This window comes from Dendrobates tinctorius, unplaced genomic scaffold (assembly GCF_039654945.1).
Source record: "Dendrobates tinctorius isolate UK_male_01 unplaced genomic scaffold, ASM3965494v1 ptg000063l, whole genome shotgun sequence".
NCBI classification, from domain to species: Eukaryota; Metazoa; Chordata; class Amphibia; order Anura; family Dendrobatidae; genus Dendrobates; species Dendrobates tinctorius.
Window position 1 is genome coordinate 5,238,170 of NW_027361731.1, and position 144,179 is coordinate 5,382,348.

The 144,179-nt window shown below is 46.7% G+C and overlaps 1 protein-coding gene across 1 annotated transcript; it reads left to right on the forward strand.

Moving 5' to 3' along the window:
* Positions 1-43,549: 43,549 nt before the first annotated feature.
* On the forward strand, positions 43,550-104,743 carry LOC141093984 (uncharacterized). The gene is made up of 8 exons (XM_073579658.1): positions 43,550-43,660; positions 72,588-72,692; positions 85,669-85,817; positions 85,947-86,126; positions 86,209-86,332; positions 86,412-86,509; positions 86,708-86,798; positions 103,163-104,743. The coding sequence occupies exons 3-8, from the start codon at positions 85,740-85,742 to the stop codon at positions 104,686-104,688; spliced, it is 2,097 nt and encodes a 698-aa protein (XP_073435759.1). The 5' UTR covers positions 43,550-43,660; positions 72,588-72,692; positions 85,669-85,739; the 3' UTR covers positions 104,689-104,743.
* The last annotated feature ends 39,436 nt before the right edge of the window (positions 104,744-144,179 follow it).

Here is a 144,179-nt window from a genome sequence, read left to right on the forward strand (position 1 = left end):
CGGCCTGCCGGTGGTCTGTGCACCCTGTGGGGGTCTGTGCCGGCCTGCCGGGGGGCTGTGCCGGCCTGCCGGGGGGCTGTGCTGATGTCCGGGGGTCTGTGCAAGCATCGTCCGATGGGACTACAAGTCCCATCTGGCGATGCCTGCTACCATGACAGTGATTGACACATTAGCCAATGATGGGACAGTAGTAGTCCCATCATCCGGCTAATGTGTTAAATGTTAAAAAAAAAAAATACTACATACATACTACATGCTACATACATACTACATACATACTACATGCATGCTACATACATACTACATGCTACATACATGCTACATACATGCTACATACATGCTGCATGCTACATACATACTACATACATACTACATGCATGCTACATGCATGCTACATACATACATGCATGCTACATACATACTACATGCATGCTACATACATACTACATGCTACATACATACCACATACATACTACATACATACTACATACTACATATATACTACATGCATGCTACATACATACTACATGCTACATACATGCTACATACATGCTACATACATACTACATATATACTACATACATACTACATGCATACTACATGCATACTACATACATACTACATGCATGCTACATACATACTACATGCATGCTACATACATACTACATGCTACATACATACCACATACATACTACATACATACTACATACATACTACATACTACATATATACTACATGCATGCTACATACATACTACATGCTACATACATACTACATGCTACATACATACCACATACATACTACATACATACTACATACATACTACATGCTACATACATACTACATATATACTACATGCATGCTACATACATACTACATGCTACATACATACCACATACATACTACATACATGCTACATACATACTACATATATACTACATGCATGCTAAGTACATACTACATATATACTACATGCATGCTACATACATACTGCATGCTACATGCATGCTACATACATACTACATACATACTACATGCTACATACATACCACATATATACTACATACATGCTACATACTACATATATACTACATGCATGCTACATACATACTACATATATACTACATGCATGCTACATACATACTACATACATACTACATGCTACATACATACCACATACATACTACATACATGCTACATACATACTACATATATACTACATGCATGCTACATACATACTACATATATACTACATGCATGCTACATACATACTACATATATACTACATGCATGCTACATACATACTGCATGCTACATGCATGCTACATACATACTACATACATACTACATGCTACATACATACCACATATATACTACATACATACAATACATTCATACAATACATACATAGACATACAGTACATATAACATAGAGTAACATACTTACCAATACTTGTCACATTGTTCCCCGAAGCCATTGTCTTTTCCGGAATAAATATTAACATAACAAACCACAAAAATACTCACCCACGATCCGAAGCAGTCCACGAGTGTGTCCCACGACGATCTTGGGTAGAGAACTGCAGCATCAGATGATGCTGCCGTTCTCTACGGGCTGCAGGAATCCAATGACGGAAGGTAGGTATCCTTCCGCACTGTATTCCTCCGCCACTTAAAAAAAAAAAGTCCCTAGTCTCACTTTATGCCATTGCTGTGTGAGAATTTCCCACACAGCAATGGCATAAAGTGAGACTAGGGACTTTTTTTTTTTTTAAGTGGCGGAGGAATACAGTGCGGAAGGATACCTACCTTCCGTCATTGGATTCCTGCAGCCCGTAGAGAACGGCAGCATCAGCTGATGCTGCAGTTCTCTACCCAAGATCGTCGTGGGACACACTCGTGGACTGCTTCGGATCGTGGGTGAGTATTTTTGTGGTTTGTTATGTTAATATTTATTCCGGAAAAGACAATGGCTTCGGGGAACAATGTGACAAGTATTGGTAAGTATGTTACTCTATGTTATATGTACTGTATGTCTATGTATGTATTGTATGAATGTATTGTATGTATGTAGTATATATGTGGTATGTATGTAGCATGTAGTATGTATGTAGTATGTATGTAGCATGCATGTAGCATGCAGTATGTATGTAGCATGCATGTAGTATATATGTAGTATGTATGTAGCATGCATGTAGTATATATGTATGAATGTATGTAGCATGTAGTATGTATGTAGTATGTATGTGGTATGTATGTAGCATGTAGTATGTATGTAGTATGTATGTAGCATGCATGTAGTATGTATGTAGTATGTATGTAGTATATATGTAGTATGTATGTAGCATGTAGTATGTATGTAGCATGCATGTAGTATATATGTAGTATATATGTAGCATGTAGCATGTATGTAGTATGTATGTGGTATGTATGTAGCATGTAGTATGTATGTAGCATGCATGTAGTATATACGTAGTATGTATGTAGCATGTAGTATGTATGTAGCATGCATGTAGTATATATGTAGTATGTATGTAGCATGCATGTAGTATATATGTAGTATGTATGTAGCATGTAGTATGTATGTAGCATGCATGTAGTATATATGTAGTATGTAGCATGTAGTATGTATGTAGCATGCATGTAGTATATATGTAGTATGTAGCATGTAGTATGTATGTAGCATGCATGTAGCATGTACTATGTATGTAGCATGCATGTAGCATATATGTGTTATGTATGTAGCATGTAGTATGTATGTAGTATGTATGTAGTATATATGTGGTATGTATGTAGCATGTAGTATGTATGTAGCATGTAGTATGTATGTAGCATGTATGTAGTATATATGTAGTATGTATGTAGTATATATGTAGTATGTATGTAGTATATATGTGGTATGTATGCAGCATGTAGTATGTATGTAGCATGTAGTATGTATGTAGCATGCAGTATGTATGTAGCATGCATGTAGTATATATGTAGTATGTATGTAGTATATATGTAGTATGTATGTTGCATGTAGTATTTATGTAGTATGAATGTAGCATGTATGTAGCATGTATGTAGTATGTAGTATGAATGTAGCATGTATGTAGTATGCATGTTGTATGTATGTAGCATGTAATTTTTTTTTTTTTTTTTTTACATTCAACACATTAGCCGGATGATAGGACTATTACTGTCCCATCATTGGCTAATGTGTCAATCACTGTCATGGTAGCAGGCATCGCCCGATGGGACTTGTAGTCCCATCGGACGATGCCTGCACAGACCCCCGAAGCCTGCACAGACCACCGGCAGGCCGGCACAGCCCCCCCGGCAGGCCGGCACAGCCCCCCGGAGCCTGCACAGACCACCGGCAGGCCGGCACAGCCCCCCGGCAGGCCGGCACAGCCCCCCGGAGCCTGCACAGCCCCCCGGCAGGCCGGCACAGCCCCCCGGCAGGCCGGCACAGCCCACCGGAGCCTGCACAGACCACCGGCAGGCCGGCACAGCCCCCCGTCAGGCCGGCACAGACCACCGGAGCCTGCACAGACCCCCTGGCAGGCCGGCACAGCCCCCCGAAAGGCCCGTACAGACCCCAGAGAGGCTGTACAAGGGCAGGAAAGGGTTTTTTTTATTCCGATACCGGAAGTCCCATAGACTTGAATGGGACTTCCGGTATCGGAATCGGCGATACCGATACTTTTTTTAAAGATCGGCCGATACCATCCGATACGATACTTTGAAGTATCGGACGGTATCGCTCAACTCTAATAGTGATATAACCATTACACCACACTTTCAATAATAATAAGATAACAAACAAAACAAATAAAACATAATATTCTACAAGATACACCTTACCAATCATTGCACCTCCTAACTAACAAGTTCGGTTTAGGAAGCTGTATGCTCGTACCAGGTCAGAGTATAATAGATATATATTTAAATCTACAGAAAGCATAGCTTCCATGGTCTGAAAGTGATACACATCAGGGATTATATCGCGAGATCGAGGAAAGCATAGCATTAGGAGCTAAATGTGTCAAGGGCGAATTGCACCACTTTTCCCAAATCTTATGGAACTTCTGGGGACATCCTCTGTTCCTATATAATATGTTCTCATAGGGGATTATGTCATTCACTAACTTCTTCCATTGATTAATCGAAGGGGATCTCCCTCCCATCCATCTCAACACCACTGGTTTCCTAGCCATAAATAGAACCTCTCGAAGAAATATTCTATGATAACGAACCCACATCTCTTCACGACAACCAGGATGCCCAACTCAGGAGTACATTCAATCGGTATTCCCATTATCCGCTCTAATGTAGTCATGACATCACTCCAATATTTTCGTATACTGCCACAGCTCCAGACAAGGTGCCAAAAATCAGCTCCCGGTTCCCCGCAACTATGACATTCATCCGTTGCCCTTCTTCCGAATTTATGAAGCCTGCTTGGGGGTCAAATAAGACTGGTGTAAAATATATAGTTGGATTAGCTTGTTATTTGCAGCTGGGGACACTATCACATGTGCCTCTAGGGCGTCATTCCACTGTTCACTAGTGATAGAGGGGATTAAATTCTGCCATTTACTTTCTATAGCGAGTTGAGTGGATGTAATTTTAGAATTTAATAGGTATAAAGGGAGGAAATCACACCTGTGGGTCCTTGAGTTGATAATATTCCTATCAATGGGTATTTAGATATTCTCATTATAGGGTACGGGAACTGGTACATTACAGCCTGTCTCGGCTGCAGATATCTATAGAATTCTCCAAACTTTACACGAATTTGTTCAAACCACAGTAAAATTTCGTTTTCAAAAATTTGAATTCCCATATCTGAATCTCCCCGATCTGATCAGTGAAGTTCATAATACGTTTACTCTCTTGCCAAACTTGTATTGCTAAATTGTGCGCAAATAACAATCTCTGAGGTGGTCTATATGAACCTTCCATTATTGTCCACGGTGTATGCCCTCCAAAAGGTACAGGAGATGTGTCTCTGCATTATTGAGCTCATCCCTAATTAACCAATGTTTTAAATGACGCAATTGACCAGCTAGATAATATAAATGCAAGTCAGGGACCACGTAACCGCCCTGAATTTTGGGCCTCTGCAGGGATTCAATACCCAATCTAGATCTGACGACCCCCATATAAACGTTGCTATCATGCCATGTAGTTTTTTTAAAGAAACCCTTAGGGACCCTTATTGATATATGTTCCAGCATATATAAACATTTGGGAAGAATTATCATTTTTATTAATCCGTTTCTACCCGTAACAGATAGGGGAAGATGGGACCATATCTCAAACTTCTTCCTCATCATATCTCCTATGGGGTATATGTTATCTTTAAGATCATCAATCGGGTTTTGATTAATTATGATACCGAAATATTTGAATTTTTGTACTACTTGTAGACCACATAGCACAGGCACAGTTATGTTATCCCACTAGCGGCATAATGACAGATTTGCTCCAATTGATTTTAAGACACGATAATTCCCCAAAGAGATTAATAAGATCAACTGCCCTTGGCAAAGATCGATCTATCCAGAAAAAGTACTAAATCATCGACATACAGTCCCACCCTCTCTACCCTAGAGCCTATATTGATTCCCTCTACCACATGATCCTGTCTAATCCCGAGTGCAATTGGCTCAATCGCAAGAGCAAAAAGCACTGGGGATAGTGGGCACCTCTGTCTAGTTCCTCTGCCTAGATCAAAATATTCCGATAGTAAGCCATTAACCAGGATATTAGCTCTGGGTGTTATGATTGAGTCACCGAGGAGGAAAAAACAAAACACAAGCTCAGCCCAGAAAAACAGAGAGGTTGGAAACTAGCGGATTGCAGACCCCTAATCCTATCACACAACTAGCAATAGCCGTGGAGTGTTCCTACGGTGATCCTAGACACCTCGTCGCAGCCAGAGATCTACATAAGCCTAAAGAGAGAAAAGGGAAAAACTGACTGCCCCAGAGCAGACCCCAAAGCAATAGGCAGCCCCCAACATATAATGACGGTGAAGCAAGATGAAAACACTAACACAGATAGAAAGATAGGTTGAGCAAACGATGGGGCCCAAGCTAACTACAAAGGACAGGATAGAAAAGCTGCTGTCTGCAATCCGAGAAAACCCTGCTAAAAAATATTACCAACACAACTGAGAAGCAAAAAGGACCCTGAAGTCACTAGACTTCAAACCCTATATCAGCACTCAGAATATTCTGGAAGCAGAGCAAAAGAGAACACTGATCAAGGAAAAAGAATCCAGCACACCCCCGGCCGGGGATGGCTGAACTCCAAAAAACAAGGTAAACAAAATGGGTTACCGAGGAGGACAACAAAAAGCTAAGTCCCAGAAAACCAGAGAGGTTGGTAACTATGCAGATTGCAGATCCCTGATCTTAACCACACAACTAGCAGCAGTCGTGGAGCATACCTACGATGAACCTAGACACCTCGTCACAACCGGAGAGCTAAATAAACCTAAAGCAAGAAAAGGGGAAAACTAACTGCCCCAGAGCAGACCCCAAAGTAAAGACAGCCCCCCACATGTATTGATGGTGAAACAAGATAAAAACTCAAACACAGGCAGGAAAATAGGCTGAGCAAATGATGGGGCCAAACTAACTAGAAAGGACAGGAAAGGAAAGACACTGTCTGCAATCTGCCAAAAACCCTACCAAAATAATGTCCAACACTTCTGATAGCAAAATTAACCCTGAAGTCACTAGACTTCTCCCACTATATCAGCACTCTGAAATATTCTGGGACAGAGCAAAAAGAGGCCAATCTAATAAGGGACAAAAAAGGTAAATTGGCAAATACAGATGAATAAGAGTGGAAATTCAGCACAGTCCCAGCCGGGGCTGGCTGACCACACAAAAAACTGAATTGACCAACAAGAGCAAGTGTGAACATTAGCAAAAACAAACTTAGCTTGAGAATACTGGAACAGAGCTGAAGTCCAAGACCTGAGAAGCAGCCTGAATCACTAGCACAAGGATAGGGTGTCGGCTGTCTTATTTCCAGTCTGATACTCCAGAGATCCAATCGCTATCCTCCTCATCAGGTGGCAGATCACTACCAATTAAACTAACCTCACTACCTCCTGTCACCACCAGAGGGAGAACGGAAGGAGAACTCTCAACTGGTGGAGCAGAAAATGAGTTCACAACAAAAACCCTTTCCATCACTCAGCTGTACCCAGAGCACACTTCGCTGCCACCAGCTTCAGATTTCTCTTATTAATGTTTAATTAGCTTATAGGCACGTGAATTCATCACAGAGCAAGGAGACAGACCTAATAAATTTTATAGTTTATTCCCAAAAGATGGGCAGTGTTTACAGAAGGTAAAAAAGAAAGATGTAACAATCTGAAACAATTAAAATATGTACAAGCAGTTAAAAATAAAACAGGGTTAAAGAAGAAAATACTCACATGGTACTTAGATCATTCCAGGCAAAACCAGGCTGGTGGGCGGAGCCACACGTCATAGTTCATTTGAGATCCTACTGGCACGGCATCCCAGGCTAGAATGAATAGGGGGCTCAGTTGCAGACTTACACGTCTGGGCTTGTGACATCACTAAAGGGGCTGAGTTACTACCATCCTCCCCTTTCTCAAAGCTGCAGATTTTGGTTCTGAAATTTATAATAGCCATAACTGCGCTACGGAGGCTGGACTTGTCAGTACGCGTCCATGCGCACCTCAGCGGGTTTGCCCTGATGGGACAACCCATCGGCTTTTCAATGCTCGTTACCCTTTTTGTGTTGTACGGTAAAGTCATACTGCTGGTTGATAATGCTCCAGGGTAGCAACCTTGCGTTGGTTCCAGACACTGTGTTCAGCCAGCTCAGAGGGTTGTGGTCGGTTACCACCAAGAAGGTGCGCCCGTACAGGGAGGGCTGCAAACATTGCAGTGCCCAGACCATGCCCAGGCACTTTTCTCAATGGTGGAGTATGACACTTCCCTCGGCAGAAGTTTCCAGCTCAGGTTCAACACGGGGTGCTCTGGGTTCCCCGAGTCGACCTGACTGAGCACAGCACCGAGGCCAAACTCACTGGCGTTGGTCTATACCAGGAATGGGCGACTGGTGTCAACTGCTTTCAACACTGGAGAGCTGCACAAGGCTGTTTTCAAAGCTCAGAAGGCCACCTCACAGCCATCTGTCCAGTTGACTGCTTGGGGTAGATTCCGTTTGGTGAGGTCCGTCAAGGGTTTTGCAAGGGCACTATAGTCCTGTACGAACGACCTATAGTACCTTGCAGTGCCCAAGAAGGCCATCACCTGTTTCTTGGTCCTGGGGGTGGGCCAGGACACTATTGCGTCCACTTTCTCTGGCTCTGGACTCATGGAACCCCCGCCTACCCAGTGCCCCAGGTAGTGGATCTTGCTCATGCCCATCTGGCACTTTCCCAGCTTGATGGTCAGGCCTGCCTGGTGAAGATGCTTGAGCACCTCCTGGAGATGCTGAAGGTGTTCCTCCCAGGTGGAACTGAAGACAGCAAGTCATCCAGGTATGCCACTGCGTACTTCTCCAGTCCCTGAAGCAGGTGGTTGACCATCCGCTGGAAAGTAGCAGGGGCATTTTTCATGTCGAATACATACCCATTCACCTGGCCAAAACAATATATCAAATATTTAGGTGTAAAGATAGGAAGATCAGATAGAGACCTTTTTCAGCTGAATATTCCCCCCCTAATTGCCTCAGTAGAAACCACCATGAAATCATGGAGGGACTCATATGTGTCGTGGATGGGAAGGAAAAATTTACTGAAGAGCCTAATCTTACCCAAGTTCATATATATCTTCCAAATGCTTCCTATAACCATCCCGAAATCGTATCTTCTTAAAATTAATACATTATTCCGCAGATATGTTTGGAAAAAACAGAAGCCCCGCTTAGCATACAGGACATTAACATTAAACAAGTCGAGGGGTGGGATGGGTGCTCCAGACATAGTAAGGTACTACCAAGCAGCAATGCTTACCAGAGTGGTAGACCTGTTGCGGTCTCTCAACAATAAGCAGTGGATTGAGGTGGAGGAAGCACTGGCACCTTATCCCCTGAGATCCACCTTTTTGGCATATCCTTGTAAAAGCATAAACAAAATATTACTTAATATACACACTAAAGCTACCTTAAAATTGTGGAAGGGATTGGTGAACACTCTAGTCCCCCTCTGTCCCCCTTACTCAAGTTGGCAGATATAATGCCGCATGCATCTTATTTCCGAGACAATGATGTAATCAAACCAGGCTCCTTGGCAAATGTAGCGGTTGATGGACTCTTGATGGATGGGACACTCCCCTCGTTTCAGGAACTGAAGAAACAACCGGGGCTTTCCAACTTGACCTTTATACAAATTGGCTCTATAAGAGACTCCTTGACACAGTATCTTTTAAGAGCAGACGTTACCCGCCCACTGACTGCATTTGAGACTCTCTGTGCAACAAAGAATAAACCCAAAAAGATAATGTCGTCTATTTACCAGATTTTGAATATAACTGACTGTTGTCTCAAAAGAGCCTATATAACAAACTGGGAAAAGGATTTGGGATACAAGTTTACCCCAAACCAAATATCACACATTTATAATTTTTCTCATGGCCCATCATAGTGCATTAGAGCACAAGAGAATTCTTTTAAAATAGTCGCCAGATGGTATATAACACCAAAACAAAATACTCATTGGCGGATGGGGTCTTCTATTAGGTGCTGGAGATGCTGGGACTCGGAGGGAACTTACTTACATATGTGGTGGCCTTGTCCACCCCTGCTGCAGTTCTGGCACCTGGTAGAGGATTATATCGGGAAAATTGTGGGCAAAAAGCATACATTGACACCGGAGATAGTGCTCTTAAATTTCCTGTCACTGACTGGACATAAGAATACCGCTCTGTTGACTCAACACATTCTTTCAGCAGCGAAACTTCTGATACCTATTAACTGGAAGACAACTACTATTCCATCTATATCTCAACTACAGGGAAAGGGAGACATGCTACATCAGGTAGCCAAACTAGCTGCCCTGGTGAATGGCTCTCTTTCAGTTTTTGAAAGAATATGGCACCCATGGACCCGATTTAGATCCATTAGTAAAAACTAATAAGGCTATAGTGACCTCCTTGTTCGGTTCTATCAGTGTAGACAGAATCCTTGTTGCCTAGTGCTCCCCTCTACCCCCCCTTCCCCTACTGCCCCTATATCTCACCCCTATCTTCCAACTTCCTCCTTTCTCTGTTTAACCTCCTGCCCCTTTACTCCCTATACTGATTTTTTTCATCTTTGTTTGACATCATGGCATATGTGATGTAGCCAGGGCGTGTGGATGGAAGGAACCCGGATTTGAACCCAGATATATCTTGCTACTGGAAGTTCCTTTAAGGCTGTTGTCGTCCTTAAACCTCTGTATATCAATAGTTTTTTGCCATGTATTGATATTTGAGATCACTTGTTTAACTCCCGAAAAGTGGAATTTGTAGGTTATATAATTATTTCTTAAGCTACATTGTTGACTGCTTTCTTTTTGATGTAACTGGCAAATTTCAATAAATAAAACATTGAAAAGAAAAACAGAGCTGCAACCAGAGAAGTTACACTGGTGTGTGTGTGAGCCATGGGTGAAGAAGGGGGGGTCGCAGAGGCTGACAGGCTAAAGTCTCCTCTGTAGTTTAGAGAGTGGAAGATTATGGAATGCTCCAGAGAAGTCATATCTACATTATTATTACAACATCTATCCATTATTAATCTTATATTAATAAAGGGTTAAAAAAGCACACACATAAGAATAAAGTGTTTTAATGAAATTAAACAACACATTTTTTCAAAATTTTTATTACACGCCTATCCATTTGAAGCCATCGATCACCTGCAAAAAAAAATTAAAAAACAAACCAACAATATACTCCATGTTCGACGTAATCCCATTAATAATGATTGTCCCACGATGATCTCCCCTATAGAGCTGTCATATCAGCAGATGTGATCTCTCTATAACCCTTCAGAAGTGTGTCATTGGAGATAAGCCTCTCGCTTTACTCTCTCGTTGTAGTGCTGCAAAGTAACAGATGAACTCCGGTGACCTGTCAGCGGTGAAGTGATACAATGCAGATGATTATCTCCATCATTGTATCACCGGAGCACCTGGAGAGTGGTCGCATCAGCTGGGAGATCGTCGTGGGACAATCGTATTAACTGGATTACGTTGGACACAGGGAGTATATTGTTGGTTTATTATTTTAAATTTTTTTACAGGTGATCCAGGGCTTCGGGGATTATGTGTCGATGGTTAGTATGAACTATGTGTGTATATTTTTTTTAATGTTTTTTACATTCAGCACATTAGCCAGATGATGGGACTACTACTGTCCCATCATTGATTAATGTGTCAATCAATCACTGTCACTTGTTATGAGCTTATTCTCTGGTTCACCAGTTGTGAGTTCCCCTTCCGGACTCCCTCTGGTGGTGACGGGAGGTGGTGCGGCTGGTTTGATCGGTGGAGATCTGCCACCTGAGAATGAGGATGACGATTGGATCTCAGGATTCTCAGATTGGATTTAAGACAACCGACGCCCTATTCAGTTGCTGGTGATTCCTTCTGGCTTGTCAGCTCTTGGTTTTCAGCTCTGTTCCAGTCATCTAAAGCTAAGTTTTTCTGCTAATGTTCACACTTGATTTTGTTGGTCTATTCAGTTTGTGTGGTCAGCCAGCCCCGGCTGAGGGCTGTGCTGAATTTCCACTCATATTTATCAGTATTTTGCCAATTGGCTTTTTGTCACTTACTAGTTCGGTCTCTTTTTGCTCTGTCTCAGAATATTTCAGAGTGCTGATACAGTGGGAGAAGTCTAGTGACTTCAGGGTTAATTTTGCTATCAGAAGTGTTGGACATTATTTTTGTAGGGTTTTTTGCAGGTTGCAGACAGTGTCTTTCCTTTCCTTTCCTGTCTAGTTAGTTTGGGCCCCATCATTTGCTTAGCCTATTTTCCTGCCTGTGTTTGTGCCTTCATCTTATTTCACCGTCAATACATGTGGGAGCTATCTATTCCTTTGGGGTATGCTCTGGGGCAATTAGTTTTCCCTTTTCTTGCTTTAGGCTTATGTAGTCCTCCGGCGGTGACGAGGTGTCTAGGACCATCGTAGGCACGCTCCACGGCTACTGCTAGTTGTGTGGTAAGATCAGGGATCTGCAATCTGCATAGTTACCAACCTCTCTGGTTTTCTGTGACTTAGCTTGCTTTGCTTTTTTCTCCTCGGTGACCCATTCATAACAGAATCACCAGCCAAACTGCACATTCTTTCTACTCAAAAGCAGGAGAAAGTTGTTAAGGGGAAAAAAAATGTGTCAGAATTTTTTTTTTTTTTTTTATATTTTTTCCTTTTTTTTCTCTGGGGCCATGGGAGGATTTTTTTTTCTTTTCCCTAATGGAGATTAAGCAATTGTCTGATCGTGTGGAGCAGCTGGAAGCTGAAGTGCAGGGAATTTTCACCTACCTCATTCAGTCATATGCTGCTGAACCTACAGTCATGGCCAAAAGTATTGACACCCCTGCAATTCTGTCAGATAATATTCCGTTTCTTCCTGAAAATGATTGCAAACACAAATTCTTTGGTATTATTATCTTCATTTAATTTGTCTTAAATGAAAAAACACAAAAGAGAATGAAGAAAAAAGCAAAACATTGATCATTTCACACAAAACTCCAAAAATGGGCCGGACAAAAGTATTGGCACCCTCAGCCTAATACTTGGTTGCACAACCTTTAGCCAAAATAACTGCGACCAACTGCTTCCGGTAACCATCAATGAGTTTCTTACAATGCTCTGCTGGAATTTTAGACCATTCTTCTTTGGCAAACTACTCCAGGTCCCTGATATTTGAAGGGTGCCTTCTCCAAACTGCCATTTTTAGATCTCTCCACAGGTGTTCTATGGGATTCAGGTCTGGACTCATTGCTGGCCACCTTAGAAGTCTCCAGTGCTTTCTCTCAAACCATTTTCTAGTGCTTTTTGAAGTGTGTTTTGGGTTATTGTCCTGCTGGAAGACCCATGACCTCTGAGGTAGACCCAGCTTTCTCACACTAGGCCCTAAATTATGCTGCAAAATTTGTTGGTAGTCTTCTGACTTCATAATGCCATGCACACGGTCAAGCAGTCCAGTGCCAGAGGCAGCAAAGCATCCCCAAAACATCAGGGAACCTCCGCCATGTTTGACTGTAGGGACCGTGTACTTTTCTTTGAATGCCTCTTTTTTCTCCTGTAAACTCTATGTTGATGCTTTTGCCCTAAAAGCTCTACTTTTGTCTCATCTGACCAGAGAACATTCTTCCAAAATGTTTTAGGCTTTTTCAGGTAAGTTTTGGCAAACTCCAGCCTGGCTTTTTTATGTCTCGGGGTAAGAAGTGGAGTCTTCCTGGGTCTCCTACCATACAGTCCCTTTTCATTCAGATGCCGACGGATAGTACGGGTTGACACCGTTGTACCCTCGGACTGCAGGGCAGCTTGAACTTGTTTGGATGTTAGTGGAGGTTCTTTATCCAACATCCGCACAATCTTGCATTGAAATCTCTTGTCAATTTTTCTTTTCTGGCCACATCTAGAGAGGTTAGCCACAGTGCCATGGGCTTTAAACTTCTTGATGACACTGTGCACGGTAGACACAGGAACATTCAGGTCTTTGGAGATGGACTTGTAGCCTTGATATTGCTCATGCTTCCTCACAATTTGGTTTCTCAAGTCCTCAGACAGTTCTTTGGTCTTCTTTCTTTTCTCCATGCTCAATGTGGTACACACAAGGACACAGGACAGAGGTTGAGTCAACTTTAATCCATGTCAACTGGCTGCAAGTGTGATTTAGTTATTGCCAACACCTGTTAGGTGCCACAGGTAAGTTATAGGTGCTGTTAATTACACAAATTAGAGAAGCATCACATGATTTTTCGAACAGTGCCAATACTTTTGTCCACCCTCTTTGTTATGTTTGGTGTGGAATTATATCCAATTTGGCTTTAGGACAATTCTTTTTGTGTTTTTTCATTTAAGACAAATTAAATGAAGATAATAATACCAAAGAATTTGTGTTTGCAATCATTTTCAGGAAGAAACTGAGTATTATCTGACAGAATTGCAGGGGTGTCAATACTTTTGGCCATGACTGTAAGATCCCTACTCCTGATGTGTTTTCTGGGGATCGGTCTGAATTTCTGAATTTTAAGAATAATTGTAAATTATTTCTGGCCTTGAAGCCTAACTCATCGGGGAGCTCTGTGCAGCAGGTTAAAATTGTCATCTCCATGCTGCGCGGCGATCCCCCGGATTGGGCTTTTTCTTTGACACCTTAAAATTCTATTCTGACTAATGTGGATGCATTTTTTCAAGCCTTGGGGTTGTTGTATGATGAACCTAATGTTGTTGCTCAAGCTGAGAGAACCCTGTTGGCATTAAACCAGGGTCAGGATTCTGCATGGTTATACTGTCAAAAATGTGGGCGGTCCTTACTACATGGAATGATTGCATTGGCAGCTCTCATCGGAAGGGTTTATCAGAGACCATAAAAGATGTTATGGTGGGATTTCCTGTTTCCTCTGGTCTGGATGATTCTATGTCATTAGCCATTCAAGTTGATCGGCGTTTACCTGAACGTAAAAATACACGGGAGGCGCTGCCACCTTTTGAACAAACGTCTGAACCTATGCAATGTGATGGGGTTTTGTCAAGGGCGCAACGTCAGGAGTTTAGCAGGTGTAATAAGCTGTGTTTTTTCTGTGGAGACATCTCTCATACTATTTCTGTCTGCCCAAAACGAGAGAAACGTTTTGCACACACATTTGCTGTGGGCAGTATACAACCTCAGTTTCTTTTGGCAATTACTCTGATCTGCTCCTTATCCACGTTTTCCACGAAGGCTTTTGTGGATTCAGGAGCGGCGTTGAATCTGATGGATTTTGACTTTGCTAAACGTTGTAGCTTTTCCATGACGTCTCTGCGGACGCCTATTCCTTTGAGGGGTATTGATGCTACTCCTTTGGCGGAGAATAAACCTCAGTTTTGGACCCAGGTGACAATGCGAGTGGCCCCAGACCACCAAGAAAATTGTACATTTTTGGTGCTGCATAATTTGCATGATACTATTGTTTTGGGTTTTTCCTTGGTTGCAAACTCATAATGCAGTTTTGGATTGGAAATCTGGGCCTGTGGTGAGTTGGGGTTGTCAGTGTGTTCTTAAGCCCCCGTTACACACTGCCGGATTGGGCTTTTTCTTTGACACCTTAAAATTCTATTCTGACTAATGTGGATGCATTTTTTCAAGCCTTGGGGTTGTTGTATGATGAACCTAATGTTGTTGCTCAAGCTGAGAGAACCCTGTTGGCATTAAACCAGGGTCAGGATTCTGCATGGTTATACTGTCAAAAATGTGGGCGGTCCTTACTACATGGAATGATTGCATTGGCAGCTCTCATTGGAAGGGTTTATCAGAGACCATAAAAGATGTTATGGTGGGATTTCCTGTTTCCTCTGGTCTGGATGATTCTATGTCATTAGCCATTCAAGTTGATCGGCGTTTACCTGAACGTAAAAATACACGGGAGGCGCTGCCACCTTTTGAACAAACGTCTGAACCTATGCAATGTGATGGGGTTTTGTCAAGGGCGCAACGTCAGGAGTTTAGCAGGTGTAATAAGCTGTGTTTTTTCTGTGGAGACATCTCTCATACTATTTCTGTCTGCCCAAAACGAGAGAAACGTTTTGCACACACATTTGCTGTGGGCAGTATACAACCTCAGTTTCTTTTGGCAATTACTCTGATCTGCTCCTTATCCACGTTTTCCACGAAGGCTTTTGTGGATTCAGGAGCGGCGTTGAATCTGATGGATTTTGACTTTGCTAAACGTTGTAGCTTTTCCATGACGTCTCTGCGGACGCCTATTCCTTTGAGGGGTATTGATGCTACTCCTTTGGCGGAGAATAAACCTCAGTTTTGGACCCAGGTGACAATGCGAGTGGCCCCAGACCACCAAGAAAATTGTACATTTTTGGTGCTGCATAATTTGCATGATACTATTGTTTTGGGTTTTTCCTTGGTTGCAAACTCATAATGCAGTTTTGGATTGGAAATCTGGGCCTGTGGTGAGTTGGGGTTGTCAGTGTGTTCTTAAGCCCCCGTTACACACTGCGATATCGCTAGCAATATCGCTGTAAAGTCACCGATTTTGTGACGTTATAGCGATATTGCTAGCGATATCACTGCATGTGATACTTACCTCCGACCGGCTCCCCCGCTGGTTATCGCTAACCGCGCGAGAAGCTGCTGGATCATTCCTCGTCGGTCACTTCCTGCGGCGCTTCCTGCTGTGACGACGAGCGACGCGTGGAGCCGGGTGGGAGGACGCAGGATCGCCGCGTCTGACAGGTAAGTAGCGAACCCCGTCCCCTGCGATGTCGCTGGTGAGATCTGCCTGTGTGGCAGCTCACTAGCGACCACTTAGCGATGTACCAGCGATCCTGTCCGCGTCATATCGCTAGTCGGGATCGCTGGTGCATCATTAGGTGTAACGGTACCCTTAGGGACGCTCCTGTTTTCTCCACCTCTCCTCAGTCTCATGATATTCCTGATTATCTAGCCGATTTTTCTGATGTATTTAGTGAGAGCAAGTCTGCGTCTTTGCCTCCTCATAGGAGTTATGACTGTGCAATTGAGTTGATGCCTGGGTGTAAATTTCCCAAGGGTCGGCTTTTCAACTTATCAGTACCCGAACATGATGCTATGCGATCCTATATTAAGGAGTCATTGGAGAAGGGTCATCTTAGACCATCCTCGTCACCTTTAGATGCTGGTTTTTTTTGTGGCCAAGAAAGATGGTTCATTAAGACCGTGTTTTGATTATCGTTCCCTTAGCAAGATGACGGTTAAATATCAGTACCCGTTACCTCTGATGTCTGATTTATTCTCCAGAGTTAAGAGTGCCTGCTGGTTTACTAAGCTTGACCTCAGGGGGGCATATAATCTTATTTGCATCAAGCACGGGGATGAATGGAAGACGGCGTTTAATACTCCGGAGGGACATTTTGAGTACCTGGTGATGCCTTTTGGGCTCACTAATGCCCCTTCTGTCTTCCAGTCCTTTATTTGTTAGAGTGTTAGAGTGTTAGCGACTCCTGGAGTGGACCCTCTGGGTCGCGACACCAACCCTCCCAGGGCGAGCTAGCCTAGTGAGGACCACCCCCTATACAGGGAGTGTCAGGAGCAAGCCCCAGGGGATACGATACCACGACTGCTGGCACCAGGCGGCCGGCTCACAGGAGATACGAGACTATGTGACTAGAGGGTGCAGGATACTAGGGAACACAGGAGAGTACACAGGAGTGCGCTGAGTACAGGGTAGTGCTAGACGGGTACACGTGGGCACATAAGGCATGTAGCAAGTAATAGAACACAGGAATAGAGTGAATGCCAGGAGGCACGGCGGAGCAAGAAACAAGGGACAGGATACGAGAGGATGTGCCAGGAGGCACAACTGAGCATGAAGCAACAAGGGTTCAGAGCAAGTGCTAGGAGCACCACAGAATAGCAGACAGAGCAGAGGACCTGAGAACAGCGCACAGCCAGGCTGGGACACAGCTGACCCAGCCAGGAAGCACAACAATAATCAGGCACCTCCCCTAGGGGGAGGTTGTCTGATATAGCACATGACTACTACTGGTTCCGGGTCAGGACCTAGCCAGAAAGCACATGACCACTAGTGGTTCCGGGTCAGGTCCTCCAATACCATAGAGAGGACCGGGCCCTATACAGCACTGACAGGAGCGCGAAAGCGCAAACGTGGCATGGAGGAGGAGACCCGGGGACGAGAGTTGCGCGTGCGCACCCGACGGGGACCCCTGAGGGACCGCCGTACCGGAGGGAGTGACGTCGGGGCCGAAGCCCCGCCTCCTGGTGAGCGCGGCATAACAGTACCCCCTCCTTTAAGCCCCCTCTCTCTAGAACTGGAAAATAGTACCTTGACACTAGGAGCGGGATCCAGACACTTCCTAACTGCATGAGGACCAATGAGATCCAGATTCTCAATATGAGAAAATTCGGTCTCCTGCCATACCCTGGAGAACTCCACGGACAGAGAGTCGGAGGCAGGTATCCCCGAGACAGGTCGAACCGGCAGAGGCACACAGACATGCTTGGAGGCCGAAGTGGTGGTGCAGTCATTGGAAGTCAATTCATCCTTAGGAGGCGAGCTGTCGGAGGATGGTTGCTTGGGAAGTCTCTTCTTGGCACACGATGGGCAAGCAGCCACGAAGTCTTTGACGTCCTGAGCAATAGACGGCCACCAGTAATCGTGGGATAAACAGGAGAGTCCTCTTGGCACCAACATGACCGGCAGCCGGAGAAGAATGTCCCCAGGATAACACATCTTTACGGTTACCTTTAGACACAAAGGTCTCCCCTGGACGCTGGGGCGTCAACTTGACGGAAGCCACGGTAATTACCTTGGGACGGTCACTTGACGGAGGTGGAGACTGACTCTCAGCCCCCCTGTTGATAATGTCACAAGTCACAGACCGGTTGCTTGAAGGATGTGGAGACTGACTCTCAGCCTCCTTCTCGACAATGTCACAAGTCACAGACGGGATGCTTGACGGATGTGGAGACTGACTCTCAGCCTCCTTCTCGACAATGTCACAAGTCACAGACGGGATGCTTGACGGATGTGGAGACTGACTCTCAGCCTCCTTCTCGACAATGTCACAAGTCACAGACGGGATGCTTGACGGATGTGGAGACAGCAGGCAACTCTTTTGACAGGACGGTCCCCAACGGAGTATATCACCAGATTGCCAGTCCAGGGTCGGCCCATGAATACGTAACCAAGGAAAGCCAAGAAGAAGGGTATGAGGCGAAGTCGGCAATACGTAGAAGGAGATCCGCTCCCGATGACATGTGCCAATCTGCAACTCAACTTCCTCAGTGACCTGGTTAACGGTGTCCTGCAAGGGCTTATCGTCGACCGGAACTACTGACCTAGGAGACTCCAGGGATCTGACAGGGATGCGAAACTTCTTAACTGTCTCGAGACTAATAAAGTTACCCACTGCGCCAGAGTCCACAATAGCTTTCACAGTAAAAGTCTCGAAACCAAAATTCAGGGAGACAGGCACGGTCAGGGGTAGAGAGGAATCACATACACTTGGGGAGACCTCACTTAACAGTCCCAGGCGGAGAGACTTCCCCGGTCTCTTGGGACATGAGCGTAGAAAGTGGGAGGCATCCCCACAATAGAAACAGAGCCCTTGTGCCTGCCTTTTCACACGACGCCGTTGAGCTATCTAGAGGCGATCCACCTGTATAGGCTCAGGTACCGGATCTGCCGCAGATAACTCGGGTAACGGATGAGAAAAACTGCGAGTGGACAAAGAGAGGCGAGAGGACCCTCTCTCTCTGGCTGACTCGCGGGTGCGCTCCTGGAAGCGCAAATCAATGCGTGTCGCGAGAGAGATAAGATCCTCCAAATTGGTAGGGGTATCTCGGCCTGCCAGTTCGTCTTTGATCCGACCGGACAGACCACGCCAAAAGGCCCCTACGAGGGCATCATTATTCCAACCTAGCTCAGAGGACAAAGTGCGAAAACATATCGCGTATTGTCCAACCGATAGAGAACCTTGACGAAGATTAAAGAGGGACTCGGTGGTGGAAGCAAGGCGACCCGGCTCGTCGAACACCTTACGGAAAGTGTCCAAAAAGATGGAAAGCTGAGCGACGAGCGGGTCATCACGCTCCCAAAGGGGATTCACCCACGCAAGCGCCTTACCCTCTAAGTGAGAAACAATAAATGCTATTTTAGCACGATCGGTGGGGTAATGCTGCGGCAAAAACTCAAAATGCAAACGACACTGGTTCAAGAATCCGCGACACAACACAGGGTCACCACTATACCGGGGTGGCTTGCATAGGCGCGGAAGCGAGTGTGGAAGCATGGCCTGGGCAGATTGTATGGAAAGGAGCCGATTATCTACCGACGCTATATAGTTGAGAATCTGAGCCTGGGAGTCGCGTTGCTGCGCAAGTTCCTGCTGGAGACTAGCCAACTGGGCAGCATTCCCAGGCTCAGAGGACTGAGAGGCAGATAAACCGGACTCCATGGACTTGAGAAATGCCATAATCCTAATCTGGTTTTCCCGGAGGAACGTCAGCTCCTTTTGGACGGAAGCCGCAGTACCAGCGGAGTCCATGGACTGATTATACTGTTAGAGTGATAGAGTGTTAGCGACTCCTGGAGTGGACCCTCTGGGTCGCGGCACCAACCCTCCCAGGGCGAGCTAGCCTAGTGAGGACCACCCCCTATACAGGGAGTGTCAGGAGCAAGCCCCAGGGGATACGATACCACGACTGCTGGCACCAGGCGGCCGGCTCACAGGAGCTACGAGACTATGTGACTGGAGGGTGCAGGATACTAGGGAACACAGGAGAGTACACGGGAGTGCGCTGAGTATAGGGTAGTGCTAGACGGGTACACGTGGGCACATAAGGCGTGTAGCAAGTAATAGAACACAGGAATAGAGTGAATGCCAGGAGGCACGGCGGAGCAAGAAACAAGGGACAGGATACGAGAGGATGTGCCAGGAGGCACAACTGAGCATGAAGCAACAAGGGTTCAGAGCAAGTGCTAGGAGCACCACAGAATAGCAGACAGAGCAGAGGACCTGAGAACAGCGCACAGCCAGGCTGGGACACTGCTGACCCAGCCAGGAAGCACAACAATAATCAGGCACCTCCCCTAGGGGGAGGTCGTCTGATATAGCACATGACTACTACTGGTTCCGGGTCAGGACCTAGCCAGAAAGCACATGACCACTAGTGGTTCCGGGTCAGGTCCTCCAATACCATAGAGAGGACCGGGCCCTATACAGCACTGACAGGAGCGCGCAAGCGCAAACGTGGCATGGAGGAGGAGACCCGGGGACGAGAATTGCGCGTGCGCACCCGACGGGGACCCCTGAGGGACCGCCGTACCGGAGGGAGTGACGTCGGGGCCGAAGCCCCGCCTCCTGGTGAGCGCGGCATAACATTATGAATGATATTTTCCGTGACTTTGTGGATAAGTTTTTGATCATCTATCTGGATGATATTTTGATCTTTTCTAGTGATTGGGATTCTCATGTGGAACACGTCCGGACTGTGTTCCGGATTTTGAGGGAGAATTCCCTGTTTGTTAAGGGATCAAAATGCCTCTTTGGTGTACAGAGGATTTCATTTTTGGGATTTATCTTATCTCCATCGACTATTGAAAAGGACCCGGCCAAGGTACAGGCCATTTATGATTGGGTTCAACCTACTTCTTTGAAGGCCCTCCTGAAGTTTTTGGGTTTTGCTAATTTCTATCGTAAATTTATAGGTAATTTTTCTGGTATTGTCAAACCACTGACTGATCTGACCAAGAAGGGCGCTGATGTGCTGAATTGATCTCCTGAGGCTGTGTCAGCATTTCAGGAGCTTAAGCAGAGATTTACTTCAGCTCCAGTTTTACGGCAACCTGATGTCTCACTTCCATTTCAGGTGGAGGTAGATGCTTCTGAGTTTGGTGCAGGAGCTGTTTTGTCCCAAAAAGACCCTGTGACTTCAAAGATGAATCCCTGTGCCTTCTTTTCTCGAAAGTTCTCCCCATCTGAACGCAACTATGACGTGGGGAATGGGGAATTGTTGGCCATGAAGTGGGCATTTGAGGAGTGGAGACATTGATTGGAGGGAGCTAGACATCATGTTGTGGTCCTCACCGATCACAAGAATTTGATTTATCTGCAGTCGGCCAAACGCTTGAATCCTAGACAGGCTAGATGGGCCTTGTTTTTCACGCGTTTTAATTGTGTGGTCTCTTTTCTTCCGGGCACTAAGAATGTTAAGGCAGACGCCCTTTCTAGGAGTTTCTTTGCCGATTCTCTTAGTGTGACCGAGCCTACTACCATCCTAGTTGAGGGGGTAGTTCTTTCTGCCATTTCGCCCAATTTGAGACGCGCCCTGGAGGAATTTCAGGAGGATAAACCTGAGCGTTGCCCTATGGGAAAATTGTATGTTCCTGACAAGTGGAGAAAGAGAGTGATGTCTGAAATTCATTGCTCCGCACTGGCTGGTCATCCAGGTATTTTTGGTACCAGAGATTTGGTGAGTCGGTCCTTTTGGTGGCCTGCCTTATCTCGTAATGTCAGGAATTTTTTACAGTCCTGTGGGACTTGTTCTCGGTCTAAACCCTGTTCTCGTTCTAGTGGGTTGCTGATGCCCTTGCCGGTGCCCAAGAGGCCATGGACCCATATCTCAATGGATTTTATTTCTGATCTTCCTGTCTCTCAGAGAATGACTGTTATCTGGGTGATTTGTGATAGATTTTCGAAGATGGTCCATCTTGTACCACTCCCAAAGTTGCCATCTTCCGCTGAGTTGGTGCCCTTGTTTTTACAACAGGTGGTTCGGTTACATGGGATTCCTGAGAACATTGTGTCCGACAAAGGAGTCCAGTTTGTTTCCAGATTCTGGAAAGCCTTTGGTTCCCATCTGGGAATTCAGTTATCCTTCTCCTCCGCGTTTCATCCCCAGACCAATGGACAGACTGAGAGAACAAACCAGACCGTGGAGTCTTATTTGAGATGTTTTATATCTGCTGATCAGAATGATTTGGTCTCATTTTTGCCCTTGGCCGAATTCGCACTGAACAATAGAGCTAGTTCTGCCACTTTGATGTCACCCTTTTTCTGTAATTTTGGGTTTCATCCTCGATTCTCTTCAGGGCAAGTGGAGTCTTCGTCCTGCCCAGGTGTGGACACTGTGGTTAAGAGAATGCAGCAGATATGGGACCAAGTGGTGGATAAGTTGTCACTCTCTCAGGAAAAGGCCCAGCGATTTTCCAACCGGCATAGGACCATTGGTCCCCGGTTTAAAGTGGGTGATATGGTTTGGTTGTCGTCTAAGAATATTCCTATGAAGGTTGCATCTCCTAAATTTAAGCCAAGATTTATTGGTCCTTATAAGATTTTGGAAATTCTTAATCCTGTTTCATTTCGATTGGCTCTTCCAGTTACGTTCAAGATCCATAACGTATTTCACAAATCTCTGTTGAAGAGGTTTGTTGAGCCAGTGGTTCCTATGGCAGCACCTCCTGACCCTGTGTTGGTCGAAGGCAATGTGGAATATGAGGTAGAGAAAATATTGGATTCTCGTTTGGTTAGACGGAGACTCCAGTATTTGGTCAAATGGAAGGGTTATGGTCAGGAGGATAATTCTTGGGTCTCTGCCTCCGATATTCATGCCAATAGATTGGTTTGTGCTTTTCACCGGGCCCATCTTGATCGGCCTGATGGCGTGGATGAGGGTTCGGTGACCCCTCCTCAAGGGGAGGTACTGTTGTGAGTTCATTCTCTGGTTCACCAGTTGTGAGTTCCCCTTCCGGACTCCCTCTGTTGGTGACGGGAGGTGGTGCGGCTGGTTTGATCAGTGGAGATCTGCCACCTGAGAATAAGGATGACGATTGGATCTCAGGATTCTCAGATTGGATTTAAGACAGCCGACGCCCTATTCAGTTGATGGTGATTCCTTCTGGCTTGTCAGCTCTTGGTTTTCAGCTCTGCTCCAGTCATCTAAAGCTAAGTTTTTCTGCTAATGTTCACACTTGATTTTGTTGGTCTATTCAGTTTTTTGTGTGGTCAGCCAGCCCCGGCTGAGGGCTGTGCTGAATTTCCACTCATATTTATCAGTATTTTGCCAATTGGCTTTTTGTCCCTTACTAGTTCGGTCTCTTTTTGCTCTGTCTCAGAATATTTCAGAGTGCTGATACAGTGGGAGAAGTCTAGTGACTTCAGGGTTAATTTTGCTATCAGAAGTGTTGGACATTATTTTTGTAGGGTTTTTTGCAGGTTGCAGACAGTGTCTTTCCTTTCCTTTCCTGTCTAGTTAGTTTGGGCCCCATCATTTGCTCAGCCTATTTTCCTGCCTGTGTTTGTGCCTTCATCTTGTTTCACCGTCAATACATGTGTGGGGGCTATCTATTCCTCTGGGGTCTGCTCTGGGGCAGTTAGCTTTCCCTTTTCTTGCTTTAGGCTTAGGAGTCCTCTGGCCATGACGAGGCATCTAGGAACATCGTAGGCACGCTCCACGGCTACTACTAGTTGTGTGGTAAGGTCAGGGATCTGCAATCTGCATAGTTACCAACCTCTCTGGTTTTCTGTGACTTAGCTTGTTTTGCTTTTTTCTCCTCGGTGACCCATTCATAACAGTCACTGTAGCAGGCATAGCCAGATGGGACTTGTAGTCCCATCGGACGATGTCTGCATACACAAACACACACACGCATACCCCCGCAAAGTCCCGCACACCCCTGCACAGCCCCGCACAGACCTGCATACCCTCACAAGACCCGCATACCCCCGCACAGCCCCGCATAGACGCCCACACAGCCCCGCAGACCCCCCCACAGACCCGCTTACCCCCGCACAGCTCTGTACAGCCCCGCATACCCCCGCACAGCCCCTCATACCCCCACGCAGACCCCCGCACAGCCCCGGATAACCCCACACAGACCCACATACCCCCACACAGACCTGCATACCCCAACACAGACCCGCACAGCCCCGGAAACCCCTGCACAGACCCGCATACCCCCGCACAGCCCCGCATAGCCCCGCACAGACCCACGCACTGCCCCGCAGACCACCACACACACGCACACACATAACTCACACACCCCATGCGTACTCACAGTGTCGGTGCATGCGCAGTTAAAAAAATGGAATCCGTCACCGGATTCCGTCATTTGTCAGACAGCGACGTATCCTGCGCCCATAGGCTTCCATTCCAGCAAAAATCGGACAGCGACGCATCCATCGCTGTCAAATTTTTCAATGAACACGAAAAAGAGAGGCTGCTGCTGCAGAAAGCCGGGACCCGGCCAAGAGGCTGCAGAATGCCAGGCTGAGAGAGAGGCTGCTGCTGCAGAACGTCGGCAGGAGAGAGCTTGCAAACTTCAGATGGCTCAACTAGAAAGGGGTAACAGTCCACAGCTGACCCCCTTCCAGGACGTAATTCCAAGGAAACCATGTCTGGAAAACTTCCCTGTGATGGAGAAGGATACGGACTTAGATACTGTCATTCGGGGGTTTGATAAAAAACCTGCAGGAAATACCATCTACCCAGGAAGCAGTGGGTGCAGTGTCTAATGCCAGGGTGGGAGAGGCAAAGCCCTGAAAGTTTTTGCTGGCCTCCCGCCAGAGCTAGATGGGAACTATGAGGCAATAAAAGAGGCACTGATCAAGAAATACAACCTAACCTCCAAAGTGTATCAGAGAAAGTTCCCGAAATCTACAACGTAGATCAACTGACAGCTATGCAGATGTCATGAGGACCACGTTCCACAACTGGATCAGGGGACTTTCTGTTAACAGTTTTGAGGACATAACAGATCTTATGGTCAAGGATCAATTTCTTCATATGTGCCCCATGGATGTACGACAATTTGTATGTGATAGGGAGCCACAAACTGCAGATCAGGCTGCAAAGATTGATGCCTGAGGTGCAGAAGCCATGGGGATTCTGCTGGAAGGGAGGTAAGCCAAACGGGGAACCCTTCTCCCTCTGTCGGCCAATCACCAGTGCTGTCCAAGCCCACCTCCTATGTGGTCCCAGGGAATAAAAATTCTCTAGGTGATGCACACCAATGCTTCTCCTGCAACAAAGTGGGACATGTTAGAGCAGTCTGTCCTGATAGGGAGAAACACCCAACTACAACCACAAAGCCATCTGGGCCCCACCTTCTGTACTCTTTGTGGCCAGCTCTGATGTGAGGACTAATGAGAACTGTCAATCTGTCACTGTTGGCAATAAAGTCACCACTGGTCTCAGAGACACTAAGGCAGAGGTGACTCTGGTGCGCTCAGCAAAGGTAAACCCTGCCGATATCATACCAGGAAAGACTATGTATAGACTATAACCGGGATTGGAGGGGTCAGCCCTGCCATGCCCATGGCCCATGTGTACCTGGGCTGGGGAGCAGGGAAAGGACTGAGTGAAGTGGAAGTATCAGAGGCTATTCCCACCAATGTGTTGCTAGGCACAGACTTGGGGAAAATGGTGTCCCGCTATATCCCTCCCTTACAAGTAAATGCTACAGAAAAGGTGGAAGAAAGCAATCCACCTGAGATTCTGTGTGAGGAGGGAAAATGTACCATTGCACAGGAATGTACATATGTGGCAGCTGTGATCCAGAGTCAGGCTGCAGCCCAGAGATTAGAGGATGAGTCTCAGACAGAATTGCCAGAACAGGAGGGCCATACTATGGCCCAAGAGCCTCCTCACATGGCAGACCCACCAAGGTCCCTGATAACTGACACTGAAGACTCAGCTTCAGACAAGAGACTGGCATTCACACTAGGCCAGGGCCTACAGACTGACATTCAGAGCTTCTAGGAGGCCCTGTGGACAGTTATCAGTCTGGAGAAGCTCAGATGTCTCACAGACCAACCCCCTACTGATTCTGACAAGGAGAGAATATACTGAGACCAAGGCAGATTGTATAAAGAGACTCTCCTCATGGATACTACAGAACCTTGGGACTGTGAAAAGCTGCTGATTGTCCCTTATCTATTTAGGGAACAATTATTGAGAATTGCTCATGAAATTCTTCCAGAAGAAGGCACTGTGCCGAAACGCATGTTGGGGTGGTCGGAACCACGGTCTTTTCAGGTAAACCTCATGGATATTCACACTTTCACTTTGTACTCTTGTCTTGCTTATTTTTCCATATGGTGATCTACCTTTTCGGGACTCTTTGTTGCAATCCCAGTGCTGATTGATATTGATATTAACACTATATCTTTATTATTTACATAGATTATTTTGTCAGCACAATGCACTTGCTCTTTCTTAAGCTGACTCTATTGACAACTATATGTTTGTCCTGAATGGTTTACCTATTTCTTAGCCATGGTTCTTCCAAGTTGTCTGTACCACTGTCATCCTTGTTTTTATTATATATGTCTGTATATTATGTCTTATTTGTTTTCAATAAATTTTGTATTTTTGTATGAGCTGTGCTTTTCTCTCTTTTTTTTGATTTTCCTTACTACGTGTGAGGTCTACCCCATGCCAAGGATAGAAGAGCTGTTAGAGCAGCTCGCAAATTAATTATACCTCACTATCATGAAATTAAGTAGGGGATGTTGGCAGATACACCTGACCAAAGAAGCTCAAGAGAGGTCTGCCTTTATAATGCCATTCGGGCTGTTTGAGTTTCTAGTGATGCCATTTGGTATGAAAATGCCCCTGCCACCTTCCAGAGGTTGGTTAATCACTTATTGGAAGGATTTGATGGTTTTGCTGTTGCTTATCTCGCCAAGGCAGAGCGGAACCAGATACGCGTTTGGGAGCTGACCTATAAGTCACCCCCATGCATGTTCATAAGGAATGAGGTGTAGTGAAATATGTATATGTATGGATGTATGACCAGCAGTAAATTAACATCTGTCCTTAGACTGCAGCTCTCACAAAGGTGATAGCGTATGTTTCCAGGCTGGAGCTCTTCAAAAATTTCACAACATGTTATCCTGAGAAAGGCAGCCTGATGGTCTCCAGTCTCTCTAGGGGGCCTTCCTGAGAGCACACAGAATTGGAAAAATTTCACACCTTCTGACTCTTGAAGAGAGATGCCAACTGCAGCCTGACACCATCTACCGTATTTTTAGGACCATAAGACGTACTTTTTCCCTCAAATGTTTGGGGGAAAATGGGGGTGCGTGTTATGGTCACAATATACAAACCCTTTGACAATGGCGGCAGTCCCGGTGGTGGCGGTCCCGATGCAGCTTCCCTTCCCAGGCTGGTGCGGCTGTGGTACGGCTGTGCTGCGGCAGTGGCTGTGCTCTGTGATGCGGTGGTGTTGGGGCTCTGTGGTGTGGTGGCATCGGGGCTCTGTGCTGCGTGGGGGGCTCCGCCGGTATTTTATCAAAGCCCGGAAGCCTCCAAAAGGATGGCCACTGGGGGCGGCACATGCTCAGATTCAGATCTCGGCAATGAGATCTCGCTTCCAGAGGCCTCCGGCATGCATCTTTCTGGAGGCTTCTGCGTCACAGCAACAGAGCTACGGGGGCTTCCGGGCTTTTATGAAATGCTGGCGGAGCCCTCCACGCAGCACAGAGAGCCGCTACCACCCCAGGAGAGAGCATTACCGCCCCAGGACAGAGCTCTGCTGCCCCAAAGAGCCCAAGCCACCCCACAGAGTCCAAGCCACCCCACAGAGCCCAGCCACCCCACAGAGCACCGTCACTGCACCAGTCTGGGATGGGATTTCCCGGAGGACACCGCATCTGCCAGGACCACCAAACCACCCTTGTGGCTACTCCTCCACCTGTGTCGATCCCTTCCCTGGTAAGCTGAATTCGGACTAAGACGGACCCCCATTTGACACATTATTTTTTTCCCTATTTTCCTTCAGAAAATTTGGGGTGCATCTTATGGTCCGGTGTGTCTTATAGTCTGAAAAATATGGTATGTATTATGAGAAAGAATAGTTATACAAACAGCGTTCAGAGACAAATAATGTATACATTAGTAGAGTAGCCATAGTCCAGTCACAAACTGGGAATTAGAATATTAACCTGAGAGGCTGAGCTAGAAATCTGATCTCCAGGTTAAATCTATAAATTAGGCCTTTACACAAAGAAAGATGTTCAAAGTTGAGGGGCAGCAAGCTGGTGTGATCCAGTTCATATTCCTCCCTCCCTCAGAGACAGAATAACAGACTGCAAAGTTCATTATTTCTGTAAGTTTTCTCCCTTTTATTTTATCACTGTTTTTACATATTTGTCACGTTTTATTTCCATATTTTTTGGTGACAGGACAATTGTGTACAAGATAATTGTGTACGGACTATTGTGTACAGACAATTGTGTACAGGCCAATTGTGTACAATGACAATTGTGTACAAGGCAATTGTGTACAAGGCGATTGTGTACAAGGCAATTGTGTACAAGGCGATTGTGTACAAGGCAATTGTGTACAAGGCAATTGTGTACGGACAATTGTGTACAAGGCAATTGTGTACGGGCAATTGTGTACGGACAATTGTGTACAAGGCAATTGTGTACAAGGCAATTGTGTACGGACAATTGTGTACAGGGCAATTGTGTACGGGCAATTGTGTACGGACAATTGTGTACAAGGCAATTGTGTACGGACAATTGTGTACAAGGCAATTGTGTACAAGGCAATTGTGTACGGGCAATTGTGTACAAGGTCATGGAACCGTGTACAAGAGGCAATTGTGTACGGACAATTGTGTACAAGGCAATTATTTGTGTACAGGCCACTTGTACAGGCCACTTTCACACTGATGCTTACTTTCGGTTTCAGTGCTCACCCCTTGCAACTTTCACCATGACTTTTACTTGTTGTGTACAGGCCACTTGTACAGGCCACTTTCACAATGACGCTTACTTTCACTTTCATTACTCACCCCTTGCAACTTTCACCATGACTTTTACTATGAGCAAGTCTGAAAAAGACAAAGATAATTGTACAGGCCACTTTCACACTGACGCTTACTTTCGGTTTCATTACTCACCCCTTGCAACTTTCACCATGACTTTTACTATGAGCAAGTCTGAAAAAGACAAAGATGTCCTTAGGCTTGGGGGACACGAGTATATCCTGCACAGGACACGTGATGACAGCATCAAAGAATGGCGGTGCAGGCAAGTCAACAAATTCAAGTGTCCCGCACGCATGCACACATCTGGAGCCGCGATTGTTAAACAGCCGACTGAGCACAGTCACTCTGCAGATCCAGTTCAAGCTGAAGCCAGAGCTACAATGGCTGCTCTGAGGCAAGAAGCAATCAGCTCTCAAGCATCTACTAGAAGCATTGTTGGACAGGTTCTTCGAGACAGGTCTGATGACGTGTTGTCTCGAATGCCCAAGCGAAGTGACGTTGAGCGAAATACACGTCGGGTCAGGCAGCGAGCAAACACCATGCTGGCTCCTCCTCAAAGCATCAATTTTGCTATCCCCCAGGAATACAGCGACATCATTTTATATGACTCTGCAAGAGATGACCCCCAAAGGATTCTTGTCATTGGTAGCAATGAACTGTTGCCTTATTTCGAAAGAGGAGACACATGGTTTGGCGATGGAACGTTCAAGGTGGTGCCAACCATGTTCTTTCAGCTGTATTCTCTCCATGCAAAAGTCGGCAACTCCTATCCTCCCCTGATCTACTGCCTGCTGCCAAACAAGACTGGTCCAACCTATCGTCGAATGATCACGGCGCTCAAAGGGTTGATGCCAGGTGCAAATCCCCAGAAAATTCTTCTTGACTTTGAGATGGCAGCAATGTCAGCTTTCCAAGATGAGTTTCCAGCTGCAGCGATTTCTGGCTGCTTCTTTCATCTGAGCCAGTCCATTATTCGAAAGGTCAATGAGCTGGGCCTAAAGGCTGAATTTGAGGCTGAGGATGGAGAGTTCAATCTCAAGGTAAAATCTTTGGCCTCCTTGGCGTTTGTCCCACCAGCCGAAGTAAGTGCAAGGTATGACGAACTAGCCCAAATCTTCCCTGATGATGATGCTACCAATCAGCTCCTCTCCTACTTTGAGCATACCTACGTTAGGGGGCCAGGAGTAGATGGACGCTTTCGAAATGCAAGGTTTACTCCAGAGGTCTGGAATCATTATGCTGACGCTTTGGCCTCTGCCCCCAAGACCACGAATTGCTGCGAGGGGTTTCATAACGCCTTACAAGCACTCTTTCTTTGTGCTCATCCTACCGTGTGGAAACTGTTCAACGGACTCATTAGTGACATGGCAATTCATAGACTTACAGCCCAGAATGCTGAGGTACTGAATGTTGAGCATCCACGAAGCAAGTATGTCCAGCTAGCTGAACGACTGCGTGTGAAAGTGGCTGATTATCACAATCAAGGAGACAAGCTGCGGTATCTACGAGCGATCAGCAACATGCAGGCACGATAGACATGACCAGCAATATTTGTAGAATAAGAATAGAAGAAGCTTTGAAACTGTTATTCAATAAGCAATCTTACGTTAAAATCAATGATGAATATAGTATTTTCTTTTTTTGGACGTTTAATTTTTTGTTTTCCCTATACTTGTCTGTAAATAATCGTCCGTACACAATTGTCCGTACACAATTGTCCTTGTACACAATTGTCCTTGTACACAATTGCCCTGTACACAATTGTCTGTACACAATTGTCCTTGTACACAATTGCCCTGTACACAATTGTCCTTGTACACAATTGTCCTTGGACACAATTGCCCTGTACACAATTGTCCTTGTACACAATTGTCCTTGTACACAATTGCCCTGTACACAATTGTCCTTGTACACAATTGTCCTTGTACACAATTGCCCTGTACACAATTGTCCTTGTACACAATTGTCCTTGGACACAATTGGCCTGTACACAATTTTCTGTACACAATTGTCCGTACACAATTATCTTGTACACAATTGTCATGGAACCATATTTTTTATATCCTTTTTATTGTAAGGACTGTACCTTTTTTATTAAAGCTTACCAGTATATACTCGTGTATAAGCCGATCCCCTCCCCCTAATTTTGCCACAAAAACCTGGGAAAACTTATTGACTCGAGTATAATCCTAGGGTTAAATGGTGGTCCAAGAAGATACTCCATAAATAAAACCCCCCATATGCTGCTGCCCAAGGGTTAATGCTGCCCCATAAGATGCTCCATAAATACCCCCATAATATGCTGTTGCACAAGGGTTAATGCTGCTCCATAAGATGCTCCATAAATACCCCCATATGCTGCTGCACAAGGGTTAATTCTGCCCCATAAGACGCTCCATAAATATCCCCCATAATATGCTGCTGCACAAGGGTTAATGCTGTTCCATAAATACCCACATATGCTGCTGCACAAGGGTTAATTCTGCCCCATAAGATGCTCCATAAATACCCCCCAAATGCTGCTGCACAAGGGTTAATGCCGCCCCATAAATACCCCCCATATGCTGCTGCACAAGGGTTAATGTTGCCCCATAAGATGCTCCATAAATACCCCTTATTTGCTGCTGCAATAAAAAAAATGACATACCTCTCCGTCGCTGGGGGCCAGGTACTGGTGTCTTGAGCCCCTGGCAGTGGCGATATTTACCTGTCCCATCACCGTCCACCACCATGTCTCCCAAATCTCTGCATTGACAGCAGAGGGCGCACACTGACTACGTCATCGCGCCCTCTGCTGTCACAGCAGGAGGATCCAGAGACACAGCAGTGCACGGCTTGGAACGGTGACAGGTGAATATCACTCTGCCCCGTCATACTCAACCCCTCCGGTCTTCTCTGCAGTTGCAGCCCCTGCTTCTCACTCTGCCGTCTGCTTCATGCATTCAGCTGGTCATTTGGTACCGCTCATTAAACTCATAAATATGCACATATTCATGAGTTTAATGAGCGGTACCACGTGACCGCTGAATGCAGGAAGCAGACGGCAGAGTGAGAAGCAGGGGCTGCAGAGAAGTGCCAGGAGAGGTTAGCATGGTCTCTGACACCCCCGATCCCCTTCCCCCACCCACCCCCCGGTATATGACTCGCATATAAGCCGAGAGGGGGACTTTCAGGCCAAAAAAATGGGCTGGAAATCTCGGCTTATACATGAGTATATATGGTAAAACTTTAATAAGTTTCAACCTTGTATGCTCTAAAGAATCCATAGCCTTAGGAGTGTGTGATTCTGATGTTTGGCAGACAATAGTAGTAGTACTTCCAGGACTCATCGTCCATGTATTCAGTGAGTGGTGGCAGCATGTATGAAACCGAGTGTGTGGTCTGTGTCAGGGTGTGATGTATGCTCCGATTGCAGCATAGAACAGAGGTTGAATGCTGGACTGAGTGAGAGGAGGTAGATTAACCCTTGCAGGCGCAACCACAAGTCACGTGTTGAGAAGCGGATGACAAATTGTTGGCAGCAGTGGGATGTACAAATATATCCCCCTTGTAATTCAGGACAGTCACATTTGATCTGTGTCTCTTCCCAGACAAAAAGTCATCAGAGTGTCCTTCCATGTAATAAATGCATAGAGGACTAAATTTTTAAGGAGAGACCATCCATTGTTAGAATAGTGGGTAGACAAAGATAGCATCCAATGTTCCTGACTATCTGGATGTCTAGAGGATCTTCACAATAGGACATTAAAGTGCAGATAGGTTATCTTGTGACCGTTGTATTATGAGGAAACCTTTAAAAAAAAAAAAAGGGAAATAAAAAAACAAATAAGACACATTAGAATCAGATAATGCTCTGTTAGTTGTTTCCTGTCATGGATCACACTCGGTGGGTATCTCCAGGCTGTTTGTTTCATGATGTGCAATCCACCATTACAAGATGTCTCCTTCACAATTAACAAAGCTTCAAACATGACTATAGTACACACATGTACGTAGTGAGACCTGTTATGAACTGGTCACCGAGGAGGATGGCAGGAATAGGCTAGGCCACCAGGAAACCAGAAAGGTTGGTAACTTAGACCCCTAATCCTAACAACACAACTAACAGTAGCCGTGGGGTGTACCTACGATGCCCTAGATGCCTCAGCACAGCCGCAGAGCTAACTAAGCCTAAAGCAAGAAAGGTGAAATCTAAACTGCCCCGGAGTAGAACCCCAAAGGAATAGATAGAATAGGAAAGGAAAGACACTGTCTGCAATCACGCAAAAACCCTAAAAAATCCAACACGTCTGATGTACAAAAAAACACTGAGGTCTCACGACCTCTCCCCCACTATATCAGCATTGTGGTATGAACAGGCAGCAAAGAAAAAGAGACTAATATAACAGGGAACTGAACAAACTGACACAAGCTGCAACATATGGAGCGGGGTCCAGCACGCTGAACCCTCACAGCAAAGCAGAAAGAGGCAAAACCAGATCAGATGCAAAGGATTAGCAAATGAACAACTTAACTGAAAAATGCAGGATCAGGCAGGAGACAGCATACCTCAGAATGCACAGGAAGAAACTAATCACCAGCAGCCACTGAAGGAAGTCTGCTCACTTAAATACTCCAGTCAGTAACCCCCGATTTCCAATCATGATCGTCAGGTGACAGACTTCGGTCAGCTCCACTACCCACAGTAACCACCAGAGGGAGCCCCGACTCAGAAGTCAAATCGAGAGAGTTCACAACAGAGACCCCTAGAGGCCACATCATCACATAACATATTGCTACATCCTCTCTAGATATAATCCTTGAGGTGCACCAGCTTTCTGATAATTTTGCCAGCTCTAGTAACATAAGATGTGTCATTGTCTACATCTGGTAGTTCTTCTGATTCTGGTAATATGCCTTCTGATATTGCCTGTCTCTGGCTGGAATCCTCACCCTGTTGGTACTTGACTTGTACTTGCTGCCTTGGGTTTCAAGATACTGTTCAAAAATCATCTGTTTCTTGCGTTTTCCTCAATTATCTCCGATTTCTCCTTAGTCTTCTTCCTTCCTCTGTTAGAATTTCATAGGACCGAGGTCCTAGTTTCTGGACAACCATTGCCTTTTGCCAGTATTTGTCAAATGTGCTGCTTGGCTGAAGCCGATTGTTGTCATTTCTCTGGAGCTCAGGCAGATCCTTTGCAGATTTATTGTAATAGAAAGCTTGCCTATCTTGATTCTTCTGTAATTTAGCTTTGATGTTTCCCAGCAACTTTGGCTTTAACAGATGACTAGCAGTTGGCAAGAGTGTCTTTGTACGCCTACTCATGAGCCTCTGTGCCGGACTGCTGTCTAAGCCTTGGGTGGGTGTGTTTCTATGATCCAGTATAGACAGATATACATCAGTGCCCGCCTGTTTTGCTTTCTGCATGAGTCTTTTGGCCGTTTTTACTGCTAACTCTGCTTTCCCATTACTCTGACGATATCTTGGAGACGTCTGGTGTTCAAATTCCCATTTCTTGCTGAAGGCTTTGAACTCCTCTGAAGTAAACTGTGCTGCATTGTCAGAGAAAACGATAACTGGAATTCCATACCTGGATAAATGGGCCTTGAGTTTTTTAATCACTGCTCTTGCCCTTGTGTCTTGCAACAAATCAACCTCCCAGAAGTTAGAGAAATAGTCCACTGTAATCAGGTATTCTTTGTAATTCCATATGAACAAGTCTGTTTCTATTTTTGAACATGGACTATGTGGAATTTCATGAGGTTGCAATGTCTCCTTTGGTTGCTTATCACTGCAGGATGCAAATATTTCACATTGCGCTATATAATTTTTTATGTGGTCATTCATTCCTGGCCAATAAACCGATTCTCGTGCTTGACGTAGACATCCCTCCATGCCTAAGTGAGAGGAGTGCAATATTTTCAGTATGTCTCTTCTGAGAACTTCTGGTATAACCGCTCTGTCTCCTTTAAAGATGATTCCTTGCTGCACTGACAATTCATCTCTTATGTAGAAGAATGATGAAACTTCCCTTGGAGCATGTTGCTTGTATTTTGGCCAGCCCTGCAAGATGACAGTCTTTAAACTCTGGAGAATTTTATCCTTGTCTGTGAAAGTCTAGATTTGCTTCAACTTTTCTGTTGACACTGCAAGGTAGTTATGCATATTGATGGTTTCAATGTCTTTCTCATTATTTGTGATAGGAAGGTAAGCTCTGCTTAATGAATCTGCAATCAGTAAGTCTCTTCCTGGACAGTACCCAATGTCAAAATCATATTTCTGAAGTCGTAATGTGGGGCCACTGAGGGTTCAGTCGCCACAGAAGTACTGCACCTCCTCCTGAGGTGTGGTACACCACCATCCAGGTAAGGTGGGAACTCCTAACCATGCTCCAACACCTGCACCCCTCACCACAAAGTAGTGTAGCAAAGCCACATTGCGGCTCCCTGCTTGGAGTGTAGCAGAGCACCTTTGGTGGTTCTCTGCTTGGAACACGAAACGTGCTGGGAGGCGGGTGGAGTTTAGAATAGATAAAAGAGTGGGAAGGTTTAGAATTTCAGTCAGTTCAGTCAGTCAGTGAGTGAGTGAGGAGGAGAAGGAGAAGATCCCTGGGAGAGGGATGGAGGAAGGAGTGCTGCAGCTGCCTCAGTGATCTGAGCCAGCTGGCACAGGAAGCGAAAGAAGGAGAAAGACATTGAACAGAAACCTGATCTATCATAAGAAGGAAAGACTAGTACGGAATGTAGGAGCAAAAGGGAACAGAGGACGTGGGTTAGGAGAGAACCCTGCCAAGAAGTTCTAAGCGCATGGCCGGGGCCCGGTCCCCGAGGCTGTATGGACACTTATGGTCCTGCAGCAGACACCGGAGGAGTAGTGGGCTGTAAATGCACTACTCCCACCTAAGACTTGGGGGCACAACAGCAACTTGGATAGTGAGCCGGGACTCAGGATTAAGGAGTCTCCAAAGCAGGCTACAGCTGTCTGCCGTACGAGTAGAGTTCATAGGAACATCTGTCAGGAGGAACTCCAGTGTAACTCAGTACTGGGAGTACTTCACTTAAAGGCGCTATAGAGGAGACGTTTAGAAAGGCACATGTTGGCGGAGTGTTGGAAGGGAGCATCCTATCTTGCCTGGAGGTTGACTGAGCCCCTGACCCAGAGGACACGGCACGGAGGCAGGCATTGGTGTGAACTGCAGACTGTGAGTAAAGCTTTGGAACTACATGCCCCGGTGTCCTCCACTTATTCCCACACCAATACACTCCGCACCGCTACATCTGGGTACCAGCTCCTACCCTGCCTGCGTCTCCCCTCCATTACTACATCCACACTGCCCTGGGACTACAGTTCCACCTGTGGGGAGCTTCACCATCTCGGCTGCAACACACCGCCAGTCCCAGAGGATCTGCATGCAGCGTCGGCCTAACATCTCACTTGCCGAACACCACAGGTGGCGTCATGAACTATTCATAAACTCTATTTCATTGTTCATTCATCCCATTTTGCCATGGAGCCCCAGGGCCACGGACCGGGTCACAGCTTCCGTGACAACTCCCTTTGAGATCAACGGGCCCGGTACCGAGTACCCCGCTAGCCCTGGCGGGTGCTCCATTCTGGCGTCACGAACAGGATGACGAGACCCAATGCCATCGGGTTCTGTGTGCCTAAGATTTGTTGGACTTAAAACTTTTGAGAATGTGCAGAAGACCCAATTTTATAGACTGTGAAATGAATACTTAAAATGGCCGACAGCCTGGAGAAGAAGGGCGTGATAATATGGGTGGTCCTAAGAAAAGAGTGCGGACTGTCCTGGGCCTCCCCTGTCTAAACTTCTATGCGACAGCAACTTGGCCCACCCTCCGAGGGGTTCATATACTGGATTGGTATGGAGGAGTTGGAAGAAGACGCCGCCCCCAGAAGGTGGAGCGGAAGCCAGTGGCGGGAAGGAAGCCGAGACAGGAAGAAGAACGCCAGAACCTCATGATGGAAGAGAAAGGAGAGAAGGGGCCAGCAGGATGCGAAGGGGGCGACTCAACCCCAGGCAGCCCCTGCAGAGCATATGACCGCTACAGCACCATTTGCGGCTCCCGCCACCACCTCCGGGCCGGTGCTGCCACTGGATGCGGCCCACGAGGAGAAGATATATGAGGGTCGCGGAGCAAAATGGAGGACCAGGGCCAAGTCCCCGCCTGGACCTGGCGCGGCCGCGCAGGTCCCTTCCAACGCCCCCAACTGATGCCAGCTCGGTGCCTGCGCGGATCCAGCTGTGGCCCATTCCCCAGGTAAATCCGGGAGTAGTGGCTGCCGCGGTTAATTACCATGTACCTGTGCCGGATTCAGATCCATGTCCGGGAGAGGCGCCGGTGAGTCGGAATGGTCCGATTACACCCTGTCTGCAACCCCGGGCTGCGGTACCGTCAGCCGAGGTCCCGATGGACACTGAAGAGTCCGATTCCGAGTTATCAGTGACCACGCCGGCTGGATTGCCAACAGCAGCAGAGGTACCACCGGCAATAGCAGACATGCTGTCCCCGCGGGCAGTTGATATTTCCATGGCCCTTTCAATTACCCCGACCAGTCCCTATCTCACCCTTTGGTAAGCAGAGTACATGCAGGTGGCAAGCCACCAGCAACAGGATGAAGACACCCAGAGCATCTCATCTGGTAGCAGTTCCCAACCATCAGCTTCCAGAACCCCAGGAGGGGACAAGCACTAGTTAAGATGCTTCATCACTTTAATTCTCGTTACCCAGGAGGGTGTTTGCACAGTTGTGCTTTGTTTCCTATTTTTGTACAAGTTTTCTATTTTTGGCTATTATGTTTTAGTTTTGTTTTCCCAGAGTTGCCCCGTTTTGTTGGCAGCCTTCACGCTTGAACTGTGGAGATCATGAACCTTGAATGATCCGGAACTGAAAATTGTATATAGTTTGCACCTCCTTAAGGTGCTCTCTCTTGGTTTAACATAGGACTCTCTTCGTAAAAGAAGACCTACCTCATCATAGGGACATTTCCAGACACGTTGGCCGGACCAGTGTCTACTCTTGCACTTAATGATAATGCTTAATGTTATTCTCTAGAAAGTATTAGTATATAATGAAAATCCTAATGACAGATTTTATGGAAGTATATTGAGGAAGAGACATAGTGAATGTTTTACAGAAATTTGAATAAAGATGTTGAGGATGTGAATACAGAATTGAAATTGCAGGTGACAAACCAGGTATCCACGGTTGTCATCCTAAGTCTAGAAGAAACAGTAGAAAGTAGAAAATGTGAAAGGTAACGGAAAGGAGATGTGTTGCTAGAAAATGTGAAGTGATATTGAGTTTGCTTATATAGCACTTTAAATTAGGTAGCATAATTTAGACAGTTAATTTGTAACGTTCAAGAAACCGTGCCTCCTATATTAGGAAGTTTAGTATAAGTCATGTTCATTTAGCATCATAAAAATTTTGTTTGTTTCTGGAATTGCTTGTTTCTGTTTAACTTGCAGCCCGCAGATGTGCTGTGTTTAACGGGGGGGAGGGATGTGGCGCCACTGAGGGTTCAGTCACCACAGAGGTACTGCACCTCCTTCTGAGGTGTGGTACCCAACCATCCAGGTAAGGTGGGAACTCCTAACCATGCTCCAACACCTGCACTCCTCACCACAAAGTAGTGTAGCAAAGCCACATTGCGGCTCTCTGCTTGGAGTGTAGCAGAGCACCTTTGGTGGTTCCCTGCTTGGAACACGAAACGTGCTGGGAGGCGGCTGGAGTTTAGAGTACATAAAAGAGCGGGAAGGTTTAGAATTTCAGTCAGTTCAGTCAGTCAGTCAGTGAGTGAGGAGAAGATCCCTGGGAGAGGGATGGAGGAAGGAGTGCTGCAGCTGCCTCAGTGATCTGAGCCAGCTGGCACAGGAAAGGAAAGAAGGAGAAAGACATTGAACAGAAACCTGATCTATCATAAGAAGGAAAGACTAGTACGGAACATAGGAGTAAAAGGGAACAGAGAACGTGGGTTAGGAGAGAACCCTGCCAAGAAGTTCTAAGCGCAAGGCCGGGGCCTGGTCCCCGAGGTTGCATGGACACTTATGGTCCTGCAGCAGACACCGGAGTAGTGGGCTGTAAATACACTACTCCCACCTAAGACTTGGGGGCACAACAGCAACTTGGATAGTGAGCCGGGACTCAGGAGTAAGGAGTCCCCGAAGCAGGCTACAACTATCTGCCATACAAGTAGAGTTCATAGGAACATCTGTCAGGAGGAACTCCAGTGTAACTCAGTACTGGGAGTACTTCACTTAAAGGCGCTATAAAGGAGACGTTTAGAAAGGCACATGTTGGCGGAGTGTTGGAAGGGAGCATCCTATCTTGCCTGGAGGTTGACTGAGCCCCTGACCCGGAGGACACGGTACGGAGGCAGGCACCAGTGTGAACTGCAGACTGTGAGTAAAGCTTTGGAACTACATGCCCCGGTGTCCTCCACTTATTCCCACACCAATACACTCCGCACCGCTACATCTGGGTACCAGCTCCTACCCTGCCTGCGTCTCCCCTCCATTACTACATCCACACTGCCCTGGGACTACAGCTCCACCTGTGAGGAGCTTCACCATCTCGGTTGCAACTTACCACCAGTCCCAGAGGATCTGCATGCAGCGTCGGCCTAACATCTCACTTGCCGAACACCACAGGTGGCGTCACGAACTATTCATAAACTCTATTTCATTGTTCATTCATCCCCTTTTGCCATGGAGCCCCAGGGCCACGGACGGGGTCACAGCTTCCATGACAACTCCCATTGAGATCAACGGGCCCGGTACCGAGTACCCTGCTAGCCCTGGCGGGCGCTCCAGTAACAGCATGCGCTGTAGTCTCTTTGGGGCTCTTAGTAGTGGTTTCTTTGTAATGCTATCCAAAGGTTTGTGATCCGACTGCACTGTTACTCATCGACCATAGGTGTACTGGTGAAACTTCTCCATCCCAAATACCACAGCCAGTAGTTCCTTCTCAATATGAGCATATCCCTGCTCTGTTGTTGTAAGGGCTCTGCTTGCAAATGTGAGTGGCTGTTTGTTCTGCATTAGTGTAGCTCCAAGGCCTTTTTCTGAAGCATCACATTGTACCACCACTTCTCGATCTGGATCGAACTACTTTAGGGTTGCTGCATCTGCAATACCTTTCTTTACTGATCGGAAAGCAATTTCCTGGCGTTCTATCCATTCCCAGAGCACATATTTGTTGGTTAGCTGTCTCAGTGGCTCACACCTCTCTGACAGATGTCTACAAAATTTGGAGAGATAATGTACCATGCCCAAAAATTGTTGTACTCCAGAAACATCAGTAGGGGGTAGGAAAATCTTATATTGCTCTCACCTTTTCAGAATCCACTTTTACACCATTTAAAGTCAGACGATGTCCAATATAGGCCACTTCTGTCATTTTCAGTTTGAATTTGTCCAAGTTCAGCTTTATGTGTTTTACTCTGCATCTGTCCAAAAATTGTATCATCTTCTGATCGTGATCCTTGAATGCAGATTCCATATCTTCACCTTCTCCCACTATTAAGATATCATCTGCTATTGTCTTCACTCCAGGAAGTCCTTCCAAAGCCTGCATTAATGTCTGCTGGTACACTTCTGGAGCAGGTTTTAGTCCCAGGGGCATTCTCAGCCATTTAAAGCATCCAAATGGTGAAGAAAATCTTGTCAATAAACTTGATTCTTCAGTCAGTGCCACATGCCAAAATCCATTTTTCACATCACATACAGACAATATTTTAGCTTTTGATAGATCTTGTAGAACATGATCCAATGTCGGCATGGGGTAATGATTTCTTTTCAGTGCCTTGTTGAGTGGCTTAGGATCAAGGCATATTCTTAACTTGCCAGATGGTTTCTGCACTATGACCAAACTGCTGATCCAATCTGTGCTCTTATGGTCTGGTGCTATCATGCCTCTTCTCTGTAAATCTTGCAGTTCTACTTTCAGTGGTTGCATTAAAGCTACAGGCACTCTCCTTGTAGGTAATCTGGTAGGCTGCACGGTGTTGTCAATTTCTAGCCTATATTTACCTTCAAAGCACCTATCACCTTCAAATAAATCAGCATACTTCATTTTTATTTTCTAAATATCCAAGTTGTGCTCTGCATTTAGTTTGGGATTTGGTATATCCTGGAAAACTTCAACAGACATAATATTCTGTGACTGTACTTTTATTAAGTCCATTGCCTGAACAGCTTTTACTACCAATAATGGTACATGGTTACCACCACGCAACATGGTAAATTCAACTCTATAACTCTTTCTGTTACATGGGTTCTGTATGTTGAGCTTACATGTCCCCATCGGTTTCAGAACACTTTTGTTGTAAATCACCAGTACCTTGTCAGTTGGCTCAATAGAAATCTGTTTGTTCAGCACAGCAGATGGAATTATATTGCAGCTCGCTCCACAATCCAGCTGAAATCTAATGGGCTTCTCATCCAACAAGAATGTTGCATAAAGCTGCTTGGCATCCTTGCCTACTGCCTGCCTGACTACATTGACTTTCCCTGCTGCAGGCTGCAGTTGTAGCCATGTAATGTCCTCTGCACTGTCAGTGTCTGGTGTCACAGTGTGGAGCTGTCTGTACTGTCTGCCTGTTCCTTGCCTACAGACAGCTGAGAAATGATTCTTCTTTCCACACGAGCTGTAGGTTTCACCATATGCTGAACACTTGGTTTTGTCTCTCTCATGTCTTTTCCCACAATACTTGCAGTGGACTGTGCTTATAGGGGAGCTTGGTCTTGTCTTTCCTTTCATAGATACTACATGTACCTTATCATCAATATCACTGGTGCCTGCCATCATCTTCAGGCTGTGTTTTATCAGTGCAGCAGCCCTGCAGATTTGCATGCATTTCTCTAAAATCATGTCTTCCTCTCTCAGTAATCTTTCTTTGAGATGACTGTCTCTTATGCCACACACCATTCTGTCTTTGGTTAGACTGTCCCCGATCTCTCCAAAACCACATGTTGTTGCCAGCCTCTTCAGCTCTGTCAGATATCTGTCCACATTTTCACCATCCTCCTGATGTCTTGTGAAAAAGTTATATCTTTCCACTGTCTCATTCTTCTTTGGGTCACAGTGTTTATCAAATGCCTGCACAATATCTGCTAGGAGGAGGTTGTCTGTGTGTGGGAGTAAGGTGTGGGCTAATTCGCTGCCATTTTCCCCAATAAGGTAATAAAACAGCTTCACTTTTCGTTTGTCAATAGTAGGGGCCACTGTGAGATCCACACACAGTGTAAACTCTTCCTTCCAATGTCTCCAAGTCTGGGACAGATTACATGAAGTCACATCCAGTCCCTGAGGGGGCTTCAGACCAGTCTCCATTTTGCAGTAATGTCAGGGAATCTGTACTTTCAAGTGCTGTGATCCTCTGTACACTCCCAGCCTCACACAAGCTCTGAGGATTTGCAGGTTCTGTGCCCAGCTGCCACCATGTTATGTTATTTGTTTCCTGTCATGGATCAGACTCCTTGGATATCTCCAGGCTTTTTATTACACGAGACTTGTGATACATTCCTCCATTACAAGATGTCTGCCAACAACAACTAACCAACAAGTTCTTACACTCTATAGTACCCACATCAACGTAGTGAGACCCCTAGAGGCCACATCATCACATAACATATTGCTACACCTGCTCCCTATAATAACTACAACCTGTGGAGATGGGAGACGAGTTTTCCTTGATGCCCCAGGAGGTTCCGGTAAAACATTCTTCATTAATCTGCTGCTCGCAGAAATTCTCTCCATCAATAGCATTGCTCCGGCCACTGCATTGTCTGGGGTTGTGGCCGCTCTCTAAGATGGAGGCCGCACGGCTCATTCAGCACCAGGATCACCCCTGAATCCAGCGCTCTTGGAATCTCCCGCCTGTAATATCACTAAGATCTTTCCCAGATCTGGAAGGATCCAATCACTTAATGGGGGGAATTGTTCTACTGTTTGCAACATTCCCTGATCTTAAAGGAGCAACTCCAAAAGAAAAGCTGAATACAGCACAGTGGAGTCCTGCACACACTGAGGCCCTGATCATGTGACCCCCTGACTCCTCCCCTCCTGTGACCTCATCACAGGTCCTGTGCGCACAGAGCAGCCATATATGTGGAGTGCGGCTCTGCGGGTGGAGGTCGGTGCCGGAGGCTCCATTATTCTCTATGTGGAGTGTGGCTCTGCGGGTGGAGGTCGGTGCTGGAGGCTCCATTATTCTCTATGTGGAGTGCGGCTCTGCGGGTGGAGGTAGGTGCTGGAGATTCCTCATTACTGGGTGCGGGGGACATTAACTCCTTCAGCACTGAAACTCTTTTGGGGTCTCTGTGTGGTGTGAACAGTGACGTAACAGCAGAGGAGTACCTAGGGTTTTGGTTCGGGGGCGAAGCTTCTGAGTGGCCCCTAACCAGGTAACCTTGATTGACACATTTCACATCTCATATTCCGGCCCCATCACCATCTATTCCCAACCTGCACAACCTCCTCATCCTGCTGATACCCCAATACTGAGCCGCTGCTAGAAAGTAATAGTGCCCTCTGTGTGCCCCATTGACAGTCACAGTAACCTGAGTTCCCCTATAACAGTAAGTGCTCACTTTACATTTTATAATGTCCCGAGTCTTCCCCCGTACAGCTCCACTACACACAGTATAATGCCCCCTCACTGTATATATGCTGACCCCTTAGTATTCCCCAAACTGTTTCATAGCTCCAACACTGTAATCTCCACACTGTATAATGGCCCCCTAGATAGCCTCCATAAAGAATAATGCACCAGACAATCCTCAATATAGTCCTCAATATAGTATAATGCTTTCCCCATAGGTCTCCATATAGTATAATGCACTCGCAATAGGCAGACTCTATAGTATAATGTACCCCATAGGCAGCCACTATAGTGTACTGCAGCCCTTAAAGGGAACCTGTCACCAGTTTTGGCCTATATAAGTTATGACCATCACCTTTTCGAGCTGATATACAGCATTCTATAATGCTGTATATTGGTCCCCAACCCGACCTGCAAGAGAAGAAAAGACGCATTATTATACTCACTTGATCCGGTCTCAGGGATGTCACAGGTCAAAGAGCCCCGACACCTGCACACTGCAGTACTTTGCTCTACCCTTAACAGGGCAGATAAGTACACCTGCACATGAGCGCGATTCCGGGGAGCCTGTGACGCATCATCCACACGAAGCAAGCAGGAGGACGGCGATCATCGGAAGATGGGAGTCGTTGGACCATGAAGAGCGACACCCCTCGGACTGGACCGCCCTGCAGGTGAGTATATGAAAAGATATTTTTCTCCTCTTACAGGCCGGTTTGGGGGCAGATATACAGCATTATAGAATGCTGTTTAGCAGCCCTGAAAGGTGATGGCTGTATCTCTTATCAGCCAAACCTGGTGACAGGTTCCCTTTAATATAATACACGCCCATAGACAGACTCTAGTTTATTGCAGTCCCTAATATAATGCACCCCTAAAGGGAGGCCCCGCTGGCATCACTGCTTGGCCTCCCGTCCCCCACACACCAACTTAATCACTGCTCCAGGCTATACTGTGAGTTCCGTATGCTGCCAACTCCATGCTTTGTGCCTCTCGCTTCCAGCATACTCTGCATGCTTCCAGGCTGTATGCATAGGGGGGCGGCACCAGAACTCTCTGGTTCTTATGGAATTAGGGTGTACCTGCCTAATGTGTTACTGGCCAATTACCAAGAGGTCTCTAGTATTTAGGGCAACTCCACCTGGTGGTAGCTGCCTGAGAAACGCCTTTACTCAGTTAGCATCTTGCTGCTAAGTTGCCAGGTCCTGTTCTGTGTTTCGCCTTCTCTGGAGGCTTGTTTCCTAGCCCTGTATCTGTGCCTGTCTGCTTTGCCCTCCAGGAGGCAGAATATCCTGGTCTCTGTGTCCCTGTTCCTAGCCTTGACTTGTATCCGTCCGCCCTCCAGGAGGCAGAATATCCTGGTCTCTGTGCTATTGTTCCTTGCCTTGTCTCATACTTGTCCTCTCTGACCTCCAGGAGGCAGTGTATCCGGGTCTCTGTGTCTTTGTTCCTGTACCTTGTCTTGTACCGTTACCTTGTCTGAACTCAGTCCTACCTCTGTCTGTCAGTCTCCTTGTCTGTGGCTCCTTTCCCTGCTATGTCTATCCTTGTGTCGTCTCCGACTGCCTGTGCTCTGCACTCTTCCGGCTCTGCTTGTGCTCCGTACCCTTGCGGCTCTGCTGGTGCTCCGCACTCCTGCGGTTCTGCTTCGTTCTGCTTTGCTCTGCTTCTGATGCTGCTCAATATCTTGATACTAACTGCAGCTCCTTTCCACAGCCTTGTGGGTCGCCCTCCCAGGGCTGTGGGGTACTCGGTACCGGGCCGGTGTCAGGGGGATTTGTCACAGCAGCGGTGACCCGGTCCGTGGCCCAGGGCGCCCAAGCAATGGGAAGATGTAGTTAATGGTAGAATAGTTTGTGACGCCACCCGTGGTGTTTGGCAAATATGGTGTTAGGCCAACGCTGCATACAGATCCGCTGGGACTGATGGTAGGTGCAGCTTAGATGGTAAAGCTCCCCACAGGTGGAGCTGTAGTCCCAGGGCAGTGTAGATGTAGCTGCCACGGGAATGTAGCAGTGCCAAAAGCGTAGGGAACATACAAGACACAGCGGTTGTAGTTTCTGTACCTTTACTGAGTATATGCAGTCCAGAGTCCTGATTACAGATGGTATTGGAACAGGTTAGCCTGGAAGCAGATCAGGATTCTCTCTCAGCAGAAGGGCTGTGCAGTCTCTTTCCTAGCACTTTGTAGTGTGAAGCACTCCAGTACTTAGTTACTCTGAAATGCCTCTCCTCAGATGTTCCTAGAACTATACTTGTATGACAGACAGCTGTAGCCTCTCTTGGGGACTCCTCTCCTGAGTCTTGGCTCTCTATTCAATTGCTGTTGTGTCCCAAGTCTTTGGTGAGAGCAGGGCATTTACAGCCTCCTACTCCTCTGGTAGCTGTGGCAGGACCGTCAGTATCCGTACCACCGTGGAGACCAGACTCCAGTTCTGTGTGCTCTCAAGCTGAGGGAGCTCGCCTTCTGCAGCTCAACCTCTCAGCTTCGTTCCTCCCGTCTGCACACTTCACCCTCCGCAGACTATCTGATCCTTCTTCCTCCTGGCCCTCAGAGGACACTCCTCTCCAGAATCCTGGTTCAGAGTTCCCCCTGCTGGCCCGGAGTGGAACTGTGTTGCATGCATTAGCTTAACTGCTGGAGAGACCCATCACTGCTTCCAAGCCTGGCATTACCCTCCCTTGGAGGAAGGCAAAGTCAGTGTGGTGACCATACTCCTGGGGGCGCCACATTCCCCCTTGTGGAATGAATAACATATAAACAATTGAACAATAATAACACTGGTCAACAGCATTTTTGGTGCCAAAGATATTTCATCGAATTTAGGGTATTTTTGGGGTGCTGATTCTGAATATGTCATCAGTTTTGCCAGATTGGCTCAAGTTTTTGAGATTTTTGGTATCTTATTTATAGCACTTGTTGGTAAATGCGACGCATCATCTCATTAATTTCTTTGGATTAGTACTTGAACTGAGCAGTTCTCAATATAGTTTTGTGTTAATTAGTGTTCTAAAAGTTTGTTCATAGCTTGATTTTTGCACTAACTTTATGTTGTTGTCTGTTTTCCAGTGAAAAGCATGAACTCATCATGAAGAAGTTGTCTTAACGATCCAGACTCATTCTGTTACATTTGTGGTGAATATACACTGCCAAAACATAGAAGAAACATAACACACTTCGTAAAAAAAGTGTATTTTGCCTATTTTGGGGTTATGCTTGGGGACCAAGACAAGTTTTGGGCACCACACATAGTGTGCAAAGCATGTATCGAATTATTACGAAAATGGAGCAAAGGACAAAGAAAAAGCTTCAAATTTGGTGTTCCAATGGTGTGGAGAGAGCCAAAAAATCATCATGATGACTGTTATTTATGGTAAACACAGGTACAGGCACATCTTCACAATGAGGGACAGGCCTTCTTGCAGATTCCATGTTACTCCCATTTTCGTTTCTTATGCTTATTGAATCCTTGCACTTGCACTGCACAGAAATAACAGTCATCATGATGATTTTTTGGCTCTCTCCACACCATTGGAACACCAAATTTGAAGCTTTTTCTTTGTCCTTTGCTCCATTTTCGTAATAATTCGATACATGCTTTGCACACTATGTGTGGTGCCCAAAACTTGTCTTGGTCCCCAAGCATAACCCCAAAATAGGCAAAATACACTTTTTTTACGAAGTGTGTTATGTTTCTTCTATGTTTTGGCAGTGTATATTCACCACAAATGTAACAGAATGAGTCTGGATCGTTAAGACAACTTCTTCATGATGAGTTCATGCTTTTCACTGGAAAACAGACAACAACATAAAGTTAGTGCAAAAATCAAGCTATGAACAAACTTTTAGAACACTAATTAACACAAAACTATATTGAGAACTGCTCAGTTCAAGTACTAATCCAAAGAAATTAATGAGATGATGCGTCGCATTTACCAACAAGTGCTATAAATAAGATACCAAAAATCTCAAAAACTTGAGCCAATCTGGCAAAACTGATGACATATTCAGAATCAGCACCCCAAAAATACCCCAAATTCATTAAAATATTTTGGACACCAGAAAAAAAATTTTTTTTCGTTGACCTGTGTAATTTGTACAAGATTTGAAAAAGGGAAAAATGTACAAAAACCAAGAGCTCAAAAATGGTCCTATGATGATAAGTCCAGCATCAATGTCCATGGTCCATTCTTGGCAAATGGTAAATTATTTACAAATAAAGTTTTTGACCACACACAAGTCCTGTGGTTCAGTGTCCATAAAACAAACTCCGAAGGAAACTCTTACAGCTTACCTGTAGGTACAAAACTTAGAAAACAGTTACATATTTACATTCAATTTCAATATTCACATTACTTTATATACAGTATCTAACTGGTAGTATGCCTTGTGTGGTGCGAGTGGATCTGCATAACCCTAGTGTAGGCAAACTAGGTAGCATTGTCCTATGGACTCTTAGACTCACCATGGGTACAACAGGTTCACCATTGGCAGGGCGAGGGTTCTCTGGCTCCACTGCTGGTGTAGCATCTGCTACCCGATTCTCCTGATTCTCTTGAGTCACATCTTCCTGTGCTACCACTTGGGGAAACAGCAACACTGGCACCACTATAGCATCGTTCACTTTAGTCCAATTTGCAGGGAATTCTCCCAGCACGGTACTGACTGTCTTTTCTTCCTCTGTAGGTGGGATGTTATCTGATCCTCCCGCTTTTTCTTTCAACTGGTCAGGGCATAACTTCAATTGATCCCTGGATACCGCTGCTGAGGTCTCTCCTCCATCTTTGCTAACAAGGCATACTTTGGCATTATCAAAGTTCGAGGGCAAAATTGTATAGGGCTCCTCTTCCCATTGATCATCCAGCTTATGCAGTCTTCTTTTTCTCTTGAGAACTTGTTCTCCCGGCGAAAAAGGAACAGCAGGTGCATTTTGGTTATAAAGTCTCTCCTGCTTCTGCCTTGCCTGAGCCAGACTCTTCTCCACACACTCCTGTACCCTTCTGTACTGCTGCTGCCTCTCCTTGTCCCAGTCAGCATCTGGTGACGTTACTTCAGGCGTCAGGACTCCCATGTCCAAGTCAATAGGCAGCTTACCAGGCCTTGCTCTCATCAGGTACGCTGGAGTACAGTTGGTAGAGTTCACTGGGATATGGTTGTAGAGGTCCACCAGATTGGGCAACTTTTCTAGCCACAGATTTCTCTCCTCCAAGGGCAATGTCTTCAGTAAATCAATCACTACCTGATTCATCTTCTCGCACATGCCGTTGGTCTGTGGGTGATAAGGTGTTGTCCGGATCTTCTTACACCCATATAAGTTGCAAAATTCATGGAACACTTCTGCCTCGAAAGCTGGACCTTGGTCTGTTAGCACCCTTTCAAGATAACCATGTGGTCTACAGAAGTGCTGTTGGAATGCTCTGGCCGCTGTCCTGGCCGTTAGATCTTTGACGGGCACAACCACCAGGAATCTTGAATAGTGGTCCACAATGGTAAGGGCATAGAGGTAGCCTGACCGGCTTTGAACCAGCTTCACATGGTCCAGGGCTATCAACTCCAGGGGCTGTTTGGTGATGATTGGCTGTAAGGGAGCTCTCTGGCTGTCTCTATCCTTTCTGCGCAGGTTACACTGTCCACACTCCCAGCACCACCTCTCAATGGCCTTCCACATGCCAGTCCAGTAGAACCTCTCTCGGAGCAATGTTTCCAACTTCTTCCATCCAAAGTCTCCAGCTCCATTGTGGTATGCTCCTAGGACCATTGATGCATCTCTCTTTGGGACCACCACCTGCCTGACCAGCTCATGTGTGCGGGCATTGATACTCCTCCGACACAGCTTCCCTTCATAAATGAACAGCCAACCTCTTTCCTTCCAGAACTGATGAGTTTCTTCAGGAGCATTCAACTCTGGGCATGAGTCACCTTGTGTCAGCAGCTCTTTCACCAGGTGGACTGCAGGGTCATTATCTTGCACTTCTGCCCAATCTTGATGGGGCAACGGATTCAGAGTGACTTCCTTCAAGCCAGGCCGCCTGTTTCTCACTCCTTGAGCACGTTGGGCCGCCAGTGGCTGGTGGAAGGGAGGCAATTCTACCTCTTCCAGAGCCTCAGGGTCTTCTCCTGCATCTGGCAGATTAGGCATTCTGGACAGCGCATCAGCATTGGCATTCTTGTGCCCTGCTCAGTACTTGATGGTAAACTCATAATTGGATAAATTGGATAACCGAGCCATCCATCGCTGCTCCAGTGCTCCTAGCTTGGCAGTGTCCAAGTGGGTCAACGGGTTGTTGTCCGTGAAGATTGTAAATTTGGCCGAGGCTAGGTAATGCTTGAACCTTTCGGTGACAGCCCAGACGATGGCAAGGAACTCCAGCTTGAAAGAACTGTAATTATCAGGGTTCCTCTCAGTGGGATGCAGCTTCCTGCTGGCGTAGGAGATCACTCTCTCTTTTCCATTCTGTACCTGCGACAGTACTGCTCCTAATCCCACTTTGCTGGCATCCATGTACAGCACAAAGGGTTTGTCATAATCTGGGTAGTCCAGGACTTCGTCACCTGTGAGAGCCATCTTCAATCTGGTGAAAGACCTCTCCATCTCTTCAGTCCATTCAAATGTGGAATTCTTCTGCTTGCCTTTCTTGGACTGCCCAACCAGAAGGTTTTGCATCGGGGTGGCTATTTCAGTAAAGCCTTTGATGAATCTCCGGTAGTAGCCTACCAGTCCAAGGAATTGGCGTACCTCATGGAGGCTGCTGTGCTTCGTCCAGTCCCGGATGACCGTGACCTTGTCAGGATCTGGTGCCACACCTTCTGCACTGACCACGTGACCAAGGTACTGTACCTTAGGCTTCAGGAGGTGGCATTTGGAAGGCTTCACCTTCAGGCCAAAATTGGCCAAAGCTTCAAATACTTCAGCCAGGTGTTCCAGATGCTCTTCATAGGTCTTGGAGAAAACAATGACGTCATCCAGGTGCAACAGGACCGTCTCAAAGTTCAGGTGTCCCAGACAACACTCCATCAGCCGTTGAAATGTTCCTGGAGCAGTGCAGAGCCCGAATGGCATGTAATTGAACTCACAGAGACCCATTGGAGTAGTAAATGCTGTTTTCTCCTTATCTGCCTCTGCCACGGGAACCTGCCAATACCCACTGGTGAGATCCAAGGTGGAAAAGTAGTTAGCAGTTTTAAGTGCAGCTAATGACTCTTCAATTCTAGGTAATGGGTAGGCATCTTTATGTGTGATACTGTTAATTGTCCTGTAATCAACACACATTCTCATAGTACCATCCTTTTTCTTTACAAACACTATTGGAGCTGCCCATGGGCTACAACTGTCCCTAATGACCCCAGCTTCCTTCATCTCTTTCAACATACTCTTAGCACATTGGTACTGTGTTGGGAGTATTGGTCTGTACCTCTCCTTTATGGGTGGATGGTCTCCAGTGGTGATATGATGTTGCACCCCTTTTGCCTGCCCAAAATCTAGTGGGTGTTTGCTGAATACCTGCTCATACTCCTGTGTCACTCTGTAAACCCCATTTTTCTGGTACGAAGGTGTAGAGTCAGTTCCCACCTGCAGTTGCTGGCACCACTCTTCTAGCTGCTTCACAGGGCCATTGTCCTCCACCGGATCGGATGAGACCAAAGGCTCTGCTGCCTGCAGTGAGTTGTTATTAACAGTGAGCAGCTTAGCAACTGTGGCGTACTGAGGTATTGTGGCTTCCTCATCCCCACAATTCAAAAGGCGTACAGGTACTCTCTCCTTTCGTACATCAACCACCCCTCTGGCTGTCAGGACAGTGGGCCTGCTATTGGTATATACTGGCTCTACCAATGCTTGGTAATCCTGCCCTCTGAGCCCTATGGCAGCCCGAAACCAAACCAACATTTCACATCTGGGGGGTATTACAATGGGAAAAGCATCACCAACTCTGACGCTGCCAATCTCTCCGCCAGAGAATTCTACCTATTGCCTTTGCATCAGGGCTCGGATCTCCTTCTGCAGGACTCGCTGTTCACCAGAACCAGCAGTCTCAGCCACCTGTTGTAACAAGACAATAACCTCGGACAGACAATTTTCAATTACATTTGTACCAAGAGTCATTATGGGATTACATTCATGTCGATCAATATCAACAATTATCAGACCTTGTGATTTTAGCTCCACCCGCCCCACTTAATTTCCTTGCATCCAATCTGTGGCAAGGTATGACCATTATTAGCAACTACTGTTAGTTCATCAGTTGGGCCACGGGTGAGTTCAGAATCAGCCCAGTACCTCTTGTACAAAATATACGGCATAGTGGTCACCTGGGAGCCAGTGTCCAGCAAAGCATTCATGGGGATGCTGTCTATCACCACAGGAAGGATTGGTCTCCCTCCCACATACTTGGCTCTCCAGTTCTTTGGGCCTGCTGAACCTACTCCTGGGGGTTGGCCCTTTGCCCCAGGGGTTGCTCGTTTAAAGGACAGTACCTTGCAAGATGACCTGCCTTGTAACAGCGCAGACAGATGGGGCGTCCATCCTGGTCATAGCGATCGTTGTTCCTTCCTCGAAGTGGCGGGGTTCTCCTCCTCCAGAGCCACGGGACATCCTCTGGACTGGAAGCAAGCTGGACCTTTTCTTTGGAGAATCCTGCAGGGACTGCACGGTTCTGGTGAGTGCAGCCATTCCTTTGGTCAGCTCCTGGACCTGAAGACGCAGCTCCTCTGTTGGATCTTTATCCAGGGTCTGGGCATCAGCCTCCACAGGGATGGAAGGAAAGGATATAGCTTCCTGATGGTAGGTGATCGCTGGGCACCTAGGGGGTGCTGGACCGCTGTCAGAGGATTCCTGCAGTACCCGGATAGCCCTGTCCTTAAACTCTACAAAGTTCAAATCAGGATTTTGCAGGGTAATGATGCGTAACTGTCCTCTGTGGGTACTGGACAGGAGTCCTTCGATGAACTGCTCCTTTAACAATTTGTCTTCTTCTTTCACACTATCAGGGTCAACTTGCTTAACTGCTTGCAGCGCCTCCTGCAGGTTGAGGGCATAGTCCCTGATACTGTCCTGAGCCCTCTGTTTACAGCCAAAGAACCGCATCTTAATTTCAGCTGCCGTGCGGGTGTCAAAAGTGCTCTTCAGTTTGGCCAGGACCTTTGCAACAGTCTCTTTATCAATGTCTTGCCAGGCTTTCACTTCTCTTAGCGCTGCACCCGTTAGCTGTCCAATCAGGATGTTCACTTTCTGGTCTTCAGACAGAGGGTAAACTTTAAACAAGCTGCACAGTCTTTCTTTAAATTCACTAAGTGTGTGGGACTCATCCGAGTACTGCGGTAGCCAAGCCGCTCCCGGTATGTAGGGCATGGACAGCGGCATTATGGGGACCGGAGCGGCAGGCGCTCCTCCTTGCGGTGCTGTGGGGTTGGCAACGGCGTCCGCCGCTGCATTGGCTTGTGGCGCAGACATCTTCTCCCCCCAAGTTAACGTTAGCCAGGGCCGGGGGTTGTGTGAGCTCACCGGCGGCCGCTTCACAGGCCCGACGCTCCGGGCTGTAGGCCTCAGCTCCTCCTCTTCTCGCGCCCTCTCCTCTCTTCCCACGCGGCTCTTCGCTTCTTCGTGCTCTGCAGCAGGCTCCGCCCACGAAGGCCGCCCCTCTTTCTTCCCGCGCGCACCAAGCAGCACGGCAGTGGCGGTTTCTGGCCCCAAATTCTCACAGTTCACAACACAGTCTATGGCACACAGGACCCGGGGATACCGGGCTCCGTAATCCTGTTCGTGACGCCAAATTGGGTCACCCTCTCAGGGCTGTGGGGTACTCGGTACCGGGCCGGTGTCAGGGGGATGTGCCACAGCAGCGGTGACCCGGTCCGTGGCCCTGGGCGCCCAAGCAATGGGAAGATGTAGTTAATGGTAGAATAGTTCATGACGCCACCCGTGGTGTTTGGCAAATATGGTGTTAGGCTAACGCTGCATACAGATCCGCTGGGACTGATGGTATGTGCAGCTTAGATGGTAAAGCTCCCCACAGGTGGAGCTGTAGTCCCAGGGCAGTGTAGATGTAGCTGCCACGGGGATGTAGCAGTGCCAAAAGCGTAGGGAACAGACAAGACACAGCGGTTGTAGTTTCTGTACCTTTACTGAGTATATGCAGTCCAGAGTCCTGATTACAGATGTATTGGAGCAGGTTAGCCTGGAAGCAGATCAGGATTCTCTCTCAGCAGAAGTACTGTGCAGTCTCCTTCCTAGTGCTTTGTAGTGCGAAGCACTCCAGTACTTAGTTACTCTGAAATGCCTCTCCTCAGATATTCCTAGAACTATACTTGTATGACAGACAGCTGTAGACTCCTCTCGTGAGTCCTGGCTCTCTATTCAATTGCTGTTGTGTCCCAAGTCTTTGGTGAGAGCAGGGCATTTACAGCCTCCTACTCCTCTGGTATCTGTGGCAGGACCGTCAGTATCCGTACCACCGTGGAGACCAGACTCCAGTTCTGTGCGCTCTCAAGCTGAGGGAGGTCGCCTTCTGCAGCTCAACCTCTCAGCTTCGTTCCTCCCGTCTGCACACTTCACCCTCCGCAGACTATCTGATCCTTCTTCCTCCTGGCCCTCAGAGGACACTCCTCTCCAGAATCCTGGTTCAGAGTTCCCCCTGCTGGCCCGGAGTGGAACTGTGTTGCATGCAATAGGTTAACTGCTGGAGAGACCCATCGCTGCTTCCAAGCCTGGCATTACCCTCCCCTGGAGGAAGGCAAAGTCATTGTGGCGACCATACTCCTGGGGGTGCCACACTTGCGTTTTTCTCCAGTGTGAACAGCTCCAAACCTGTTCCTGCATACACCACTCCTTCCTGCCAGTACCTGCACCTCCTGTGTGAACACTTTTCTACCTATTCCATACACCACTCCTTCCTGCCAGTGTCTCAGCCGTGCCCACCTGCCAGTGTCTCAGCCGTGCCTGCCTGCCAGTGTCAGCCGTGACCGCCTGCCTGAGTACCAGTCGTGCCTGCCGTGATCACCTGCCTGTCTGTCAGTTGCACCTGTCCTAGTGTCCTGCTCCCCAGTGGGATCAGTAGCCACAGCCAGACACCACCCTGGAGTGGAACCAGGCAGCTACCTACCGCACAAGCCTGACCTCACCATCAGAGGCTCCAGTGAAGACCAAGGTAGATGTCCTAGTCAAGCCCATTCCAGGGTAGTGTGGTTTCTGGAACAGTGGGGCCACAACCCCCTTGCTCACGCCAATCTGCCAAGGTGCGAGCGTGACATGCACCCTCTATAGCATATTGAAGCCCCTAATATAATGCACCCCCATAGGCAGCCTCTATAGCATAATGCAGCCCTTAATATAATGCACCCCCATAGGCTTCCTCTATAGTATATTGCAGCCCTTAATATAATGCACCCCCATAGGCAGCCTCTATAGTATAATGCAGCCCCTAATATAATGCACCCCCATAGGTAGACTCTATAGTATAAAGCAGCCCTTAATATAATGCATCCCCATAGGCAGCCTCTATAGTATAATGCAGCTCCTAATATAATGCACCCCCATAGGTAGTCTCTATAATATAATGCAGCCCTTAATATTATGCACCCCATAGGCAGACTCTATAGTATAGTGCACCCCCATAGGTAGACTCTATAGCTTAATGCAGCCCTGAATATAATGCACCCGCATGGGTAGACTGTATAGTATTATGCAGCCTTTAATATAATGCACCCCCATAAGCAGCCTCTATAGCATAATGCAGCCTTTAATATAATACACCCCCATTGGCAGCCTCTATAGTATAATGCAGCCCTTATTATAATGTACCCCCATAGGCAGTCTCTATAGTATAATGCAGCCCCTAATATAATGCACCCCCATAGGCAATCTCTATAGCCTAATTCAGCCTCATTAAAAAAATAATTCCAATGCTCACCTTTCTCCCTGGTTCCTCCACTGCTATAAGTGCCCGCACATCTCCAGACAGAGGGCTCCAGGTAATGACGTCATCACAACCCCCTCTCAGTGTTGGCATCGGTAATGTCAGACGCTGAGGGGGATGATGGGAGAGGGAGAGTAATGCTCCTTCTCTCATCAATGCGGTCAACTGTATCTAGTCAATACAGCTGAACTTGTGATGATGGGTGTGGGGGCCCATTGCTGGCAACGTGCGTTCCCCCCGCCTGATCAAGGGCCCCATAGCAGCCGGATGGCAGAGCTGGGAGATCAATTCTCCCTGCCCTGCCGCAGAATGTAACTGTACAGGTGCGCTGTGCATGCCGATACAGTTACAGTACCACAGCTCTGGTGGGCCCCCTCAGAGTGCGGGGCATGGGGCGTCCGCCCCCTCTGCTCCTTCTGGTAGCTACACTACTTCATAAGAGCTGTGGACAGAATGCGGCTTCGCTGGTTCCCAAGTCCACATTAGATCCATATAGACAACTGGAGGATGAGAGGACAGAAGCCCAAAGAAGTTCCCACACAATGTGATTATTTCTCTCCTAGCTCCGCTCCAGCACAATAATGTAGATACTAGTGATGAGTGAGCCGCTCTCCACTACTCGATCAGACATCGGGAGCTCGGACAAGCTTGTTACTCGATTATCGCAGGTGATGGAGCGCCATGCTCGAGTTCCCAGCCAATAAACATGCTGGAATTGTCCGCCATATACGGCAAGGCTGTAGTCATGTTGGCTACTGACATTACTGTGACTGTCCGGCCGCATCACGTTATCGGGTTTATAGAAGACCCAGTGACGCGATGCTCGGCACACCGTCCTCAGGAGGCAGCTCAGGGAGAGCTGTTATAGGAGGGAGCGCTTAGATAATTGTTCGCCCCCTAAATATTATAAAGTTGTATCCTTTAGTCTTTCATGTGGACCTAGGGTGTATTTAACCCCGAAGCCTGTTTTCACCTTCCTGACCAGGCCAATTTTTTCATTTGTGAGCACTGTCCCTTTGAGGTCATAACTCTGGACTCTTCAATGGATCCTAGTGATTCTGAGGTTGTTTTCTTCATGACATGTTTGTGCTTCGTGATAGTCTTAAAATTTCTTCAATATGACTTTTATTTGTGAAAAAATTGAAAATGTGTCACAAGTTTGAAAACTTAGCAATTTTTGAACTTTGAATTATTGAGCCTTTAAATCAGAGAGATATATTACACAAAATAGTTAATAAATAACATTTCCCACATGTCTTCTTTGCATCAGCTTAATTTTGGAAACATGTTTTTTGTAAGTTAGTTAAGGTAAGTTCACACTGGGCGTTTTTTTAATTGCTTTTTTATGCTAATTTTTGGCTGCTTTTTACAGTACCAGCAAAGCCTATGAGATTTCAGAAATCTCATGCACACACATTGTTTTTTTGTGCCATCTGGATTTTGTGCTTTCCTCTGTTTTTTGGACATAGAGAATGTCCGGTGCAGCGTTTTTCACCCATTGACTTGAATGGGTGTTGAAAAAATGTAAAAACGCAGCAAAAACGCAGGTATCATTATTAGCAGCATTTTTCCTGCAGAAAAGTCATGGATATTAGCATGGGCAAAGAGACACCAAAAATGCACCAAATCTGCACCAAAAAGGCACCTAAACCTGCGTTTTTACGGCAGCTTTTTCCTGCCAAGAAGATCAGGTTTTGCTGCAGAAAAAAAAAGCAGCAAAAGTGCCCAGTGTGAACTTACCCTAAGGGTTAAAAGTTGACCGACGATTTCTCATTTTTACAACATATTTACAAAACATTTTTTTTAGACCACCTCACATTTGAAGAGACTTTGAGTGGTCTATCTGACAGAAAATACCCAAAAGTGACACCATTCTAAAACCTGCTCCCCTCAAGGTGCTCAGAACCACATTCAAGAAGTTTATTAATCCTTCAAGAACCAAAGAAACGTGGAAGGCAAAAATGAGCATTTCACTTTTTAGTCACAAAAATGAACTTTTAGCACCATTTTTTTTATTTTCAAAAGGGTAACAGGAGAAAATGGACCACAAAAGTTGTGCAATTTCTCCTGAGTATGGCTGGTTTCACATTTGCGTTAAAACAACGCTGCGCCCTGCGTCGTTATGCCCCGCCCTGAGCCGGCTCCCTGCCCGCCCCATCCGGGATCACCGCCTACTTTCGCATTTGCACGCATGCGATCGGCGCACCCTATATTTAGCATAGGGTGCGCAGATCATGCGCTGCCAGTGTGAAAGTAGCGTGCTGCGCACTTTTGACGGTGCGCCGTGCGCGCCGGAATGCAGCATGTTGCATTTCGGCGCGCACGGCGCACCATCAAAAGTGCGCAGCACGCTACTTTCACACTGGCAGCGCATGATCTGCGCACCCTATGCTAAAGATAGGGTGCGCCGATTGCATGCGTGCAAATGCGAAAGTAGGCGGTGATCCCGGATGGGGCGGGCAGGGAGCCGGCTCGGGGCGGGGCTTAACGACGCAGGGCGCAGCGTTGTTTTAACGCAAATGTGAAACCAGCCTTAGATGATGCTCCATATGTGGGGGAAAACCACTGTTTGGATGCATGGCAGGGCTCAGAAAGGAAGGAACATGGTTTGACTTTTAGAGCACAAAATTGGATGGGATTGAGAGCGGACACCATGTCACATTTGAAAAGCCCCTGATGTGCCTAAACAAAAATCCCCCATAATTGACCCCATTTTGGAATCTAGACCCCTCAAGGAACTTATCTAGATGTGCGGTGAGCACTTTCAACCTCCAAGTCCTTCACAGATGTTTATAATGTAGAGCCATGAAAATAAAAAATCACGTTTTGCTCCACATAAATGATCTTTTAGCTGTGATTTTTTTTTTATTTTCACAAGGATAATAAGAGAAAATGGATCACAAAAGTTGTGCAATTTCTCCTGAGTATGCCAACACCCCTACGTGGGGGAAAACCATTGTTTGGGCGCAAGGCAGGGCTAGGAAGGGAAGGTGTGATGTTTTGGAATTCAGACATTGATGGAATGGTCTGCGGGTGACATGTCGCACTTGAGGAGCCCGTGTTGTGCCTAAACAGTGGCAATACTCCATAAGCGACCCCATGTTGGAAACTACACCCCTCAAGGAATTTTTTTATCTAGAAGCATAGTTTTATAGCAGTTATTATAATGTTTTTAGTTTTACTAGTGTATGAATTTATAATGTGATGTTATGTGTAAGATGTATATGTGTGGAGTACATCAGATTATAAAAGTGTGCTGTGTCAACAGGGTAAAAACTAATTTTATTTATTTGTGGACATGTGGTATGCTTTGAAGCAATCCTGTCATGGTTTGCCTGGGATGCTTAGGTCTGAAGCTGCTGGGGTTAATCTTGGGAGCCTTCCTTTGGTTTCAGCGAGGCTTTTTATAGCCTCTTTGTGGATCTAGGTGTCGTAACTCGTAAGTAATAATTTTGCCCTCAGCTGAGTACGTCGAACCCCGTGTGTCAGTGCCTTTGTGCATGAGTCCTCTTCTGTATGTTTGATTTTGACCTGGTTTGTTCCCTGTTGTGATTTTGCCTCCTGATTCTGTACCTCATCTGCTTCTCTGGTTTCTGACTTTGGATGTGTCCTAGGACTTTTCTACTTGTCTTCTGATTCGGAACTTCCTCATCTGACCAGGCTTACCTGACCCCGGCTTGCTTTGCCTATACTTCCCTTGTGCCCTTCCCTCTCTGTTTTCCCGTAATTACCGTTACCCTCCTCGGGTATTTGCTGTGTGCTCCACTATCTCCTCTGGCAGCATTGCGCTATGCCCCACCACCTTCCCTCATGACCTGCAGTCACGTGATCACAGGTCCTGTTCCTGCATTCTACTCACTCTCCCAGCTTCTCTGCCTGCACCGCGGCACAGCAGTTGCTGCCCTCAGTTCCTGGACAGCGTGGGAGCTGCTATCTGTCCTGAGGCATCTGTGACTCTGACCTCCCACAGCTTGGATTGCTCAGACCCCTGGTGAGTGTTTGCCTGGCAGGTTCTGATAAATCCTGAACTCAAAGATCAGGTATCTTAGGGCAGGTTTCACATTGGTATGTTGTGTCCTTTCAGATTCCCCTCTGCTTTAGTGATCTTCCTTTCTTCACAGTTTGGGGAACCAGTCCTGTAAAATGTTGACCTGGGACAATACGGGCACTATCAGTTTCAGAAGTACTGCAACCATCACCTTCCTGAGATCCAAACATTATGGCCTTGATGACTAGCTCCTGAGACTGAAGGAAGGTCCCCGTATTGCTGGCAGATCAGAACAGCACAAAAACATTGTACGGTGTCATCTATACAATGCGCACAGCTAATTTTTTGTACCATACTTGGGCTTTTTGCATGGCATTGTAGGGTTTGAGGACCTGATCTGAGAGATCTACACCCTCCTTGTACTGATTGTAATCCAAGTTACAATCTGGCTTTGGGATTGTGTTGTGGTACCACCAACAGTGACAAGGGAGCTGTTGTCACAGTGTATGGTGGTGAAGATAAGGACATCCCTTTTGTTGGACTATCCCCTGTACTGCTAGTTGAGAAAGTCTATCAGGAGCAGGAAGATAAGGACTGGAAAAAGTTGTGTTACAGAGATTAATCTCCCTCAGCAAACCCTCCTCCATTACACTGTGCTAGAAGGAATGCTGTGGACTGCTGTGCCTTTGTAAAGAGTCTTGATCTGTGCTGAACTGAGATATCAAAAGAGACTGGTAGTCAATGTGCCTCTAAGAAGCAGCTGTATTGTTTATAAAGCCTGTGCTTGAGAGACTTTGAATTATACTGAATGTGCTGTGACATAAAACTACATTGTTCATGAGGACTCTATTGTATCTGTGTCAGCAAGTGGATACATCTTGTGCCTGACGAGCTGCAGTACATGGTCGCCCTGAGTAACAGGTCCCCCAGAGTTCCAAAGAATTCATGAGACCTTTCCCGCCCATATCTGAACCTAGCGGCGTGCTCGTAACATTGATGGCCCGTCTGGGAATTCTGAGTGGGAATTAGCATGTAGAGGGAAAAGAGGCAAAGTGACTGGAAAATACAACAGCACAGTACCTCAACTTAACTCTGCTATACCACTTAAAGGGAACCTGTCACCTCATTTTTCCGCAATAATCTGTGGCCACTGCCTTTCGTGGCTTATCTACAGCATTCTATAATGTTGTAGATAAACCTCAAATCTAACCTGAAAGAAAAGAAAAACAAGTTTTATTATACTCACCCGGGGGTGGTCCGGTCCGATTGGTGTCGCAAGTTCGGGTCGGGCATCTCCTTTCTGCTTGCGATGTCGTCTGTTGTGAGTTCAATTTTCCCTTCACCATTGAGGTCTGATGAACTCCCTCCTCTAGTGAAGGAAGGTAGTGAGGCTGATTACCAAACACCTGGGCAGCTAGATGATGACTGGGTGGCTGGAATTGAGGACTGGATATAAGGCTGCCGACGCCCTTCTTCCTGGCTGGTGATTTTCCTCCTGGATTCTTGGAGACCAGTCTGATTCCTGCATCTCAAAGCTAAGTTTTTATGCTCTTCTTTGTACTCTTCAATTTTGTTTTGGTTTTGCCTTGTTCTTTGGGAGTTCTGCCATCCCCGGCCGGGGGTGAGCTGAACTCCATTTTTGTCTCTGATCTGTTGATATTTTGCTCTGTCTTCCGAATACACCTGAGTGCTGATATAGTCTTTTGAAGCCTAGCGACTTCAGGGCCTGTTTTTCCTATCAGTCGGTTGGCTCATTTTGATAGGGTTTTTGCATATGGCAGACAGCAGCTTTCCTATCCTGTCCTATGTAGTTAGCTTGGGCCCCATCATTTGCTCAACCTATCTTTCTATCTGTGTTAGTGTTTTCATCTTGCTTCACCGTCATTATATGTTGGGGGCTGCCTATTGCTTTGGGGTCTGCTCTGGGGCAGTTTAGTTTTTCCCCTTTCTGTCTTTAGGCTATATAGTTCTCCGGCTGTGATCGAGGCGTCTAGGGCACCATAGGAACCCCCCACGGCTACTGCTAGTTGTTGTGGATAGGTTCAGGGGTCTGCAATCCGATAGCTGCCAACCTCTCTGGTTTTTCTGGACTTAGCTGGTATTTTGTTTTTTCCTCCTTCGGTGACTCATCATAACAGTCGTCATCTTTCTTGCCTCATGTTGTGGCTCCTGCGCAGGCATACTGATCTGCCCTGTTGAGGGCAGAGCAAAGTATTGTAGTGCGCAGGCGCTGGGCCCTTCTGACCTTTCCCAGCGCCTGCGCACTGCAGTATTTTGCTCTGCCCTCAACAGGGAGCCACAAGACGAAGCAAGGAAGATGACAACATCGCAAGGAGATGGGAGGCGCCGGACCCGGACTTGCGACACCCATCGGACCGGACTGCCCCTGGGTGAGTATAGTAAAACTTGTTTTTCTTATATTTCAGGTTAAATTCGGGGCTTATCTACAGCATTATAGAATGCTGTAGATAAACAATGAAAGGCAGTGGCTGCAGCTTATTGCGGAAAAACGAGGTGACAGGTTCCCTTTAAAGGGGACTAGCCCTAAATGAGCACAGCACCTCAACTCAACTCTGCTACACTAGTTAAAGGGGACCAACCCTAAAGAAAACTCACTAGCAGCAATGGATGTGGAAATACAAATGGACAGAATCAGTGAACTGCTTCTTCAGTTAACATGTGAAGAATTGAGAACAGTAGCAGAACATATAAAGATGTCAGAAGAATTGATCTCTAAAGCAGGCTCCCACAGACAACTTGTAGCCACCATTACAGAGATGGATGAGTTGGAGGAGAAAGAAGCTGAAGATGTCACGGGCATGTTCCTCCAGGAGCTAACACAGTTTCTACCCGGGTTGAAGTTAGAAGATGGAGGGGTAGCACTGGGTCGCCCTCCCAGGGCAAGCGGGGTACTCGGTACCGGGCCGGTGTCAGGGGGATGTGTCACAGCGGCGGTGACCCGGTCCGTGGCCCTGGGCGCCCAATAAAATGGGTGGTGGTGGTGAATGACTTATAGGAATAGTTCGTGACGCCACCTGTGGTGTTCGGCAAATAAGATGTTAAGCCAACGCTGTGTGCAGATCCGCTGGGACTGATGGTGTGTGCAGCATAGATGGTAAAGCTCCCCACAGGTGGAGCTGTAGTCCCAGGGCAGTGTAGGTGCTGGTGCCCAGGTGTAGCAGGGCTGAGTGTGTCGTCGCAGAATGAATGGAGGACACCAGAGGTTGTAGTTCCAAGGCTTTACTCTCAGTCTGTAGTGCACCCCTGTGCCTGCCTCTGTGCCGTGTCCTCCAGGTTAGAGACTCGGTCAACCTCCAGGCTAGATAGGATTCTCCATGCCAACACTCCGCCAATGTGTGCCTTTCTGAACGACTCCTCCAATGCGCCTTTAGTGCGAAGCACTCCAGTACTTAGTTACCCTGGAATGCCTCTCTTCAGATGTTCCTAGAACTCTACTTGTATGACAGACAGCTGTAGCCTGCTCGGGGACCTCCTGGATCCCGGCTCTCTATTCAGTTGCTGTTGTCTCCCAAGTCTTAGATGAGAGTAGTGCATTTACAGCCAACTACTCCACCGGTGTCTGCTGCAGAACCATAAGCGTTCGTACAAGCTCGGAGACCGAGCCCCGGCCTTGCGCTGGAACCTATAGGCTGGGTTCTCTCTCTCTAACCCACGTCCTCTCTGTTCCCTTCTCCTTCGTTCCGTGCTTATCCTTCGTTCTAATGGAAGCTGCAGTTTCAGGTCTACGTCTCTTCTCCTTCCTTTCCTTTCCGTGCCAGCTGGCTCAGGTCACTGAGGCAGCTGCAGCACTCCTTCCTCCATCCCTTCTCCCAGGGATCCTCACTCTTCACCGAGAGACTGTCCTCTCCTACTCCGCCTGCCCTCTCTGCAGACTGACCTTCGATTGACTGACTGACTGATCTCTCAATCCTACACTTTCCCCTTCTTTTATACTAACTCCACCCACCTCCCAGCACATCTCGTGTTACGAAGCAGGGTTCTACGAAGGGTGCTCTGCTACCCTGAGCCTGAAGCTGCAATTTGGCCCTGCTGAACTATCCTGTGTGTGGGATGCGGGTGTTGGAGTGTAGCAAGGAGTTCCCACCTTACCTGGATGGTGGGGTACTACACCTTAGGAGAAGGTGCATTACCTCTGTGGCGACCGAGCCTCAGGGGCGCCACAGCACCAATTACCAAGAGCGAGATTCTCCTTCCTCAGACAGAACTACAGGAATTGAAAGAACAATTCAAAGCCTAAACAAAAACCCTGCAGAAATCTACCGAACCCTCTGAACGTGTGACAGACTCTGACAGAACCTTTAAACTGCTTGGGTTTGATAAATCAGGAAAACAGTACTCTTCATCACCACAAATCGCCATAAGGAAAAAGTTCAAAATCTTTGGACAGATTTGAGAGTGTAAGCAGAAAGAGATACTGTCTTATATGAACTTGTTGCAACAGATCGATGCAGGTTTATTATTATTATTATTATTATTATTTATATAGCACCATTAATTCCATGGTGCTGTACATAAGAAGGGGTTAAAAAGTTATAGATATCGTTTACAGTAAACAAATTTACGATGACAGACTGGTACAGAGGCGAGAGGACCCTGTCCTTGCGAACTTACATTATATGGGATAATGGGGATAATAGGGCTGGAATGAGCGTCTTAGTGAGGTTGTGGAGCAGGTGAGAAGGGATGGGGTCAAGTGCACAGGTGGTGAGATGTGATTTGAAAAGGAGGTGAATAAGCTCTCCTTCAGTGATGTTGGAGAGGGAGGTTATTAGGGAAGGGGAGAGATCTGGTATATGGAGTGGTTGGGGTGGTGGAACAATAAAGATTTGCCTTGTTTGGTCGATCTTATTTTTGAAGTAGGTGGCAAAGTCCTTGGCAGAGATGAGGGGAGTTGGAGGTGGCAGTGGTTGGCGGAGGAGAGAGTTGAATGTGCTGAACAGTTGCTTTGGGTTGTAGGATAATGAAGATACAAGGTTTGTTAAATAGGTCTGTTTAACAGAGGTGAAGGCTAATTTGAAGGCAAGTGTAGCTTGTTTGAAAGCAGTGAAGTCATCTGGCAGGTGTGTTTTCTTCCAATGCCGCTCCACGACCCTGGATGCTTGTCGAAGTTTTTTGGTGAGATTGTTGTGCCAGGGTTGCCTTTTGATTGTCTCACTTTGCCATGCATGAGAGGGGTGACTGAGTCTATAGCTAATGTGAGGGTGGCATTATACAAAGCGGTGGAGCTGTCCGTGTAGTGGAGTGAAGATATAGAGGACAGAGGTAGAAGAGAGTCTGAGAGTCTGTGAATGTCTAGGTGTGCGAGGTTTCTGTGAGGATGTGCTAGTGGCTGGACATGGGGGGTGGGTGAGGAGGACAAGGATGAGAAGGTGAGTAGATGGTGGTCAGACAGGGGGAAGGGAGAGGTTGTGAGATTAGATAGGGAACAGAGGCGGGTGAAGATGAGGTCTAGTGTATGTCCATCTGTATGGGTGGCTGTGGAGGACCACTGAGTAAATCCAAAAGATGAGGAGTTTGGAGGCTGCTGGCTGGCGGGTGTCAGTAGGGATATTAAAGTCACCCATGATGATGGTGGGGACGTCAGCCGAGAGAAAGTGAAGAAGCCAGGTGGCGAATTCGTCAATGAAGGCAGTGTCTGAGCCTGGTGGTCGGTATTTGACAGCCATTTGGAGATTAGAGGGAGAGTAGATACGGGCAGAGTGAACCTCAAAAGAAGGGAAGATAAGGGAGGGTGGGGATTGGATAGGGATGAAGGAACAGTTTTTTGAAAGAAGAAAATCCACTCCTCCGCCATTTCTGCTGCCAGAGCAAGGAGTGTGGGTAAATTGGAGGCCACTGTAACTCAGTGCAGCAGTGGAGGCCGTGTCAGGGGGTGTCAGCCAGGTCTCAGTGAGGTCCAGGAAGGAAAGGTTGCGGGAAGTAAATAGATTGTGGATCACATGGAGCTTTTTGCAGATGGAGCTGATGGAGCTGGCATTCCAAAGTGCTCCAGAGAGAGGAAGCAGGGGGGTGGGATTATTGGAAGGCTACCAGCCAGATAAGATCATTGAGGGGTGGTGAAAGTGATCAACCCAGGACTGAACCTCCGCAGTATGCTAGAGATGAAAAGTCAATTTTCCCTACCACAGTTGGAGATTCTCTTTAAAAGGGCACTATAAAGAAGAGAGTACTTCATAATTGTTCCACTGACTCATTAACATCTCAGAGAACAATAATCAATCACCCTAAAGTTTCTTGTTCAGAGCGATTGAACTTAAGAATAGACTGTTGTTCGCATCCAGAGATGTAAGGGCGGAGGAGATAATGGGCTAGTCCAGAAGTTCTTGAGATCGTTGGGAATGGGCTTAATCAGCAAATATATTAAGTTACAGCTGAAACACTACCTAGAAGATCCTGGCATTCTGGACGAAGTCCTATTTGAAAAAACGAATGAGGCAGCTAGTTTGGAGTCAGAGAGCGAACTGTTATGAATAGGTCACCGAGGAGGATGGCAGGAAAAGGCTAGGCCACCAGGAAACCAGAAAGGTTGGTCACTTAGCGGATTACAGACCTCTGATCCTAACAGCACAACTAACAGTGGCCATGGAGTGTACCTACGATGCCCTAGACGTCTCAGCACAGCTGGAGAACAAATTAAGCCTAAAGCAAGAAAGGTGAAAGCTAAATTGCCCCGGAGTGGAACCCCAAAGAAATAGCCCCCAAATATATATTGTCGGTGAGACAAGATGAGGCACAAACACAGGCAGAAAATAGACTGAGCAAATGATGGGGCCCAAACTGTCTAGATAGGATAGGAAAGGAAAGATAATGTCTGCCATCACGCAAAAACTTTAAAAAATCCAACATGTCTGATGTACAGAAAACACTGAGGTCTCAGGACCTCTCCCCACTATATCAGCATTCTGGTGTGAACTGGCAGCAAAGCAAAAGAGACTAATATAACAGGGGACTGAACAAACTGACACAAGCTGTAACATATGGAGCGGGGTCCAGAACATCCCCAGCAGGGAGCACGCTGGACCAGCAAAACAAGGCAGAAAGAGGCAAAACCAGATCAGATGCAAAGGATTAGCAAATGAACAACTTAACTGAAAAATTCAGGATCAGGCAGGAGACAGCAGACCTCAAGTGGCATAGGAAGAAACTAATCACTATCAACAACTGAGCGAAGCCTGCTCACTTATATCCTCCCAGTCAGTAACCCCTGTTTTCCAATCATCGTCATCAGGTGGCAGACTTCTGTCAACCCGTCTAGCTCCACTACCCGCAGTAACCACCAGAGGGACTCCCGACCCAGAAGTCAGATCAGAGAATTCACAACAGTACCCCACACTTGAGGGGTCACCGAACCCTCATCCACTCCACCAGGCCGATCAGGATGGGCCCGGTGAAATGCACGAACCAATCTCTTGGCATGAATGACAGAAGCAGAGACCCAAGAATTATCCTCCTGGCCATAACCTTTCCACTTGACCATGTACTGGAGTCTCTGTCTAGCTAGACGAGAACCTACCTCATACTCCAAATTACCCTCAACCAATACAGGGTCAGGGGGTGCTGCCATGGGAACTTCTGGCCCCACAAACCTTTTCAACAAAGATTTATGAAAAACGTTATGAATCTTAAATGTAACTGGAAGAGCCAAACGGAAAGAAACGGGGTTAAGGATTTCCAAAATCTTATAAGGTCCAATGAACCTTGGCTTGAATTTTGGAGATGCAACCTTCATAGGAATATTTTTTTGAGGACAACTAAACCATATCACCCACTTTAAACCGGGGACCAATGGTCCTATGCCAGTTGGAAAACCGTTGGGCCTTTTCCTGAGAGTGGGACAACTCATCCACTACTTGGTCCCAAATCTGCTGCATTCTCTCTACCACAGAATCCACACTTGGGCAGGCCAAAGCTTCCACCTGCCCCGAAGAAAATCAAGCATGAAACCCAAAGTTACAGAAAAAAGGAGACATCAAAGTGGCAGAACTAGCCCCATTGTTTAGTGCGAATTCGGCCAAGGGCAAAAATGAGACCCAGTCATCTTGATCAGCAGATATGAAACATCTCAAATAGGATTACAACGTCTGGTTTGTCCTCTCAGTTTGCCCATTGGTCTGAGGATGAAAAGCAGAGTAGAAAGATAACGGAATTCCCAGTTTGGAACAAAAAGCTCTCCAAAATCTGGAAACAAACTGGACTCCTCTGTCCGACACAATGTTCTCAGAAATTCCGTGCAAACGAACCACCTGTTGTAAAAACAAGGGCATCAACTCAGAAGAAGATGGCAACTTTGGGAGTGGTACAAGATGGATCTTCTTAGAAAATCTATCACAGTTCACCCAGATAACAGTCATTCTCTGAGAGACAGGGAGATCAGAAATAATATCCATTGATATCCATTGCCCTCCTGGGCACCGGCAGAGGCATCAACAAACCACTAGAACGAGAACAGGGCTTGGACCGAGAACGAGTCCCACAGGACTGCACAAAATTCCTGACATCACGAGATAAGGCAGGCCACCAAAAAGACCAACTCACCAAATCTCTGGTACCAAAAATACCTGGATGACCAGCTAACGTAGAGCAATGAATTTCAGACATTACTCTTCTCCTCCACTGGTCAGGGACATACAATTTTCCCATAGGGCATCGCTCAGGTTTGTCCTCCTGAAATTCCTCCAGGGCACGTCTCAAATCGGGTGAGATGGCGGAAAGAACTGCACCCTCATTTAGAATGGCAGTAGGCTCGGTCACATCAAGAGAATCCGCAAAGAAACTCCTAGAAAGGGCGTCCGCCTTAACATTCTTAGTGCCCGGAATCATGATGAAGAGTCTTCAGTACCACGGCTGAGAGAGAACCTTAAACAACCAACAAAAGGGAGGACAACCAGAACTGACTGGGAAGAAGTAATAGGAAAACTGCGAGCTGAGCTGATGGAAGGAAAGAGTTGATTTGTTCCAGGCCAGGATCTGTAGCTCTCAGACCCAAGAGTGGGTTCGAAAACAGAAGATATCTGGCTTGTGAGGCGTGCCGTTCATCAAATCAGAGTGCAGTATGTGTCCACTGTTTAAAGGGAAGGTGCTGTGATTTTAATTTCTGTACTAATAATTATTGATTATATAATCAATTATTTTTAATACAAATTAAATTAACTACTTTAACAGTTTTTAATTATTGACTTTTACTTTTGCCACTGGAGGCTGCCATTTTCATTAGTGGGGGCATGTGTCTGGGCACGACACTTGCACACCTCACTTTACGGCAGCCATGGGCATAAGAGACTGCAGTCAGAATCTGACCGCATCTCTTCCATTGAGGCCGCTTCTCCTGCCTCTTAACTGTGACCTGGACATGCCCCTGGGCTGTTCAGGTCACAGCTGTGGTAGGAGATAGCTGCCAATTTATTGTAGCCCGCAGCATGTGCTGTGGGCTGTATTTTCCTCTGTCATCGCACATAGTACTAAATGTGTGCAATGACAGGAGCTGCCGGGACCCAAGGGTTCAGGGTGAGTATCTGCAGCGGAGAGGGTGATTGCAGCCTGTAATTAGTATTCCAGTACAAGCTGCGATCACAGCTCACTGCCGACCTGTTCGGTGCACAGCAGGAAGATAGTCACACTGCTCTGCCCTGAACAGGATGCAGCACTTCCTGGAAGAGGAGAGAAGGTAAGTCTAAGCTTTTTTTAAAAAATTTTTCCTATGCATTGTATAGATGTATGGCTGCATGTATGTATGGCTGTACGTATTGTAAGATAGTGCTTACTGTGTGTGCTGGGGAAAACTCACTTGGCAGCGGATTAACGTAGACAGGCATGGATTTTCACACAAACAGTCCATACCGTTTATTTAAAACGTCATAACCCGCACCATAAGCCATGTTGCACATCACTGGCTTAAACATAGTCCATTACTTCATCACATATGGCTTTACAATGCATTCACTTGTCACACCTGACTCTCTCCAGCCAACGGGTGACCGCACATTTCAGTAAGTGACCTTTGTCAGTGCTCATAGTTCCTTCCCCATACCCAGGGTTACCTTTCAGGAGCTCCTGCTCCACAGGCTTACTTCTCGCCAGTCCAAGGTCCTCAACAAGACAGCATCTTCCTCAATGCAGGGCCTTCCCTGGCTCTGCACACACATGTGGCCTGTCCAGGTGCTATTCAGGACGTTCGTCCAACACCCAGGCCACCAGGTCCAAGGTCTCTCTGCCTGCTCTTCAGTAAGTCCATCCCCACCTGGGACCTTCCAACACAGACCTTCCAGGAACTAGCACTCTGAACCATTCAGGTCCATACACTCTGATCATGTGACCCTCCTGGATCTGCTAACCCATGCCAAGGAGGGTGAATCCATTGAGGACGTAGAGTTTGGCCACCAGCTCACCGAGGACCAACGGTCCCAGCTAGCGGATACTCTGTGCCCCTTCCGGAAGCTGTTCAGCAGCCTTCCCGGAAGGACCGAGTTGGCTGTCCATCACGTGGACACTGGGGATCACCCCCTTATCCGGTGGTCAGCATATTGGTCTCTCTCGAGGTGCTGCAGCAGATGCACCAAGAGATTGATGAGATACTGAAGCTGGGGTGATCCAAGCATCCAACAACGCATAGGCATCGCCAGTAGTCCTCGTCCCCAAAAAGGACTGAACAACCCGGTTCTGCGTGGACTACCGGGGGCTGAACACTGTCAAGGTCACCGATGCATTCCCTATGCCACGCGTTGATGACCTGATTGATCATTTGCCTGGGGCTAAGTACCTGATCGTCATGGATCTGAGCTGGGGATATTGGCAGATCCCTCTGACCCACGAGGCCCAGGAGTGCTCTGCCTTTATCACCCTGTTTCGACTGTATGAGTCCACCGTGATGCCATTCGGCATGAAGAATGCCCCTGCCACTTTTCAGCTGATGGTCAACACGCTGCTCCAGGAACTTGAAGGCTATGTGGCTGCGTACATGGAAGATATTGCCATCTTCAGTCCCACATGTGAGGATCACCTAGAGCATCTGATGCAGGTGCTTAGGTGAATCCACTGGGCTGGTTTGACCATCAAGCTGGAAAAGTGCCAGCTGGGCATGAGGGATGTTCTCTACCTGGATCACCAGGTAGGTGGGGGGTTCTGAAGCCAGAACCCAGGAAGGTGGATGCCATCGCATCGTGGCCCACCCCCAGGGCCAACAACCAGGTGATGTCCTTCCTCAGGACAGATGGGAACTATAGAAGTTTGGTTCCACACTATAGCACCCTGGCCAAGCCCCTGACGGACCTCACCAAGAAGAAGCTGCCTCTCACGGTAGACTGGTCAGTCACTTGCAAGACGGCTTTTCAGGCGCTCAAGACCGCTGTCTCCAGCTCCCCAGTACTACAAGATGCTGACTTTGCGTGGCCATTTGTAGTACAGACCGATGCCAGTGACTTTAGCCTTGGTGCCGTGCTCAGCCAGGTCAATGCAGCGGACCAGGAGCATCCCATCCTGTACCTGAGCAGGAAGATATTGCCGAGAGAGGTGGCCTACTCCATGATGGAAAAGGAGTGCCTGGAAAATATGTGGGCCCTGCAGCATCTGCAAACATACTTGTACGGGCATCCCTTCATTGTATAGATGGACCACAACCCTCTCTGCTGGTTTCACACGGTCTCCGGGATGAATGGGAGATTGCTGCATTGGAGCCTGGAGCTCCAGCAGTACCACTTCTCCATTTGCCACAAAAGGGGCTGCGACCATAGCAATGCTGATGGGCTATCTCAGCAAGGACAGATTGTGGGAGTGTGCTCGTGGCACCCAGGAATATGATGCCCCCTAGCGCCCTCTAAAGCAGGGAGGTGTGAGGGATGAAGTGCTGGTCTCTCCCCTCCTGAAATGTGCCCCACCCTTGCATCCCCCAAGGCCATTAAAAGCCATGCAGTGTTTAACTTTAATTAAAAAGCCAGGAGGAAACTCTTTGAAGCTCTTAACACAATGGTGTGAAATCTGCTACAGCCAGCTGGTTCCCATTGTTCCTTCATGCTTTCATCAGGCACCACAGGTCACAGCAAGGCTATGAGGTATTGAATCTGGAAAATGACCTATAATAACAGAATGCAATATTTCTGAGACCAGCCGAGCACATAATGCACAGATAAAATCCGGTGGAGCCCAGTGGCGGTGCAGCTGGCCCATTCGGAGCTTCGGGTGCAAAGTTGTGGGTCATTCATGATTCTGGACAGAAAATCTTATTCTCAGACATGGGAGGAGGGAGGCAGCCAAGCCCAGGGGTGGCAGCAGAGTGTGGGAGAGAACAGCCTAGGAAATATAAGGCAGACCCACATTTTGTACTGCATTTTTTTCTAATGGCCGGAGGATACGTTAGCTGACACAGCCAGGAAAGCCTGTAAGTAAGATTTGGACCTGTGATCCATCAGCACCTCCCTGTGGGCACATGCTACATAACACAGTAATTGCAAACTATCTATACCCTATCCTTTGAACTACACTCCTGACTGCATACTTGTATATTGTTCTGTAAATATATGCTTGTATACTTCTAGTGCGCCTCAATTTGTTTTGAAATACAACAACAAGCTCACTCCTATTTAACCCTATATTATATACTTAGCAGTTTTGGCATCCAAATGAGAAGCAATATACGTCTATGACAAGGTGAATAATCTCAGGATACTGCTATACATCCACCATCACGTGTTTTTTCATACACCAGCAAGTGAGTACTCAGCTATATATTATATATTTTTTTATTTCCCAGCATAGCACGGTGTGTCTCTTTTCTTATCAGCTTTAAATATAAAATTAATCTTGGGCTGCTTCATCACACCATGGGGACTATATACAGTAAGTGGATCCGCATACCGCTTGGGCTCAGTCCAGCTCCAGCAGAATTCCAAAGGAGCATGGAGACATGTTTAGAAGGATTGAGGGATGAAATCTGCCATCCGTACTTGGATGACAATATGGTACACAGCAAAACCTTTTGTGAGCATGTAGAACATGTGAGAACCAAACTTCAGCATGTTCAAAAGGCAATTCCGCTTTCTAGGGAGAATTGCGTCCTGAGAAGGATATACCATGAACCCTTCAGAAATCACTCTGAAACTGGCCTTAAAAGACAAGCGGCCCTCTACTGTCAGGGAGGTGAGGCAGATCATAGGATTCCTTTCCTGCTATCGTACTTATACATTATCTGTAGCATCTACAGGATTGCCGCCCCACTATATTTCCTCTTGGGGCGGGGGCAACAGAGTCAACAACACCCATGGAGAAAACGAAAAACACGGGCAAGACCGGACTTTAGAGAAACTATGCCGTTTTGTCCCAGCAGCCCATTCTCTGGAAATCAGACCACCAGGAGGCATTGGAAGAACTAGTGGAATACCTGGTAAAACCACCCATATTGGGATATCCTGATTTCAACTTACCATTTGTTCTTGATTGCGACGCTTCTCAAGTTGGACTGGGAGCTGCCCTTTATCAGCATCAAGATGTGAAATTGAGAGTTATCGGTTACGGTTCCAGAACATTGACAAACGCCGAGAGAAATTACCACCTGTATGCGGACGACACTCAGATCTACCTCTCTGGTCCAGATGTCACCTCTCTGCTGTCCTGAATCCCAGAGTGTCTATCAGCCATATCCTCCTTTTTCACCTCTCGCTTCCTAAAACTCAATGTAGACAAAACTGAACTCATTATCCTTCCTCCATCTCACGTATCTTCTCTACCCGATCTATCTATTATAGTAAACGGCATCACACTCTCTCCCGCACCTGAAATCTGCTGCCTCGGAGTAACTCTTGACTCTGCCCTGTCCTTCAAACCACATGTTCAAACTCATGCCACCTCCTGTTGCCTCCAACTCAAAAATATTTCCAGAATTCATCCCTTCTTCAGCCCTCAGTCTACTAAAACTCTTGTACATGACCTCATCATCTCCCGCCTTGACTACTGCAACACTCTCCTTTGTGGCCTCCCTGCTAACTCTCTTGCACCACTCCAGTCTGTCCTCAACTCTGCTGCCTGACTAATCTACCTCTCTCCTCACTACTCCCATCTCTCGCCTCTGCAAATCCCTACACTGGCTCCCAATTTTCCCAACAAATCCAGTTCAAACTACTAACACTGAACTACAAAGCCATCCACAACCTATCCCCTCCCTATATCTCTGAACTAATCTCCTTATATCTTCCCTCACATAATCTTCGATACTCTCAAGACCTCCTACTCTCCTCCACACTTATTCGTTCCTCACACAACCACCTCCAAGAATTCTCTTGATTATCCCCTAACCTCTGGAATTCCATGCCTCAACATGTCCGATTATCCACCACCCTCAGATCCTTCAAACGTAACATTAAAACCCATCTTTTCAGGAAAGCTTACAGCCTGCAATAACCATTCTGCCGCCTCACCACCAGCCGAGCTTTCGCCTGTAAACCACCAGAGCTGCTGCACCCCCAACCTTCTGTCTTTTCCCCACTATCCCATAGAATGTAAGTCCACAAGGGCAGGGTTCTTTCCCCTCTGTACCAGTCTGTCATTGCAAATTTGTTTACTGTTAGCGATATCTATAACTTTGTATATAACCCCCCCTTCTCATGTACAGCACCATGGAATTAATGGTGCTATATAAATAATAATAATAATAATAATAATAATAATAATCATTTCTATTACAGCAAAGAGTTTGAGGTTTACACGGACAATAACCCCTTGACCTATGTTCTCACTACAGTCAAACTGAATGCAATGGATAAGAGATGGGTAGCTGAACTAGCTGACTTTAATTTCAGTATTAAGTACAGGCCAGGGAAATGCAATGCAGATGCTGACGGATTGTCGAGAATGCCACTAGAGCCTGAGGAGTGCAAGCAAGACTGCTCAGAGGAAGTCAGTCTGGAAGGTATTGAGAGCACTACCCAAGCAGTACAATCTCATCAAGAGGTAGACACCATTGTGTTGTCCGTTGATGGTGGAAACCACTGTAAAAGTGAAAGAACGAGATCACCCCCTGTCCATTCAGCAATTACCAAAAGGAACAATCCATAGAGCACAACAGGGAGATCAGATAATTGGCAGAGTACTTCCTTATGTGGACCAAAATCATTTTCCAAGTAAACGAGAGAGATAATGAGTCACCAGCAGTATTGGTTTTAGTTAGAGTGGTCGAAGCTCTACCTCAGTGAAGACTGTATCCTGTATCATAAAGGAGAACAAAAACGGCAGTTGGTGTTACCCAGAGTGTACCTTATGTTGGTCTTCAAAGAACTCCATGAAAACATGGGACACCTGCGAGTGGAATGAACAACAAATCTGATCCGTGAACATTTCTTCTGGCCGTACATGCAGAGAGATATTGAGAGGTATGTGACCAGGGAGTCTGGTTGTCTGAAAGATAAATATCCCAACACATCAACCCGGGCACCTATGCGCCACATCCAGACTATGTCACCGTTTGAGATGGTCTCAATAGACTTTTTAAATCTCGAGATGTGCAAGGGAGGTTATGAATACATCTTAGTGGTGATGGACCATTTTACTCGATTTGCTCAAGCATATGCCACCACCAATAAATCTGGTCGAACAGCGGCAGAGAAGATCTTCAATGATTTTGTTTTGAAGTTTGGGTTCCCTATGAGGTTACACCATGACCAAGGAAGAGAATTTGAGAACCAGCTCTTTCCAAAGTTAGGAAAGTACTGTAGAATTCGGAGATCCCATACAACACCCTATCACGCAGATGGTAATGGACAAGTGGAATGTTTTAACTGGACAATATTGTCAATGTTCGTGTCTCCCTCTTTCCTCATAGACTGTAAGCTTGCGAGCAGGGCCCTCACTCCTCTTTTTATTTGTTATAATCTACTGTATGTGATTATTGTTATGCTGTAATGTCTATTGTCTGTACAAATCCCCTCTGAAATGTAAAGTGCTGCGGAATATGTCGGCGCTATAAAAATAAAATTTATTATTATTATTATTAATGTTGCATACTTTAACAGCTGATGAAAAGAGAGACTGGAAGAGTTCTCTGTCAAAAGTGGTACACGCCTGTAACTGTACCAAGAGCGAGGCAACGGGTTACTCACCTTTCTTCCTATTGTATGGACGATCGCCAAGACTGCCAATCGACATCATGTCTGTCAGTCCAGTGTCAGAGACTTATAAAACTTATCCGGAGTACATTCAGAAATAGAGAGAACGGATGACAGAGGCAAACAACATAGCGTCCAAAGTGGCTACCCAAGAGCAGAGCAAGAGTAAGTTGTACTTTGATTGAAAATGGTATGTAGCAGAACAAACACCAGAAAGTCGGGTGCTCGTCAAGAACATAATTGAAAAAGGTGGTCCAGGAAAACTTCATTTGTACTGGAAAGACAAGGTGTATGTGGTTGTAAGGAGGAAAGCCAATGACTGTCCAGTGTATGATAGCTGATTGGAAATGGGGGACAAGAAAACCAGAATAGTCCATCGGAATTTACTACTACCCTGTGATTATCTCCCACTACAAGTCCCGAGATCGACTAAGGGACTGCCACAGACAAAAGCTCCGGAGGTGGATAGTGACCTTGAGAGTTCCGATGAAGAAGACCACATTGTTGTATCTCTCGGACCAGCAAGGAGAGGGATGTACTATCCTCAGGAGAGTGAACTAAGTCCCGAGGCTCCAGAGTTTGTACTAAGGAGTTCAGATGAAGTCAATTCAGTTCTGATGATCAAACACCAATCATTGCAGAGACCAATCGACACTCAGGAGGAGTATTACTGGACTGTGTGGAAACAGATAATTCAGAAGTATAGGAACTTACAGAGGCAGTTCCAAGAGCATCTGAGGAAGTAAATGAGTGTGGCGGAAGAAACTCCTGCAACCGAACCCGTGGTATCTGAGGAACAACCCACCAGTAGGATGTCTATTCGAGAAATGAGGAGGCCTGTGATGCTGACGTATGAGACACTTGGTAAACTGAGTCGAGTCCCAAGGACTGTCACAGGTGTCTCTGCCCACGGACCAGGTAAGCCCAGTTGAGTGGTATTCACCACCAAGAGGCAGTATAGAAGACGTTGCCTGGTGGACAAACTTGTTTTATCGCTCTGATTTTCCTTAAAAGACTTTGTGGAAACGAAGAACTGTTAAGGCCTAGTGAGAGAGAGTTGGTTGAAGACATACGATAACTTCCAGCTGAAGAGATGCTGTTTGATTTAGTTGTTTATTTCTTACAGGAGTCCTACAAGTAAAATCTCATAAAAATAGGTTGTTATTAATGTTTATGAATGTTATGCCGATATGTGTTATGAGCTCATTTTCTGCTCCACCAGTTGAGAGTTCCCCTTCCGTTCTCCCTCTGGTGGTGACGGGAGGTGGTGAGGTTGTTTGAGTGGTAGTAATCTGCCACCTGTGAGGAAGATAGTGATTGAATCTCTGGAGTATCAGACTGGATATAAGACAGCCGACGCCCTATCCTGTTGCTGGTGATTCAGTCTGTTTCTCAGGTCTAGGACTCAGCTCTGTTCCAGTCTTCTAAAGATAAGTTTGTTTTTTGCTAATGTTCACACTTGCTCTTGTTGGTCTTTTCAGTTTTTTGTGTGGTCAGCCAGCCCGGCTGGGCTGTGCTGAATTTCCACTCTTATTTGCCAAATTGCCTTTTTTTGTCCCTTATTAGATTGGCCTCTTTTTGCTCTGTCTCAGAATATTTCAGAGTGCTGATATAGTGGGAGAAGTCTAGTGACTTCAGGGTTAATTTTGCTATCAGTTGTGTTGGACATTTTGTAGGGTTTTTTGGCAGACTGCAGATAGTGTCTTTCCTTTCCTGTCCTTTCTAGTTAGTCTGGCCCCATCGTTTGCTCAGCCTATTTTCCTGCCTTTGTTTGTGTTTTCATCTTTTTTCACCGTCAATACATGTGGGGGGCTGTCTCTTCTTTGGGGTCTGCTCTGGGGCAGTTAGTTTTCCCCTTTTCCTGCTTTAGGCTTATTTAGTTTCTCCGGTTGTGACGAGGCTTCTAGGACCACCATAGGAACGCTCCACGACTGCTGCTAGCTGCGTGTTAGGATCAGGGGTCTGCAGTCTGCATAGTTACCAACCTCTTTGGTTTTCTGAGACTTAGCTTTTGTTGTTTTTTATTTCCTCCTCGGCTACCCGTTCATAACAGATATGTATATGAAGTGACATGACTCCCACCACTGTCTTAGAATTGGTCAGATCGATCAATTGAGGCAAATGTCCAGGACGACATTCAAAAAGAAGGGAAGAGTGTGACATGCAGAAGTAGTGCTAAATGCTGTGGTTCAAAAGCATCCAGCAACTAGAGGGGTTAATACAGTCACAGGAGATAGGGAGTGATTATCAAAGCCCCAGATAAATTATGGGAAAATTGTTTACTGTTCTGGCATCCAAAGGGATGAATGGTGTGTGATCTCTCTCTCACAAAAGTTCAGGCAAGTGAACCTTAGGGGCATAGCCCAACTCCACTCTGTAATGGAATCCTATCTCCTATACGTTTAGTTGAGAAAGTCTGTCAGGATCAGGAAGATAAGGACAGGAAGAAGTTGCGTTACAGGGATAATCTGCCTCAGCAAACCCTCCCCCCTCCTCCATTACACTGTGCTAGAAGGAATGCTGTGGACTGCTGTGCCTTTGTAAAGAGTCTTGATCTGTGATGAACTGTGCTATCAAAAGAGACTGTTCGTCAATGTGCCTCTAAGAAGCAACTGTACTGTTTATAAAGCTTGTACTTAAGAGACTTGAATTGTACTGGATGTGCTCTCCCAGTACTTACCCGCACGCAACCTTCGATCCTCTCAAGAGCTCCTTCTCTACTCGCCCCTTCTCTCTTCTTCGCACAACCGAATACAAGACTTCTCCCGTGCTTCCCCCATACTCCGGAACTCTCTGCCACAACACATAAGACTCTCACCAACAATGGAAACCTTCAAGAAGAACCTGAAGACCCACCTGTTCTGAAAGCCTACAGCCTGCAATGATCCCCACTTTTCTGAACCACCGCACGACCAGCTCTACCCTCTCCTAGTGTATCCTGTAGACTGTGAGCCCTCATGGGCAGGTTCCTCTCTAATTCTGTACTTGAGTGTCCCTTGTCTTACACATGTTTATTGTACTTGTCTATATTTCTCCTTTTCATATGTAAAACGCCATGGAATAAATGGCGCTATCTAAATGTATAATAATAATAATGAGCTGTGACATTAAACTACACTGTTCATGAGGACTCTATCAATTGTATCTGTGTGAACAGGTCGACTCATCTTGTGCCTAAGGAAGCTGCAGTACATGGTTGCCGTGAGTAACGGGTACCCCAGAGTTCCAAAGAATTCATGAGACCTGTCCCGCCCCTATCTGAACCGTGTAACACGGCGTGCTTGTTACACTTATACTTGACAACCAGCATGTTGTCGCTGCATTGGATTCGGCTTTTACTTTTTCTCTGCGTTTGCCCAATTAGTGGCTTAGTCAGGCCTCTCTGATTTTTTTCGCATGGCGCCACAGGCAACTGTACCTCTGGCAGAGAGAGTCTTGAAGAGGGGGATGCTGGTGTGAAAGTTATCAATGTAGAGGTGATGACCCTTATCCAGCAGTGGGTACATCAATTCCAACACAATTTTCCCACTCACCCCCATGACAGGGTGACATTCAGGGGGGTTAATCTGAGTTGGGGCGGGAAGAGAGGAAGAAACAGACATGGGCAAAGTCAGCTAAGCACAACAGGACAAATCATGGTATCACCAGAGTTAGGCCTCTTTCACACATCAATTTTTTAAAATCAGTCACAATCCGTCAAAGTGGATCCTGTGCTGATTGTAAAAAACTGATGCACCGGATCTGTGTTTTTCACGGATCCATTGAAGCAGCAGCTGTAAGAGTTTTAAAGGAACAGAATTCTAGAGAGAGCGAGAAAGAGAGAGATTTTTTTTGTGCCAGAATGGAAAAAGCAGCTGTAGGGGTTAAATTAAAGAAAGAAATTATTCCGGGCATGCTCAGTTTTAAACAACGGAATCCATAGCTGGATTCTGTCTTTTGACGGACAGCGACAGACCCTGCGCCCGTAGACTTCCATTATAGCCAACGACGGACGGCTCTGGATCCGTCGCTGTCGGACTTTTTGACGTACACAAAAATTGTTACTTTGTCCATTGTGTCCGGCCGACGGACAAAGAATTTACGACGGATCCGTCAAACGACGGATGAAACCGACGATCATCCGTCGCAATCCGTCGCCAATACAAGTCTATGAGAAAAAAACGGATCCAGTGCCATCATTCACTGGATCCGTTTTTTTTTAAAAAAAGACGGATTGTGACTGAAGACAAAAACTGGTGTGTGAAAGAGACCTTATCTACTCACGCCATAGGCAGAAAATATAACTGACACTGCCTGCAGGATGCAGCGCAGAGAAATAGCAGACCTGACACCAGAACGAGGCAGAGAAAAGTTATCTCCTGACATGACCGGGAGAGGGGAAGACAGGACTCAGAACCCGGTCTGGATCATGACAGTACCCTCCTCTCAAGGGGGTGCCACCGGACCCCCAGGTTTCCCAAGATAAAATGCATGAAAAGCCTGAACCAACCGATCAGCTTGGACTGATCGCTCCCAGACCCAAGATCGATTCTCAGGACCGTAACCCCTCCAATATACCAAGTACAGAAGTGAACTGCAAACCATGCGATAATCAACCATCCATTCAATTTTGATCTTCCACAGTGACAGGAGGCGGAGGAGATGGAGACCATGCAGAGGAAGGTACAAATGACATAAGAAGGAACTTATGGAACACATTGGGGAACAGAAATTTAGGTCCTACAGATAGACGCTTATCAGCAAAATGTTTTCTGTTTGCCCTGAGCCACCCCAATGTTCTTCCGGACCTCCCTCCACACCTCCCCCACCCATTGAACCGCCGAATCAGACCCTGGACACCCCGAATCCAACCTGGAAAATTCACCAAAATGGGGGTGAAAACCGTAGTTAAAGAAAAACGGAGAAGTGCCGGTGCACTGATTAACCTGATTATTAAATGTAAATTCAGCCACGGGCAACGAGGAACACCAATCATCCTGCTGAGATGTGGCAAGACACCGCAATATCTTTTCAAGTGACTGGTTGGTCCTCTAGGTCTGACAAGTGGTTTCAGGATGGTAGGCTGAGGAGAAGGTCAAGCTAATATCCAATCTCTTACAAAATGCCCTCCAGAATTTGTATACAAATTGCACCCCTCTATCAGACACCAAATTCAGAGGCACGCCATGCAACCACACAACGTGCTCAATAAACAACTTAGTGTTTCAGCGTTAGTCAGTCCTGCCAAAGGTACATAATGCGCCTGTTTATTAAATCTGTCAACCACTACCCAGACCACAGTTTTGCCATTGGAAGGAGGGAGATCAGTGATAAAATCCATGGACAAATGAGTCCAAGGTCTACCCGGAATTGGCAATGGCAATGGTACCAGTTCCCCGGCCTGTTATGGAGACTTTAACACCTGCACATGTAGCACAAGCAGACACAAACATGGTGATGTCAGAAGACATGGAGGAACACAAGAACAGTCTAGCAATAGCTCTCCGGGTGGCCAAGACTCCAGGGTGCCCACAGAAAGCACCGTCGAGGAACTCCCGGAGCACCCTCAACCGATACTTAACAGGAGCGAAGAGCTTGTTATCAGGCAATGACAGAGGAGCAAAACACTGAGCCTCATGAATATCCCGCTCCAATTCAGAGGACACCCCAGCAACGACCACCCCATGCTGAAGAATGGAGTAAGGAGGTTCGGGAGATGATATCAGATCCAAGCTGCGAGATAAGGCATCAGCCTTGGCATTCTTGGAACTTGGCCAAAAAGGTGATGAAAAAATAAAAACGTGAAAAAAAAAGCGACCACCTTGCCCGTCTAGGGGTCAAACGTTTGGCAGACTCAATGTACGACAAGTTCTTTTGGTCTATAATCACCGTGATCCGTTAAATAGCCCCCTCCAAAAAGTGCCTCCATTCTTCATAAGCCAGTTTTATGGCTAATATCTCCCGATTCCTGACATTGTAATTTCTCTCAGCAGGAGAAAATTTCTTGGAGGAAAAAAGCTCAAAGTTTTAAATTAGTCAAAGTGATCGGTCCCTGAGACAGCACCGCCCCCACTCCCACCTCTGATTTGTCCACCTCAACAATGAATGGTTCAGACGGATTGGGCTGGACAAATACAGGAGCAGACATAAAACATTTTTTCAATGTAGAAAAGGCTGCAACTGCCGAGGGTGACCAGTCTTTAAGATCAGCCCCCTTACGAGTGAGATCAGTGAGAGGCTTGACAACCTGAGACAACCTCTTAATAAATTTGAAATAGTAATTGGCAAAACCCTAGAAATGCTGAAGACCTTTAAGGTATCTGTGTTGCACCCAATCAACAATGGCCTGTACCTTTCCAAGGTCCATACGAAACCCCTTGGCAGACAGGATGACCCCAAGAAAGAACACCTCTTGGACAAAAAATTATCACTTCTCAGGTTTAGCGAACAGAGAGTTCTCCCGTAACCTCTGAAGAACTGCACATAAATGACCCATGTGAGATTCTTTGTCAGATGAAAATACAAGAATTTCATCTAAAAATACCACCATAAAGCATCCAGTGAAGTCAGAAAATGCATCATTAATGAAATTCTGAAAAACTGGTGGCACATTCGTGAGACCAAAGGGCATGACCAAATTTTTAAACAAACCCTCAGAGATGAGGAATGCTATTTTCCACTCATCCCCCTACCAATACCAATAAGATTATACGCTCCCCTGAGGTCCAAATTGGAATACCATTTAGCCCCAGATAATTGGTTGTAAAGATCAGGGATAAAACGGGAGGAGGTAGTTATTTCTCACCGTAATTTTATTTAGTTCCCGAAAATTGAGGCAAGGACGTAAACCACCATCTTTTTTTTTTTTTTTTCAAAAAAGAATCCAGCAGCCACAGGAGAGACAGAGGGATGGATGTGACCTTTAAGTAAACTTTCTGAGACATACTCTTTCATAGCGGTACGTTCCGGGCCGGCAAGATTGTACAGACGGGCATTGGGCAATTTAGCACCTGGAATGAGATTAATAGTACAATCATAAGGGCGATGTGGGGACAAGATCTCAGCCTCTTTTTCAGAAAACACATCCTTAAAATCTTTCAGGTACTCCGGAATACCATCCAGATTAACGGACGACACCAGCACAGCAGAAAGACAACCCTTTGAACAATTAGGACCCCATTTCACAATATCCCGAGATTCTCTGTCAATAACAGGATTGTGCAGCTGTAACCAGGGGAATCCCAATACCAGTCCCACTGGAAGATTATCCAAAATATCCAGAACATAACATGAAGTGTGTTTCTGATACAAGGAAACCACCTTGAGGAGGAACTCCTCTGAGACAAGTTTAACAATATTCCTAACCAGCGGTGTTTTATCAACAGCAATGATATGAATTGGGGTTTCAAGGATGACCCACAGTCCATGAAAGCTGAAGTAGGTGTGTAACAATCCCCACAACAAAGTTCCATCTACAGCAAAATATTTTGAATTGTGGAAAAAGGTACCTGAGAGTCCGGGTGACTCCTTGAAAATCACCCTGACTTGGCAGCTCTGTCCAGCTTGGCAAAAATCAGTCCTAAAGCCTCAAAGAACCTATCCACAGACACACATTCTAGGGCAGTAGCAGGTAAAGAAAAAGCCCAAGTTTGAGGACCCTCCTGGAGTATCAAAATGATTATCCCCACCCGTTGACTCACATCATCAGAGGATTGGGGTCTGAGGGAGAAAAGCAGCCTACAACTCTCCCTGAATGTATGGAACTTCTCCTTTTCCCTGTAGAAAGTATCTGGGAGCCTGACCATAGGTTCAGGAGAGGGTAGCAAGACATCTATGGGTTCCGAGTGCTTACAGACAAGTCCTGCAACATTTGAGTCAGATTAGACGTCTGATCCGCCAGAGTATGAAGTGGATCCATAAAGAGAGGAACAAATAAAAAAAACTGTCTAGGGTCAGTTATAATGTCACGCTGCAGCTCTGCAGGTAAATGCAAACTCCACTAGATGGCTGCAAAGGGGAGTGAGGACTGCAATTCTGCTCAGAGCAGACCAGCAACTCTGCAGTGAGGCTACCACCAGGTGGCAGCAGAATAGTCAGACAAGCCGGTTCGATACCAGAGAGAAGCGAAGTACCAAGGGGAATATCAAACAGAGTCTGAGGAGCATCAAAAGGTTAGTACCGGTCAGAAGGAGAAGTACCAGAAGAAAGAGACAGCATCAGGTCTTAGCCAAAGCAGAGTCATGTACCAGGGAATCCAAGTACTAAGGAAACACTGAGTTGGGGCGGGAAGAGAGGAAGGAACAGACACGGGCAAAGTCACCTAAACATAGCAGGACAAATCAGGGTATCACCAGAGTCCGCTACTCATGCCGTTGGCAGAAAATATAACTGACACTGCCTGCAGGATGCAGCGCAGAGAAATAGCAGACCTGACACCAGAACGAGGCAGAGAAAAGATAACCCCTGACATGACCAGACCGGGAGAGGGGAAGACAGGATTCAAAACCCGGTCTGGATCATGACACATTTATTACTTTCATAGTACGGAGCCCCTTTCTGGCCCCCACACACCGTATAATGTTCCCACAGTACCACCATCCTCAATTTTATTTTTGTAATCAAGATAACGGAATGGAGAAAGTCAGCACTCACCCCTTTTAGAAGATACTTCAGTCCTTCTACTGGTCCATTTTCTTAGACCAGATGAACACGGACCAGTAGAAGTCCAAAACGTTTGTCCGTCATATCTTTTTTTTTTCGAAATTACTGCACCTGCCACCACACTGCTAGCACTGTTGCACTTTTTGTCATTGTCCTGAATCAAATAAATTAGAAAGGACTGAAGTATCTTCCAAAAGGGGTGAGTGCTGATTTTCTTCATTCCATTGTCTTGATTATAAATAGTCACCCTGAAGATTTAATATAGTGGAAGTTGTAACATTGGTTCAATGTGTTCATATACTGGGTAAAAACTTTCTATTTGGTGCCTCAACACTTCATTATAATTATTTTAGGAATATTTTCACACTTTTTTGGTGTTTTTCATGTAATATATGGAAGATTACATGGAGATATTGGCAGCAAATAACTTCTGTCTTGATGTTCTTACATAAAAGCTTTTATAAAAGCCTCAAACTTCTGTGTGTGAATCAGAGCTGAGATCTAACATGATTGAAGATTACAGTGCGGGGAAGACGGGAAACCTTCATATAGACGGCCGGTGGGGATGGAGTCAGTGACGGACTCTGGACAAATATGCTTCTAGAGCCGTAGTAGAAGATGAAGATGTCGTCCTCATCATGAAGTAGTTATTTCTCCTGTTACGTGTAATGAATATCTCCTGCAGTATTGCTAATGCCGATTCCAGTGTCGGTAAATGAGACGAGAATTAGCGTTATGGAAGATGAGTCTATGAAACGTATTCAGCTGCCGACTCCGAGGAGGAAACTGCTTGTTGTCTGTGGCCTAAATATATAGGTTTTATTAGTATATGTAAAGAAGAAAATAAAATAGTGTAAAATAATAAATCTCATATGTTTCCCTTATTATCTCCAGTAATTGTATTATTACACAGGATTTTATGATGTTACATTGGCTCATCTTCTCATTCAGATCTCTACAATATCGGAACCCTCAGTGAAGATCTTCTACATAAGAGAATTTTCCTGATTTACCCATCAAAGATGGATATGGACAGAGAAAAGATGGCAGAGAAAATATTACACCTCACCCTAGAGATCCTCTTCCGGCTTACTGGAGAGGTGAGAGATCCTGATGACGTCCCATTACATCATTCTTATCTATAGGAAAAACAGATGGACAGAACTGGAGAGGTGAGGACTCTGGAAATGTCTGTAGTGAGATTAATTAATGTATCTCTCCATAACCAGGATTACACAGTAGTGAAGAAGACCTCTAGTGAATGCAGTCAGGACCCTGTGTCTGAGGGATGCGGAAGGACCCTGAGCCCAATCACGGGGCCTCCACCTCACCCCCTGATACATGAGAACATCAATGACCAGAAGATCCTAGAACTCACCTATAAGATGATTGAGCTGCTGACTGGAGAGGTGACACTGCTGGGAATGCTGGGACATTATACAGTAATGCTATGAAGGGATCGGGGGATGACAGTATCATTGTATGTGTCAGGTTCCTATAAGGTGTCAGGATGTCTCCATCTATTTCTCCATGGAGGAGTGGGAGTATTTAGAAGGACACAGAGATCTGTACAAGAATGTCATAATGGAGGTTCCCCAGCCCCTCACATCACCAGGTAATAGACAGGACTAAATACACTCGGCCTATATCTATTTGAAAAGAATGAATTCAGTCTCTGTATGTGTTTCCTCCAGTTCTATCCAGTAAGAGGACAACACCACAGAGATGTCCCCGTCCTCTTCTTCCACAGGACTGTAAACAAGAAGATCCTAATGCTCCTCAGGATCATCAGGTAGATGGAGAGAAGGTGTGATGAGATCTCCCCTATGTGGTGTAGACGACTGTGAAGGTCTTGTGCTCAGTCTTGTTTTATCCACCAGTATTATATGTTTTGTACCTGTGTAATGAGAACGGTGGAGATGGCAGGATTAGAGCTGATCATAGATGTGACTTCTCGATCTGTACGTGACTTTTACAATATTTGTTTCAGGGTGAAGATCTGACCCATATTAATACTACAGAGACATATGTGAGGGGTGATGAGCGGTGTAAAGAGGAGATTCCCACATATGACTATCCAGGTGAGTGGTAACCACTAAATGCAGAGAAGTCACAGATTCTTATCAGTCACCAGCTGTGGCTGCTATATCGTTGGTGTAGTCCGGCCGTATTACCATGATCACCATTTTGCCTCTAGATCACAACATTTTCCTGCACCCAAAACTGTTCAAATGACTTTGGGCATTCAAAGCCCTTTTCTATAAAACTTACCACCTGGAGGATCCACCTACCCCCTGGGATTAGAACACTCTGACCGTTACCTGCCCAGATCTGTAAACTACAAAGCCAAATGACAGCGTACATAGAATGTTCTGATAAATTAGAAAATCACTTGAAGATAAGTATTATGATGGGTCTGTATCAGAAATCAGAGGGTAATGATGCTGTTGGCTTCTTAGAACCCTGATATCTTATTGGATGAATCTACCTTCTCTCCCTTCTGTGCTGCTGAATGTGCTCATATGGTCCCTACAAGACCAGGTCTTTTTTGCCAAAAGTTGCTTCTATGATTGACAACATTAAATGGGCAGTGAGTGTCAAGTGTGAATTTCTGTACAATAGCAACAGTTTCCCTTTATCTTGACTTTCAGGGTCGGACTGGGATAAAAAAGCAGCCCTGCCACACAAACCCCACCAGCCCACATACTATAACACTCCCCCCACACCCGATCAGTGTATTTTGTTATACTTTGTTGTGCCCTTCAACACTCATCTTAAATGAGTTATTTGAAATGCCATGTGTGAATGCCACCTCAGTGCGCATGATCGACCTCTTCTTTAGAGCACTGGTTCTCGGGATCATGGAGGTCCCAGCAGTCGGACGCCAGGGACTACATAGGTCTCGGGATAGGGAATTACTTTGCATAATCCATTTAAATGGGTTTTCCAATATATACACCATATCTTTCAGACTATAAGATGGACCTAGGTTTTAGAAGAGGAAATTAGGGGAAAAAAAGACTGAAGCAAAAATGTGGTCAATTCTGTACTTAATATCCCCTATCCTGGTAAATATGGTCCCCTCATCTCCATCCTGAAACACATGGCCCCTCATCCCTATCCTGGTATGCATGGCTCCCTCATCCCTATCCTGGTATGCATGTTTCCTCATCCCCATCATGGTATGCATGTTTCCTCATCCCCATCATGATATGCATGCCACCTCATCCCTGGCCTGGTAGGCATGGCCTCCTCATCCCTATCCTGGCAGAAACGATCGCCCTCATACCTATACTGATATGCAGGGTCCCCATCTCGTCCTAGTATGCATGGCTCCATCCCTATTCTGGTATGCAGGGCCCCGTCTCATCCTAGTATGCATGACTCCGCATCCCTATCCTGGTAGGAATGGTCCACCTCATCCTTATCCTGGCATGAATGATCACCCTTATCCATATAATGGTATGCATGGCCCCCATCCCTGTCCTGGTCTGCAGGGCTCCATCCTTTACCTGTTATGATTGGCCCCCATCCCAGTCCTTGTATGCATTGCCTCATCAGAAAAGATTTAAAAAAAACCTTACACTTACCTTCACAGCGCTCCCTTGCAGGATCTTGTTCCGACGCCAGCAGCTGCTTTATACTTGTAAGCAGCACTTGTCCGGAACATTATGCGCTGCTTTCAAGCCGAAGGGCAGCTGCTGGAATACTCAGTGCTCTCTACATGCCAGGACTGTTCATTGCAGAGAGTAGTGAGTATTCATTGCTCTTCAGTAGTGCTCACCGTCTCAGCTGGAGCATTCCTGCTGCTGCCGGTGGTCACGTGTGCCTATACTTGAGAAATTAATATTCTGAATATTCACTTCTCTTTAATATCGGCACACATGACCGCCAGCCGCAGGAGGACGGCTCCGGATGACACTGCGCGCTACTGAAGAGCATTGAATACTCGTTGCTCTCCGCGCAAACAGTCCCTGCATGCAGAGCACTGAGTATTCCGGCAACTGCCCTTCAGCTTGCAAGCAGCGCATGATATCCCTGCCATACGCTGCTTACAAACATTAAGCAGCTGTTGGCTATGGAGCAGGACACTGCAAGGGAGTGCCAGGAAGGTAAGTGTAATGGTTTGTTTTTTTAATCTTTTCTGATGGTGCCATGCATATCAGTATAAGGAAAGGATGGGACCAATCATATCAGGATAAGGATGGGGCATTGCATACCAGGGTGGGGGTGGGGGCCAATCATACCAGAATAAGGATGGGACCAATCATACCAGGATGGGGATGGGGGCCAATCATACCAGGATGCTAAAAAGAAATTAATATTCATTGCCCTCCATACTCATGGGGGTGGAATGCAGTGAAAATTCATTTCTCTTTATTAGCGGGCACAGGAGATAGCTACAGCCGCTGGCTCCTGCTTCTGTAACCCACTGCTCCACTGATGCCGCTCCCCCACCTCCCCACCACAGCCAGAGCCGGTACATCTGGACTATAAGACGCACCCCCCATTTTCCTCCACATTTTGCAAGGAATAAAGTGAGTCTTATAGTCTGAAAAATACAGTATTTCTTATTTTCCCATAGTATTCCTGAAAATAATAAACCAGTATTAACCCTCCCAAAGACCAATGTCACCTCTCCAAGAACAGGACAGGAAAAGTGGTACTGAGCAGTGTATATTTACAGGACAGGAGGAGTGGTACTGTGAAGTGTGTATATACAGGACAGGAGGAGTGGTACTGTGCAGTGTATATATGCAGGACAGGAGGAGTGGTACTGTGCAGTGTATATATACAGTACAGGAGGAGTGGTACTGTACAGTGTATATATACAGGACAGGAGGAGTGGTACTGTGCAGTGTATATATACAGGACAAGAGGAGTGGTACTGTGCAGTGTATATATACAGTACAGGAGGAGTGGTACTGTACAGTGTATATATACAGGACAGGAGGAGTGGTACTGTGCAGTGTATATATGCAGGACAGGAGGAGTGGTACTGTGCAGTGTATATATTCAGGACAGGAAGAGTGGTACTGTGCAGTGTATATATGCAGGACAGGAGGAGTGGTACTGTGCAGTGTATATATGCGACACAGGAGGAGTGGTACTGTACAATATGTATATACAGGACAGGAGGAGTGGTACTGTGCAGTGTATATATACAGGACATGAAAAGTGGCACTGAGCAGTGTATATATACCGTACATGAGGAGTGGTACTGTGCATTGTGTATGCAGGACAGGTAAAGTGGTACTGAGCAGCAGGGCTGCCACTAGGAATTTCGGTGCCCCATACTGGCAAAATTTTCGGGCCCCCTTGAGACTACGCCCAGGCTCCGCCTCAGCTCCACCTCCACCCTTCGAACCTTCCACAGTCCCACTGCTCACTCTATGAAAAACTCAACTTCACCATGTCCTCATCAATCAGATATTAACAGTTCCCATCAAACACCAGATCACATACATAGCCAGCAGCTTTTGTTCTGGCCAAAAGAATTTTTAAGCCGCCACCACAAGGTAGACTTTTTTGGCCGACCCTACTCTACTCTAACCTATTAAATATAAATATATTTTTATGTATTTTTTTTAAGGAAATGAGTCATACATTTTTTTAAATGACCATTAATAAAACATACAAGGGACAAATACCATCACACCATGACCAGACCAAATATTACCACCACATAGTGACCTATAATACCACATACAAGGGATAAATGCTGTCACACCATGACAGACCACATATTACCACCATATAGTCACCAAATAATAGCACATACAAGGAACAATTACCAGCACACCATGACCAAACCACATATTACCACTACATAGTGACTGAATAGTACAATACTGATCAATAATAATTTAAAAAATCTAAGTGACATTATACACAGGAACTCCGGCTTTAAAAGCAGTCTACCTACTCCCAGAAAACGGAGCCTTACAGGCCTTCCAGAGCTACACCATGACACAGGCTCAACACCTCCTGCCTTAGCTGCTATTGTGTTTTTGGCATTACCGGCAGATGCACCACCACCACCCTCAGTACCAGGTGGCCCCCCACGCCCACGTCCGCATCCTCTTCCACCATGCTTCCTCATGTTTTGGAAAATGGACCCAAAATACCAGCAGATATATGGTACTGTATCAGAAGCGTACAGCTCTATACAGTCTAGGGATAACAGTAAATATCCGTATATATTTCATGAGTCATACACAGACACTCACAGGTTCAGTATGGATTACCCAATAAAATAAAAAGTTGAAAAAGGGTACAGTATCACCAGATACAAGGTATATATAGTATAGTGTAAACATTCTGAATCTCCGTATACATTTCAGGAGGCAGACACAAACGCTCTCAAGCCCAGTATGGATTACACAAGAATATGAAAAGCTGTAAATGGGTAATGTAACACAAGCGTACAGCTTTATACAGTGTTGGGGTAATTTTAAAGCTCCAAATATATTGCCGGAGTAACAGACAGACGTTCACTGGCTCATTCTGGGTTACACCAGAATCTAAATAGCTAAAAAGGTTACTGTATCAGAAGCATACAGCTGTATACAGTGTTGGCCAAATTTGAGATCTCAGTATATATTTCCAGAGTCACCCTCAGACGCTCACTCAGTCTGGGTTTGACCATAATAAAAAATGTTGTAAAAAAGGTACTGGATAACAAGATAGGAAGTATATATATTATAGGGTACAATTGAAATCTCCGTATACATAGTCCTGTAGTCACTCTCAGACGCTTACCCAGTATGGATTTGACCGTAATACTAAATGTTGAACAAAGGTAGTGTATAACAAGATACAAGCTGTATTGAGTATAGGGTAAAAATTGGTATCTCCGATTCACCGTATATATAGAAGGCGTAAACCACACACGCTCACTCACTATGTATGCTACCGTAATACAAAATTTTGAACAAAGGTACTGTATCAGCACATAACAGGTGCATCCAGTCTAGGGGTAATTGTAAATTTCTGTCTATACTTCCGGAGTCAGGCACAGATACTCACAGGCTCACTATGTATTATACCAGAATTTAAAAAGTAGGAAAGGGAAAGGTAGTCGAAGCGTACAACAGTATACAGTGTTGTGGTACTTTTAAATCTTTGTATATATTTCTATCTCAGTAAGCCAGTCCAGACTCTCCACTACTGGAAACTACATGGATACAAGTACAGACAGAAAGTCGAGTGTTAGCAGAAATTTGGGAATTACTCATCGAGGGAAAACCTCCTGGTAGATGTTGCAGAGGCGATGCAGACCCTCAACTACTGTGTCTGTGGAGACAGCGAAAATGGTTCTTTGTGAAGAAAGGATTGCTTTTTCGCAGTAGTGTGGATCACATCACCGTTACTTGTCTACATCAAATTGTGATCACAGGGAGAGATGTAGACATGGTCCTCACTGCCTATCATGCTGTGTCTGATCATTTTGGAGTGTAAAAGACAGAAGTCACAGGCCGCAGGTAATTCTATTGGATTGGCATGAGAGGAGACATTGAAAAACCGTGGCAGGAATGTCACACGTCTGTGACTATCACAACAGTGAAAGGTGATCATAAAGCACCACTGCATCCGCTTGTAAGTTGACGTCCATTACAAATGGTAGCCATTGATCATCTGAAGGTAGAGGCCAGCAGGACAGGCCATAGCTACATCATAACCATCATCGATCAATACACCAAATTTCTAGTGGCCGTCCCTGTGAACCCTGTGATGGATTTAACTGCCCAGACTACACAGTGGTGGAGCAGGGAGAGGTAAGTATTGCAACTTGCAAGTGCTGTGGCCATGACCAAGCATGGGGGGCACACTCGTGGTCGACGGTACTGGCACAGGGCCCCTCAAAGTACGCTGGTGTGTCTTACGGCGAGTGGGCCCCCCACCGTAAGAGCCACTGTATTGTACTATGAGGGGCCCTGTGCCAGTGCCATCGGCCATCAGTGTGCCCATCCATCTGTTCAGAGCAATGGCACTTGCCCGGGTGCACCAAGTGTTGACCCCAGCCCTTGGGGGGGGGCAGCCCAGTTAGGGAGGTTTAAAAAATGGCATATGTTGATGTGTTGGCTGGTCATTCAGCTGCTGCAAAGGGCAGAATTGGGCAAGTCCGAGGAAGAGGAGGACAAAAGCGAGGCAGTTTTCTGGCAACCTATGTGTCATCAGGGGAAGGTGGGACAAAGTCCTTTGAAACCCATGCATGGTTAATTTTAATGAAAGTTAGAGCATCAACATTTTGGGTCGACAGACGGGTCCTTTTTTCTGTTAGGATTGATCCATCAGCACTGAAGACTCTTTCAGATAACACACTAGCAGCAGGGCAAGCAAGCTCCTGTAAGGCATATTGTGCCAATGCAGGCCAGGTGTCCAGTTTAGAGGCCCAATAGTCAAAGGGGAATGACCTGTGAGGGAGAACCTCGATATGGGAGGATAAGTAGTTTGTAACCATAGTTGACAACTTCTGTCTCCTGGCACTTTTAATCGATGCAGTATTAGCAGTCGTGTGAGCAGTTCTTGAGAAATCATTCCACAACATGGTCAATAAACCCCTGTCTCCAATGCCACTTCGGCTGTGTGCACCACGAACACCTCTTCCATTGTGCCCACTACTGCTCATGGGAGAACCAGCACCACTGCTGTGTGCTGGGAAAGCCTCTAACAAACGGTTTACCAGAGTTGCTTGTTTGTTTGCCAATATTATCTCTAGGTTCTCCTGTGGCATGATGTTGTGTAATTTGCCTTTGTAGCATGGATTGAGGATGCTGGCCAGCCAGTAGTCGTCATCCCTCATCATTTTGGAAATGCAGGGGTCCCTTTTTAGGATACGCAAGGCATAATCACACATGTGGGCCAATGTTCCAGGTGTCAATGATGCACTGCCAGTGTTAGGTGGAGGAGCACTTTCTGGCAAATCCACATCCCTACAGTCACGCACAAACACTGTACCTGACCTTGGAATGCCAACATTTTCTCTTGCCCCCTGAGAAGCATCCTCCTCCCCTAAATAATCATCCCCATCATCCTCCTCTTCTTCCTCCACCTCGTCCAGGAGAGTTCCCTGAGCAGACAATGGCTGACTGTCATCAAGGCTTCCCTCCTCCTCTTCCTCCTCGGGTGCAGACGCCTGCTCCTTAATGTGCGTAAAAGTTTGCATGAGCAGACGCATAAGGGGGATGCTCATGCTTATGATGGCGTCGTCTGCGCTTACCACCCGTGTGCATTCCTCAAAACACTGAAGGACTTTACAGAGGTCTGTCAGCTTTGACCACTGCACACCCTACAATTCCATGTCTTCCCTCAAACTGCCTGCCCATGTATCCTCCCACAAATGCATTACAGCCTGCCTCTGTTCACACAGCCTCTCATCCAAATGCAGGGTGGTGTTCCACCTTGTTGCAACGTCTATGATTAGGCGGTGCTTGGGAAGGTGGAGCAATCGCTGCAGCTTCTGCATACGAGTGGAGTGGATGTTTGAGCGACAGATGTGTGAGCACAGTCTTTGCACCTTATGGAGCAGGGATGTTAACTCCGGATAATTATTAAGAAAGCACTGCACCACCAGGTTCAAAGTGTGAGCCAGGCACGGTATGTGTGTGAGTTTTGCACGGGCTATGGCTGCCACAAAATTACGGCCATTATTACTGATTACCTTGCCTGTCTGAAGATGTAGACTGCCCAGCCATGACTCAGTTTGTCACTGCAAGTAGTCGGCCAGTACCTCCGCGGTGTCTCTGTTGTCGCCCAAAGACATCATCTTTAACACAGCCTGCTGACGCTTACCGCTAACTGTTCGATAGTGGGACACCTCGTGTGCAACACTGCCAGCTGCGGATGGAGTGCGACTGCGCTCTGTGGACGAACTTTCGCTGATGGAGGAGGAGGAGGGTCGAAAGCTTACAGCCAACTGTTTCCTATACCATGGGCTAGACAGCGCTGTTCCACCGCCGCTGTCCCCTGTGGAGCCTGCATCCACCACATTAACCCAGTGTGCAGTGATGGACACGTAATGGCCCTGGCCATACCTACTGGTCCATGCATCTCTTGTGAGGTGCACCTTTCCACTCACTGACTGTTTTAGTGCATGGACAATGCGGTCTTTCACATGCCGGTGGAGGGCAGGGATGGCTTTTCGAGAAAAGAAGTGCTGACTGGGTAGGTAATAGCGTGGGACAGCGTAGGCCATGAGCTCGCGGAAAGCTTCGCTTTCAACCAAATGGTAGGGCATCATCTCTAATGAGATTAGTTTGGCAATGTAGGCGTTCAAACACAGTGTACACGGATGAGAGGATGAGTACTTTCTTGTCCTACTCAGAGTATCTGGTAGGGTGAGCTGGACTAGAGAGCTGCATATGGGGGAAGTGGCGGTGGACCGGATGGAGTGAGAGGGGGTTGATGATGGTATTGGTGGTGATGGCCTAGATTCAGTGTTGTGTTGCAAAACCACTGTGATTCCCTGGTCTTACAGTGGTGGAAGCGATGGAGCGTTGCTGGCTACCTTCAGTCAGAGCAGGTGCACATGTGCCACCTGAGGTTTTGTAGTCCGTCCACGCTTGCAAGTGCATGTTGATTAAATGTCTAAGCATGCAACTGGTATTCAAATTTCTGAGTTGTTTACCTCGGCTAAAGGTCCTTCCACACTTCTTACAGGTAACCTTTACCTTATCAGTAGAATTTTGGTCAAAGAAGTGACACACTGCCGCTTCCTACTATGGTATACATTTTCTGGCCTTGCACGCTGTGCTAAGTTGACCGTCTGGCCAAGCTGTCCTGCAACTCTTTTAGTTTTTGGTCCACGTTTTTGGACAGCTACGGGCCTGCCAGATAACGGCTGCTGCGATGTCAATGCCTGCTACGGATCCTTCTCCTTATCTGAACTATTGCCAGCGCCACCCTCCTCCCACAATGGATGCCAATCCGGGTCAAGAACTGGGTCATCCATCACCTCCTCTTCAAAGTCATCTGCACCTTCCTCTTTACCTTCCTCTGTGTTACCATGTAAGGTGGTATTGTATGCGGGAAGGGGCACCTTTGTTTCATCAGGGTCAGATTCTGGCTCAGTAGACTGCGAGGGCAATGTTGTGCTCTGGGTGAATGTACCAGCAGAATCATCTAGCAGTGGCTGTGCATCAGTGCACTCCATGTCAGATTCATCTTGGACTGGGGAATTCAGTATTTGACTAGATAACCCAGGCATGGTATGTGAAAAGAGCTCCATAGAGTAATATGAAGTGTGGGCTGCCGCATCCCTAACTTTTGTGGGGGTGAAGGACACAAGGAAAGGTGTTTATCCTGACCAGAACCCTGCACTGACGACTCCATGCTTGCAGGTTTTGAACGTTCAGAAGAGGAGGCAATAGAGCTGGTGGCTATTTCGGCAATGTACGCCAAAACCTGTTCCTGATGCTCCGGTTTTAAAAGCGGTTTTCCTGCTCCAAGAAAAGGGAACCTTACAGGCCTTCTTGGGCCAGAGGATGACGCAGGCTCAGCACCTCCTGCTTTAGCTGCTATTGTGCTTTTGCCAGAACTAGCCGATGCACCACCACCATCAGTACCAGCTGCGCCCCCCTGCCCACGTCCACGGCCTCTTCCACCATACTTCCTCATGTTTGGGAAAATGTACCAAAAATACCAGCAGAGAGATGGTACTGTATGAGGAGCGTCTAGCTGTGTAAAGTGTATTAAAAAAATAAAATCTACGTATATATTTTGTTAGTCACAGACGCTCTCACAGTATGTATTTGACCTTAATCCAACAAGCAGATATACGGAACTGTACCAGAAGTGTACAGCTGTATTCGTTTTTTGTTTAACTAACAATCTCCGCATATGTATTTACGGAGTGTCACACACACACGCTGACTCTGTATAGATGTGACTGTAATGCGAACAGCAGATATACAATACTGTTTGAGAATCGGACAGCTCTATACGGTGTCTGTATGGAAATTTGTCAATCTCCGTCTATTTGTATATGGACTCACACATGCTGTTTCTGTCTAGTTTTGACCCTAATCAAACAGCAGATATACAAAACTGTTTGAAAAGCGGACAGCTCTCTAAGGTGTAGGTCTGGAAAAATGGAAAATCTCCTCAGCTTGTTTTTCCAGAGTCACACACAGATAGCTTCTATTTGTCCGTGATACAAGGCATTACACGGTAGTGTGTGAGGAGTGTCCACCGCTATACGATGTCTGTATGGAAAATTGTCAATCTCCGTCTATTTGTATACGGACTGACACACGCTGTTTCTGCATAGTTTTGTTCGTAATCAAACAGCAGATATACGAAACTGTTTGAAAAGCGGACAGCTCTCTAAGGTGTAGGTCTGGAAAAATGGAAAATCTCCTTGGCTGGTTTTTCCAGAGTCACACCCAGATAGCTTCTATATGTCCGTGATACCAGCAGGTACACGGTAGTGTGTGAGGAGCGTACACCGCTATACGGTGTGTGAAAAAATGAATGCTCGGTAACTCACCAGAACAAAATAATACAAGTTGGAGTGCTTTGAAAAAAGCAGTTTGAACAGCAGTGTGCCCACAGCAATGCAGCTAGCAGGTAGCCTTAAAAGGCAGCCTAATCACGACCAGTGCTGCTGCACACAACAAAAATCCTCCCCTTTCACTGCACACTAACTGTACAGTGAACAGTGCTATCAGCAGAAGCAATTTTTTTTTCTTCTTCCCTGCCTAATGCTCTCCCTATTCAGAATCAGCAGCAGCAGCAGCACCTCTCCCTATTGTAAGATCGGCAGAAGTAAGATGGCGGTCAGCGGTCACGGCCTTTTATACCCACTGTGACGCCACACAAAGCCAGCCAATCACTTCAATGGTCTTCTCTAAGATGGTGATGGCCGCTGCCCATGTCATCGCGTTGCCCACAGTGTGTGTCCTCCATCATTGGCTGAGAAAAGGCGCTGGAAGCATTATTTGAAACGCGACTTTGGCGCTCGGCTCTGCGACCTCATGGCCTAACTCACGCTATGGTCGGGTTTCGATCGGCGAAACCCAACTTTAGCTAAAGTCAGCGTTTTTAGAATTTGACCGACCCATTTTGCTCAACTCTACCAGTCACTGCATACTCAGCGCCCTTCACTATGTAACTCCAGCTCCCTGACTCATTATATTTATGCACCCCTTCTGCCCCAATTCATTGTCATGTCTTCTCACTCCCACCCTCTATTCATCATCAACAGCTCTACCCCCATATTCAATACATCATTTACTCCCCCACCCGCAAAATTCATTATTTGCTCTCTCCCCTGATCATCATTTGCTATCCCCACACCCAACCTTTGATTCAATTGCTGTCCCTCTTAACACACTCTCAATTCATCATTTGCAGTCTCCCATCCCCCCCCTACTTCATTATGTGCAGTCCCCTTTACCCCCACTTCATCCTGTGCAGTCCCCTTTACCCCATGTCATGATTTGCAGTTCCTTTTAACCCCCACTTCATGTGCAGTCACCCTTTAACCTCTCCAACATCATCATGTAGAATCATAGAACCATAGAACCGAAGAGTTGGAAGGGACCTCCTGGGCCATCTGGTCCAACCCCCTGCTCAAAGCAGGATTCGCTAAATCATCCCAGTCAGATGTCTGTCCAGCCTCTGTTTGAAGACTTCCATTGAAGGAGAACTCACCACTTCTCGTGGCAGCCTGTTCCACTCATTGATCACTCTAACTGTCAAAAAGTTTTTTCTAATATCTAATCTGTGTCTCCTCCCATTCAGTTTCATCCCATTGCTTCTAGTCTTTCCTTGTGCAAATGAGAATAAAGTTGATCCTTCTACAATGTGACAGCCCTTTAGATATTTGTAGACAGCTATTAAGTCTCCTCTCAGTCTTCTCTTTTGCAAACTAAACATTCCCAATTCCTGCAACCTTTCCTCATAAGACAGGGTTTGCAGACCGGTCACCATTCTGGTCGCTCTTTTCTGAACTTGCTCCAGTTTGTTGATGTCTTTTTTAAAATGTGGTGCCCAAAACTGGACACAATATTCCAGATGAGGTCTGACCAAAGAGGAGTAGAGGGAAATAATGACTTCACATGATCTAGACTGTATGCTTCTGTTAATACATCCTAGAATTGCATTTGCCTTTTTTGCTGCTGCATCACACTGTTGACTCATATTCAGTCTGTGATCTATTAGTATACCCAAGTCTTTTTCACATGTGCTGTCACTTAGCCCTATTCCTCCCATTCTATATATGCTTTTTTCGTTTTTATTGCCCAGATGTAGTACTTTGCATTTCTCCCTGTTAAAAACCATTCTGTTAGTTGCTGCCCACTTCTCCAGTTTATTTAAATCTTTTTGAATCCTTTCTCTCCTCTAGTATTAGCTATCCCTCCTAGCTTTGTGTCATCAGCAAATTTAATCAGTTTACCCTCAATTCCTTCATCTAAATCGTTGATAAAGATGTTGAACAATACAGGGCCCAGGACAGAGCCCTGTGGTACCCCACTTGAGACATTCTTCCAACTGGATGTGCAGCCATTTACGACCACTCTTTGGGTCCGATCACTAAGCCAGTTATGAATCCACCTAACAGTTGCCTTGTCCATTCCATACTTAGTCATTTTTTCAATAAGAATTGTATGAGAGACTTTGTCAAATGCTTTGCTGAAGTCAAGATATACTATATCTACAGCATTTCCTTGATCCACCCAATCAGTGATACCGTCATAGAAGGAAATTAAGTTTGTCTGACATGACTTATTAGTTACAAACCCATGCTGACTCTGTTTAATCACTTCATTCTTATCCAGGTATTGACATACATGTTGTTTAATAATTTGTTCAAAGATCTTTCCTGGTATAGAAGTCAGACTCACCGGCCTATAGTTGCCTGGGTCCACCTTCTTCCCCTTTTTGAAGATAGGAACAACATTTGCTCTTCTCCAGTCTTCTGGCACTTCTCCTGTTAACCAAGAATTTTCAAAGATTATGGAGAGGGGTTCAAAAATTTCTTCTGCTATCTCCTTCAGTACTCTGGGGTGTAATTCATCTGGACCTGGAGACTTGAATTCATTTAGGTTAGCTAAGTGTTTCCTCACTATCTTTCTGTTTATAGATATCCTGGATTCTTCTATTCCCTTAATAGGACAATGAATAACAGTTGATGTTACATTTCCTTTCTGAGAGAAAACAGATGCAAAATAGGAATTTAAAAGTTCAGCCTTCTCAACATCCTGTCTTACCATTTCATAATTTTCATCCTGTAAAAATCCTATAGCATCTTTGACTTTTCTTTTACTTTTGACATATCCCCAAAATCCTTTATTATTGCTTTTGACATCTCTTGCAAGCCTCAATTCATTTTCAGCTTTAGATAATCTGATTTGTGCCCTGCAGGTTCTGCAGACAGCATTATATTCTTCTTTAGATATGCCTCCCTCTTTCCATTTTATAAACATTTTTTTCTTCCTTTTTAGCATGTGCTTAAGTTCTGTGTTCATCCATCCTGGTTTCCTTAAATGCTTCCTATTCTTCCCTCTTTTCGGAATTGTTAACAACTGTGCTTTGAGAATTTCATTTTTCAAGATTTCCCATCCTTCCTGGACATTTTTGTCTTTAAGGATATCCAGCCATTGGATCCCTCCAATTCTCTTTCTGAATCCCTTAAAATCTGCCTTTCTGAAATCAACATGGGTGCAGTCACCCTTTAACCACCCTCCCCACATCATCGTGTGCAGTCCACCTTTAACCCCCCACATCATCATGTGCAGTCCCCTTTACCCCATGTCATCCTTTGCAGTTTCTTTTAACCCCCATTTCATGTGCAGTCCCCCTTTAACCCTCTCCCCACCTTATCATATGCAGTACCCCTTTAACCCCCAACATTATCATGTGCAGTCACCCTTTAACCCCCCACATCATCATGTGCAGTCCCCTCTACCCCATGTCATCCTTTGCAGTTCCTTTTAACCCCCACTTCATGTGCAGTCCCCCTTTAACCCCCTCCCCACAGCATGCGCAGTCCCCCTTTAACCCTCCTCTCCACATTATCATGTGTAGTCCTCCTTTAACCCCCCTCCCCACATCATCATGTGCAGTTCCCCTTTAACACCCTCTCCACATCATCTTGTGCAGTCCCCCTTTAACCCCCTCCCCACATCATCATGTGCAGTCCCCCTTTATCCCCCTCCCCACATCATGTGCAGTCCCTCTTTACCCCCCTCCCAACATCATCATATGCAGTCCGCCTTTAACCCCCTCTCCACATCATGTTCACACTGCACCCAGGGTGAGAACCACAGGTGGCATCATCCATCACCTATCTCTGTCCCTGCATCTAGTAAAGTTATCCTAAACTTTCTGGGAGTGCGGTAGCCGGGAGCAGACTCTCCTGGTGCTGGCTGCTGACATTGGCCGGGCTGGCAGGACTCCCTTGCAGCACAGTGATGTGCAGTGTGAGCAGCACAAGTCCCAGCAGCAGCAGGAGCTCCGCTGTCAGCCGCACCATCCTCTTGATGTATCCAGCTTTCAGTGCCCGCTCGGCTGCACCCTCGTCCTCCGAGATCAGGGGGGCCGGCTGGAAGAGCAGCCGCCAGCACCACCGCCACCACCACAGCAGCAGCACTTGGCAGCCACTGTGGGACAGGAAGTTACAAAGCCCCTGGGAAAACTTCAGGAGAGGGTGGTGGTGGCGGTGGGCTTTTCAAACTTCTGCACAGGCCCTAGTGCGCACTCTCCTGCTTCTCCGCACTGGCGAGGGCCGCGCTCACGGGCTGACGCAGGCCGCCGCGGTCTTGGTCAGCACGTGCATTGAGAGACTATGCACACACCAGGGCCTGTGCAGAAGATTTAAGTGGCCAGCGGCCCATTTTGAAGCTCAGAGCCGCCAGTCCAGCAGGCATCTGCCCACCTGGGCAGATAATCAATCTGGGTCTGCTGACTTTTCAGTTTGCATTAAAACTAATTTCTAGGAGGATTGTGATAAACTACAGGAAAACCATTACCCCTGTGCCATGATATATCTCTAAGCTGTGCGAGGCTGATGGCTGTAATATACATTTATTCACCCCTGCAGGACATGTGTTGGCATGGCTCCAGCCCTGGATTCATGGATTCACTCCATGTCATAAATTATATTGTTTTCAATCCTAAGAAATTCAGATTACGGCACAATCTCTCCTGAAATGGGGAGCAATGTTATTTTCTCTAATCTTCTGGTCAGGACCCATAGTAGCTCCAATGGTCCACTATTAATGAATGCAACTCCGGTTTACTGTTGGAGATCTCCCCTCATACATACTGTACGTTGTTGTTAAGGATGCAACATAATTCTTTATTCTATGTCTTTTTTACCTGTTCATTTTGTTTGATTGTGGTGAGATTGTCCTGCGTCACTTATGTGAGAAGGACAGAATACAGAATCAGAAGACACGAGTAATCAGTAAACGGGCCACGGTCACAGCAGGAGACAAAAGCCGCGAGCTGACCACAGAGGACTGAACCAGAGGAGAACAACGCTGTATCTGGCAGATTCCGGCCATATGCTTTGAGCTTTAGTAGGGTGTGGTACTTTCCTATTGGCTGAAGTAGGGAGCAGATCACTCCAGCTGGACACCAGGAACAGATCCCAGATGAGATTGGACACACCATATGCAGGAGCCCTAATATAACTAAATGACAGAAAACCAGAATAGTCGAAATCCCCATAAAGTGATTCCATTTTATAAATTAATTCACTGAGGGTTATATTCTATAGGAGGACTGAATATTTTGACTCCACAGCCACGTTCTGGAAATTAACACGCAGTGGATGTTGGAGAGTGAAAATTACACATTTGCCATTTTATCACCCAACACATAGTGCCCAGATTGTTCTCCAGGAGACACACGCTATAAATTAAGTGGGTTCTTCTCACTATAATATTGCTAAATACAGGGATCCTAAATGTTGTGTGAGCACACTGCAAGGCTCAGAAGTGAGAGCGGATATTGCTGGATCGGTTTATAGAAACCCTGTTGCTTTTTAACAGCCTTTCAGCCACTAATAGTGTGGGAACCTCTGTTTTTCCATTGACAGATGATGGACCTGAGTGGGGACTTGTTTTTTGTGAGATGAGAATTTGGTATTATTTTTGCCTACATAACATTGATTGGTTTCTTTTTATTTGATATTTGGGAGGCAGAATGAATAAAAAGTTGAACTCAGACTCAAATAGGCTTTATTGGCAGGACCAAAATACATTTAGTGTTTCCAAAGCAAGGAAAGAAAATGTGACAGGGGAGTGGAACGGGATCACCACACACTACTGGTTCATCCAGCAAGGTTTTCTATTAGACTGTCAACTGTCATTGTCTTGGTAATTAAAGTTTTTTACACAGCTTCCCATTTTTATGAACAGTTTAAGTAGAAATATTCAAAAACATAAAAATCAAGCATATTTTATTAAAAAATAATTGTTTTTTATCTTAGCAGATGACTGTACCAGGAGATCAGAAGGACAGCTGACATCTCCAATTTTTAAATGTGATGATCTTGAGATCCTACAAGATACAACTGAAGTGATTGCTGTTACTCCAGATATACCATCATCCATTCACAGCAAAGATCTGTCATCTGATCCTATGAAACAGGTCCCATCTTCTGACTCATTATCGACTACTAAGGAAAATCAAAGCCACAAAAGAGGCATTAAAAAACAAACTGCTCCTAAAGCAAAGAAGTCATTTTCCTGTTCAGAATGTGGAAAATGTTTTAACTGGAAATGGAATCTTGTTGCACACCAAATAACTCACACAGGGGAGAAGCCTTTTTCCTGTCCAGAATGTGAGAAATGTTTTAACAAGAAAGGGAATCTTGTTACTCACCAGAGAACTCACACAGTAGAGAAGCCTTTTTCATGTTCAGAATGTGAGAAATGTTTTAGCAATAAATTAGATTGTGTTAAGCACCAGAGAATCCACACAGAGAAGAAGCATTTTTCATGTTCAGAATGTGGGAAATGTTTTGGACATAAATCACATTTTGTTTACCATCAGAGAGCTCACACAGGGGAGAAGCCTTTTTCTTGTTCAGAATGTGAGAAATGTTTTGCACGAAAATCACATCTTGTTAGTCACCAGAAAACTCACACAGGGGAGAAGCCTTTTTCCTGTTCAGAATGTGGGAAACGTTTTAAATGGAAATCAGATCTTGTTATTCATCAGAGCAGTCACACAGGGGAGAAGCCTTTTTCCTGTTCAGAATGTGGGAAATATTTTAACCGAAAATCGGTTCTTGTTTGTCACCAGAAAACTCACACAGGGGAGAAGCCTTTTTCCTGTTCAGAATGCGGGAAATGTTTTAAATGGAAATCAGTTCTTGTTAGTCATCAGAGCAGTCACACAGGGGAGAAGTCTTTTTCCTGTTCAGAATGTGGGAAATATTTTAACCGAAAATCAGATTTGGATAAGCATGAGAGAATTCACACAGGGGAGAAGCCTTTTTCCTGTTCTGAATGTGGGAAATATTTTAACCAAAAATCGGTTCTTGTTTGTCACCAGAGAACTCACACAGGGGAGAAGCCTTTTTCCTGTTCAGAATGTGGGAAATGTTTCATCCAGAAATCACATCTTGTTAGCCACCAGAAAACTCATATAGGGGAGAAGCCTTTTTCCTGTTCAGAATGTGGGAAATGTTTTAACAGTAAATCGGTTCTTGTTAGTCACCAGAGAACTCACACAGGGGAGAAGCCTTTTTCCTGTTCAGAATGTGGGAAATGTTTCAACCAGAAATCACATCTTGTTAGTCACCAGAAAATTCATACAGGGGAGAAGCCTTTTTCCTGTTCAGAATGTGGGAAATGTTTCAGCCAGAAATCACATCTTGTTTGTCACCAGAAAACTCACACAGGGGAGAAGCCTTTGTCCTGTTCAGAATGTGGGAAATGTTTTAACCGGAAAGAGCGTCTTGTTAGTCACCAGAGAACTCACACAGAGGAGAAGCCTTTTTCATTTTCTTAATGTGGGAAATATTTTACTTGGAAATCAACTGTTAATAAACATCAGATATGTCACACAGGGGAGAAGCCATTATGTTCATAATGTTGGAATGGTTTTAACCAAAATAGGATCTTCTTAAATGGGTTGTCTCTTGTCATTCCTCATGTTTGCTGACAAAAGGATAAAGCTAAACTTTATTAATTCCAAATGTAAAACTATACCCATAATTCACCCCCTGAAGGTTAGTCAGAAGGTGACTAATAGAAAAAACATATACCCCACATTTCAGTTTGTAGGGTGAGGTGGCGTATTCACACTTGCTCTCCAAGCCTCTCATTTCTACGGGTTTCATCATCCTCACCAAAGGAGACTCATCAGGAGACTATTTAATATTAGCCTATATTCAAGCGAGACTAAACAAAAAAAAACTAAAATTACTTATCATGTTATCTGAAACAGTCAGAAAACTAACCAGATATATGCAGATCCCAGACTTCAAAGTATATACTTCATAAGTTTATAATCCACTCCAGTGGCGGTCAGTCAGGAATAGAAAGTATGTGAAAATACAGTATAATTATTGTGCTTTTCCTCCTATAGGGACTGCCCTAGTTTGGTATTGTAAGACCAGTCAATTAGTAGTGCAGACAAATTGTCTTAGACTAAACTCAGTTTTCAGACCACCCAATATCTACCACTCAGGGAAAACTTACCTGCTCCAAAGATCATTAGCAGCTTGTAACTAATGGCCATGCTGCGGTCTGTCAGGGAATGAGTGCAATATCATTATAAAGACTAGGGATATGTGCAACCATAATGTCTGGGAGATCTGTGCCATTATTTAGTGTGAATATGGAAATTATATCTGGAGCAGTTACGTGTTCCCTGAGTGGTATATACTGTATTTTCACATACTATCTATTCCTCACACTGGAGTGGCTTATAAACTTATGAAGTATATAGGTTGAAGTCTGGGATCTGCCAGTATGTGGCTAGTTTTCTGACTGTTACAGATAACATGATACATGATTTTAGGGTTTTCTTTGTCTAGTCTCGCTTGAATATAGGTCAATAGTCTCCTGATGAGTCTCCTTTGGGGAGGACGATGAAATCCGTAGAAATGAGGGGCTTGGAGAGTGAGTGTGTATACGTCACCTCACCCTATATACTGACATGTGGGGTATATGCTTTTTCTATTAGTCACCTTCTGACTAACCTTCAGGGAAGAATTGTGGGTATAGTTTTACATTTGGAATTAATAAAGTTTAATTTTATCATATTGTCAGCGAATCGTCTAATCAAGGGATAATTATATATATATGTATATATATAATTTTTTTCTCTTAATGAACTCATTCCTCATGTTTGGCCTCATTAAAATAAGAACACTCATACTCGCTGGCGTGCCGGCTCCACTTCAGCGGTGTTGAGACTCACTGTCCTGTGGCTTATGTGAGGTTGTCACATCACACGAGCCCTGCGCCCAATCAGCAGCAGCTTCACTGTTCCCGCCTTCGGACATTTTGAACATCATCAGGAAGCCAGGGCCACGGCTGCTCTCTGACTGCCTCATGATGCTCGATTTGTCCGAAAGTGGGGACAGTGACGCCAGCGCTGATTTGGCACAGGCTCACATGATGTAAAAGCCTCAAAAAGTCCTAACAATGCAAGTGCCGACACCACTGAAATGGCACCAGGATGGGAGGTTTGTATAAGTACTTTTATTTTAACAGGACCAAATATGAGGAATGAGAAGGGATTGCCCAATAGTGGACAATCTTTTTTAAACATCTAAAATCCCACTCAAAGAAAACTCATCCTACCTGGAGTGTGAGAAATGAGTTACAGGAAATCGTATTTTGTTGACCTTCAAAAATAACTCGGACGGGGAGAATCTACCGTATATACTCGAGTATAAGCCGACCCGAGTATAAGCCGACCCCCCTAATTTTGCCACAAAAAACTGGGAAAACTTATTGACTCGAGTATAAGCCTAGGGTGGGAAATGCTCCATAGATTATTCCCCATATGCTGCCCCCATAAGAAGCTCCATAGATTATTCCCCCATATACTGCCCCCATAAGAAGCTCCATAGATTATTCCCCCATATACTACCCCCATTAGAAGCTCCATATTGTTCCCCCATATACTGCCCCCATTAGAAGCTCCATATTGTTCCCCCATATACTGCCCCCATAAGAAGCTCCATATTGTTCCCCCATATACTGCCCCCATTAGAAGCTCCATATTGTTCCCCCATATACTGCCCCCATTAGAAGCTCCATATTGTTCCCCCATGTGCTGCCCCCATTAGAAGCTCCTTAAGATTATTCCCCCATGTGCTGCCGCTGCTGCTGCATGTAAAAATAAAAAAATGACATACTCACCTCTCCGTCGCTGGGTGTCAGATTCTCACCTGTCCTGCGTGCGCTGCTCCCCGCTATCTGCCACGTCATCGGTCAGTGACGTTCACACTGCAGGGGGCGCGGCGCGCACTAACCACGTCACCGCGCCCTCTGCTGTCTGAAGTCACTGACTGATGACAGACAGCAGCAAGCAGCCATGGACGCAGGACAGGTGAGTATCGCTATACTTACCAGTCCTGACGCTGTGTCTTGAGCCCCCAGCTTCTCCGCGCTCTCTCTTCCTGCCTTCAGCGGTCACGTGGTGCCGCTCATTAATATGCGCATATTCATGAGTTTTAATGAGCGGCACCACGTGACCGCTGAAGGCAGGAAGAGAGAGCACGGGGAGAAGCTGGGGGCTCAAGAGACAGCGTCAGGACGGGTAAGTATGACCTGACACCCCCGCCCCCCCTCCCCCTCTGACCCCCGGTGTATATGACTCGAATATAAGCCGAGAGGGGGACTTTCAGCCCAAAAAAACGGGCTGAAAATCTCGGCTTATATTCGAGTATATACGGTATATATATTATTGACAAATTGTACAAAAACATGATGCGCGTGGCGTGCGTTCAAGGATGGAATATTATATGGGAGTTTTATAGAATAAATTCAAGGATGGAATATTATATGGGAGTTTTATAGGATAAACCAAATACCAACAGAAAATAAATGACCCAAAACAAACATTTATCAGTAAAAATAACTCCTCTTTATTAGGTAAACTATAAAAGAATTGCACCATTTTCCGATACCTGTAGCGGCTCCATTTTTCATGATCTCGAGTTGGGTGTTGGTTTATTTTTTGCGCTGAGCTGACGTATTTAATGAGACCATTTTGGTGCAGATACGATCTTTTGATTGCCCGTTATTGCACTTTAATGCAATGTTGCGGCGTCCAAAAAAGCGTAATTCTGGCGTTTTGAGTTTTTTTCTCGTTACGCCGTTTAGCGATCGGGTTAATTCTTTTTTTATATTGATAGGTCAGGCGATTCTGAACTCGGCGATACCAAATATGTGTATGTTTGATTTTTTTTGTTTTATTTTGAATGGGGCGAAGGGGGTGTTTTGAACTTTTATAATTTTTTAATATTTTTGAAAACTTTGTTTTTATTTTTGTCATTGTGAGACATACAGCATTGTATCTTAATTAACCAGATCACTATTTTTAGCAAACAAATAATAATAGAATGTTTTCTGTATGTTGGCTTTCAAATTCAAGTATTGATTTCTGGTTGGTCAAGAAAACAGACTTTTGTTTGTGTAAGCCGATATTATTGACTTTTATTGTGCGCTTATCCTTGATCACTAGTGATGTTTGCTGATATGTAGTGATGAGCGAGTATGCTCGGTGCTCGGGTTTTTGCTAGCATGCTCGGGTGTTCTCCGAGTATTTAAGCCTGCTCAGAGATTTAGTTTGTGTCTCCGCAGCTGCGTGATTTGTGTCTTATAGACAGCCTGAATACATGTGGGATACCCTAACAAACAGGCAATCCCCAAATATATTCAGGCTGTCTAGCAGCCGCAAATCATGCAGCTGCGACGACACAAACTAAATCTCCGCGCACACCCAAATATTCGGAGAACACCTGAGCATGTTCAGGAAAACCCGAGCATACTCGCTCATCACTACTGATATGCTAATTATGCATTGTATTATGGAACCAGTTTGTTGAATTCGAAAGCAGAGAGGGAAAAACTATTCAAACAGTTTAAATAATCAAGTAATGCTACTTGATCTCATCTCCATTCTTACCCTTTATGTAATTACTGAATGTTGGACACTTGTTAAATCTAAAAATAGGCTACATGCCTCTGTATAAAGAGACTGAGAGAGAGAGAAACAGCCAGAGAGATTCTGCCAAGACATCCATACATAGAAAGGACAGAGACAGGAAAGCAGCAATTTTACATCATGGCTCCATCATGAGGAACACAGATCTATCATTCTATATGAAACAACCTAGGGGTTTTCAGCCTCAGTTGGAAGAATACAGATCTGTTCCATTGACCATCGCTGAACCATGGATACGTTTGGAGCAGGCAGGTTGTGATCCTCAGATCAACTGGCCTTGTACCTTGTATTGACTCAATGTACTGTCATCTTCCTACGCTTGTTGTTACCTCCTCTCTCTGTGTGTGCCACAGGTGAGGTAGCGACTCTGGGAGCACTGAAGTCACAGCTGCTGCTATCCTGGCGAGTCAGTGGAAGGGTGAGACTCTGTAATGTGCACCACCTTGGGTATTTTTCTGGGACTGCTCTATGTGTTATCTGCCTGTTTTGTGGTTCAATAAAGCATTGCCACACTGTGTTACCCTCACTCTGTGTTGTCTGAGTATCGTTTTGCCCACGTTAAAAGGAGAGCGGGAGTTCAGCGTGACGATCCCTGGTCCATGCGGTTTCAGCTAGCAAACTGGGGCGCCCGCTGACCACCCATGTCTCCACAGGTATGTTTCAATAGTCTCCATGGGAGACTAGAAGCTGCCATAACCCGATTGGCTCTGCTACATAGAGGTGATGATCAGATCATTGACGGGTTGCGAGCTAATCTGCTTTGACCAAAATAGTAACTAATACCCCTTATCGTTTTATCTTTTTGCACTTTTTATCATTTTTGCAGGATGCAGCTAGACCTCTTCATGTTGGCTTAGTTTTTTCTGTGTGATGCATATATAGTGCTGAGCAGCCCACCTGCTAATACTATGGGCATCATTAATAGGTTGTTCAGACACTTTGCACCACACTTATCTGTGTGACTGATGTCCTATGCAAGCCCTGTTTGTGTGCATTTTTTCCACTAGGCAGCCAGACCCTCTTGTGTTACTGTTTTCATTAGTGGTTTGCACCTGTGCTGCCCCAGCCTTTATCAATGGAGGTCTGCTGCATCCTGCTAGTGCATTAGTCAGGGTTTTGGTGAGTCTACCTTTCATATTTGTTTTTTTTTTTTTACTTTTTGGGAATTTTTTCCTTATGTGCACTCTCCAGTCCACAGGATCAACCCCCCTCCCCTCGTAGTCTCACTGCCCCATTACCAGGCGATGCTCAATGTCTCCCAACTTTTGATTGACCCACAATTTTGTATCTCCCGCCTCTATAGTCTGTAATCACAGTACAGTCTCCTCCAGATGCGAACTAACACAATTGATGTCCATGTTTCTGGGAACAATAGATCTTAAGAAAGTTTGTGAAATCCAGAAGACAGATCCATCAACACTAGCAGGAAGATCCAGCCCAGCCGGCAACCGATCTCCAAAACTCCATAGGTCATCCATCCAGGCGACCAGCGAGTGTATATTTCCTCCATATTCCTGTCCCCTTCTCCTCCAGGTGTGAGTGGCAGGTGTGCTGCGGGGGAGTAGGGACAAATCTCACCCCTCGCCATTAACCAACCCTGGGAGGCGCAGACCTCATGGTGAAAGGGTTGGAGGGTGGTGTCCCTTGGTGAATAGCGGGGGTGTGAGTGTGGACACAGGGGGACGCCTCTGTTGTGGAGTCCAGAATGAGTTCACCAAAATATGACAAACGAATGTGTGGCAATAAACGTTCAGGTCCGGACCTGTGTGTGAATGAGCATGTATGGGTGGCCACCAAAAACATCTTGTGGAAGTGTGTTGTGGAGTCTGATCAGCTCATGGCAAACATACACATACATAAACTCGTTCCCCAGGTCGGCGCTGTGGAGATGAGTTGTGCCTCCAGAACATGTATTGCCAATACCAGCGGTGCGTTTGTCATAAACCTGAAGTTTCAGGTGGTGGTGGGGTGAACCCAGGATCTGGGCGTCCCCGCTGTAGGTGTTTCCCTTATGAGGAGTGGTCTTGAGGGTCCAGAGGCCCCTCATTAAGGAGGGGGTACTGTCATGATCCAGGCTGGATCTGACAAGTTAAATGGACAAAGTGACCTTTTTTTCCTTTGGCTTGGTGCCAAAGTGGGTTGATTGCCCCCGGTGGCCATTAGAATGATTAGACGTGGTGTCGTTCATTCTAAGTTGCCCTGGTGGTGGTGAGCGGTAGTGCACTTTAGTTTCTTTTGTTTAATGTGCACTTAATTACAAATCAGGTGTGAGGCTCTATAAAAGAGTTCAGGTGTGTTTGATCACTGTTGGTGATATTGTGAGTTAGTCATTCTCAAGGAAGCCTGGGTGAAAGAAGGAGCTGAATGAGAGTCCTGGGCAGCCCAGCCAGAGGGGTTGAGTCAGCTATGGAGTCTGCATGGAGGGCTGGCATGGCGTGGTGGAGTCGCAGTTTATGGTGTCAGCAGGAGGTGCTTGTATGGCTTGGTGGAGTGGCGACGATGGTGAGAGTTGCACTCATTATGCTGGCCTTGGTTGCTGGAAACTGGACTCAAGCATGCTGGACTTTTTGGCAGAAGCTGGACTCATCTTTGGGACTCTGTTTACTGGGCAGCTGCAACTGGTGGTGGACTCTGCTCCAAGGCTGCACTATGGTGATGGATCCAGTTATTGTGATGGATCCGGGTGGAGAAGAAGATGCTCTGTTGCTAGGAGCGTACGCAACAGAGCAAAGCTAAGTGGTGTTCCCCCTGTATTGTCATTTTCCATTGTGTGTGTTTAGTGCAGTGGCGGGATTAGTTTCCGCACCGACCAATTCCCTAGTGAGGGTTTACGGTCAGGGCGAGTCAGGGTTTTAAGGTTCCTGTGCGTTGCCCGGTGCAGAACCGACATAGGGAACGTTAGGAGTGCAGGGACTCTGGCTCAGGGGAGTGCAGGAGGTCTCCACGTCCCAATTCCCTATCGCAGGGCCCACCATTGTTAATGTTACCCAGGTTCCCCTTTATTATTTAAATTCGCCTTACTGGAGGCGGGGTTTCCAGACTATTGTATAAATACTTGTAATACCTAAATTTGCCGGTAGGAGGCGGTGTATCCAGCTGCACATCTTATGATTTAAATTCGCCTAACTGGAGACGGTGTATCCAGGGTCACGTGTGTCATATGGGTTTGCCTTGCGGTACTCGCTGCGTCCAGACACACGTGACCGTGACATTATCACCAATTTTTAAACAACAGAAAAAAAGGCAGCAACACCTACCTGCCCAGGTCTAGGAACAAATGCACTGCAGGGTGCAGCCAGCCCATAAAGCAAGTTGTTAGCAACACAGGTGCAAAATACCAGATTAACAGCCACTCTCCACATGCCCATTCCTGGAGGGGGTGACTGCCCAGTGTAAAATTGCACAATAAAGGCCCGCTTAGCGCGCTGTTCACACAAGGGAACTACACAGTGCATTGTCTGGCTCACAGCCTATTAGTCACGCCCCTACTATTCGACTAGGCGGGCTGGCCAGCACACCCTCAATGCATCCCAGTGTGAACACCCCTCATACGAGACCAAACGTGTTTGGGCTCGGCTGCACCCTGAAAATTAATATAGTGCAAAAAGTACACAATTAGTGAGGTATTAGCTGATATTTTGGCCAAAATACTTGAGCCCATAAACTGCGCCAAAGTTCCTCACGCTTACGGGTCCCTACACTAAACTAAATAGCAAAGCCACTAAGGAAGACTCAAGGTCTCCAAAAATTCATTTTTAAACAGCAGAAAAAAAGGCAGCACACGTTTGGTTTCGTGTGAGGGGTGTTCACACTGGGATGCATTGAGGGTGTGCTGGCCAGCCCGCCTAGTCGAATAGTAGGGGCGTGACTAATAGGCTGTGAGCCAGACACTGTGTAGTTCCCTTGTGTGAACAGCGCCCTAAACGCGGGCCTTTATTGTGCAATTTTATACTGGGCAGTCACCCCCTCCAGGAATGGGTATGTGGAGAGTGGCTGTTAATCTGGTATTTTGCACCTGTGTTGCTAACATCTTGCTTTATGGGCTGTCTGCACCCTGTAGTGCATTTGTTCTTAGACCTGGGCAGGTAAGTGTTGCTGCCTTTTTTTTCTGCTGTTTAAAAATGAATTTTTGGAGACCTTGAGTCTTCCTTAGTGACTTTGCTATTTAGACATTATCACCACATTTTTTTTTTCTGGTTAGCCTTGGCCATGTGAAGACCGCTGAGTAATTGCTGCCGGGCCTCACTGAGGTGAGTGAGGAGCGGCATGGTGTGTTAGAGCCACTGCAGCAGTAGTTATCAGGGACTGGGGCCTTCCCTTTGGCTTCACTAGAAAATCAAAGTTAGGTTGGTGATAATGCAAGGGTCACGTGTGTCATATGGGTTCACCTTGCGGTACTCGCTGCGTCTAGACACATGTGACCGTGACAGATTTTCTAAGATGGTCCATCTTGTACCACTCCCAAAGTTGCCCTCTTCTTCTGAGCTGGTGCCCTTGCTTTTACAACAGGTGGTTCGTTTGCACGGGATTCCTGAGAACATTGTGTTGGACAGAGGAGTCCAGTTTGTTTCCAGATTTTGGAGAGCTTTTTGTTCCAGACTGGGAATTCAGTTATCCTTCTCCTCTGCATTTCATCCTCAGACCAATGGGCAGACTGAGAATACAAACCAGACTTTGGAATCCTATTTGAGATGCTTCATATCTGCTGGTCAAGATGACTGGGTCTCATTTTTGCCCTTGGCCGAATTTGCGCTAAACAATAGGGCTAGTTCTGCCACTTTGATGTCTCCTTTTTTCTGTAACTTTGGGTTTCATCCTCGATTTTCTTCGGGGCAGGTGGAGGCTTTGACCTGCCCAGATGTGGATTCTGTGGTAGAGAGAATGCAGCAGATTTGGGACCAAGTAGTGGATAAGTTGTCCCACTCTCAGGAAAAGACCCAACGGTTTTCCAACCGGCATAAGACCGTTGGTCCCCAGTTTAAAGTGGGTGATATGGTTTGGTTGTCCTCAAAAAATATTCCTATGAAGGTTGCGTCTCCAAAATTCAAGCCAAGGTTCATTGGACCTTATAAGATTTTGGAAATTCTTAACCCTGTGTCTTTCCGTTTGACACTGCCAGTTACGTTTAAGATTCATAACGTTTTTCATAAATCTTTGTTGAAATGGTTTGTGGAGCCAGTAGTTCCCATGGTGGCACCCCCTGGCCCTGTATTGGTTAAGGGTAATTTGGAGTATGAGGTAGAGAAGATATTGGATTCTCGTCTGGCTAGACAGAGACTCCAGAACATGGTCAAGTGGAAAGGTTATGGCCAGGAGGATAATTCTTGGGTCTCTGCTTCTGACATTCATGCCGAGAGATTGGTTTGTGCTTTTCACTGGGCCAATCCTGTTCAGCCTGGTGGCGTGGATGAGGGTTCGGTGACCCCTCCTCAAGGGGGGGTACTTTTGTGAATTCTCTGGATTTCACTTCTGAGTCAGGGCTCACTCTGGTGGTTATTGTGGGTAGTGGAGCTGGCCGGGTTGAAAGTCTGCCACCTGACGCTGACGATGATGATTGGAAATCAGGGGGTACTGACTGGGAGCTTATAAGTGAGCAGATTTCGCTCAGTGTTTGCTGGTGATTAGTTCTTCTTGTGCATCTTGAGGTTTGCTGTCTCCTGCCTGATCCTGCATTTTTCAGCTAAGTTGTTCATTTGCTAATCCTTTGCTTCTGATCTGTTTTTGTCTCTTTCTGCTTTGCTGTGAGGGTTCAGCTTGCTCCCTGCTGGGGCTGTGCTGGACCCCGCTCTATATGTTACAGCTTGTGTCAGTTTGTTCAGTCCCCTGTTATATTAGTCTCTTTTGCTTTGCTGCCAGTTCACACTAGAATGCTGATATAGTGGTGGAGAGGTCGTGAAACCTCAGTGTTTTTTGTACATCAGATGTGTTGGATTTTTTAGGGTTTTGGCATGATTGCAGACAGTGTCTTTCCTTTCCTGTCCTATTTAGACAATTTGGGCGCCATCATTTGCTCAGTCTATTTTCTGCCTGTGTTTGTACCTCATCTTGTCTCGCCAACAATATATGTTTGGGGGCTATTTCTTTAGGGTTCTACTCTGGGGCAGTTTAGATTTCACCTTTCTTGCTTTAGGCTTAATTAGTTCTCTGGCTGTGCCAAAGCGTCTAGGGCAGGGGTCCCCAAACACCGGGCCGTTGCAGTTCTGTTGCCGGTCCGCGGAGCAAATGGCTCAGAATGCTGGACACAAGGGGAGCCGGCGGCAGTAGCACTGTACTGACAGCTGCAACCGCTGGCTTCAAGAAGACATCAATATTCACTCTCAGTTCCTGCATCCCTGTCGGGTGTGGCAGCATCATCCAGTGCTGAGTGGTCACGTAGTACTGCTCATTAAGGTTATGAATATGGACGCAACTCCACTCCCATAGGCGTGGCGTCCATATTCATGACCTTAATGAGCGGTACTATGTGACCGCTTCACCGCACAGGAATAAGCTGACGTGCCAGGATAGAGATGCAGGGAAGTTCAGCGACGGTGTGAGGGTAAGCATTATGGGGGAGGACGGGGGAGCCTAGCCATGTATACAAGGGTGGGAGCGGAGCCATGTATACAAGGGTGGGAGAGGAGCCATGCATACAAGGGTGGGAGAGGAGCCATGCATACAAGGGTGGGAGAGGAGCCATGCATACAAGGGTGGGAGCGGAGCCATGCATACAAGGGTGGGAGCGGAGCCATGCATACAAGGGTGGGAGCGGAGCCATGCATACAAGGGTGGGAGCGGAGCCATGCATACAAGGGTGGGCGGAGCCATGCATACAAGGGAGGGAGCGGAGCCATGCATACAAGGGTGTCAGTCTCTCATCACCCCTAGATGGGACCGTCTTGTTGCAGGAAAACAAGCCCGATGCTCCCACTCATTCAAAACCTATGGTGAGTTGAGTCACATTCACATTATAAATGTTATAATTAAATGATAAGTATGCACTACTAAACTACAACGACGTCCATAGCCATGCCCCCTTATAACCAAAGCCCTGCCCCTGCCACACCTCCATCCCCGCCCTGCTGGGCCATGGAATAATGGTCTTGCTTGAAGCCGGTCCCTGGTGCAAAAAAGGTTGGGGACCACTGGTCTAGGGCATCGTAGGTACGCTCCACAGCTACTGTTAGTTGTGTTGTTAGGACTAGGGATCTGCAATCTGCTAAGTGACCAACCTTTCTGGTTTCCTGGTGGCCTCGTCTATTTCTGCCATCCTCTTTGGTGACCTGTTCATAACAAACACCACCTTCTGGAATGATATCCTGCAAAGAACAGATGCTACTAGTAAAAATCTACAAAACTTAAAACTCGATCTAAACACTGCTGTGGCGTCACTGACCAGCTTAAAAAACTATGTTGCATCAAAGCGTGTGTCCTTCAAAATTGTTGTAAAGCAAGGCGAAGAGCTGTCTGGTTCATCTGAGTATGTTCAGACGATAACTCAACACAGGCGCCGAAACGTGTGTCTCAATCCATTGGATTATGGCCATACAGAACAAGTACAACTCAGCCCTTCTGAAAATTACAGAACGGAAACTTTCTTGCCTATCATTGATCAGTTTATCACTTCTCTTGACCAACGTCTTCAAGCATATAAAGATATATCAAGCAAATTTGGCTTTTTTAGCCATCTGAAAGAACTGTCTTCAGACGAGCTTAAGGCCACAGTAGAGTAACTCATCAGGTCTTATTCAGATGACTGGGACATTACATTTATCGATGAACTGTGTCAGTTTGTAACATTTGCCAATTTATTCACAGACGAGGATCCAAAAGATATTAGCACTGAACTTTTCATGTACAAGCTTACCATGGAAAAGGGTGTGCAGGACACTTTCCCAAATATTGAGTTAGCTCTGAGGATTTATCTAATTTTGATGGTAACAAACTGCAGTGGTGAGCGTTCCTTCTCATAACTCAAATTAGTTGAGAACCGATTAAGGACATCCATGAAGCAGGAGCGACCTGTAAATTTGGCTATCATGAGCATTGAGTCAGATATACTGCGTGAATTGGACTTTAGGCTAGTTTCACATTAGCGTTTATGGCTGCAGCGTCGGGCTGCGCACGGCCGCCGCTAAGCCCCGCCCCTGCTGCGCCTCCGCCGGTAGCTCCGCCTACGGGCGCATGGCGCTGCATGCGTCCTGCATCCCCTATCTTTAGCACTGGGGATGCAGGCCGAGCGCAGGTATGCGATTGGCGGTGCATGCGTCCTTTTGATGGTGCGCCAACCAGCGCCAAACGCAACCTGTAGCAATTTGGTGCGGTCGGTGCAGCGTCAAAAGGATGCATGCGCCGCCAAATGCATACCTGCGCTTGGCCTGCGTCCCCAGTGCTAAAGATGCGCCGACCGCACCAAATTGCTACAGGTTGCGTTTGGATGTCCTTAATCGGTTCTCAACTAATTTGAGTTTTGAGAAGGAACGCTCACCACTGCAGTTTGTTACCATCAAAATTAGATAAATCCTCAGATTTATCTAATGCGCCCGTAGGCGGAGCTACTGGCGGAGGCGCGGCAGGGGGCGGGGCTTAGTGGCGGCCGTGCGCAGCCCGTCACTGCGGCCGTAAACGCTAATGTGAAACTAGCCTTAATGACATCATTAGTGATTTTGCAGCATGAAAATCAAGGAAAGTGACTGGATTGTAAAAAATGAATGATTTTACCTGAATTACTCTGCGTAAATTATTTTTGTAAATAAACTTGCGTTCGCTTCATTTTGTGTTTTTGCATTACATATTGCAACACCTTGAAAAATGGGCCCCGGGCCACCCACCTCTTACATCCGGCCCTGAGTGGCCAGCTCCTCACAATCATGCTCATATTTTATAAGGAGTCTATAGTCTCACGAAAGGCTGAGACACCGAGTGAGCCTTAAAGCAGATTATCATTTCCGATCCAACATCTGAAGCCTTGGAGTCCGGTACAGTCAGATTACAGTGTACAGGAGCATGATCTGACCATATAGCAGGACCTATCTGAGATGTAGGTTGCCATGTAAGCAAGTGATGGCTAATTAAGAGAAGGGCTATACGGCTCCGTGTATTGTATAAAGGAGAATAATATGTATAATCCTTTATGTCTGGATGTAGCGTCCTCCATACATCGACCAGTTGGAGAGGTCGGAGCACGTTTAGTAAAGCTTTTGCTTATGTTTCAGATTGGTGACTCCGGCCCAGGGACGCGTCTAAAGAAGTGTCCTAACCAACATTAAAGTCACTTCCAATGATGATAAGGCCGTCCACAAAATGTTTTAGGTTGTTTAGACTTACAGCATGTCTTAGTTTGGTCACAATTAGGGAGATAGAAGTTTGTCAAAGTCAAAATTTGGGAGTAGATGGAGATGTTATCAGACACACACCTCCCCTCGATGTCAGACAGTGGTTCTAACATAGTCTGCGGCAGTGATTTGTGTCGGCCCATACTCAGCACCTTAGACCTCGAGACAGCATTTGTACTGTGGCTCCAAGGTGAATAATATCTGCTAGTAACTGAGGTGTATGATCGCCCCTAAAGAGGGTCTCCTGAAGAGAGAACATGTCCATGTAGTTTCTGCATCTGATAAAACACTGGAGCTCTTTTCTCTGGAACATTCAGTCCTCTGACAGTCAATGAGAACGTTTTCAGTTGTGCCATATTATATGGAAAAAAGGGAGAGGGGGAAAGGGAAAAAGGAGAGAAAGATGAAGAGCCAGGAGGGAGTACAGATGGTAGATAGTAACGTCTACCTCTCAGCGTCTAAAGCCCCCATCACACATAGCGATCTCGCTAGCGAGATCGCTGAGTGTGACACTGACCAGCGACCGGCCCCCCTGCCGGTTATCGTTGATCGCCCTGGAATGGCCAGGACATTTTTTGATCGCTGGTCTCCTGCTGGCCAGCACACATCGCTGCATGTGACAGGCGGGAGATCAGCGATCAGAGAGCTGCCGATGGTAACTAAGGGAAACATCGAGTTTCTAAGAGGCGTGCTACATAGAAACCCGATGTGTACCTTGGTTACCAGGTCCCTGAATCAGCGCACTGGTAACTAACGTACACTGCGACGTACCCGCTTGGTGTCGCTGGTGCTGATCGCTGGTGAAGCGGCCTGTTTGGCAGCTCACCAGCGATCATGTAGCGACACACCAGCGATCCTCACAAGTTGATATCGTTGTCGGGATCACTGGTGCGTCGCTATGTGTGACGGGGCCCTTAGACGCATAGATTATGGATATATCGAAAACAAGGAAACCAGCAGACCCCAATGTAAGGCCGTAGCGGGTGGTGGTCTTCACAGGCGCACGTCACACTGTCAGTCCTTAGGCTCCTATGAAGGGAAACCATGGAATACAGGGGATACGGAAAGGATTCAGACCCCGCAACATTTTTCCCTCTTTGTTTTATTGCAGCCATTTGGTAAATTCAGTAAAGTCCATTTTTCTCTCCTTAATGTCCCCTCTGCACCTCATCTTGTCTGAGAAAGCAGAAATGTAGAGATGTCTGCGTGGTCTGATGGAAGATGCTGCACCCTGGGACATTGCAGGAGGCGACCCTCACTCACGCTCCACCTCATCTTCTACCCCTGCTCCCTATAATAACTACAACCTGTGGAGATGGGAGACGGGTTTTCCTTGATGCCCCAGGAGGTTCCGGTAAAACATTCTTCATTAATCTGCTGCTCGCAGAAATTCTCTCCATCACTAACATTGCTCCGGCCGCTGCATCGTCTGGGGTTGTGGCCGCTCTCTAAGATGGAGGCCGCACGGCTCATTCAGCACCAGGATCACCCCTGAATCCAGCGCTCTTGGAATCTCCCGCCTGTAATATCACTAAGATCTTTCCCAGATCTGGAAGGATCCAATCACTTAATGGGGGGAATTGTTCTACTGTTTGCAACGTTCCCTGTTCTTAAAGGAGCAACTCCAGTAGAAAAGCTGAATACAGCACAGCAGAGTAGTGATGTGTGGCTCGTGAAGGATCCGATACAAAGAGCCGGCTCCCTGCTGTGAATGAAATGAGCCGGCTCTGCACTGTGAAGGAGCCGAGTTTTTTTTTTTTTTCTGGTGCCTGGCAGCTCATCAGATTCAGCTTAGTGAAGCCTGATTGTGACTCATCTGGGGGGAGGAGCGGTCAGGAGAGAGGGAGAGGTGTATTGTGGGACTGTAAATAAATGCAGGTGAGTTAACCCTTCAGTCCCAAATATACACTGCCAGTTCCTCCATGGCATATATGGCATGTGATTATGTGTAGTAGGAGGGACTCAGCACATTGTCCTCATCATCATCTGCAATGACCTGTGCGTTACCTTTAGTCCCAAATAAAGATATACTTCACTGGCCCCTCATCCATGGCGTATACATACAGTATATGGTATGTGCAGGAGGAGAGGCTCCGCACATTGTTTGGTATATCATCTTCTCATAGTGTTAGGCCAGGTTCACATTGCGTTAATGGCTCTGCGTTCAACGGGATCGTTACATAGCGGCACTAACGCACCCATTGGCCGCAATGCTACTAACGCATCCTAAATCGGCATGATGCGTTACTTCATGGTGCACCCCCAAATGCTGCAGACCGCGCTCCAGGGTGCATTAGTGCCGCTATGTAACGGATCCCGTTGATCGCAGGGCCAGGAGGATTCAGGACAACACTACAGGGAGGAGGATAGATGGCGTCAGTTGTTGCTCCTAAGGGCTCATACTCACTAGCGAGAGAGTCGTGTGATTCTCGTGAGTCTCTCGCATGGAAACCTGGCCCTGCCACCAGCACTCGGACCGGAGCGTGCGGTTACATGTACTTCTATGCAGTCACCCCCTCCGGTCCGAGTGCCGGGTTTACATGCGAGTCTCTCGCTAGTGAGTGTGAGCCCTAAGGATAGGGGAAGTAATATAAAGTGATTCTAGGTAAAACCTGTGGAGAGATCAGGTCCAGCCCTGGACACGGATCCGTTTTCGTCTCCATTGACTTTCAGTGGTGACGGATGGGACTTGCGTGTGCATCCAGTTGTCACCGTTTTCCCACAGATCCGCATGTCTGCATATTTTATCAGACGCACAAAAACGCAACTTGTTGCAGTTTTGTGTCATCTGAAAAACACGCAGGCACAGGGAGACGCACGGATCCGCGGCTACACGTCTCAAATTAACATGGAGTTCTATGGAGCACAGATCCAGGACAACACAGATCCGTGTTGCGGCACTGAGCATGCTCAGAAGCAAGGGATGTGCTGTATGGGAAAGTGATGACACTGTATGGGACCAGTAGGCAGACATAATGTAGACTGCGTGTGCATGCTGCTCTGTCATACAGTGATCTTTCCTGCCTCACTACAAGGGCTTGTGCCCTGTGTTACAGTGTGATAATATTAATAAAATGTATTGAGAGCATGTATGTAACATGGGGGCACATGGTTAGGGGCTGCACGAGTGGCTCTGCTTTCACACTAGCGTTTTGGTACGGTGCATTGAAAAGCGTAGCAATCCTGATGCGTCCAAATCCAGATTACATCCCTATACTTAATATAGGGACTCACGGATCTGCGTTTGCATCAGGATCAGGAGGCATCAGGTGCACCGACACATATCACAGCACTTACTAATTCACAAAAGGCAAGCACAAAAAATGCCACAATACATGGTAAGACTACAACCGATGAGCCGGGCCTGATCACAAGAGCTGACAATCTGAGGAAGCAGCAATGCTGAATAACAGTCTACACTGCGTCACTAGATCCTTATACAGGGGTATAATGAGGCGTCACTGTACAGGAGAGACCGGAGCAAGGAGCAGGGGCCTGATCACAAGAGCTGACAATCTGAGGAAACAGCAATGCTGAATAACAGTCTACACTGCGTCACTAGATCCTTATACAGGGGTATAATGGGGACTCACTGTACAGGAGAGACCGGAGCGAGGAGCAGGGACCTGATCACAAGAGCTGACAATCTGAGGAAGCAGCAATGCTGAATAACAGTCTACACTGCGTCACTAGATCCTTATACAGGAGTATAATGAGGCCTCACTGTACAGGAGAGACTGGAGCGAGGAGCCGGGGCCTGATCACAAGAGCTGACAATCTGAGGAAACAGCAATGCTGAATAACAGTCTACACTGCGTCACTAGATCCTTATACAGGGGTATAATGAGGCCTCACTGTACAGGAGAGACCGGAGCGAGGAGCAGGGGCCTGATCACAAGAGCTGACAATCTGAGGAAACAGCAATGCTGAATAACAGTCTACACTGCGTCACTAGATCCTTATACAGGGGTATAATGAGGCCTGACTGTACAGGAGAGACTGGAGCGAGGAGCAGGGGCCTGATCACAAGAGCTGACAATCTGAGGAAAGAGCAATGCTGAATAACAGACTACACTGCGTCACTAGATCCTTATACAGGTGTATAATGAGGCCTCACTGTACTGGAGAGACCGGAGCGAGGAGCCGGGGCCTGATCACAAGAGCTGACAATCTGAGGAAACAGCAATGCTGAATAACAGTCTACACTGCATCACTAGATCCTTATACAGGGGTATAATGAGGCCTCACTGTACAGGAGAGACCGGAGCGAGGAGCAGGGGCCTGATCACAAGAGCTGACAATCTGAGGAAACAGCAATGCTCAATAACAGTCTACACTGCGTCACTAGATCCTTATACAGGTGTATAATGAGGCCTCACTGTACAGGAGAGACCGGAGCGAGGAGCAGGGGCCTGATCACAAGAGCTGACAATCTGAGGAAACAGCAATGCTGAATAACAGTCTACACTGTGTCACTAGATCCTTATACAGGGGTATAATGAGGCCTCACTGTACAGGAGAGACCGGAGCGAGGAGCAGGGGCCTGATCACAAGAGCTGACAATCTGAGGAAGCAGCAATGCTGAATAACAGTCTACACTGCGTCACTAGATCCTTATACAGGGGTATAATGAGGCCTCACTGTACAGGAGAGACCGGAGCGAGGAGCAGGGGCCTGATCACAAGAGCTGACAATCTGAGGAAACAGCAATGCTGAATAACAGTCTACACTGCGTCACTAGATCCTTATACAGGGGTATAATGGGGACTCACTGTACAGGAGAGACCGGAGCGAGGAGCAGGGACCTGATCACAAGAGCTGACAATCTGAGGAAGCAGCAATGCTGAATAACAGTCTACACTGCGTCACTAGATCCTTATACAGGAGTATAATGAGGCCTCACTGTACAGGAGAGACCGGAGCGAGGAGCAGGGGCCTGATCACAAGAGCTGACAATCTGAGGAAACAGCAATGCTGAATAACAGTCTACACTGCGTCACTAGATCCTTATACAGGGGTATAATGAGGCCTGAATGTACAGGAGAGACTGGAGCGAGGAGCAGGGGCCTGATCACAAGAGCTGACAATCTGAGGAAAGAGCAATGCTGAATAACAGACTACACTGCGTCACTAGATCCTTATACAGGTGTATAATGAGGCCTCACTGTACTGGAGAGACCGGAGCGAGGAGCCGGGGCCTGATCACAAGAGCTGACAATCTGAGGAAACAGCAATGCTGAATAACAGTCTACACTGCATCACTAGATCCTTATACAGGGGTATAATGAGGCCTCACTGTACAGGAGAGACCGGAGCGAGGAGCAGGGGCCTGATCACAAGAGCTGACAATCTGAGGAAACAGCAATGCTCAATAACAGTCTACACTGCGTCACTAGATCCTTATACAGGTGTATAATGAGGCCTCACTGTACAGGAGAGACCGGAGCGAGGAGCAGGGGCCTGATCACAAGAGCTGACAATCTGAGGAAACAGCAATGCTGAATAACAGTCTACACTGTGTCACTAGATCCTTATACAGGGGTATAATGAGGCCTCACTGTACAGGAGAGACCGGAGCGAGGAGCAGGGGCCTGATCACAAGAGCTGACAATCTGAGGAAGCAGCAATGCTGAATAACAGTCTACACTGCGTCACTAGATCCTTATACAGGGGTATAATGAGGCCTCACTGTACAGGAGAGACCGGAGCGAGGAGCAGGGGCCTGATCACAAGAGCTGACAATCTGAGGAAACAGCAATGCTGAATAACAGTCTACACTGCGTCACTAGATCCTTATACAGGGGTATAATGGGGACTCACTGTACAGGAGAGACCGGAGCGAGGAGCAGGGGCCTGATCACAAGAGCTGACAATCTGAGGAAAGAGCAATGCTGAATAACAGACTACACTGCGTCACTAGATCCTTATACAGGTGTATAATGAGGCCTCACTGTACTGGAGAGACCGGAGCGAGGAGCCGGGGCCTGATCACAAGAGCTGACAATCTGAGGAAACAGCAATGCTGAATAACAGTCTACACTGCATCACTAGATCCTTATACAGGGGTATAATGAGGCCTCACTGTACAGGAGAGACCGGAGCGAGGAGCAGGGGCCTGATCACAAGAGCTGACAATCTGAGGAAACAGCAATGCTCAATAACAGTCTACACTGCGTCACTAGATCCTTATACAGGTGTATAATGAGGCCTCACTGTACTGGAGAGACCGGAGCGAGGAGCCAGGGCCTGATCACAAGAGCTGACAATCTGAGGAAACAGCAAAGCTGAATAACAGTCTACACTGCATCACTAGATCCTTATACATTTGTATAATGAGGCCTTCACTTTACAGAAGAGACCGGAGCGAGGAGCCGGGGCCTGATCACAAGAGCTGACAATCTGAGGACACAGCAATGCTGAATAACAGTCTACACTACGTCACTAGATCCTTATACAGGGGTATAATGAGGCCTCACTGTACAGGAGAGACTGGAGCGAGGAGCAGAGGCCTGATCACAAGAGCTGACAATCTGAGGAAACAGCAATGCTGAATAATAGTCTACACTGTGTCACTAGATCCTTATACAAGTGTATAATGAGGCCTCACTGTACAGGAGACACCGGAGCGAGGAGCAGGGGCCTGATCACAAGAGCTGACAATCTGAGGAAACAGCAATGCTGAATAACAGTCTACAATGCGTCACTAGATCCTTATACAGGGGTATAATGAGGCCTCACTGTACAGGAGAGACCGGAGCGAGGAGCAGGGGCCTGACCCCAAGAGCAGACAATCTGAGGAAACAGCAGTGCTGAATAACAGTCTACACTGCGTCACTAGATCCTTATACAGGGGTATAATGAGGCCTCACTGTACAGGAGAGACTGGAGCGAGGAGCCGGGGCCTGATCACAAGAGCTGACAATCTGAGGAAACAGCAATGCTGAATAACAGTCTACACTGCATCACTAGATCCTTATACAGGGGTATAATGAGGCCTCACTGTACAGGAGAGACCGGAGCGAGGAGCAGGGGCCTGATCACAAGAGCTGACAATCTGAGGAAACAGCAATGCTCAATAACAGTCTACACTGCGTCACTAGATCCTTATACAGGTGTATAATGAGGCCTCACTGTACTGGAGAGACCGGAGCGAGGAGCCGGGGCCTGATCACAAGAGCTGACAATCTGAGGAAACAGCAATGCTGAATAACAGTCTACACTGCATCACTAGATCCTTATACATTTGTATAATGAGGCCTTCACTTTACAGAAGAGACCGGAGCGAGGAGCCGGGGCCTGATCACAAGAGCTGACAATCTGAGGACACAGCAATGCTGAATAACAGTCTACACTACGTCACTAGATCCTTATACAGGGGTATAATGAGGCCTCACTGTACAGGAGAGACTGGAGCGAGGAGCAGAGGCCTGATCACAAGAGCTGACAATCTGAGGAAACAGCAATGCTGAATAATAGTCTACACTGTGTCACTAGATCCTTATACAAGTGTATAATGAGGCCTCACTGTACAGGAGACACCGGAGCGAGGAGCAGGGGCCTGATCACAAGAGCTGACAATCTGAGGAAACAGCAGTGCTGAATAACAGTCTACACTGCGTCACTAGATCCTTATACAGGGGTATAATGAGGCCTCACTGTACAGGAGAGACCGGAGCGAGGAGCAGGGGCCTGATCCCAAGAGCTGACAATCTGAGGAAACAGCAGTGCTGAATAACAGTCTACACTGCGTCACTAGATCCTTATACAGGGGTATAATGAGGCCTCACTGTACAGGAGAGACTGGAGCGAGGAGCCGGGGCCTGATCACAAGAGCTGACAATCTGAGGAAACAGCAATGCTGAATAACAGTCTACACTGCGTCACTAGATCCTTATACAGGGGTATAATGAGACCTCACTGTACAGGAGAGACCGGAGCGAGGAGCAGGGGCCTGATCACAAGAGCTGACAATCTGAGGACACAGCAATGCTGAATAACAGTCTACACTGCGTTACTAGATCCTTATACAGGGGCATAATGAGGCCTCACTGTACAGGAGAGACCGGAGTGAGGAGCAGGGGCCTGATCACAAGAGCTGACAATCTGAGGAAACAGCAATGCTCAATAACAGTCTACACTGCGTCACTAGATCCTTATACAGGTGTATAATGAGGCCTCACTGTACTGGAGAGACCGGAGCGAGGAGCCGGGGCCTGATCACAAGAGCTGACAATCTGAGGAAACAGCAATGCTGAATAACAGTCTACACTGCGTCACTAGATCCTTATACAGGGGTATAATGAGGCCTCACTGTACAGGAGAGACCGGAGCGAGGAGCAGGGGCCTGATCACAAGAGCTGACAATCTGAGGAAACAGCAATGCTGAATAACAGTCTACACTGCGTCACTAGATCCTTATACAGGGGTATAATGAGGCCTGACTGTACAGGAGAGACTGGAGCGAGGAGCAGGGGCCTGATCACAAGAGCTGACAATCTGAGGAAAGAGCAATGCTGAATAACAGACTACACTGCGTCACTAGATCCTTATACAGGTGTATAATGAGGCCTCACTGTACTGGAGAGACCGGAGCGAGGAGCCGGGGCCTGATCACAAGAGCTGACAATCTGAGGAAACAGCAATGCTGAATAACAGTCTACACTGCATCACTAGATCCTTATACAGGGGTATAATGAGGCCTCACTGTACAGGAGAGACCGGAGCGAGGAGCAGGGGCCTGATCACAAGAGCTGACAATCTGAGGAAACAGCAATGCTCAATAACAGTCTACACTGCGTCACTAGATCCATATACAGGTGTATAATGAGGCCTCACTGTACAGGAGAGACCGGAGCGAGGAGCAGGGGCCTGATCACAAGAGCTGACAATCTGAGGAAACAGCAATGCTGAATAACAGTCTACACTGTGTCACTAGATCCTTATACAGGGGTATAATGAGGCCTCACTGTACAGGAGAGACCGGAGCGAGGAGCAGGGGCCTGATCACAAGAGCTGACAATCTGAGGAAGCAGCAATGCTGAATAACAGTCTACACTGCGTCACTAGATCCTTATACAGGGGTATAATGAGGCCTCACTGTACAGGAGAGACCGGAGCGAGGAGCAGGGGCCTGATCACAAGAGCTGACAATCTGAGGAAACAGCAATGCTGAATAACAGTCTACACTGCGTCACTAGATCCTTATACAGGGGTATAATGGGGACTCACTGTACAGGAGAGACCGGAGCGAGGAGCAGGGACCTGATCACAAGAGCTGACAATCTGAGGAAGCAGCAATGCTGAATAACAGTCTACACTGCGTCACTAGATCCTTATACAGGAGTATAATGAGGCCTCACTGTACAGGAGAGACCGGAGCGAGGAGCAGGGGCCTGATCACAAGAGCTGACAATCTGAGGAAACAGCAATGCTGAATAACAGTCTACACTGCGTCACTAGATCCTTATACAGGGGTATAATGAGGCCTGAATGTACAGGAGAGACTGGAGCGAGGAGCAGGGGCCTGATCACAAGAGCTGACAATCTGAGGAAACAGCAATGCTCAATAACAGTCTACACTGCGTCACTAGATCCTTATACAGGTGTATAATGAGGCCTCACTGTACTGGAGAGACCGGAGCGAGGAGCCAGGGCCTGATCACAAGAGCTGACAATCTGAGGAAACAGCAAAGCTGAATAACAGTCTACACTGCATCACTAGATCCTTATACATTTGTATAATGAGGCCTTCACTTTACAGAAGAGACCGGAGCGAGGAGCCGGGGCCTGATCACAAGAGCTGACAATCTGAGGACACAGCAATGCTGAATAACAGTCTACACTACGTCACTAGATCCTTATACAGGGGTATAATGAGGCCTCACTGTACAGGAGAGACTGGAGCGAGGAGCAGAGGCCTGATCACAAGAGCTGACAATCTGAGGAAACAGCAATGCTGAATAATAGTCTACACTGTGTCACTAGATCCTTATACAAGTGTATAATGAGGCCTCACTGTACAGGGGACACCGGAGCGAGGAGCAGGGGCCTGATCACAAGAGCTGACAATCTGAGGAAACAGCAATGCTGAATAACAGTCTACACTGCGTCACTAGATCCTTATACAGGGGTATAATGAGGCCTCACTGTACAGGAGAGACCGGAGCGAGGAGCAGGGGCCTGATCACAAGAGCTGACAATCTGAGGAAACAGCAATGCTCAATAACAGTCTACACTGCGTCACTAGATCCTTATACAGGGGTATAATGAGGCCTCACTGTACAGGAGAGACTGGAGCGAGGAGCCGGGGCCTGATCACAAGAGCTGACAATCTGAGGAAACAGCAATGCTGAATAACAGTCTACACTGCATCACTAGATCCTTATACAGGGGTATAATGAGGCCTCACTGTACAGGAGAGACCGGAGCGAGGAGCAGGGGCCTGATCACAAGAGCTGACAATCTGAGGAAACAGCAATGCTCAATAACAGTCTACACTGCGTCACTAGATCCTTATACAGGTGTATAATGAGGCCTCACTGTACTGGAGAGACCGGAGCGAGGAGCCGGGGCCTGATCACAAGAGCTGACAATCTGAGGAAACAGCAATGCTGAATAACAGTCTACACTGCATCACTAGATCCTTATACATTTGTATAATGAGGCCTTCACTTTACAGAAGAGACCGGAGCGAGGAGCCGGGGCCTGATCACAAGAGCTGACAATCTGAGGACACAGCAATGCTGAATAACAGTCTACACTACGTCACTAGATCCTTATACAGGGGTATAATGAGGCCTCACTGTACAGGAGAGACTGGAGCGAGGAGCAGAGGCCTGATCACAAGAGCTGACAATCTGAGGAAACAGCAATGCTGAATAATAGTCTACACTGTGTCACTAGATCCTTATACAAGTGTATAATGAGGCCTCACTGTACAGGAGACACCGGAGCGAGGAGCAGGGGCCTGATCACAAGAGCTGACAATCTGAGGAAACAGCAATGCTGAATAACAGTCTACACTGCGTCACTAGATCCTTATACAGGGGTATAATGAGGCCTCACTGTACAGGAGAGACCGGAGCGAGGAGCAGGGGCCTGATCCCAAGAGCTGACAATCTGAGGAAACAGCAGTGCTGAATAACAGTCTACACTGCGTCACTAGATCCTTATACAGGGGTATAATGAGGCCTCACTGTACAGGAGAGACTGGAGCGAGGAGCCGGGGCCTGATCACAAGAGCTGACAATCTGAGGAAACAGCAATGCTGAATAACAGTCTACACTGCGTCACTAGATCCTTATACAGGGGTATAATGAGACCTCACTGTACAGGAGAGACCGGAGCGAGGAGCAGGGGCCTGATCACAAGAGCTGACAATCTGAGGACACAGCAATGCTGAATAACAGTCTACACTGCGTTACTAGATCCTTATACAGGGGCATAATGAGGCCTCACTGTACAGGAGAGACCGGAGTGAGGAGCAGGGGCCTGATCACAAGAGCTGACAATCTGAGGAAACAGCAATGCTCAATAACAGTCTACACTGCGTCACTAGATCCTTATACAGGTGTATAATGAGGCCTCACTGTACTGGAGAGACCGGAGCGAGGAGCCGGGGCCTGATCACAAGAGCTGACAATCTGAGGAAACAGCAATGCTGAATAACAGTCTACACTGCATCACTAGATCCTTATACATTTGTATAATGAGGCCTTCACTTTACAGAAGAGACCGGAGCGAGGAGCCAGGGCCTGATCACAAGAGCTGACAATCTGAGGACACAGCAATGCTGAATAACAGTCTACACTGCGTCACTAGATCCTTATACAGGGGTATAATGAGGCCTCACTGTACAGGAGAGACTGGAGCGAGGAGCAGAGGCCTGATCACAAGAGCTGACAATCTGAGGAAACAGCAATGCTGAATAATAGTCTACACTGTGTCACTAGATCCTTATACAAGTGTATAATGAGGCCTCACTGTACAGGAGAGACCGGAGCGAGGAGCAGGGGCCTAATCACAAGAGCTGACAATCTGAGGAAACAGCAATGCTGAATAACAGTCTACACTGCGTCACTAGATCTTTATACAGGGGTATAATGAGGCCTCACTGTACAGGAGAGACCGGAGCGAAGAGCAGGGGCCTGATCACAAGAGCTGACAATCTGAGGAAAAAGCAATGCTGAATAACAGTCTACACTGCGTCACTAGATCCTTATACAGGGGTATAATGAGGCCTCACTGTACAGGAGAGACCGGAGCGAGGAGCAGGGGCCTGATCCCAAGAGCTGACAATCTGAGGAAACAGCAGTGCTGAATAACAGTCTACACTGCGTCACTAGATCCATATACAGGGGTATAATGAGGCCTCACTGTACAGGAGAGACTGGAGCGAGGAGCCGGGGCCTGATCACAAGAGCTGACAATCTGAGGAAACAGCAATGCTGAATAACAGTCTACACTGCATCACTAGATCCTTATACAGGGGTATAATGAGACCTCACTGTACAGGAGAGACCGGAGCGAGGAGCAGGGGCCTGATCACAAGAGCTGACAATCTGAGGACACAGCAATGCTGAATAACAGTCTACACTGCGTTAGTAGATCCTTATACAGGGGTATAATGAGGCCTCACTGTACAGGAGAGACCGGAGTGAGGAGCAGGGGCCTGATCACAAGAGCTGACAATCTGAGGAAACAGCAATGCTCAATAACAGTCTACACTGCGTCACTAGATCCTTATACAGGTGTATAATGAGGCCTCACTGTACTGGAGAGACCGGAGCGAGGAGCCGGGGCCTGATCACAAGAGCTGACAATCTGAGGACACAGCAATGCTGAATAACAGTCTACACTGCGTCACTAGATCCTTATACAGGGGTATAATGAGGCCTCACTGTACAGGAGAGACTGGAGCGAGGAGCAGAGGCCTGATCACAAGAGCTGACAATCTGAGGAAACAGCAATGCTGAATAATAGTCTACACTGTGTCACTAGATCCTTATACAAGTGTATAATGAGGCCTCACTGTACTGGAGAGACCGGAGCGAGGAGCAGGGGCCTGATCACAAGAGCTGACAATCTGAGGAAACAGCAATGCTGAATAACAGTCTACACTGCGTCACTAGATCCTTATACAGGGGTATAATGAGGCCTCACTGTACAGGAGAGACCGGAGCGAAGAGCAGGGGCCTGATCACAAGAGCTGACAATCTGAGGAAAAAGCAATGCTGAATAACAGTCTACTCTGCGTCACTAGATCCTTATACAGGGGTATAATGAGGCCTCACTGTACAGGAGAGACCGGAGCGAGGAGCATGGGCCTGATCCCAAGAGCTGACAATCTGAGGAAACAGCAGTGCTGAATAACAGTCTACACTGCGTCACTAGATCCTTATACAGGGGTATAATGAGGCCTCACTGTACAGGAGAGACTGGAGCGAGGAGCCGGGGCCTGATCACAAGAGCTGACAATCTGAGGAAACAGCAATGCTGAATAACAGTCTACACTGCATCACTAGATCCTTATACAGGGGTATAATGAGACCTCACTGTACAGGAGAGACCGGAGCGAGGAGCAGGGGCCTGATCACAAGAGCTGACAATCTGAGGACACAGCAATGCTGAATAACAGTCTACACTGCGTTACTAGATCCTTATACAGGGGTATAATGAGGCCTCACTGTACAGGAGAGACCGGAGTGAGGAGCAGGGGCCTGATCACAAGAGCTGACAATCTGAGGAAACAGCAATGCTCAATAACAGTCTACACTGCGTCACTAGATCCTTATACAGGTGTATAATGAGGCCTCACTGTACTGGAGAGACCGGAGCGAGGAGCCAGGGCCTGATCACAAGAGCTGACAATCTGAGGAAACAGCAATGCTGAATAACAGTCTACACTGCATCACTAGATCCTTATACATTTGTATAATGAGGCCTTCACTTTACAGAAGAGACCGGAGCGAGGAGCCGGGGCCTGATCACAAGAGCCGACAATCTGAGGACACAGCAATGCTGAATAACAGTCTACACTGCGTCACTAGATCCTTATACAGGGGTATAATGAGGCCTCACTGTACAGGAGAGACTGGAGCGAGGAGCAGAGGCCTGATCACAAGAGCTGACAATCTGAGGAAACAGCAATGCTGAATAATAGTCTACACTGTGTCACTAGATCCTTATACAAGTGTATAATGAGGCCTCACTGTACAGGAGAGACCGGAGCGAGGAGTAGGGGCCTGATCACAAGAGCTGACAATCTGAGGAAACAGCAATGCTGAATAACAGTCTACACTGCGTCACTAGATCCTTATACAGGGGTATAATGAGGCCTTACTGTACAGGAGAGACCGGAGCGAAGAGCAGGGGCCTGATCACAAGAGCTGACAATCTGAGGAAACAGCAATGCTGAATAACAGTCTACACTGCGTCACTAGATCCTTATACAGGGGTATAATGAGGCCTCATTGTACAGGAGAGACCGGAGCGAGGAGCAGGGGCCTGAACACAAGAGCTGACAATCTGAGGAAAGAGCAATGCTGAATAACAGACTACACTGCGTCACTAGATCCTTATACAGGTGTATAATGAGGCCTCACTGTACTGGAGAGACCGGAGCGAGGAGCCAGGGCCTGATCACAAGAGCTGACAATCTGAGGAAACAGCAATGCTGAATAACAGTCTACACTGCATCACTAGATCCTTATACAGGGGTATAATGAGGCCTCACTGTACAGGAGAGACCGGAGCGAGGAGCAGGGGCCTGATCACAAGAGCTGACAATCTGAGGAAACAGCAATGCTCAATAACAGTCTACACTGCGTCACTAGATCCTTATACAGGTGTATAATGAGGCCTCACTGTACTGGAGAGACCGGAGCGAGGAACCGGGGCCTGATCACAAGAGCTGACAATCTGAGGAAACAGCAATGCTGAATAACAGTCTACACTGCATCACTAGATCCTTATACATTTGTATAATGAGGCCTTCACTTTACAGAAGAGACCGGAGCGAGGAGCCGGGGCCTGATCACAAGAGCTGACAATCTGAGGACACAGCAATGCTGAATAACAGTCTACACTGCGTCACTAGATCCTTATAAAGGGGTATAATGAGGCCTCACTGTACAGGAGAGACTGAAGGGAGGATCAGAGGCCTGATCACAAGAGCTGACAATCTGAGGAAACAGCAATGCTGAATAATAGTCTACACTGTGTCACTAGATCCTTATACAATTGTATAATGAGGCCTCACTGTACAGGAGAGACCGGAGCGAGGAGCAGGGGCCTGATCACAAGAGCTAACAATCTGAGGAAACAGCAATGCTGAATAACAGTCTACACTGCGTCACTAGATCCTTATAAAGGGGTATAATGAGGCCTCACTGTACAGGAGAGACCGGAGCGAGGAGCAGGGGCCTGATCCCAAGAGCTGACAATCTGAGGAAACAGCAATGCTGAATAACAGTCTACAATGCGTCACTAGATCCTTATACAGGGGTATAATGAGGCCTCACTGTACAGGAGAGACTGGAGCGAGGAGCCGGGGCCTGATCACAAGAGCTGACAATCTGAGGAAACAGCAATGCTGAATAACAGTCTACACTGCATCACTAGAGCCTTATACAGGGGTATAATGAGACCTCACTGTACAGGAGAGACCGGAGCGAGGAGCAGGGGCCTGATCACAAGAGCTGACAATCTGAGGACACAGCAATGCTAAATAACAGTCTACACTGCGTTACTAGATCCTTATACAGGGGTATAATGAGGCCTCACTGTACAGGAGAGATCGGAGTGAGGAGCAGGGGCCTGATCACAAGAGCTGACAATCTGAGGACACAGCAATGCTGAATAACAGTCTACACTGCGTCACTAGATCCTTATACAGGGGTATAATGAGGCCTCACTGTACAGTAGAGACCGCAGCGAGGAGCCGGGGCCTGATCACAAGAGCTGACAATCTGAGGAAACAGCAATGCTGAATAACAGTCTACACTGCGTCACTAGATCCTTATACAGGGGTATAATGAGGCCTCACTGTACAGGAGAGACCGGAGCGAGGAGCCGGGGCCTGATCACAAGAGCTGACAATCTGAGGAAACAGCAATGCTGAATAACAGTCTACACTGCGTCACTAGATCCTTATACAGGAGTATAATGAGGCCTCACTGTACAGGAGAGACCGGTGCGAGGAGCAGGGGCCTGATCACAAGAGATGACAATCTGAGGAAACAGCAATGCTGAATAACAGTCTACACTGCGTCACTAGATCCTTATACAGGAGTATAATGAGGCCTCACTGTACAGGAGAGACCGGTGCGAGGAGCAGAGGCCTGATCACAAGAGCTGACAATCTGAGGAAACAGCAATGCTGAATAACAGTCTACACTGCGTCACTAAATCCTTATACAGGTGTATAATGAGGCCTCACTGTACAGGAGAGACCGGAGCGAGGAGCCGGGGCCTGATCACAAGAGCTGACAATCTGAGGAAACAGCAATGCTGAATAACAGTCTACACTGCGTCACTAGATCCTTATACAGGAGTATAATGAGGCCTCACTGTACAGGAGAGACCGGTGCGAGGAGCAGGGGCCTGATCACAAGAGCTGACAATCTGAGGAAACAGCAATGCTGAATAACAGTCTACACTGCGTCACTAGATCCTTATACAGGGGTATAATGAGACCTCACTGTACAGGAGAGACCGGAGCGAGGAGCAGGGGCCTGATCACAAGAACTGACAATCTGAGGACACAGCAATGCTGAATAACAGTCTACACTGCATCACTAGATCCTTATACAGGAGTATAATGAGGCCTCACTGTACAGGAGAGCACGGAGCGAGGAGCGGGGGCCTGATCACAAGAGCTGACAATCTGAGGAAACAGCAATGCTGAATAACAGTCTACACTGCATCACTAGATCCTTATACAGGGGTATAATGAGATCTCACTATACAGGAGAGACCGCAGCGAGGAGCCGGGGCCTGATCTCAAGAGCTGACAATCTGAGGAAACAGCAATGCTAAATAACAGTCTACATTGTGTCACTAGATCGTTAAACAGGGGTATATTGAGGCGCTCGCTTTACAGGAGAGATCGGAGCGAGGAGCCGGGGCCTGATCACAACAGCTGGCAATCTGAGGAAACAGCAATGCTGAATAACAGTCTACACTGCGTCACTAGATCCTTATACAGGAGTACAATGAGGCCTCACATTACAGGAGAGACCGGAGCGAGGAGCAGAGGCCTGATCACAAGAGCTGACAATCTGAGGAAACAGCAATGCTGAATAACAGTCTACACTGCATCACTAGATCCTTATACAGGTGTAGAATGAGGCCTCACTGTACATGAGAGACCGGAGCAAGGAGCAGGGGCCTGATCACAAGAGCTGACAATCTGAGGAAGCAGCAATGCTGAATAACAGTCTACAATGCGTCACTAGATCCTTATACAGGAGTATAATGAGGCCTCACTTTACAGGAGAGCCCAGAGCGAGGAGCCGGGGCCTGATCACAAGAGCTGACAATCTGAGGAAACAGCAATGCTGAATAACAGTCTACACTGTGTCACTAGATCCTTATACAGGGGTATAATGAGGCCTCACTGTACATGAGAGACTGGAGCGAGGAGCAGGGGCCTGATCACAAGAGCTGACAATCTGAGGAAACAGCAATGCTGAATAACAGTCAACTCTGCGTCACTAGTTCCTTATACAGGTGTATAATGAGACCTCACTGTACAGGAGAGACTGGAGCGAGGAGCCGGGGCCTGATCACAAGAGCTGACAATCTGAGGAAACAGCAATGCTGAATAACAGTCTACACTGTGTCACTAGATCCTTATAGGGGGTATAATGAGGCCTCACTGTACAGGAGAGACCGGAGCGAGGAGCAAGGGCCTGATCACAAGAGCTGACAATCTGAGGAAACAGCAATGCTGAATAACAGTCTACACTGCGTCACTAGATCCTTATACAGGTGTAGAATGAGGCCTCACTGTACATGAGAGACCGGAGCGAGGAGCAGAGGCCTGATCACAAGATCTGACAATCTGAGGAAGCAGCAATGCTGAATAACAGTCTACACTGTGTCACTAGATCCTTATACAGGGGTATAATGAGGCCTCACTGTACATGAGAGACTGGAGCGAGGAACAGGGGCCTGATCACAAGAGCTGACAATCTGAGGAAACAGCAATGCTGAATAACAGTTTACACTGCATCACTAGATCCTTATACAGGTGTATAATGAGGCCCTAACTTTACAGGAGAGACCGGAGCGAGGAGCCGGGGCCTGATCACATGAGCTGACAATCTGAGGAAACAGCAATGCTGAATAACAGTCTACACTGCGTTACTAGATCCTTATACAGGTGTATAATGAGGCCCTCACTTTACAGGAGAGACCGGAGTGAGGAGCCGGGGCCTGATCACAAGAGCTGACAATCTGAGGAAACAGCAATGCTGAATAACAGTCTACACTGCGTCACTAGATCCTTATACAGGTGTATAATGAGGCCTTCACTTTACAGGAGAGACCGGAGTGAGGAGCCGGGGCTTGATCACAAGAGCTGACAATCTGAGGAAACAGCAATGCTGAATAACAGTCTACACTGTGTCACTAGATCCTTAAACAGGTGTATAATGAGGCCTGACTGTACAGGAGAGACCGGAGCGAGGAGCAGGGGCCTGATCACAAGAGCTGACAATCTGAGGAAACAGCAATGCTGAATAACAGTCTACACTGCGTCACTAGATCCTTATACAGGTGTATAATGAGGCCTCACTGTACAGGAGAGACCGGAGCGAGGAGCCGGGGCCTGACCACAAGAGCTGACAATCTGAGGAAACAGCAATGCTGAATAACAGTCTACACTGCGTTACTAGATCCTTATACAGGGGTATAATGAGGCCTCACTGTACAGGAGAGACCGGAGCGAGGAGCCGGGGCCTGATCACAAGAGCTGACAATCTGAGGAAACAGCAATGCTGAATAACAGTCTACACTGCGTCACTAGATCCTTATACAGGAGTATAATGAGGCCTCACTGTACAGGAGAGACCGGTGCGAGGAGCAGGGGCCTGATCACAAGAGATGACAATCTGAGGAAACAGCAATGCTGAATAACAGTCTACACTGCGTCACTAGATCCTTATACAGGAGTATAATGAGGCCTCACTGTACAGGAGAGACCGGTGCGAGGAGCAGAGGCCTGATCACAAGAGCTGACAATCTGAGGAAACAGCAATGCTGAATAACAGTCTACACTGCGTCACTAAATCCTTATACAGGTGTATAATGAGGCCTCACTGTACAGGAGAGACCGGAGCGAGGAGCCGGGGCCTGATCACAAGAGCTGACAATCTGAGGAAACAGCAATGCTGAATAACAGTCTACACTGCGTCACTAGATCCTTATACAGGAGTATAATGAGGCCTCACTGTACAGGAGAGAACGGTGCGAGGAGCAGGGGCCTGATCACAAGAGCTGACAATCTGAGGAAACAGCAATGCTGAATAACAGTCTACACTGCGTCACTAGATCCTTATACAGGGGTATAATGAGACCTCACTGTACAGGAGAGACCGGAGCGAGGAGCAGGGGCCTGATCACAAGAACTGACAATCTGAGGACACAGCAATGCTGAATAACAGTCTACACTGCATCACTAGATCCTTATACAGGAGTATAATGAGGCCTCACTGTACAGGAGAGCACGGAGCGAGGAGCGGGGGCCTGATCACAAGAGCTGACAATCTGAGGAAACAGCAATGCTGAATAACAGTCTACACTGCATCACTAGATCCTTATACAGGGGTATAATGAGATCTCACTATACAGGAGAGACCGCAGCGAGGAGCTGGGGCCTGATCTCAAGAGCTGACAATCTGAGGAAACAGCAATGCTAAATAACAGTCTACATTGTGTCACTAGATCGTTAAACAGGGGTATAATGAGGCTCTCGCTTTACAGGAGAGATCGGAGCGAGGAGCCGGGGCCTGATCACAACAGCTGGCAATCTGAGGAAACAGCAATGCTGAATAACAGTCTACACTGCGTCACTAGATCCTTATACAGGAGTATAATGAGGCCTCACATTACAGGAGAGACCGGAGCGAGGAGCAGTGGCCTGATCACAAGAGCTGACAATCTGAGGAAACAGCAATGCTGAATAACAGTCTACACTGCATCACTAGATCCTTATACAGGTGTAGAATGAGGCCTCACTGTACATGAGAGACCGGAGCAAGGAGCAGGGGCCTGATCACAAGAGCTGACAATCTGAGGAAGCAGCAATGCTGAATAACAGTCTACAATGCGTCACTACATCCTTATACAGGAGTATAATGAGGCCTCACTTTACAGGAGAGCCCAGAGCGAGGAGCCGGGGCCTGATCACAAGAGCTGACAATCTGAGGAAACAGCAATGCTGAATAACAGTCTACACTGTGTCACTAGATCCTTATACAGGGGTATAATGAGGCCTCACTGTACATGAGAGACTGGAGCGAGGAGCAGGGGCCTGATCACAAGAGCTGACAATCTGAGGAAACAGCAATGCTGAATAACAGTCAACTCTGCGTCACTAGTTCCTTATACAGGTGTATAATGAGACCTCACTGTACAGGAGAGACTGGAGCGAGGAGCCGGGGCCTGATCACAAGAGCTGACAATCTGAGGAAACGGCAATGCTGAATAACAGTCTACACTGTGTCACTAGATCCTTATAGGGGGTATAATAAGGCCTCACTGTACAGGAGAGACCGGAGCGAGGAGCAAGGGCCTGATCACAAGAGCTGACAATCTGAGGAAACAGCAATGCTGAATAACAGTCTACACTGCGTCACTAGATCCTTATACAGGTGTAGAATGAGGCCTCACTGTACATGAGAGACCGGAGCGAGGAGCAGAGGCCTGATCACAAGATCTGACAATCTGAGGAAGCAGCAATGCTGAATAACAGTCTACACTGTGTCACTAGATCCTTATACAGGGGTATAATGAGGCCTCACTGTACATGAGAGACTGGAGCGAGGAACAGGGGCCTGATCACAAGAGCTGACAATCTGAGGAAACAGCAATGCTGAATAACAGTTTACACTGCATCACTAGATCCTTATACAGGTGTATAATGAGGCCCTAACTTTACAGGAGAGACCGGAGCGAGGAGCCGGGGCCTGATCACATGAGCTGACAATCTGAGGAAACAGCAATGCTGAATAACAGTCTACACTGCGTTACTAGATCCTTATACAGGTGTATAATGAGGCCCTCACTTTACAGGAGAGACCGGAGTGAGGAGCCGGGGCCTGATCACAAGAGCTGACAATCTGAGGAAACAGCAATGCTAAATAACAGTCTACACTGCGTCACTAGATCCTTATACAGGTGTATAATGAGGCCTTCACTTTACAGGAGAGACCGGAGTGAGGAGCCGGGGCTTGATCACAAGAGCTGACAATCTGAGGAAACAGCAATGCTGAATAACAGTCTACACTGTGTCACTAGATCCTTAAACAGGTGTATAATGAGGCCTGACTGTACAGGAGAGACCGGAGCGAGGAGCAGGAGCCTGATCACAAGAGCTGACAATCTGAGGAAACAGCAATGCTGAATAACAGTCTACACTGCGTCACTAGATCCTTATAAAGGTGTATAATGAGGCCTCACTGTACAGGAGAGACCGGAGCGAGGAGCCGGGGCCTGACCACAAGAGCTGACAATCTGAGGAAACAGCAATGCTGAATAACAGTCTACACTGCGTTACTAGATCCTTATACAGGGGTATAATGAGGCCTCACTGTACAGGAGAGACCGGAGCAAGGAGCCAGGGCCTGATCACAAGAGCTGACAATCTGAGGAAACAGCAAATCTGAATTACAGTCTACACTTCGTCACTAGATCCTTATACAGGTGTATAATGAGGCCTCACTGTACTTGAGAGACCGGAGCGAGGAGCTGGGGCCTGATCACAAGAGCTGACAATCTGAGGACACAGCAATGCTGAATAACAGTCTACACTGCATCACTAGATCCTTATACAGGAGTATAATGAGGCCTTCACTTTACAGGAGAGACCGGAGCGAGGAGCAGGGGCCTGATCACAAGAGCTGACAATCTGAGGACACAGCAATGCTGAATAACAGTCTACACTGTGTCACTAGATCCTTATACAGGGGTATAATGAGGCCTCACTGTACAGGAGAGATCGGAGCGTGGAGCTGGGGCCTGATCACAAGAGCTGACAATCTGAGGAAAGAGCAATGCTGAATAGCAGCCTACACTGCGTCACTAGATCCTTATACAGGTGTATAATGAGGCCTCACTGTACAGGAGAGACCGGAGCGAGGAGCCGGGGCCTGATCACAAGAGCTGACAATCTGAGGAAACAGCAATGCTGAATAACAGTCTACACTGCGTCACTAGATACTTATACAGGTGTATAATGAGGCCTTCACTTTACAGGAGAGACCGGAGCGAGGAGCCGGGGCCTGATCACAAGAGCTGACAATCTGAGGAAACAGCAATGCTGAATAACAGTCTACACTGCGTTACTAGATCCTTATACAGGGGTATAATGAGGCCTCACTGTACAGGAGAGAGCGGAGCGAGGAGCCGGGGCCTGATCACAAGATCTGACAATCTGAGGAAACAGCAAGGCTGAATAACAGTCTACACTGCGTCACTAGATCCTTATACAGGAGTATAATGAGGCCTCACTGTACAGGAGAGACCGGAGCGAGGAGCAGGAGCCTGATCACAAGAGCTGACAATCTGAGGGAACAGCAATGCTGAATAACAGTTTACACTGCGTTACTAGATCCTTATACAGGGGTATAATGAGGCCTCACTGTACAGGAGAGAGCAGAGCGAGGATCCGGGGCCTGATCACAAGAGCTGACAATCTGAGGACACAGCAATGCTGAATAACAGTCTACACTGCGTCACTAGATCCTTATACAGGGGTATAATGAGGCTTCACTGTACAGGAGAGACCGCAACGAGGAGCCGGGGCCTGATCACAAGAGCTGACAATCTGAGGAAACAGCAATGCTGAATAACAATCTACACTGCGTCACTAGATCCTTATACAGGGGTATAATGAGGCCTCACTGTACAGGAGAGACCGGAGCGAGGAGCCGGGGCCTGATCACAAGAGCTGACAATCTGAGGAAACAGCAATGCTGAATAACAGTCTACACTGCGTCACTAGATCCTTATACAGGAGTATAATGAGGCCTCACTGTACAGAAGAGACCGGAGCGAGGAGCCGGGGCCTGATCACAAGAGCTGACAATCTGAGGAAACAGCAATGCTGAATAACAGTCTACACTGCGTCACTAGATCCTTATACAGGAGTATAATGAGGCCTCACTGTACAGAAGAGACCGGTGCGAGGAACAGGGGCCTGATCACAAGAGCTGACAATCTGAGGACACAGCAATGCTGAACAACAGTCTACACTGCGTCACTAGATCCTTATACAGGAGTATAATGAGGCCTCACTGTACAGAAGAGACCGGTGCGAGGAGCAGGGGCCTGATCACAAGAGATGACAATCTGAGGAAACAGCAATGCTGAATAACAGTCTACACTGCGTCACTAAATCCTTATACAGGTGTATAATGAGGCCTCACATTACAGGAGAGACTGGAGCGAGGAGCAGAGGCCTGATCACAAGAGCTGACAATCTGAGGAAACAGCAATGCTGAATAACAGTCTACACTGCTTCACTAGATCCTTATACAGGGGTATAATGAGGCCTCACTGTACAGGAGAGACCGGTGCGAGGAGCAGGGGCCTGATCACAAGAGATGACAATCTGAGGAAACAGCAATGCTGAATAACAGGCTACACTGCGTCACTAGATCCTTATACAGGAGTATAATGAGGCCTCACTGTACAGGAGAGACCGGAGCGAGGAGCCGGGGCCTGATCACAAGTGCTGACAATCTGAGGAAACAGCAATGCTGAATAACAGTCTACACTGCGTCACTAGATCCTTATACAGGGGTATAATGAGACCTCACTGTACAGGAGAGACCGGAGCGAGGAGCAGGGGCCTGATCACAAGAACTGACAATCTGAGGACACAGCAATGCTGAATAACAGTCTACACTGCATCACTAGATCCTTATACAGGAGTATAATGAGATCTCACTATACAGGAGAGACCGCAGCGAGGAGCCGGGGCCTGATCTCAAGAGATGACAATCTGAGGAAACAGCAATGCTAAATAACAGTCTACATTGTGTCACTAGATCGTTAAATAGGGGTATAATGAGGCCTCACTGTACAGAAGAGACCGGTGCGAGGAGCAGGGGCCTGATCACAAGAGCTGACAATCTGAGGAAACAGCAATGCTGAATAACAGTCTACACTGCGTCACTAGATCCTTATACAGGAGTATAATGAGGCCTCACTGTACAGAAGAGACCGGTGCGAGGAGCAGGGGCCTGATCACAAGAGCTGACAATCTGAGGAAACAGCAATGCTGAACAACAGTCTACACTGCGTCACTAGATCCTTATACAGGAGTATAATGAGGCCTCACTGTACAGAAGAGACCGGTGCGAGGAGCAGGGGCCTGTTCACAAGAGATGACAATCTGAGGACACAGCAATGCTGAATAACAGTCTACACTGCGTCACTAGATCCTTATACAGGAGTATAATGAGGCCTCACATTACAGGAGAGACTGGAGCGAGGAGCAGAGGCCTGATCACAAGAGCTGACAATCTGAGGAAACAGCAATGCTGAATAACAGTCTACACTGCGTCACTAAATCCTTATACAGGTGTATAATGAGGCCTCACTGTACAGGAGAGAGTGGAGCGAGGATCCGGGGCCTGATCACAAGAGCTGACAATCTGAGGAGACAGCAATGCTGAATAACAGTCTACTCTGCGTCACTAGATCCTTATACAGGAGTATAATGAGGCCTCACTGTACAGGAGAGACCGGTGCGAGGAGCAGGGGCCTGATCACAAGAGATGACAATCTGAGGAAACAGCAGTGCTGAATAACAGTCTACACTGCATCACTAGATCCTTAAACAGGAGTATAATGAGGCCTCACTGTACAGGAGAGACCGGTGCGAGGAGCAGGGGCCTGATCACAAGAGATGACAATCTGAGGAAACAGCAATGCTGAATAACAGTCTACACTGCTTCACTAGATCCTTATACAGGGGTATAATGAGGCCTCACTGTACAGGAGAGACCGGTGCGAGGAGCAGGGGCCTGATCACAAGAGCTGACAATCTGAGGAAACAGCAATGCTGAATAACAGTCTACACTGCGTCACTAGATCCTTATACAGGAGTATAATGACGCCTCACTGTACAGGAGAGACTGGAGCGAGGAGCCGGGGCCTGATCACAAGAGCTGACAATCTGAGGAAACAGCAATGCTGAATAACAGTCTACACTGCGTCACTAGATCCTTATACAGGGGTATAATGAGGCCTCACTGTACAGGAGAGACCGGAGCGAGGAGCCGGGGCCTGATCACAAGAGCTGACAATCTGAGGAAACAGCAATGCTGAATAACAGTCTACACTGCCTCACTAGATCCTTATACAGGGGTATAATGAGACCTCACTGTACAGGAGAGACCGGAGCGAGGAGCAGGGGCCTGATCACAAGAACTGACAATCTGAGGACACAGCAATGCTGAATAACAGTCTACACTGCATCACTAGATCCTTATACAGGAGTATAATGAGATCTCACTATACAGGAGAGACCGCAGCGAGGAGCCGGGGCCTGATCTCAAGAGATGACAATCTGAGGAAACAGCAATGCTAAATAACAGTCTACATTGTGTCACTAGATCGTTAAATAGGGGTATAATGAGGCTCCCGCTTTACAGGATAGATCGGAGCGAGGAGCCGGGGCCTGATCACAACAGCTGGCAATCTGAGGAAAGAGCAATGCTGAATAACGGTCTATACTGCATCACTAGATCTTTATACAGGAGTATAATG

Coding starts and splice junctions, on each gene's coding strand:
- LOC141093984 (XM_073579658.1), top strand. CDS start 85,740: ATGGATATGGACAGAGAAAAGATGGCAGAGAAAATATTACACCTCACC. Junction 86,510..86,707: donor ATGCTCCTCAGGATCATCAG/GTAGATGGAGAG, acceptor TATTTGTTTCAG/GGTGAAGATCTGACCCATAT. Junction 86,799..103,162: donor TCCCACATATGACTATCCAG/GTGAGTGGTAAC, acceptor TTATCTTAGCAG/ATGACTGTACCAGGAGATCA.